Genomic DNA, 144,179 nt, shown 5'->3' on the forward strand with positions numbered 1-144,179 from the left:
TGCACTCGAACTGAATCTTTAGAGCTGGGGGTTGTCCTTTTAACAAAATTACTGAAGAGAACTGAGTCATGTCACAAAGTGCCTACCACTGAACCTCCCTTAAAAAAAAAAAAAAAAAAAACAAAACTCGTGATTTCAGATCATCTTGAAAATTTATTCCCCCCAAATCAACTGGTAAGTTATTTCTGGTTCTACAGAGGTAAGTTCCCGTGAAGAACAGGTATTTTTGTTACTCTAATTCTAAGGACTTCCCCTCGCTCTTTTTAAAAAGGTCTAGGAGTGACTATAGAGTTTGTAACTTGGAGACATCACAATCTCTTACCTGTGACAATTCTTTGTGAATAAAAGCAGTTATGATTACCCCTCTCTGGGGACTTGATGGTAAAGCAGTCTGTTTTAATACTTCTACTTAACTCATAGTATAACAGAATTGGAAATATTCAGTTATTTTGAACATACAGCAAGTAACTACATACTTAATATCTCATAACCCTTTTTTTGGGGGAGGGGATATAGCAAGCCGTAAAATCTCATTTTCTTTAGGGAAAATTAGGTATGTATTGTAGACACATTGCCATTACCAAAAACAAAAATTTTCACCTATGATTTTCCGGTTGGCTAGAGTAAACCCAACAGAAAATTTACACGGCACCTTGGTCTATGAGCATTACACTGAGAGAATTATAGATGGCATTTCTATTAGATGGTGCCCCCAAATTGGCATCTCAATAGATATTCCAATTATGTGGAGCAAGAGACCTTAAATCTCCTGAGGTCACACTTAAATTTACTTAGATTTCTAAGCAAACTAACCACTTGGGAAAATGTCTGATGTTGTTCCCCAAAGTGTATCTGATTCTGAAGAACTTTAAGCTTTTGGACCTCTAAGTCTGTCCCTGACTTTGGGTTGGGGGCATGCCTCATGAGAGTAAGTTTGGACGTGAAGACTTCCTTTCACAGCTGTTTTCAGGGGTAGATACTGGGAAGGGAGATCCACAGGGAAGTGGGGGAGATGGGAGAGCAAAGTACAAGCTCTATGGTAATTTTGTATTTTTTGAACACTGCACCATGAGTTATCTTCTTCTATTATTAAACTGAAAAGTTTATTAATATTTAAGGCTCTTGATACATATTGCCAAATTACTTTCTAGAAGTATGCAAGAAAGCTTGCCTTTTCTACATTAGGTCCTGCTATTTAAAAGACAAATGATAATTTGTTAACTATTAATATGCATTTCTAAGGTTACTAGAGGCTGAAACTTGAGAAACTGCCATTTATTTCTTCTGCGAACTACCCATGTTTTCTGTCGTGGTGGTCTTTTTAAAATGTAGTAGTAAAAATTGTTCTTAGTTACCATTTAAAATTAACATTATCAATCATTTCGTGATTACTTTATAAAGTGTTTTTCTATCCCAATAACCAAAATTGATATTTTCACAAAAATCCCAACCTTTCCTAATACTAATTTTTCTTTGCCTGTATTAAATATCACAGTTTATTTACATTTAAGTGGCATACCTGGTGAGCCTTCTAGTTAACATTTCCAACATGAAAATTTCATTTTCTAACTTATCTGTGGGTGACTCTATTTAAAATCTCACTCCACATCTATAGGACTGCTGCTTCAATCGTATGTCATTAGTTCCTTAGTTACTTCTAGTGTTATTAAAATTTTGTTTCTATTCAATGTATCTTCCAGAACAACTGCAATATAAAATATTTAGTGATCCCACATATACCCCAATTTATGCATTTAGGCTAAATCTAATGAAGTTTTAATTTTAAATAGTAAAGAACACTTATTTATCCTCTTCTCACAACACAGAGAGCTAACTATTTGTTCTTGTTAACTCCTGATTAACTAGCTGGCTATCGACACAAAGCATGTTAATTTTCTACAGGCACCTTTCTGAATTCAAGTAAAAGTTTTGGTAGACAAGGATTTTACTTAAATGTCACTGACATAATATGAATCTTGAGTACAAATATTGCTCACCATTCTTGCATCCTTTAAATTATTTTACTTTGAAAATTTAAGAACTATCATTAAGTCATTAATAACACAGGTTTTCATTTAAGGAATATCTTGAACTGTGAAAATACAAATCTAGTCAAATTAAATTTTGAACACATATAGAGCCAAATATTTCAACAAAACTGCAGTTTAATTTCAGAAAATGTGTTAAAATATATATTTATACATCAATTTCTGACATACACTTAATGTGTTAGTATACACAAAATGATGCTTTCTCTTGAAACTGTATTTATGAAATGTACATTTTAATTTAAATACTCAGTATACACTGCACTTAATCTGCATGTTGCATTTATTAAATACATTAAAATCTGCAATGTAACAAAACGTTTTCTGCATACGAAATTCAAAACACCATTTTAAATGAACAAAAGATGGCTCACTTCATTTTTTTTTTTTTTTTTTTTTACAACTAGTGTATAGTACACTAGCTCAGCTCCACCATACTACCTGTTCGTTCTTTTTTATTTGACATTGTTCACAGACTAGTACATATTACAATAAGAGTGCTGGATAAAAACATGAGGTACGAAAGTGGTTCAAAGATTATAGGTCATGCAGATCATGCTAGACAGCAAAGAAAATTGTGACCGAGAAAACACTAAATAAAAATACATAAAGAATGTGCATTATAAAAAAAACTCCATTACACAGCTTTGCTTCTTTGGTTACAAAGTAGGTTGAACAATTTCACAGCTTTTTATTCCCACCCGAAAAAAGAAAGTCATACGAAATGTCAAAAAGCAGAGGAATCGTGGCAATTTCTCTATTAGAAAGTAGAAACAAATGAACAAAGTTTTCTTCATCAAAATAGCCCAATTATTTATTATATCACAATAACTGGTGACTACCTGTACAGTTGCACTATGTTCTTCATACTTACACTATACAAAATTTACATTCAAGCTGGGTCTTTACTACTGAAAATAAATACCGAAGGTAAATTGCCATTAGTGTTAGAAATATGCCAGGATTCTTTTGTTCAATTATTGCCTAAACGTTTTATCTATTAAATGCAATCCTGTCTTTCAAATTCTTTACTGACACTTATAATTATTCAAAAAAAAATTAAAAAAGTTCTGTGACATTGTTCATGTACATTATGAAAATAGCAGCCCTGTAATAAATAAAACACAAATAAATGAAAACTTACGTAGGCAAATGTTACTGGTATTGAAAGAAAAGTGGCTCTTTAGATGAACTGTTATTTAGAATGTGATAGGAAGGCTCAGGGTAAATCCATGGATGACAGGAAAAACGAGAGCCACCAAAGCTCTTAAAAGACCCCACTCATGCGCACCAGGTAAAATGCAGACTTTGCTTGCTTTAATAAACCCCATCTATTATACTCCTCGTGTACTGATGACATAAAACGGGACACCAACAGCGCTGCATGACATCTCAAAGGGAGGAAAAGCTCCTGTAGAATGATTGTCTAATACTGAAAAGGCCAAACACACAACCGAAGCATGGCTACTTGCTTTCGTATAAAGTGGAAAGAATACCAGTGGCACACAAGGATAGATTGCTTTCAGTTTTTTTCTTAATGAGGCAAGAAAGCTTTATGCTGAGGAGACATTCGGCTGCTGTGGAGGTTGCGCTGGCTGCGGAGGCTGTGCTATCACTGCTTGCTGTTGAGAAGTGCTACCAGGATTGGCCTGTTGGGCTGGGAGCTGGGATAATTGATCATTGTTGGAAAGAGATTTTAACAGTGCATTTTCTCGTTCAAGTAAAGAGTTTCTTTCAACTAATTCTTTTATTTGTTCCTTTAGAACTTCCACTTCTTCTCTTACTGCATACATCAAATGGCTTTTCACCAGATCCTGTGAAAAACAAAATTAGTAATGTCAAAAAGAGTGAAAAGAGAAAGGTGTTGCTATCTGGTTCTGGCCTATCTGGGTCCTTCTTAAATACGAAGCATTTTTATATTGGTTTTCCTGCTCTTCTTGCTTTAAGTTTCTACTGTATCTTGACTGACCCTAAGGGAGAGAGGATGGAAAAAAATCCCGTTTCCAACTAGGCAGCAAGCCCAGGATTTCCTTTCAAAGTCCAGAGTGATTTCCTAAAATACTAGGTTCCTTAAATTGTCAATTAGAAGCTTAGAATTAGAAAAAAAAAGTTTAAAATCACAAGCTTAGAGGTTAGACCAAGAGAGCAAAGGATATTAAATTAATATTAAACTAGTTATAGCATTTCTTTAAGAGATAAAGCAACCTACAATTTCCAACTCTAAAACTTTAAAGAAAAGTTGTTTGAGACTAACACAGTCCTTACTTATAGTCCACAGTTTTAATAAGCCTCAATCAAAATACTTTATATAATGTGAACAGAGTACATTCAAGGGAACAAAAAAATTGATAGTTTAGCAGAAATCAGAAACAGATTCAACAAGTTCCATTTATTAGAGCTGACTAAAACAGCATTTATAAAAAGGAAGGCTTCCAGCTAAAAAGTCTTCATTTTAATACTCTTTGATTATAAACTATTGTTAATGCTGAAATATTTGAAGGCACATAATGCATTCTGATTATGTACGCCCCTCAAAATGGCCCTGATTTATCAATGGTAATGCATGAAATGTGAGATGTTCAAATGGGGGGAAATATTAACTCCACTGGTATTTCCAGACTAAAAATTCTCAATGTTCTAGCATCTATAACTAAATCTGATTATCAAAAAATATACTTTGGTTATCTTGTTTTAAAGAAATTAGGTGTTTTTTAAGAATTGATAAAAACCAACTGCTTAAAACCAACAACCTATGAAATGAGAGAACTATAAACTTTTACTTACCATTGCTTGTTCTATTTTGTTGTCAATGGCTACACCACCTCCCCCAGATGCACTGGAAAAAATTAGAATATTTCATTAAATTATTCTAAAAATGTAAAATTCTTTCCAACTCTTAAAATAATTAAAAACATTTGTTTTACTTAAAATCAAAAATAGTAAATTAAAATAGCTTATTAAAGCCTGTTTTTATAATTTCAGTATACTCAAAGCTCTCATTTTAAAAATAAGGGATTTCTGTTAACAGATGACTTCCAAAAATCCTTTGTGGCTCCAACATTTCTAATTTCCTTATGACATACATATGTTTTAAAAACAACTCCCAATTCTATTCAGGAGCTTTTAACTCTGTGAACTTTTAGAGATACCTTTTGAATGACCAGTATACTCTTCCCCATCTTTTAAACTTCTTCATTTACCATTTACTAATTGACTTTCATGTGGAAATTCCAGTGGTCACTTACTGCATTAAAATTCAGATGATGACTTACTTTCCTTCTATAGATTTTACTTCTGGGTTAAACATTTCTAGAACCAGCTTCTAAAGGGCCTTTGGGCAAATGATACTGGCAGGGTTGGTTAACACCAATCTCAACATTCTGGCAAATCTTCATACTCTCAGTGTGGGTTACTGGCAAATATCACCTACAAAGGTATGTGGTTTGGACCAGTTTTTCCTGGAAATATTTGGAAGCAGTCTAGCTAGTAAGTATATCCAAAGTTCAACTATCACCTTAGCATCTGTATGATAATAACCAAACGTTCATTAATTGTCCTCTTAAATAGTAAGAATAACGAATATCTATATCCTTTTCTTGGTATTTTTGTAAATTTTGAATAGTTATTAGATTTTCTTGTAAAGACAAACCTGACAATTTTAATCTACTTTATCAATACAAAAAGAGGTCTTTAAATAACTGATATAAAACTGCAAAATACTCTTCCATAAAGTATATTCTAAGAAAACTTAGATGCTAATAGATTTGAAGACTATTCTACTTTAGATGATGCAGGGCCTCAGACTATAATATTGAGGGGTAGGAATATCCTGTCTTATGTAGTGATGCTTTTATACTGTAATCTAAGTAGATCTGGTTATAATCCTGGTTCTGCTACTCACTACTCACTGTGTGACCATCACCAGATCAAGTATTTAAGACCAGTTTCCTCGTGTAAAATGAAGGGATAATGCCTTAGTGGATTTCTTACTTTTAAATCCTTGAATCAATACACAGAGGACACAAGCTTGTTTATGTGAGCATTAGTCACATTAATTACTACCTTTACTTCTTGCTGCTATTTCTAAGATGCAAACAGATTTTATATACCAAGTAACTAGAAAGGATATACAGATTGTTAATACATACTTATTATATATGTTAGGCTTTAAACAGCTGTAGAGGTGTGTAAAACAAAGTATGGCTACGTGTAACTATAAACTGTAGAACAACCATATAAACCATAAGGCTTTGGTGTAAAGTTCAGTTCAGACACCACGTGAATATGTTCACCAAATATTGGCTGCAATTTGCAAAAAGACAGTGTCAGGCATTCAGAGTTTGACCATCCTATATTATACTCTCAGTATTTTTTATTTCTATGTCAATAAGGAAAAAGTGAATTAGTTTTAGTCATTTCTTGATGTAAATACATTAAACTCTTTGAACACATCTGTTTTAAACAGAACACCTTAAATGCTAAACACCAGTTTTATATATTAACAAGCAACTAAAACAAAGCCCCCTAACCCTTAAAAAGGGTTTTTTATGATTAAAATAAGATTAGTTAAGTTTCCAAACCATTCCCTTAGGCTAAGGAACATTAATCAGCACCCTATTCTTTGCTGATATAATAAACTTTAATCCTGACTCAGACCTCTTTTACAGCAATGCAGGAATAGATCTGCAAAGTATAAATGGATCATACTGAAGATATGTGTCCCTTAAATAGTATTAATAACCCAATTTTATTAAGCATTGTGCTTAAACAATTAAATCAGTCAGATATAATTACTATCACCACAGTGATTTCTGGCAAGTCTGAAGGCTGTTTTTAAACAATTCTATATAACCTATGGCAGTAGTTCTCAAACTTTAGTATGTACCATGCAGTCATCTAGAGGTCTTCTAAAAACAGACGGCTGGGTTTCGCCTCTGGGTTTCTGATTTAGAAGGTATGGGGTGGGGCCCAGGAATTTGCATTTCTAACACATTTCCCAAGATGCTGATTCTGCCACCTGACAGATCATACGTTGAGAACCAATGGCTTACAAAGATAAAAGCTCTAAGAGGAAAGAATAAAAAAACTTCATCCTATTTTTTAAAAACTTCTTAACCCAGAATACAAAACTTTTTACCCTTCATGACTTTGACCCCTGCCATCTATGGTCTCCTTTCTTCTCACATTCCACCTAGCCTGTTGTGTTATTACATTATTGTGTGTCCTACATTAACCGTTTAGTCTGTTAAACATAGATTGTCTCAGGTTTCCATGGCTTTGCAGACCAGCTCCCTCAGCTGCAAATGCTCATGGTTCCAGTTCATCTGGCTTTTACTTGTTCCTTAAGATGGCTCCAGTGCCACATCTTCTGTAATGTCTTCTGATTTCCTAAGGTAGAACCGGTTATTCTATCTCTCCTGTGGTTCACTAACCTTCACAAACTTTTTATACTGCATAACCAGGAAAGGAGAAAAGCAATTCCAGTTCCTCCACATACTCACTGCATGAATTCTGGAAAACTATTTAACCTTTCTAGACCTCAGGTTTTCATCTAAAATTAGGGTTATATACCCCAATTCATAAAACTCCTGTGAGGATTAAATGAGTTTAAATACTACTACTACTATGGTTAACTCTATTAGACTGAGTTCCTTGAGAGAGAGGTTCCTTATCTCCCCCTCTGTGAAGAAGTGAACACAGTCCTTGGCAAGTAAGAGCTCAACAGCATACTGAAAGAGTCAGAAGAGTCAATATGACAGCAATTTGATCTGAAAAACAAACAAACAAACAAAAACACTAGTTTATATTAGAAATCCATTAAAATATTTTGAGTTTGAATAAATTCATAGTTCTCAAAGTATGATCACTGAACCAGCAGTATCAGCATCACCTTGGGACTTGTTAGAAATGTAAACATTTGGGTCCACCCCAGACCTACTGAATTACCTACTCTTGAGGTGGGACCCTGGAAATCTATTAGTAACTCCTCCAGGTGACTGTAATAGAAACTAAAGATCGAGAAAGCAATTTATAATAAAGGTATCAATCTGGCAGTCTTAAATAAGTAAGAGGGTATGCTATTTCAGGATCCTTGAACATAGTTTAAGAATATTATTTCAATGAGGGTAACAAGTTGTTTTCTATTGTATTCAAAGTCAACATAGTGGTTTGGGTTTCACATTCTTAGAAATGAGAACGATGAACTGAAGCAGAATGAAAAATTTTCCTTTATTTGCTTCCTTGACCTAATGGTAAAGATTTATACCTTGTTTTCTTTTTTACAATTGCATTCACTACCCTATAACTTGATGTTAACTTAAGTTCTAAACTTTAGTTCCTAGCACTCTGTAACTATTCTGGTAAACTCTAAATGCTGTATAAAGGCAAGGGATAATTTATAAAATGAAACATTCTGCTTGATATGGGTCACTCTTTTAGAATAAAAACATACCATGATTAGTATTTACTACATGAATTAAAAATTGTGGGTATGGAGGAAACGGACAGAAATATAGAACTGTGGGGAAAAAAGACAAGCAGAGCTATAGTGTTACCTTTTATATGATGAGTTTGTTTTTTTTTTTTTTAAACTAGAATTAGTTAAGAACCAAATGAGCTTGAATTTAATGGTTTCCTTTTAGACTTTTTTTTTTTTTTTTTTTTAAGTAATCTCTACACCTATCATAGGGCTCAAACTCACAACCCCGAAATCAAGAGTCATACACACCACTGACTGAGCCAGCCAGGCATCAGGATTTAGTGTTTAAATAAAGTAAATTACAATCAAATCCACAGGAAAAATAAAACTCAATGAATCAAAGGTACATAAAGATAGCCTGGCTTTCAATGATGTTCATTTAAAAATCCACCCCAACTGCCTCCCCACACCACAGTTTTTCTTCCCAGACCTTCCTTCCTCTTATCTCAACAGATCACTTGGCAACTTCACTGAGAAGAGACCAGATATGAACCTCTGGCTTCAGAAATTCCTACATTTTCATCTTTCTTAAAAGACTGTTTCATTCATGCTCTCAGCTCAAGGACTTTGTACATAACATCTCCAGTCTCTCCTCTCTAAAAATCAAAATCCATGAAAGTGAGGTTAGGCTAACTTGATCTCACTTTAAAAACAAACAAACAAACAAACAAACAAAAAACCCTTTATGAGAAATCAACTTTTTAAAATCTTCATTAATGTGGACAGAGGCATCAAGGCTACTTATTTAAAATAAAAAGAGAGCAAATTTCTTCTCTTACATTTTGACTATTTTGTCTTCTGTTCTGCCCTTAGCACAAATGCTAATCAGTAAAGCAACAAGGTAGAAGAACAGAACAATTAAATGATTGCCCACTTTTGCAGGTACATATTACTTTAGTGAGTTCTTACTGCAAGCTTGAGAAACAATCTCCTCTTATAGTTGAGGAAACTGAAGCCAAGTAACTGACTCAAAGTATAATGCTAGAAACAGTACTGAAACCTAGACTTAATGGCAAAACACAGGCTTTTTCTACCTTAACAGTAAGACTGCGTGAAAGCAATAAGCAACTAGAAATGCAGACTTATGTATATTATGAAGAGTCCTTTAACTATGTACCAAATGTCATTTGTGAAACCACAGCATGGATCCAAAATTAAATTAAGTGCCTAATACACCATTTATCTTATCTAGCACATTCCTAGACGATGTTGAGCTTTAAGAACAAGGGAGGTAACTTCTTGGAAGAGGCTCTGTGATCTTTAGACAGCCAATATAGTTTACCCATTTGCTAAGAACTAAGAACTGTTCTTCTGGTTTGTTAGGAAGCTGAAGATATTTTAAATAAATTTTATGTATCTATATGCAGAATATTTAAAAAATTACCTTCTCTTGCCAAAAGACCCTTCTAACTTTCTGTATTGAGTCAAAAATCACAATTAAAAATCCACTGCAGGAATTCCCCAAGTTATAAAATCAAATCTTTGATAATAAGAACTTCTTTGACTGAGCTGGCAAATCTGATATACTTATGTTCAAGCCCCCTTACCCAAAGACGGTAAAAATGATTTTTCATAATCACAAGTAGAAGCTACAGCCTTTCCAAAAAAAGAAGCTACAATCTTTCTTAGAGGCCAGACTTCAGGATTCACATACTGTTTCTGATAAATAATGTACAACCTTCATTAACCCTTCCCTTTGCCAATAAGCTCTAAAATAACATAATTACCACTAAAATGGATTAATTCTAACCTAGGTAACATTTGGCCTCTTTTCTTTCCTCTTTTTTTTAAAAAGATTTACTTATTCATTTTAAAGAGAGTTGGGGGGAGGGGCAGAGAGAGAGAGAGAGAGAGAGAGGGAGAGACAATCTTGAGCAGACTCCTTGCCCAGTGCAAAGCAGACATGGGGCTTGATCCCACAATCCTGAAATCATGTCCTGAGCCAAAATCAAGAGATGGACACTCAACCAACTGAGCTACCCAGGCGTCCCTACATTTGGCCTTTTTTCTAAGAAATACATATTTTGTTTTCTGAAAGAAACTATTAAGTCACTGATGGCAAAAAAATAAATCTAATGAATGTACAACTCAGCAAGCCTAGAAAAGTTAAACAGAAAAAAAATACATCTCTTCTTTAAGAGGAATTTTAAAAATATTTACAGTTTAACATCTAAGAGCAAATTAATAGTTCTTCTAAAAAAGAGCCAAAATAGATACAATTCAGTAAACTTATTCTACGACCAAAGGTAAACTTCTGTGTTTAGCAAAAAAAAAAAAAAAAAAAAAAAAAAAAAAAAATCCAAGTTAACAGTAAATTAAGTTAAAAACTAAAAATGTTATGTATTCTAACTACTGACCTTAAGTTCTCTATGTAAAAACAAAAATGTTTAATTTCATGATTAAATTCACAAAAAGCCCCATGAAGATTTTTATTAATAACACAAAATAAGTGATTTTTTTGGTGAATGATAAAAGCTATTATTCATGATAGGCAAGCAGGTAAATATGGCTACCCACAAAACTACATATTATTATTTTCTCAAGTAACCAGTCTTACAATGATATGCAAAAGAAAAAAAAAAAAACAAAAACAAACCCAGTTAAATATTTACATAATGACTGTGAATTGTTTTTTCATCTATAGAAACCAATTATATTCTTAGCATATTTTACATTCATCTAATTAATTTAAGGTAAAAATCCTGGCCAGAAATGAGTATTTAAAGAGTAAAAAGGAATACATGCATGGATTATACCAATGTTAATTTCCTGGCTTTGGATCTTTCCCTATAGCCATGTAAGAGGTTACCACTGCAGGAAGGGGACAGGGGACAAGACACACATACAACTGGGTGAAGGGCTACATGAAGCCTCCCTATGTATTTATTATTTTTAACTTCTTATGAATCAATAGTTATTTCAAAATAAAAGTTAAAGAAGATACATGCACATGGTAAAAAATTAAAACAGAAAGTGTACATAAAAAGAGATACAATTAATACAAAGTCCCTCTCCTACCTCAGACCCCTTTTGTCCAGAGTCAACCATATCATCTGTATTAATGGCCTTTTATAAAGTCCATTTAGGAAGAATTTCTGTAATACTTTGGAGAAGCTTAACTAGATGCCTCAAAGTATAGAAAAATAAAAAAACTCCTTTAATAATTTCACTAAAATACAAAATATTTCTAGAAACCTATTAAGATTAGAACCCCTATGAGAAAAATGGGTAGATTTCACATGGATAATCCAAAAGACATGAAAAAAAAACCCCAGGATCTCATTCATAACAAAAATACAGGTTAAAACTATAATGTAATACTATTTCCCTCAACAGACTGGCACACGTACTATAAAATGTAATACACTGTTAGTAAGGCTGTGGGAAATGGGCCTTCTCATAAGGTGCTAATTCAAGCTGTATACCGGTATAACCATTATATAGAGCAATTTGGTTATATCACAGTTTTACACATACATACATTCTCACTCACTCTTATTTATTTACTCTTTGATTCAGCAATCCTAAATGTGGGAATTTATCCTATATTTCTACATACATGGGAAATAATATATTTATAATGCTATTCATTATAGCACTGTTTATATAACAGCAAGATTTCTAGTAATCAACAGGGAACTGATCAAATAAATCATGGTACAGCCATCTATTCAACTGAATACTACCCATCTATAAAAAAAGACCCCACAAAGATGATTTTCTGTGTACTGAGATGGGAACAATATATACCCTGAAGATCTTTAAAAGTAAAGGTGCAGATGTCTGTATATTGCCACTGTGTGAGGGTGATACAGATAACAGTATTTGCTTGCATACGCATAAAGAAACTGGAAGAATACACACATACAAACTAAGAAAGTGGTTATCTGCCTGAGAAGTCAGGCAGATGGGGGACAGAGATAGAATACTTCCACTGCACTTTGAAGAATACTAAAAAACAAACCAAAACCAAAACCAAACAAAACCACATTCCAAAATGAAAATAACTCACAAGAGTTATAAAACCCTGTACAGTGTGAACTTAAGAACAAATGGCAGACAGGAAACAGAAAAGTAAGAAAGGAGGGGAAGAGGAGCCAACAACTCCATTTTCCTTGGGAACTACTTCATTTTGGAAGATCGGCACTTTGTTTAACATTCAAAATAACAATATAAGTAATATTTGTGATTTGTAAAATTTACTTCTTTGGGTTAGGGTGAATTATAATCACCCTAAAAAGTATCATGTAAGGAATGTTTGTAACTGCTAATGTAGCTATTTCTGTTAAAAATTATTCTGGTAAGAAAAAAAAAGTCTGTGATAAACATCTTTGATAACAGGCTCTATAACTTTATACAATAAAAATGTTACATTAAAAATGCATTCCAGGGGCGCCTGGGTGGCTCAGTGGGTTAAAGCTTCTGCCTCCGGCTCAGGTCATGATCCCAGGGTCCTGGGATCAAGCCCTGCATCAGGCTCTCTGCTCAGCAGAAAGCCTGCTTCTCCCTCTCTGCCTACTTGTAATCTGTGTTTGTCAAATAAGTAAATAAAATCTAAAAAAAAAAAAAAAAAAAAAAAAAAAAGCATTCCAGAGAAGGTATTGATAAGATTAATACTAACTTTACCTTCTTTTTCTTGATTTCTTTACATTTCCAAGTGAGGATATCTTGAGGGAGTTAACTTAAGTATTAGGCAGTAAAATTCTGATAGTTTTTTCCTCAGAGAGTCACTCTAAGGAAACAATTTAAAAACTAGCTGAACTGGGACGCCTGGGTGGCTCAGTTGGTTAACCAGCTGCTTTCGGCTCAGGTCATGATCCCAGCGTCCTGGGATTGAGTCCCACATCGGGCTCCTTGCTCGGCAGGGAGCCTGCTTCTCCCTCTGCCTCTGCCTGACATTCTGTCTGCCTGTGCTTGTTCTCTCCCTCTCTCTCTCTCTCTGATAAATAAATAAAATCTTTAAAAAAAAAAAAAAAACTAGCTGAACTAAAATTCTATTAAAACACTCAAGATGAAAGAAGTAAGAATTCAGTCTTGAAAAACTGAGCAGGATTACAAAAGCGAAATATGCGCAGCAACTTTACCATTACAATCCAAACAAACTAGTTTAATATTCTTATTTCAAGTTAAATATTTAAATATAAAAAAACGTATGCACCAGCTAGTTATTTTTTATTAGACTAACATTAGGCAAGGTTTGACAGGATGAAAATGTTATTTTCTTCCTTTAAGTCAGGACTGAAATAAGCAAGGGTGTGAGAAAGGGGTAGGAGAAAAATGGCATTTTCCTGAATGTTGGAGTGCTTACATTTAGAGGAGGCTCTCTTGAAAGAGAGTGCATTGTACTACTTACACAGCAGCAATACATAATTTGATGATAGCATAATTCATTACTGACTAAAGTGAAGGATGAGTGTCAAGGAGCTTAAGCCCAAATTAAAAATTTGTCACTACAGTCCTTATTACTTTAATTTACTTCCTGGAGATTGGGAAAACAGTATATGATTGACAATTACCTAGACTGAGATGTACACTAGCACCTTAAGAGTAAAAAAGGAGAGAGAGATTAGAAAGGATTTTAAATGTTGCCAACTGATGTCTAGCTCAGAATACCTTACAAAAATAATGTAACTATCCTGAAAGGGAATCAAGTGGATGTAATCTTATATACTCATTCTAGATATTCTAAAACCATTCTTTTTATCTGCTGAAATAGAAGCTGATGATTAACCAACTTCTAAAAACATTAGAATTAACAAAGTATATATTAATCTAGCAAAAGGTTTATGTTTTTCAGTACTGACTTGAAGGACCACCTTTCATAGAAAGATGGGAAATTTAAATAGAAAAAGAAAAACTCAGTAAAAATTCTTAATATGAATGAAGATATTAAAAACACAGAAGAGTTCAAATGACCTCAGCTGTACTAAGAAAAGGATAAAGATTAACAAAAGGCCTGCCAGCGAAGGGACTATGTATAACAGTCATTTTGCAGTAAAGATAATTCTCCTTCAAAAGATTAATAACAGCATTCCTTCCTTTTGACTATGAAGAAATAATAGCACTTTCATCACCTAAGGAAATTTTCATGGTGTAAGTATGTGAAAATGAACGAAACTGGAGAAAGAACACGACAGAAAAGAATGTCAAGGAAAATCAAAACTAAAACTCAACACTCTTAAGATTTGCATTTCATTTCAGAGACCAACAAGAAGCATTGAATTAACTTCACCCAGCAGTGGGCCTATTATAAAAACAACCTTTTTATATAGCTAAATCCACCTAACATCGTTTTAAAATCCAACCAACATTTCTAAAAGTAATTCAGAATTCTTTAGAAATAACATAAAAATGGGTCAAAAGAAAAAAAAATCAGAACTAGCTTACTAATTTATTTCTAATGCCAACATTTACATTATTCCCTCCCATTCCAAATTCCTGTTCACAACTTTTAAACTGGATATCCTAAACTCGAGACTCTGTGTAGTTTATTCTCTCTCAATATTTCTTTGGAAATTCTACCATTCTTTCATAAGTTTCAGTTCAAATATTTTCTTTTCTGTAAAGGCTAGTTTTCCTACCCTTCCAGAAGTAGTATAGTAAGTCATGCCACACACTACCATTATAGCTCTAACCACATATCTATCATAGGCTGTGTTTTAAGAGCTGCATCTATCTCCTACCAGACAAAACTCTATGTGCTATAAAAAAACCTAACATAGGGCCAGCAGCTACCTAGTAAAGAATGCTGTAGAAGCCTGGATTCACAAATTGTATAGTTGGAATTTGAGTCCTAATTAATACCTTTGCTTGTAGGGCCTCTTTCTCCAGCTAAACATAATCTACCTGTACTAGAACACCTCCAAAGCCATTTCCCATGCCTAATGACAAAACTGACTTTTCCCAAAGCAGTCCTTGGTATCTAATGGACATGGGTAATACTAGTGTTTTGTTTTAAATATTTTATTCATTTGAGAGAGAAAGAAGAGTATGAGAGAGAACATGAAAGGGGAGAAGGTCAGAGAGAGAAGCAGACTTCCCATGGAGACGGGAGCTTGATGCAGGACTCGAACCTGGGACTCCAGGATCATGATCTGAGCTGAAGGTAGTCACCCAACCAACTAAGTCACCCAGGCACCCAGTTAAAATGCTAGCATTTTAACGAAACTCAAAACAAGTAATTGGGGAAATAGTTCTTAATCTTATTCCTCATTTTCAGTCAAACTAAACTTGTCATATCTTCTTGCTGCCTAATATCTAATTCATATATCTAGGTTATTCAAATTCCTTTATAGAGGCAATAGGGCATGCATCCTGAGCAAACTTTGCCTCTAATTTCCTATATAGCCAAATCTCAGGAACATTTATCTATGACACTAATAAAAAAGGATAAATTCTCATCTGTCTCCTCTGCACAATGCCCAACGTTCAATGAACACTGGCTGGAAGAATATGAAGTTAGATGATGCCCATCAGTGGGGAGATCACTAGATATGGAATTATCAAATACATGTTGCAGCTTGACCTCACCTCAGATTTGCTGTGTCCTGAGGCAAGTTACTCTCCCTGGGCTTTTTACCTTCATCATTTAGTTTCAAAGGCTTTTGTAGAACTTAGTGTAACCCGAATGTGGGCTTTTTGGGGGCATGTACCTGTGGCAGGCATGGGGGTTGGTGAGAAGGAAAGATACTAGCATTCAATAATTCAATAAAGGTTTAAAAAAAGGAATTACCTAAACAGGCAAGGAAGGGGGGAATATTATCATGACATTGCAAAATGCTTAGTCACAAGCATTAAGCAAAGAAAAATGAAATAGTGTGTACAATTGAAGCAGCAGAGAATCTATGAGAGATGAGAGGGATGATAAAGGAAAAGGGACTCACCTACAACAAAGAAAATACCAAGGATGGCTAGAGTTTTTTTTTTTTAGCTTATAAAGTTATTAGTATTGTGGAGATGGTTTATGTGTCACAGGAAGGTGGCTAGATTTTAGGGTGCAGAGAGCAGGGAGTGGAAGAAGAACCTAAGAATAAAGGTGAGAAAATGAGAAATTTAAGTTTCACTTGGAGGACTGTTGAATTTTGAGACATCTGGCATGCAGACTCTAGTGGAGAAATATAGAAAGAAGACTGCTGGAAATAGATATCTAGAACTCTAGAGTAATCTCTGGCCTAGAAGTCTAGATCTGAGAGCTGCTGGAAGGCGGGGGGTAAAGCAAAACTGTGAGATGAGCTTGCTTAAGTAGAAAGAAGACACATGGGGCCAAAACAATGGAGGACAATAACATTCGAAAGAGTTAATGAAGATGGGATCAGGAAGAAACTACCCTTCTTGGGAAAGTTAATTATTTCTTTCCCGGAATGGCCTCACATCTGCCTCTTATCTCCAGCATTCTGTACACTATTTTTTCCCCCCAACTAAACAGTTCTTGAAAAAAATCCTTTCAATCCCATTTCCACAATGAGGCCTAACCAAATGAGTGAAAATGACACAATCCTCTTGAATGCCAAATGCCAAATACCAGTGCAGAGCACAGAGACCATTTTGTTCATCTAAAGATTATCTTTTCACTTATCCCCAATCCTTGAAGATAGAATTATTATTCATAATAGCTTTACAGAAAAAAGCATATGTAGTTGTATGGACAAAGTAAAATTTTATCAGGCTAACCCTTAAGATTATGTGACCAAGACTGAACTTCTGTTTCTAGGTGATTAACCAGTCTTTATTACCTTATCTCTCTTCCTAATCTGTCCCCAAAGTCCAGGAACAGTAATAAATAAAAAGAAGGTTACCAAAGAACTGCTTCAGAAGAGGGATAAACCCAGAAGAACAGAAGTATCATAAGGTTTTTAAAGAGAGAGTTGTTTCACTCTGGTTTAGACTAAAGGAAGAGTGATCACCCTTTAATAAAAGGAAGAGAATATCATACCAGGGAAAAACTCTGTTCTAGTTTACTTGTAATAAATCAGTACATGTTTTTGCAATTGGGGTACTTAAAAATTTTTGTACTGGCTTGGGTTTGAGCAAAAAAAATTGCTCATCTTCAACAAATATAAAGTATTGTTATATTCTAGCATATAAAATATATGCCCAGAAGAGTTCAAACTGTCTAGGTTATCAAGCTTACTACCACTTGCTTAACTCGCTTTTGCTCTCTCTCTCATTCTGGAGCAAGACCTCTTACCTCTTAGCTGTTGCTTATGCAAAAGACTAAATTCTCAAAGAATAATAAAGTGGTTTTAAGAGCACAGGCTTCAGGGGTGCCTGGACGACTTAGTCAGTTAAGCATCTTGACTCTTGATTCCAGCTCAGGTCATGATCTCAGGATCATGAGATTGAGCTGGAGCCCATGCTGGGCAGTGGAACCTGCTTTAAGATGCTCTCTCTCCCTGTCCTCCCCCTCCCTCTAGCTCAAGTTATCTGGGGGGAAAAAAAGAAAGCACAGGCTTCAGAATTAGATAAGCTTGTTTTAAATCCCAACTTCACTACTTACTAGTGGGATGATCATAACATACTAAAACCAGTCTCCTTGTCTGTAAAATGGGATCATAGTTATACCTACCCTAAAGGATTGCTGTGATGATTATGATTTTTTTTTACATAGTAAACACCAAAATAAGAAAAATACTTCCTTTTATTATCTGGATCAATTTAGACTGACACTGAGTAAGGCTTGGTATCCTAGTGTATCTTAGAGTGCAAATGAAGCAGTGAGGTACAAATAAAAATCAGTTATGATTAGTATTAAGAAACAGTCTTTGTATGTACACCTCACCCAAAGAATGAAATAATCCTAGTTATGCCTTAAATTTACTTGATTTCTTTCTACTCAATTAGTCAAATGTTAAGGCAGTCACAAAACATATGCTAATAAAAATTGTTTGACTTGAGATTTAAACTTACATCGATATTTATTAAGCACAGCATTCCTGTGGATTGAATATTAATGACTGCTTAGAATAAAAAGCCTTAATTTACAGTGGGAAATTTTTCCAAAGGCCACTAATACATTATTGAATTTATTTCAACTAAAAATTTCCAAGAAAGTATTTAACTGAACATCTCCCATGTGTTATATGTGTTATATTTCCCTTTAGTGTTACATGAAATTTCAACAATTAAATATTACTAAAAACAAATCAAAAGAGTGGGACAAGTACTGCTTTGCTTCTACACTATAAGTTCAGAATCACTGCTTTAGAATTACTTTATTCAAAAAGAGATTCTGGTATAGATAATGAAGAAAGTATAAAGTAGCACTACTGTAAAACTTAAAAGGGTTATAAATGGTTTTTTCACTCAAGCAGAACTACACTCAAATAGGTAGATTTTCAGTTGCTTTTTCTCACTTCGTTGTAGATCCAAGTCCTTGAATTCTTCTAGGTAATAACAATACTGTAAAATAAGTATGTAAATAACAGAACTTTACAATCATTTGTAGACCTCAATTTGTATAAAATCATTTATGGTGAATTCCAGACTTACAACATGACCTGAAATTTGTTAAATCATCTTAGATTCTGAAGCTAAGACTGTCATCTGAAATGGAATGCTTCACCCACACTCTGCTCTCTTCCTTTCTTGATTCTTTCATATACAATTGGTTTTGTTGTCTCTATTTAATGTTCTTCACCTTTTTTTTTTTTTTTAAAGATTTTATTTATTTATCAGAGAGAGAGAGGGGGAGAGAGGGGGAGAGAGCGAGCACAGGCAGACAGAATGGCAGGCAGAGGCAGAGGGAGAAGCAGGCTCCCTGCTGAGCAAGGAGCCCGATGTGGGACTCGATCCCAGGACGCTGGGATCATGACCCGAGCCGAAGGCAGCTGCTCAACCAACTGAGCCACCCAGGCGTCCCAATGTTCTTCACCTTTGAGTTAAACCGCAAAGGGAGGAACTATGTCCATCCAGAGGGTCTACTAATTTTAACTCTTTGCATAAAGTTGATAGTAAACATTTAGTTAAAGAAAAAGATAGAATGAAATAGTATTTAATGTTATCTAATTACATTTTGTAAGTCAGCATAAGTTTATGTTATGTGGGCTAACCATGCAAGGAGAAAGAACTAAGAAATCAACCAGCTATTTAGATATTAGAAATTAATGAAAAGAGTAACCTTGGAACATAGTAAAAATGGGACGCCTCCTAAAAATTACTCTCCTTGACAGAGACAGCTTAAATAAAAAGCCAATAAACCTTTTCTTGTGATATTCCTTGCATCTGGTTGTTACTCACTAAAGAGGAAGCAAGTATAGTAGTTTCTGAAGTAACTAAGTAGAAAAATGGTTTAAATTTGAGGAATAGAATAGCTAGAATTCCATGGACTTTCAGGTTACTTCTGACAAAATTATGCCAGTGAAACTTAGCAGTTTCATGTACAGATCACAGGAATGACAAAACTCAGAGAAGACCTTGTGGAAAATAAAGTAGACTTTAAAGACTCTTACCTTTTGGATAAAAACCTTGACAAAGATCTTTTTACATTAGAATTATGAATTTAGGGAAAATAATTTTCTGAACCCAGTGAAAGGCTTAATTGTATAATCATACATCCTAACTATCTATGGGTTCTCTCAATTGCTTGATAACATTCTCTATGGACAATTAGAATTGAATCTAAAGAGAAGAAAAGCTATCCTGAAGGTGGAAAGAGACCAAAGGTTTACTAGTTTAGTCAGGTAAGATAAAGAAGACAATTTTTATCACCATGCCTTTGAGCATGTCTCATAACAAGTGGAAGTTCTAAGTGGGTTAGATCTAGGAATGTGAAGAAATTCAGATGTATAGTACTTTACTCTTCTGACACATTGCTGGATCAGAACAGTATACAGGAGTCCTGTGAAATTCTTGCATAACCACTAGAATCAATGATTACAAAGTGGAAAAACATCCTTGTGATCTCTAAGATATTAAGCAATGTCTCCTTTGCCATTCTTAGAGTTGCATTTATATTAACACCAATAACTTTTGGCCACAAACTGGAACCCACATTCTTGATTATAGCAGCTATGAAAACAATGAACTACAGAATGTTCTCAGTTAACGTTGACAGAATGTGCAGTGCAACTTATATTTTTACATGAACCTGATTTCTTTACTTGAATGCTTTCAGTGATGGCAATCATCTGATTTTTCTGTTCTACATTTTAGATTCTTGTTGTACATCAAGAATTTATAAAAGGTTAAATATGAAATATAAAAAGAAGACCAGGATGCCAAGATAAACATCACTGGAGGTTTTCATAGGCTAGACAACAACTGAGAAGGTGTGTTATAGACATTAGACAAAATGAGACAAATGGCTGGAATAAATGACCACTAAATTCCCTTCCAACTCAGATTTATAATTCTAGACTCAGAAAGATAAAAACTCACAGGCGGTATCAAATAAAAAGCCTTTGGTTCTGGAATCATACCCAGGTTTGAGTCCCAACTCTATCCCTTTTATAATGTAACTTCACACAAGTTATTCATCTTCTCCAAAAAGAATAATAGGACCAGACAAGAGGATTCAGTGAGATAATGCATTAGTGTCTGGCACATATTAAACATTTAATATATTAACTATACAGTCTGTACTAGTAAGGGATAGCAGTCAAAATCTAAGTATCATGAAATACACAGGGAACACTAACTTAGAGTGAGGTTATGCGGTTTCTACATTTGATTCTTGCCTCTAACTGTATACGATAATTTCTAACATTCTTTCTAGTTACTACATTTTATGATGCCACATTCTAAGGGGATTTTAATGTATTTAAACATTTATCAGATGCTGGTTATGTGGACACTTCATCAAATAAGCCATACACTAGAATTTGAGTATACAGTTGAGTGTAGGAAAGATTAGAGGTGTGATAAATGCTAAGACAAAGCAAGATTTTAGAGGGTTTTTTGGGGAAATATAATCAAGATCAAGGGTCAGGAAGAATATTTTTTAAAGGAAGTGCCACAATTGGGTGGAGAATCTAAAAGGACAGAAGTCTACACACAAATGTTCTAAGTAAAAGGAACAGCATGTACAGTTAGCCATGTTAGAAAACTCAAATAATGAAGACCAGTTAGAAGGTTTATGCATTTCCACATAAGAAAGAACTGTGTCCTGAATGGGCATTAAAGAGATGGTAGGCTTAAGTAAAACTGACAGAAACAGACGTGGCAGTATTTTGCAATTAACTGGCTATGGGAGATACAGAAGTGTGAATGTTAAGGAGAGATGCCTCGGTAACAAGTTTGAGCACCGAGAGCATACAGATGACACTCAGAACCATCTATCTACATATTCTTAGCATGATGAATAATGTGAGAAGAGGGTCGCAACAGCATCCTAAGGACACCAGCAACACTTAAAAGAATAAACAGAAAGAAAAAACCTGCCAGGGGACTGAGAAGTAATGAGAGATAGAACAACAAACTGGAAGGGATGGTATCCTAGATACCAAAATTATCAGCCCCAAATTTAAAACTTATGACACGTATCAGTTTTGTACAAATCAGAAAAATACTTGGCACAATAAAAACTATTTAAAAGCTGTTTAACTATGATTACAATTGTTAATATCCATGCATATGTACTCCAATTCTGGAAGGGAATATACAAACACTGAGATAGTCATTGTGTTAAAAACTTGCGTTAGGTGTAACTGTTTATTCTATTTCCCAAACATTCCAAAGTTTTAATTTTGAAAAGGCAAATAGTTATTAATAAAGAAGCTGGGGTACAAATGTCTTATCTAAAAAAGGACTTTAAATATAGTATTTTCATTTTTTTTTTAAAGATTTTACTTATTTATTTGACAAAGACAGACACAGCAAGAGAGGGAACAAAAGCAGGGGGAGTGGGAGAGGGAGAAGCAGGCTCCCTACTCAGTGAGGACTCTAATTATGGGATAGTGATCTGAGCCGAAGGCAGATGCTTAATGATAGAGACCTAGTATTTCCATGTTCTGATGACCTATCAAGTTGTTGTAAACTTAAACTATGATCTTGAAGAAATTAAGTTAATGCTTGATAGGCAGACTATTTCGACTAAGCTGAAGAGTAAACAAATTCTTACAGTTTTACATGTTTTTGCTTTAAGAAGTACTATTATTGTGGATTTAACTTTAAATCCTATTTAGACATAGGATCTTTATTATAAACACTTAAAATAAGAGAGGTTCTACACAAAGTAGGTGCTCAATTAAAAAAATCCATGTATCTAAAATATAAATTTTGTTGCATACATATTTTAAAAGTAAACATAGAAAAGGTATCTTTATAGAATTATTCACAATTAAGGGCAAATGGGAAACTGACATAGCACTTAGTAGGAGGTTTTACATGTGATTCATTCACCTACTCCAAGAAACATCTGCAGCTCAAAGCAGATTTTTAAACTGCTTCCCCCAAATGTCTGCTATTAATAAATCCTAAATATTAAAGGGTGAGCTCCTTAATTGTTACACTTGGCACAATACTATTCTAGTAAGTACTAAAATTTTTCTAACACATATATATTTGCTTATAATCACAAGCATTAAATCTGAATAGAAGGTATTTCTAATGCAATATATACTTAATTATAAGCAACTTACCAAATGTATTTTTTTGACAGGTGCTTTAAAAGATGGTTTTATAATAAAAAATGACCCCCACTGCAACTTAAGTTCAAAGGAAATCTAATTTATGTATTCACATCTTCACTCAATATAAAATTTTCCCTTATCCTTTAAGTTCCCCAGAGCTACTCTTGGCATACCAGAATACAACTGAGAGCCATGGTTCCAGTTAGAAAGCCAGATTTGAATCCTAGCTCCACCACTAAATGGCTATGTGACCTGAGCAAGTTATCTAATCTCTCTAAGCTTTCAATTTCTTCTCTGTAAACTGAGGGTACTGGTATCTATATAATACAGCTGTTGGGAAGTTAAACAACATGCCCCAAATAGGCAGCATAGCGTGTGACACAGAGTAAGCACTAGGTAGCAAAAATAAAAACTATTCTGTGGAGAAATTCAATGAACATTTGAGCAGAGATTGACAGTATGAAATTCCTAAGCTCAAAGTGGGTAAGCTCTGATTTGTTTCATCAGTCTCTCACTTATATTAAACTAGCCTTGGATAAAATTCAAGAGTTACAGAATCAGTGTACTCATTATTGAAAATTTCTTTCCTACATCATGTAAGTTGCATATATAACAAGGCTTGTCTCTCATAGATACATTCATTAGCAATGTTATTCAAATGCTTTAAAAAATCTGACAAATGCTCTGAACCTTTCACCAAAAACTGATCATACACTGAATTCCATACAGTATTTCACAGGGTTCATGATCTCCTGAGGACCACCCATCCACTGACAATTGAAGATGAATATCCTACACTAAAGAAACTAGAAATTATTTTCCTAATTACCAAAGTTATGGAGTTACGTAGTAAATGAAAAAATAAAAAGTTTATAGGATCCAAGACAACTATTATTAGTTTGCTGCATTTCCTCCCAAGCTACTAATGATTGCAATTACTGTTTTACAAAACTTAAGTTTACAGAATATGATTAAAGTCATGGAATACCATATCAGAAACAATTTAGAATATCACTCAAAAGATAGATGTATGTGTGTAAGGGAGAGGCTGACTAAACCCAGAGGGTTAAAGATAAAGTTAGAAATAGATATGGTAGCCTATTCAAGAATTTCAAATAATTTGTGATACACTTACAGAATACGTGCACCATACTTTAATGAAAATATTAATTTTACAACTGTATGGCTTTGGACATACAACTTAACCCAAGTTGTTCTTCAACTGCAAAATATGATGATTTCAGACTGAAGACTAGGACTTCATCTTAGTCTAAACTGTATTATTCTAAGAGTCCCCTACAGAATACAGCTGTGTAATGCAAAGCAAAATAAAAAGCTATATAAAACAAGTTTTAAAATTTTTGTTTTCCAAGCAGAATACGATGCTGAAAGGAAATCTTTCATTTTCAGGGCATACAAAACGTATATTATTGACTTCTAGTATATTATTTTCATTTGATATTGGTTCTCAAGATAAGAACTGAGAAAGCTTTCCTGGCTTTATTTTTACAGACATTTAGAAGAAAAATAAAATCCCAAAAGCAAAGTAATTTAAACTATATTTTATGAAGAAAATGGATGTAAGGTCTTTCTTTTTAAAAATAAAAGATTAATATATTAGTTCTCAAATATCTCCTGCGATAATACCTAGAAAGTATTTGGGGCCCTTAACTACACTGTAAGCATCTACAGCAGATGCCATAGCAGTATTTAAGTAATGTTTACATAACACAGGATGTCACTTTATTTTTTAAACTGATTATTAAACACCACTGCAAAGATACAGCCCTCAGCCTCATGAAATTTTGAAAGGATTACATACTCCCAAGTATTTAAAATTCCAAGTTTGAACTTATATTTAATACTATACTCTTAGTTATACAATGTGCTCATTTTGTTCATAAATAGTCATCTCAATACAATAACATCAGGTATAATACATAAAATCTAATCCATTAAGTCTTACCAATTTATGACCTGATGAGACACTCTTGTGGACAACATTCAGTCCTTAGAAGCTAGAATAACCCTCCAACCATGTGAGGGCATCACAACTTTTAAACTTTCGGCTTTCGATCATTATTATGTCACATTCCTCCTCCGATGCTGAATTCTAAAAAAAATTCTAGCAAAGAGTTTAAGTAAATAAGTGTTTTAATCAAATAGCCTTTAAAAATCTTTTATAGCAAAGTTTTATTTTTTACCATGATTACACAACTGATATTTTGTACTTAAGTATTTTTTAAATGTAAAATAATTTATATTTAATCTGGATACTTCAAACTATAAATTTCAACATGGACTTTCAGGCCATCAGGAATACTTGTTAGTGAAGAGTCAAGAAGAAATGGAACCAATTAAAGGTTTAAGATCATGATCCAGAAATTACGACTTAACACCATTAACTTGCTACAGACAGTTTTGAGGTCCTACAGAATGTCACTTGTGTCTATTATCTGGTTCATATCCATATGAATGTCTAGACTTCTAACACAGGTGAATGGATCAGTAATAATCCATACCAATCATTTAAATGCTCAAGACGCATTCAATTTTTATAACTAAATCCTAGTGTGTCTCTATACCCACCAATTTTAAAATTAGTCAACATGGTGGAAAGAACAGAATTTTATTATGCGTTTTATATAACAGACGTAACAGTGTATCCTTTTCAGAAGAGGTCCTATAGCTCATCTGTATATGACCAAAGAACAAAATTAGGGGTAGGAATATTTAATAATGGTAAAAATTACTTAAGATTAATCTTATATTTGTTAAATTTTTTACAAGAAAGCTTTCAATTAGGCATCTATTTTATTTGCTGAAGGGTAATATTACCAACATTTTCTGTGCAGTATGAATACTCATTTCTATTTTTAGTTGTCAGTAATCTGCAGAAAAGGCAACCCACAAATTTATGGGCATATTTTTGCCTAAATTAACTCCCTAAATAAAATGACATAAGGGGGCAATGGAGAGGGGGGAAAGGAAGCCATCACTGAGGAAGATCAAAATATGCAAAGCCATAGAAAACTCAAAGACAGCACTGTAAGGAAACTCTGCAGCAATCTCCAGAAATATGTAACCCAAATATAGGGGGCTGGAGTTGTGCTGTTACAGATTTTAACTTTTAATGGAATTTTTCTATTATACAATGTCTTTGAAAGTCTCCCACACAATCTGAAGATCAGGATTTTTTCCAATTTACAAATATAATCTTTCCAAATGTAATCTCACAACACATTTGACTTCAATAAAATCATACTTTACTATCTTTTGTCAAAGCACAGCCCTATGATGTAATCACCTGGTGAAGGCAAAAACCCATACTAATGAGGATAAGTAGTAGTTTAAAGTTGTGGTCATTTCACATCAACATATTACCAAAACATTTTTTAGCAAGCTTTTATGCAACTCTTGTCTCCTATCAACCAAAATACTACCATAATTTTAAAAAGTTCTTTGGATCATTTACTCTTTCATGGGACAAGTCCCATGAGAAGATACAATACCTGGCCATATGTAGCAAAGCATATCCTTCCTGAAATATATGTATTTGTAATGCTAGTAATTTGGCTTGTCTGTGAAGGCTTTGATGGACTGGCCATTTGAGGGGCAGACACCTGACCCTCTGTTAAAGGGCCTGTCAACAATAAGCACTGTTATGACAAATGCCTGGAAAGCCTCTGGAATATAGAATTAAAACCAATCATATAAAGCCAATTTAGTTATTTTCCTATGACATTTGCAGAGAAAATTTTGAAAGGGTGTGTGCATTATATAAATACCGGGCAAATTAAGGACTTAAGAGCTGTTTACATTTAAAAATACAAAAATACAAAACTTCCATTATCAGATTTTTCTCCACCATGCATTTTCAAAATTAGCTGCTACCAGAGGTTACCTTTGAAGGGTTTCAATGACCAAATTCCAACATGCAGGAAATCCTTATTAAAAATTCGAAATAAAACTGGGTAACTGAAATGTTTGTAGATGAACATAGTTAGGATTTAGATATTCTTAAAAAATGAATTTAAAATTAGAATCCTCCCCAAAATGAATATTTAGAAACTTATTCTGATATATCAATCATAATCTCCAATCTCTGGTTAAGACTGCTGTCAAAAACAAATCCCAAACATTTCCCGTATTTATCACTTCATTTTTTCTTTTTTAATTTGTGAGGAGGAAAAAGTCCCACTTAACTGAGAGTGAGCTACTAAGTCATATAGTATAGTCCAGCAAAAACTAGGTTTAAGTTTATTATAATTTAGCTAATATTATGGCAAATTTATATTGATAGAACAAAGAGAGCACAGGGCTAGAAGGTGGATGACCTGCAATTTCCAAGTCACCAGAAAACTGATATGGGAAATCAAACAAACATATAAGAGTTCCTAATGGAACTTGCTATATGAGTAAATGTCCTTAGCTTTGACACAAAATTTCACTTTCAAGTGTACACCACCTTCTTCAAAAAGTTCACTGTATTGTTTTGAGAAATCTTAGACACAATAAATAAATGCTTGCTTCCCTAAATGTCGGAAGTGCTTATTTTTTAAACGGAGACAAAGGGGAAATGGGGCCACCCTTTATGCTCCCAATAAATTACATATAGTCCTTCCATAGATTAAGTATTGGGGAAATGAGGCTAGGAATATCAAAGAAAAGCTTGTGAAAAAAAATTAGTCCAAAGATAAGAACACTGCAAAGACAATGTGTCCTAAGAAATTCACATATAAAAAGACATACACAATTAGAGAAAACCCTTTTATCTGTGGATCAGCCAAGATATAATTTAAGATGATTATGTTAAAAACTAAGTATGAGAAATGTTAAGAAAATGTGTTTAGCAAGCTATGCATCATATCAAGTGTACCTCTTAGTGGAAGAAAATGCAAAATACATGGCTTAAAAAAATTCATACAGCTTCAGAAAATACCCCTAATAAGATAGGTTATTGATATTTTGATATTTTAATAGAACATGTTCATTAACAAATGTTTATACTCCCCATTCTTTCAAAAGGAGTAGAAATAGCCTATAGAGGATCAAAAGAAATAGAAATTGGGGGTTGGGACAGAAGATAAAAATGGAAAAAACAGTAGATAGAAGCCAGTTATATATTATTCAAATACATATGTGATAAGGAATAACAGGCTTTGTTAATAGAAAGCGGGATATCTGACCGAGCTTTTACTAACAACAGCTATCATTAGGAAATACAGCTACTCTTAAAATTTAAGATAGCATGACATATTATGCTTTTAAGAGTTATTATCGCATTTCTTGAAACAAAGCATGTATGACCATTCCAGACATATGTTTAGTACTATATTCTGAACTAAGTTAGCAATATCTAAAACAGAAGTAGATGCTGCAAATAAATTTTTTGAAGATGAATAGTTAACAGTCACTCTGAACAGAAGGAGTGGGGATTAGTCACACTAAACAACTCCTTCCCCTTCTTGTTACCCTTCAGATAGTGTGTAGATGTAGGGAAATAATATGTTCTTTATCTTGATATACCACCAGGTAGATATGCAGTAAGATCCATTTCTGGCTTCCAAGACACAAGTTATATATACCACTATTTCTGAGCTAAATACCACAATTAAAAACTGGAAAAAAAAAAAAAAACGAGCACCTTCCAAACCTTTTGGTATTTATAACCAAGATCTTTAAACTCTGAAACCAACCAGGAAACAAATTTTGCATAAAAATGCTATTTCTTAAAGATAAATATCATTGAATACATGTCCTAAATTACTACCATCTATTTAAATTTACTTCTGTCAAATATGAAAAACGTTTTAGAGTAGTCAGCTGAAACCTAAACACAGAAGCTAATTTTGGGTAAACTAATGCATTTGAATACTTTATATGATCATCACAAAAATCTAATATATATCTTGATTTGGTGATTTAGAATATTAGTACAAGTTCGCACATGTACACACAAAGAGAATGCCAAATAGAATACAGTCATTTCTCTCATCTAACTATGTACGAACCCAAATTAATGAAACAAAAATATAAAAAATTCCACTTAATATTTTTCTTCCCAAAAGGTTGCAAAACTATCTGTAGGTTTAAGTACACTGGAAGAAGTATGAGTTTTAAATTTTTTCATTGTTGAAGACTGGAGGGAAAAGAAAACAAAATAGATGTTAGGTTTGTTCTGATTCAACAACTTCAGGCCACATATTTAAATGTCCTTTTCATCTGAACAAGTTCAGTAAGTTTTTTTTTTTATTAAAAAGCTTTTTTACAGATTCTGCAAAAAAAAAAAAATAAATTGGGTTTAGCAAATTAGTTTACACACTAATTCACACATACAAATTTCTGTTCTAGTCAAAGCTTTGGTTTACTTAAAATTATTCTGGTGAAAAGTAAAAATAAATTAAACCACCCACCACAACTGGACCAACTATTTTCATCTATTTCAACTGTTTCTCAAATTTCACCCTGAAAATAATTACTATGATTTTTCAGAGTAGGCTGTGATGACTTATGTTAAGAAAATTCACTAACTAAAGAAAGTGGTAAACACATGAGTAGAAGCATCTAATAATGGATGAGCTGTCAATAATTTCCCATCACCAATTCTGACGTCTGGTTATATGATGAAAATAATGTCAGCATGGCAGGTGTCCCATTTCAGCTAGTCATAGCAAAGCTAAAAGGAGAGAAGAAATGCTTAGGATCCACTGAAACACCACATCAAGCAATGAGATGTAGATCTGTGGTTAAAAATCTGGCAGTAGACAATTAACCTTAGACAACTATCAGAATAAAATTAGGAAGACACAACAGAATATAAAGGATAGCAAATACATAATCTATAAACCCAAGAGTTGACTAAAATGTCTTCAAATTACACTATTTTTTCCAATTCCAGATAATTAGAATCCCAACTTAATAGATATGTGTGTGTATACATATAAATCATGATATAGACAATAACTGGTACATGAATATACTTCAATTTCTGTTCTAAGAGATACACCCACATTAATGTCTACATGGTCTCCTTCTCTTGCCATCACCCCCCCACCCCCAAAATCTGAGAAACAAAAGACATCCTCTTATAACATTTTTCGAGTCCCAGTAGCTGTTTCAGCTGAATTTTAGGCATCTTACCTGTCTCTCCTTCCCACTTCTTATAATATGGACTTCTTTTAGGCTACTCTAATTCAAACTTTAAACAGTCCTACAGAAGACTAATGTAAAAAAAGTATTTATTTATATAAGACAGGTGTTTATTTATAAAAGACAGGTGTATATTTATAAAAGACAGGTGTTTGATAATTAAATGTAATCTGTGATCTTGTATTGGCTCTTGGATCCGGTAAAAAATGGTCATGAAAGACAGTGGGATAACTGTAAAATCTGAATATAAACTCTATATTACATATTAGGTAACAGTATATCAAACCTGAATTTGCTAATTAAACTGCTGTTACATAACAGAATCTTCTTAGGCAACATATGCTAAAAGTATTTTTAGGTCAAATGGACAGGATATCTGAATCTTATTCTTAAATGGTTCCTAGATAATATGTTAGGATAATAAAGCAAGTAAGACAAAATGTTAATGTTCAATCTCGGTAAGATTGCTGGAGCTTCTTTTTACTCTTGGAATTTTTCTGTAAAACTGAGATTTTTTCAAAATAGAGAATCAAACATTTTCCCTTCTTTTTGGCTAGTAAATAATAGTCTCAGAATCGTCCAGTCTCATAAGATCACTTGTGCTCTTCAGAGCTTCTCCTGTTCTCTAAAAGTAGGCAGTGTTTCCCAGTGGCCTGGCTTGACCCTCTTACCCTACTCTGCTCACTCTTGACAACCTCCGCCTTTCTTAAAGCTCAAACTCTAAAATAATAACGAAACAAATAAATAAATGGTCTTCAATATCTTCTAGCCTTAGCTTCTCTAACAAGCTGTGTGTCTGCAGCTCCAGTTGTTAACGGAGTTTCCACCTTGACTTTCTACCAGCTCACTCAACCAAAAGTAGTTAAAACCAGAATCTCATTATTATTTTCACTTTTCCAAACCAATTCTTTCACTAATACTTTCTAATGGTACCACCATTCCCTCAATTAGATTTGAGACTTTGCAGTCAAATTTGACGGCTTCCCTATGGTATCTCTTGAGTTGTAACATCGTCTAATTCCTACCTTCTGTTAACTATTCTTCCCTCCTCTCCATTGCCTCATTCAGGCCTTCATTATCTTTCTATTACCTTTGGTTTCTGTCCAATCCAGTATCTCTTCTCTGCTGTCTTCAAATGATTTGTGCACCAAATTTAACTGTCCTTATCTCAAATGCTCTTTACTTTCACAGTAGCTCACTGTATTCCCCAAGCTGGAATTCTCCCTTTCCCTCAGGTTTTTCACTCTGTGTGACCAAATTCTACCCACCTTTCAGGTTCCAACTCAAAAGGTCACTTCCTAATGAAGCTTTGACCAATACCTCCAGCTGTACTTTGAGTGACATAAAATGTTTGAATTTTAAATGACAGTTATCACTTTCAGTCATGTGATGATGTTCTTACCTATCTTTTCCCATATCAAGACCCAGTTCATTGGTTTCTCTACTGTGACCACCACTTAATTGCCTCTGACATGGCATTCTTTCCTAAGGGTTTGCTAGTCTTCCATTCCTTAAGCATACACAGCTCTTGGAGGTTTTAAGTAGGCCAGTGTTAACTCACAACCCTGAGATAAAGACCTGTGCAGAGACTTAGGCACCCCTCTTTCCTGTTTTCTGATAATCATGGCCAACAATGACAAAGCAGAAGTAACTCAATTCCAATGCTTTCCTTAACTCTTCTTTCCCATTTAGAACTAAGTGGGGGGAATAAAACTCTACAGAATAGGGATTTTTAAAAGTGGTTTTAAATCTCATTCAAGGTCAACATTGTTGACATAGCCAGGAAGACAGTTATTAATTGTATTAATGTTAATTTATAGTGATGGCAAGACTATTTTGCAGAGATGCATCCACTTGCAGAAAGTAAGCTCAAGCCTCTATTGAAACAACCCCCTGGCTATCCAGGTAAAGTATAAAGAAAGTAGCTTCAAGTTTCCTTTGTATTTTGAATAACTATCCTATTGAAATGAAGTACAGTAGGTCTGTAATCATCTCTTCCTATTTTTTCTAGTTATAAAAAGATTACCTAAAATTATATTAGTTTTTGTGATGGATCTGTAACTTGCTAATCAATACTGTAAAAAGCAGGCAACATCTAGGTATTTTTTACTCTACGTTCTAAAATGAGAAATCTCAACTTTCCTGAATTTACATAGAAGTTCTATCAATTTCTCAATTTCTTCACATGCTTCAGATTGTTTAATTTATAAATGCGATCATCCAATAATAGCTAACACTTCCTGTTTTAATGTCTGAACATTTATCCTTAAGTTTTTTTTAATAAATCTGAGATCCATTCCTAAAAGGTGTCAGGTCACTAAAACTTTGTCCTCTAATTTCATGTCTTTGATTATCCTCTATTGGTTATCCATAACTGAAATAGGTCAAAATGTAATCACATAATAAATCAAGTAAGTACTAAGTACAAATTATTAGAGAATATATTTGGGGGGCTTACAAAATAGTTTGGGTTCATAGGCTCATCTAATAAGTAGAGATTATCTCCTAATAAGGAGAGAATATTTAACTAGTAACAGTCTTCAACAAGTAACTCACTATGGTGATTCTTCATAATTACGTACTGTTAACCCTTTAACAACATGGGTTTGAACTGCACAGGTACAGATAAATAAGGATCTTAATTATCTGTGTTTATCGACACACAGTTGATATATTTAGTTTCATGTGTACAACATAGTATGTGAGTTACATGAATTTTTTAAGGACTTAAATGTATTTTTCTCTTATGATTTTAATAAATTTTTTCCTCTTAATTTGTAAGAAAACAATATATAATACATACAACATACAAAATATGTGTTAATTGACTGTTTATCACTAAAACTTCCCGTCAACAGTAGGCTATATAGGCAGTTAAGTTTTTGGAGAGTCAAAAGTCATACTTGGATTTTCAACTGCACAGGGGGAGGAGGGTGTTAGTGCCCTTAACCCCTGCATTGGCAAATCAACTTTAGTTCAGATCTACAACTGTGCAGAGCCATACAGATGAATATCAAATGTTAGGTGAAAGAAGAGAGACACAAAATAAGGAGCTTACAATATTTTGTGTCTTGATCTGGGTCCTGGTTACACAGGTGCATTCAGTTTAAGCTGTACAAATTATGAATGGTGTACCTTTCTGATACAAATTATACTTCAATAAAAAGATTTTTAAAATGTCTTATTACTGAGCATTCAAAAACTAGATTAGCCAAGCTCTGAAACCTGAGTTTTACCATCTGGGTTAGCAAGTACTGGTGGGTGTTAATGATGTACCCAAGCTTCTTGGAGAATGAATAAAGCAAAACAAATTATCTCATATAAGCAGCTTATTTCTGACCTACTCCTAACTTCAAAAATGAAATCTCAAAGGAACGATGATAGCAAATACCGAATACCTGTTTTCTAACACAAAATACGTGATTTAAACAAGAACTTTTTAAATCGAGTAATTTTTAAACTAGATGCAAACAGATGTAAGTGAATAATCACTATAATAAAAGACTAAACAAGACAATTTAACTGAAATCAGGTATCTAGTAAAAAGACCATAAATTTGGACATTCATTTTAAGTTAACACCCATGTGCACTGCTGCTTTCCTAATTCATTTCTCTTTAAATATTGGTGCTATCCCAAGAAAGGACAAGCCAACTCATGGGGATAGTGCACCTAGCAACTGTTACTCTCCTTTGTTAACTGCGCTGTGCCTTTTCTTCATTAAAGCAGAAATACTGCATGTGTTTATCAATGAAGTTTAAATCCTGAAAAGTTATCCAATTTCTTCCTTTGGTCTACCTGGCAAAACTTTCTTCCTCCCTAGTGCTCCTTTACCTTACTGACCTGATATACACAAGAGGGTAAATGTGTTTGTTATAAATTCTTACCCTCAGCTTTTTTGCAGACAAAGGACTTCCAACAAAAGCCTGTTCCCCAGTGATTAGTAAAATAAGTTTCTAAACTAATTTTGTCAATGTAACAAAGCAATGCCAATAATTAAGTTCAGAACTGTTCTTTAAAGAAGAAAAGTATAAAGTCAAAATTTAAATAAAGTTATTATTCTGAAATGCCAACAAGCTAGAGTATCACTAAGTATCACTATCACTACAATAATCTCCAGAAAGCTAATTACAGAAACTGCATTATTCATTTTAATAAACAGTCAATGCAAACATTCTGCACTTCCTAGGAAAGGTCTGTATTATTTTTAAGCTGTCAGTATCAATTGTCCTTATATTTGGTGATGGTTTTAGTTGATTCCTTGAGTACTCTGCAAATGACAAAAGGGGGGGAAGACAGAACAATGATAGCACCTATGTAAAAAGGAAAGGAAGGCTTGACAGTAGCTTAAAGTTTAGTACAATAACTGAATAAGGCATGGGCTATCAGTGGCAAGAAAATTTCTTTTTTTTTTTTTTTTAAGATTTTTATTTATTTATTTGACAGAGAGAAATCACAAGCAGATGGAGAGGCAGGCAGAGAGAGAGAGAGGGACGCAGGCTCCCTTCTGAACAGAAAGCCTGATGCGGGACTCGATCCCAGGACCCTGAGATCATGACCTGCGCCGAAGGCAGCGGCTTAACCCACTGAGCCACCCAGGCGCCCAAGAAAATTTCTAAATACAGGCAGAGGCAAATGGGTGAAAAGCTTCTCAATTTGGTAATTCGAATTTAAATAAAGAAGGAAACAAAGCGGCCATTAGGGAACTCTGAGTCAGTGTGAGGAAAGGTATATTAATTACTTGTATTTTGATTAAGATACTCTGCTAAAAGAATCCTAGGGAAAAAAAAAAGATTCCAGACTTTCAAGTAAGGTAAAACCAAGATCTTCAGCTATTAAGGTCAGGTTTAATGAAAACTGGCACAGGGCTTAAATTTTAAAGCGGTTTCTAGTGAAAATGAGTTTCAATATTTCATAAACAAGAACCTGAAATATGGTATCTGTCAATACTAATAAGCAATTTTATACCTCAAGCTAAGTAGATAATGTAAGGGATTTACAGTCCCATAAATTCCTGAATAGTTCTGTTTAACAGAATCATCCCTGCAAAATACTTATTTGCCAAATTAGTAAAATTGTTTTAAAAATCTATAATTTATAACTAAAAATATGAACAAGGCAATTTGGTGAAATCTAACACAAAAATGGTCAGGAGAAGTTATATTTACTATTTTTTAAAGTTTAACACACATAAATCTTCAACTCCATCTGCAATGAAAAAGAATGTATACTCCCATAATACTTTATTTGCTAATAGACTTATTAAAAAGTCTACGTATTTGCCAACGGAGGTCATATAGTTAGAACTAATAAAGCTAGCTCACTGCTCTTATAAACTGAAACAATTTTTTTCACGTTTTATTTTATTTAAGTGATCACTACACCCAACATTGGGCTTAAACTCATGACCCCAAGATCAAAACCCACATGCTCCAACTGAGCTAGCCAGGCCCCTCAATTAAAAATTTCATAAGCTAGTTGCAAAGTTAAAAGGAAGCTACTAGTACTGGGTTGGACCTGTCACTTTAGTACCAACGGGCCAACTTATAGTGAAGAATGGCTGATCTAGAATATAAATTCTGATTATAGTTTGGCATTAACATACTACTAACACACTATTAACTTCTTTGGCTCTGGATGACAGGCTTCAAAGAAAAGAACAGAAAATACTTTCAACCCATGAGTAACTACAGATAAAGCAACTTGCCTCATTTTGATACTTTAAATATTTCTGTATCTAAAAAAGAAAACAGGCAAGAAGTATTTAGCTGCAAACAAATGATGAGTAGGCAACTTCTATGGTTGTTTTATAAGGAAACAGAAGAAAACTTTCAATATTAAGTCAAAATTATAAAAAATAAAGCTCACATGTTTCTACATTGTTCTGATGAAAATAACAGCTCTTATTCATATTGATAGCACAGTAGCTTATAAAATTTAGCTATTTGAAATAAGTTACCATATGACTATCACTATTCTTATTACATCTCTAAATAGAATGCTGTTTTTCCTTTTTCTAATGGAAAAGAATAAAGTATAACACAAAGTACTCACCCTGGCTATTATCAGATAAGCCGTTTGAACAAGCATTCATGTTTGCTTCATGCCACAATTTACATTTATGTCTTAATTTACATTGATACAGCTGTACAATTTCAAAATTGAAATTATAAACACTGTACTATAAATTGTAGAACTTCTTGCTCTACAAGTAACTATTTTAAAACATTTTCGGTTAAGGAACATATCACTGAAAAGATACTTTGTTAGAAAATCTCTTTAGAGTGACACACAAACAAATCAAGCCTAAGAATTAAAAGACTGTTACCATTTGTAGGCAATGTAAACCATGTCTTAACATGACATGTACATGCACTTAGCAATACTCTTTTCTAATGAAAGAGATGGAGTTAAGTCCATGAGTAGTATCCAAACTATGCCAGAGGACACAAATGCGTTACCAGGCAGAGTTAAAAGAATCTAACAAAGCTCTGTGTGAATTTTTAAAACAGCATTTGTGTTTGTTCTAGTAATTAAACACAGAATGATGGAGCACTAATAAATATTCAGCAAAATAACTGAACACAGCATATATTACTTAAAATGTGTTAAGCAGAAAGATAAACCAAATTATCTTTTGCTATAAGTGAATGCTTAAGACTTCATTCTATTATTTTAAAAAATTACAAACAAAATTTATATAACATTTCTATGAGAAAAACTGTTTTAGGAGTTTAAAACAGTAATGCAGGCAGGTCTAGGGATTCTAACAAACAAGCTTGATGTTGAAAGTTTCTCAGCAGGATTAAACAATAACTTTCTACTTTGATACCTTGGTCTTATCCCTTTTCCAATTTCTTAATATAAAGTGACATTTCGTTTTGAGTTACTAAGGCATTCACAGAGAAATCATATAAAATAGGACAAAAGTAAACTAACTATAGTTAATTTTATAGAATATATTTTTATATTAAAATATACAAGAGTAAGTGGATATTCCATATAACAAGATTTAATAGAATACATAAGTCCTTCCAGAAAGTAAATATACTTAAAAGTGAAGTGAAAAATAAAGTGTATTTATATTCTATTTAAAATATAGATTGCTCTTTTGGTTTATTTTGCTGCTTTGTCCCATGCTAGATACCATGTGATCTCCCCCCCCCCAAATGACACATAAAGTTTAGGTTTAATGATGAGAAACCAGTACAGAGCAAAGCAATTCATGCATACACTTTTGCATGTATGCATTCCATATGTTAAGTATTCATACCTATCCCAGAGGTTCTTTGATTCCTGAAACGTGTTCAAATGGAACGCTTGGTAGAAAGCAGTTGAAGGATTCCTGTGAGATCCAAGAATCAAATGGAAATGAGATTGAGAAAGTACAGTGAAATCACTACTTTTCAAAAAAAGATGGAAGATTTTAGATTTGTAATAAAGTGTAACGACTTTAATAAAAAGAAAAAAATACAACATAAGCTTGCTTTAAACATTTTGAAAGAAATTAAAAAACTGGATGAAATCCAGCAGACCCTGACAACAATTCAGGATCACAGTTCTAAAAGGGGTAATACGGGTAATACGGTAATACATCCAATTATGTATGTGCGCATATGTTTAAACACATATGAATGTGACCAATTCACAGCCTAATCAACACTACTCTATATGAGATGCCTTTATAAGTTTCTCAACATTTAGCAGTTTAGCAAAGCTGTTCCCAGGTACAGGATTCATGTAAAATAAATTAAGCTACACCTTCATAATATAAATTTTTTTTAAAAAAGATTTTATTTATTTAGTTGACAGAGAGAGACACAGCGAGAGAGAGAGAACACAAGCACAGGGAGTAGGAGAGGGAGAAGCAGGCCTCCCGCTGAGCAGAGAGCCCTATGTGCAGGGCTCAATGGGACCATGACCTGAGCGGAAGGCAGATGCCAAACAACTGAGCTGCCCAATCACCCATAACATAAAAATTCTTAACAGGATCTATTTGATAGAGTTTGATAATGAACAACTGAGTCCTTTTCTGGGCTGGACTGGACATGATTTCTACCTTTATAATCCATTTATTTATGTGTGGTTTCTCTGGATTAGGGTAAAACATGGTGCAGCAATTACATGGCAGCTTTCAAATTTCTTACATTAGTGTAGTGGGCCTTTAAGAGGTAAGAGCTCCCACACCTTAATCACCATCCATTTCTACCATTCCCTGGAGATATGTTCCCTAGGGCTATCTATAACCATAGAATCTTAACTGATGGGCTTGATGGGCTCATCCTGGCAAGCTCCCAGCCTACATGATTCACCTCACATCTCTGGAGTGGTTTCTTAGGGGACTATTTAAACTTATGACAAATCTACTAATAGCTCCCCCTCTACCTCAGATTTTCCCATAGTTTCCCCAACCCCAACATGTATATTAGGGAGCTAGCAAAAACTTGTCACATTACCTCTAAAATCCTTGACCCATGCTGTAGCAGAATAACAGCAAGCTAAGAACATTAAATACTTATTATATACCAGACCCAATTCTGAGTGTTTTACATTTATTAACACAATTCTACAACAACCCTAAGAGGCAGGTATTATTATTATTCCTATCCCACCAATAAGGAAACGGGTCAGACAGAAGTAACTTGATATCACAGAGCTAGTAGGTAACAATCTGGTCCTAGAATTTACGCTCTTAAATCACTATGCTAAACATATAGTGGAGTTTAATTTTAACCTCTCTAGGTCTGTCTCTTTATCAGTTAAATGGTGATATGATTTAGCCTTGTAGGGTGGTTAAGGAACTTAGACTGAATATAAAGCTCTTTGTATATATAGCCAATGGCCAATAAATAATAGCTATTATTTTATTATCAAAATGAAGTTCAAATACAACATGGCAATCCTGAGACCCTCATAAGCACCTTAAGAGAGTCTCTACGGTATTACTAGTACCACAAAAAAATTATTTCCAAATTCTACTGGAATAGCAATTAAATATCAATGATCAATAAGCAAACAAATACTCAACAGAATTCCATGATTTCAAAATTCAGATTAAGACTCAGTCTTAATACCTACTGAATTTTTTAAAAATACGTTTTTTTAAAAGGTATTTTTTGTTTTAACCACTAGGGTACCTCTTAGATGATCCAAAATTAGGAAAGGCAGACAGATGATGTCAGAGTATCACGAAAGCAACTATTTGATTAATTGGCAGTATATATTGGCAGCATATATACTTCTCTTTGTCTGCCCTACCTACTTTAACTCCTTTCTATGCTTTTAACCCTTTCTCTATTTTTCTCTAGAGGCTGGGTCCAAAGTAATCAAGCATATTGATTAGATCTGCTAATATCAAGGATTAAGAGGCTGCTAACCACTATTTATTTAACAGCTTATATCCTCTCAAGATACATTTGGCAGGGGCTTTTTTCACTGTACTTGGAATCAGTCTACCAATTTAAATGAAAGTCAACTGAACCAACCGAAGACTTGATTGGCTTTTTTTTTTTTTTTTTAAAACCAGGCTTACCCAGGACCGTCCTATATGGGGACAGGTTTGCTATTCACACAAGTCTGTCTGGATTTAAAACAATGACTCAAAGAGGAAAGGAGTATATATGAGACAACAACAAAAGGTAAACCTAGAGGTTATTCTGCAAGTCTGGAATTTAAAATTCATTAAAAAGTACTTATATTTATAAGGATGACATTCTTTAAAAAAAACTTCAGATCCCCCGATTTTGGAATAATACATATCTATATATTTAATTTGAATCAAATTCATATGCCAAATAAATTGGTTTTAAATGAAATCATATGACTTAAGCTATGATGAGATTCCAGCATTTTTACAGCCAGACTCTAAAAATGAAATGTTTCTCATAAGTCAAATGTAGAAGTGAAAAAAGAATGGATCTGCAGTTAGTTGTGTATCTTGGGGCAAAAAAGGAACCTATGAAATAAAATACCATAAATGTACCTAAAGTCTTCAACATGTCAGAACAAATACACTTAGGTTGCAAAAGCTGGCAGTAAATCACTTTCTACATACATTTAAAATGAAGAAACCATATGGAGTAATACAATCTATGTACTCTAGAAAAATTTAAAGAGTCTAGATTCCAAGGATAAACATTTAGACAGACTTAGAAAATATGACACTTTTCATTTCTCTAATACTTCAGCAGGGATGTCTTCCATAAACTTGAGGGATATTTAGCAAATAGCAACAATTAGTCTCAAAATATTGCTTAACAGGCATATATTAAATCTGTAAAAACTAACTGATCAAGAACTTCAAAAGAGCCATTTGTAAATACTAAGGGGCTTGATCATGTTTTGAGATGGCATAAAATTGAGGAAATTGATAGCCCAAGGAAAACAGTTAATAGAGATCATTGCAACCAAGGTCATAAAGAAATACTGAATTTTATGCAACTTTGGTCACAAATTCTGTTCTGCCCAAGAAATAAAATTTGAAACCAGTTTCCTAGTAACATATTTGATGTCAGTGTTAACTATTAATCTAAATATAAAGCCAACAAAGCGCTTCTTAGGGAGACTGAGGCGTGGTTTATTCTGAATTTCAGCCACCAAAGTGAAAGTGCTGTTTTCCCATTTGTGGACATTTTTCAAAATCAATAAACAAAATATATCCTTTTCCTCCTGACTTTATATACTAAATAACCTATCCTATTAATTTCTAAGTACATGAAAGTAGTACATCACAGAGTGACTCAAATATGACATACATCGACCTGCTTTGCTAAGATACTATCTTTGTAGGCTAACTCTAACACAGAGGAAAAACATTCCACACCTCAAAACTAAGCTATGAAAATTGCTGAATGTTAAAGGATGAGGTACATGAGCCCTGAACTCAGCAAATACTTTCTTCCCTTATGTCAAAACTCAACTTCAGCGATCTCTTAATAGAAACCAGGGAAGCACAACAGGCCATCTCCAATATTATTATCTAAGGATTTAAAATGATTAAAAACATCCTTTAGGTAAAGGGTTACAACACAACAGATCAGTAGCCACAGTAGCTTTCCTTCCCCCTATCTTATAGTAAGCAAATTAATAAAATAAAACTCTGGAAATATCCAAGAGTAATGGGTTTGGTATCAGAAGGCCTATGTCTGAATATATGCTGTTACTTAGTAACTATGTGATTCAAACAAGGCCTCAGTTTCCTTAATCCATAAAAAAGGGAGGAACACTTCCTTACAGTTGCTGAAAAACTCAACGAGATTATGCATACAGAAGACCTCACAAAATTAAGCTTGGTTTGTGTTTAATATAGGATTACACTTTCCAAATCATGCTATATAAAAATCAACTTTTAGTAGCGTACCTTAACATATACTCAATTATTTCATCATTATTAAGGTAATATTCAGGCAAACAGAACTTAAACTTAGAGCTGGGCATACCAAACTATTTAGTATATTTCATTGGATAAGAATCCTGACTTCTGGGACTCAGAGCTCTCATAGGATCTCCTTATTACACAACTTTTTCATACGATTTAAATTAAAAATACAATAATCACTGAAAAGCGTACTGAAATGGTCCTAAGATACATACTACTTTAACAATAAAAGCTTCAAGAAACACCTTTAACAGCAACCATAATCTTCTGATTAAAAAAATCACAATTTCTCACCATGACATTTCAGCCATTCACTCTGGTTGCTGTCAAAATTAATCACATCATTTCCCAAAACTGACATCTCTTTCTTCCACAGTGTTACACAAACTGCCATCCTCTTCTACTCAGAAATTCATCCCTTTCTCTTAACAGTGACCTAGCCTAAGTCAGCCTTTTAAGATTCAGTCCAACAGTTAGCTTCAGAAGAATGCACAAGTGATAAAAGGTTGATGCTAAGGACAGAAACTGGGTGGCTGGAGGACAGAAGTGCAGAGAGACTTCCGGTTTACATTCCTGTATATTTAGAACTATATAAACATATTACCTATGCAGATAATAAATTAATTTTAAACAGAAATCAGTCTATTTCCTCCCCATATCATGTCTAACTATGTCCTAAATTGTTCCAACAGTACCTTATATTTTACTCCATCACAGCCTATGATATATATGAAAGCATATATTTGATAATTATCTTCATATAATCTGAGTTCTTGGGAGGGCAGGATAGTCTTTTTTTCTGTATCCCAGTACTTACTATTCAGAGAACATAAAAAAAAGTTGAATGACTGACATACTGTCACTTTAAAGGTTTTCTTGGGTATTCAACCTACTTGATGAGTATCTGCAAGCTTTGTTTTTGTTTTGTTTTTTTTGTCACATGATAGTCTGGTGGCAGAAAGGTTTAAGTTGGCAGCTACCTTATGAAACACGTTTAAATGTATCAAGTCATACACAGGGAATCTTAAAATCTGACCAAGTCTCAAATTCTAACTTTACGAATGACGAATACTGAGATAAGTTAAAAGACTTAACTAAAGAAAGTAAGTGGTAGAAAAGCCAGGATTAGAACCCAACTGCTATATGTTTTACAACATCATGACTTCTCTGAAACACTGTTTTGGCCTGAAACACTGTCCCCCTTCCTGTTATTATATCCATACACCAAGTAATTACACTTTCAGATAAAAACTGAAGACTCTTGGTATGATTTATAGCATGTTAAGGTGGGATCTGGGAAAACAGTTTGTGGACAATGAAATACTAACATTTCTGTAATGTATGTTTGCCATACATATTATATATGGACTGTTTATAAACTACCTGCATACTTCATTTAATACTCTCCAACTGTGCAACACAGGCATTATCCCCATTTTTCATACGGGGAAACAAGGGGCTTAAAGAACTAAATAACCGCCTGAAGGTCAAATGCCTCAGGTATGCAGCACAGTTGGGATTTCAGCCCAGGCTTGTCTAACTCCACTGTCTGTAATGGTCATTCATACTATATGCTAATACATAATTAAGCACACTACTGATTTTATTTGACTGAGAGCCTCCATCTCCTTTTTTGTTTTTGTTTTGTTTTCAAAGGTTAGGTAGACCAAATACGTAGCAAGGATGGGTTTCGGATTAACTTACATAACTACTTAGTAAAACTTAATTCTAACTCTCCCTTAGAAACTAGTTGGTTTTAAACTTTGCTTTAGGTATCCTTCATTCAAAGTTTAAACAATTTTCTTGTTTAATAATGAAGAGGAACTGCCAACATTTCACACACACCAGCATTACTTATAATAAATGACCCATTAATTACAGTTTCTCTTCTATATTTAGTATTCTTTCATCAAATTTTAGTGAAAGCTTATGAACATTATTAAAATTATTGCTCAATGATCTGCAGAATTTTCACATAACCATCACTTACAAATGTGTAACTTAATGAGAGTTCATTCTTTTAAACAATGTTAGTTGTGTATGAAGAAATAAAACTAAACACTGAAATCTAATTTTGGGCTTTAAATTTGAGAGGTGAGTAATGCAGAGAAGCATGGATGAAATTTAATTCACCTAACTTAAAAACACATTAGGAACATACTTTTTAGAAATAAAAGCAGATAATGTATCCTTACTGTTACCAGCCAAATTTGAAATGCATATGTTAAAATATATTAAGAAAGTCACATAATGATATATAGGAAGGATATGAATTGGTTACTGTTCTTAAATCTTTATGGAGGAGTTTTTGCCCTAAACCATGCCAGATTAAGAATGTGACAAATATTGAGTAATTTGGTATGTTCAAGAATTGCCGTGGGAAAAACCCAAATTATACCAATAATTCAGGTATGCACATTCTTTGTGGATACCATAATTTGATTATACTATATTAAAAAAACAGCTTCAAATCACAAGTCCACTTGGTTTATAAAGAACTAATTTAAAGGATTTATTCCAATTCAGGAATTTTGGTGCACATACCCCTTAAATACTGTCAACTATTAAGGTTTTTTCTTAAAAATCTGCTCTTCCCGTTAATAAGAAATTACTCAGGAAACATCATCATTTGGGCCACATTTAACCAGGCAAATCCATTTTTATAAACCCTCTCCTCTTACTCATACTTAAATAGTTCAAGAGTAATGCAATTAAGAAATAAACAGTATCTGTTCAAAAAGTAAATACATACTGGTCTAAAACAATTATTTAAAAAAGGAATTAGATGCCTTTTCTTCACTAGTAATAAGTATTCCTATTCCTTCTGAGACTGTATGCCATGTCATTTCACTCTCTGCTTTTCTGTATTGGTTATCTGCCACCACTCTCTACCTCTCCCCACACTGCCCAACTTCTGCTGTTTTAGGAAAGAAAAGTCAAGATCTTTTTATACTCCCCTATCAACCATTCCTCAGTAAAGAGACTAATTTTGGTTTCTTTACCATCTGATTGTTGGGGGTGCTCTTTGATACTAGAACACTAAAGTGCATGACTACTTCTAATCTCTTCTACTGCACAAAAGGACTGTTAGCAAGTACCAGATCCAGAAATCCAGTGTCACGTTTTACTATTTCCAAATTAGTGCTATTAGAATTCTCCAAGAACAGACTACTATTACCCTTATTCTCAGGAAACAGAAAATACATATACCACAGTATCAGTACTATAAAAAAATGACATCTCAAAAAAGCAATTTAGTTCAAGATACCCTACTTCCCCTACAAGGAAGAAACTGTTACTAACCAGAGTGTGTCTTACCTACACCTACCCACTCTAGAAGCCCTTGTGTTTACTAAAGGTTATCCAATGTTCAGCCTATAGAATTTAGTTCATACATGATTTTGAACAATATATAGGTCATTGTTAATTTAAAAAAAAGTACCATACTGCCTACTGATACACTTCTGAAACATTAATCTTCTTGAAAATCTATGGTAATTTCCTTTACTTAGAGCCATGATTATGACTAAAGTATATTTTTGTAATCAGCATGGCACTCTGATGAATCCATCAACATTAATCTTCTTGAAAATCTATGGTAATTTCCTTTACTTAGAGCCATGGTTATGACTAAAGTATATTTTGGTAATCAGCATGGCACTCTGATGAATCCATCAATTATCAGTTTTTATACTAAATAATAAGGTCACTCATACACAGGATTTCACACTTTGAATTACAAAATCCTTGGTAAGAGTACCTAAGATAATATGTAGTGTTTGATTTAAACGTCAACTGTAAAGCTGGATGGGCAAAATTACCTCCATTATTCAGTATCAATAAGGAAACATAAGCTCATAACACAAAGATTCAACTAAGGAGCTTTCATTTGTAAAGACTAAATGCAGTGAGACTTTTAGCGCTCTCATAAGTACCTATAGATTTTACAATAAAGGTAAGAGTGACAGTTGTCTCTTTATATACATTTACATAATCTCACTTAACTATCAAGTTCAAAAACCTGCACAAGTATGTATGTATATCTGAGATACATATATAGCCATACAAAAAATCTGTGTATTTATAGCACATACCAGGATACACCACTTAAAATTTAACAATTTATAATACATCAACAGTAGACATTAGCAAACTATACAAATAAAACCATTAATAAGATATAAAGACATCTGCCACTAAGGGATCCTTACAATCAGGTTTCCAACAATTTTTTGGTTGTAGCTGACAGTTCACAATTGCAGCCATTCATAACAGTTCCTGGAATGTGGCCTACAAGAGTTCACACTGGTCAGCTATCTGTGGAAAACGATCTGTACTGTGTTCCCTTTCCAAAAGTGCCAGTAATATTTTGTACCTCTCCCCATTTATCAAAAAGGAGTCTGTTAAGTGTATTGGTAATTTAAACAAATTTTGTAACTTTCACCGTAAAAGTGGCTTTTTGTGCACTATATTTTCAACCATTATTATATTCTGTTTACACAAAATCAGTTTGAGAGAATCAACAACTGACTATAAGTCTTTCCAACGAGAAAGGCTAGAATATTTAACTTTACGGCAATTAGTAATGTAACGTCAATAGGCAGTGTTAACTGAACTTGAAAACATTTCCTTGCTTTCTATATATAATCGTCAGCCCTTCTAAAGGTACATTATTAAAATGTATTAATATATAAGTCCTCTTTTTAAAAAATGAGTAAGTCTCAAAATGAAGCTTTGTAAAAGGCAATGGAGCCAAAAACACCACGAGATAGAGTTTTCAATATATCAGACTAAAGAACCTCAATCATTTTTGTTAATCTTCCATTTTCCTTCCTTTTCTCAAAGAACGAGACTATGTTTACTAACATATTAACTTTAAAAAAAAAAAAGCAAACTGTTTACAAAATTTTCGGATCTGAAATTTGTCAAGCTATTCACAAAGTTAAAGTCATAATTACTCAAAACCTCTCACTCCAATGTTTGCATCTAAATGGCTGCAACTAAAATTGTATGTAGATTTTAATTTAAGAAGGCAACCCCAAATCACCGTATTAAAATTATGATTTTTGTTGGTATGGTTTCCTCAAATATAGTTATCTCAGTAATTTAAACATATGCCTAGAAAAACTGTGTTATTTAATTTCAAGCATACAACTTAAAATGCCCTCTTCCACAAAGACTTTCCATTAAAAACAAAACAAAACAAAAAACTATTTCTACTTAATGGATTTATTCCTTCACCAGGTGTGTTGGTCTAGTGACAAAATAGTCAAATGTGTAAGATTACATCTTGAAAACTAGCATGTTAAATTAAAAACCAGTCAATGATTATAACAAAAATTAGAAATGCAACATTGGTAAACAATGCAGATTTTAAAAGACTGGGTGGGGGAGGGAAATACCATATTTAAGATATGACTGCATACACATCAAAACCCCTGCACTGGATTAACTATTGCCAATTGATAAGAACAGATACAGTAGCAGCTGTAGCTCATTCACCTTCCGAAATAAAATCTTAAAATTATTAACATTTTTAATAAAGAGGATGAATAATTGCATCTTTGAGGTCATACCTAAAGAATACATTCCAGAGTTTCCATTTGTCAACATAGCTCTCTGCTTCATGCCACATCATCATATTAAAATTCTGGGGAATTTTATGTGAACTGCATATGCTTTAAACTGAGAGGCATGAAAAGGAGAGAAAAATACAATTTTCATTCATAGATGGGCATGTGTTTTACAAGGGGGGTGTGGTTTGGGAAACCACTCATTTCTTGAGATATGGAGGCAATGTACTTCAGGAACAGAGGCAAGCAAATGGTTATTTACGAACCCATCAGAAAAAACTGGTTTCTGGCAGCTAGAAAAGGGGTGAACAAATAAACTCAATCTGCATTTTAGGTGTGTCCCTATGTGTGAAAAGTGAAATATGGGAGCAGATGTAAAGAGGGATTTTTCTGAATGGCTTGTGGAATCAAATTTTTTTACTTGGTAGTCCCATCCATATAAAATTTCTCAATGACTAGCTAGCTGAGCTCACTTATGGACACGTGGTATTCTCTAAGAGTTCTCAAATGGAAAAAAGACTCCCAACAAGCAAGTCACCTACAAAAAAAGATGAACTTTGAATTACAAAAAGCAGAAAATATGATTTCATGAGTATTTTTCAAACCACAGAAGTATGTAACAAAAATACAAGGCTAGTTGAAACTGAAAAGTTAAGAATGTGAAGGAACTAAGAAGAAACAGAAGAAAAAGTTTTAACAGATCTCATTGTTCTCTATACCAATTACTCTAGAAATCCATAATCTTTAAACATATCTGCAATCAACCTTGCTCAAAATAAAAAAACCCAACAAATAAATGCCTAACTGTAAAGTACCTGAAACCTCTGTAATTTTTAAATGTAATTCTAAAGCTTGTAACAAGTCAGTTTTTAAAAATATGCAATATGTCAAATTTTCCTGTGGTATTTCCTGAAAATCACTTAAAATCCTCACTGAACTATAACCAAACTTCAACTGTTGTAGAATTGGTATGGCAATACACCAATTTTCACTTAAACCATTAAAAAAAGCATCCCTTAAGTAAAGAGGGAGCCAATTGGTGACAACTATTAACACTTTTACTATAAAATTACTCTAAGAACTGTAGCTTTTACTACTGTCAGAGTCTCATTTCATACTTCCCATTCTGTAGTTAAAAAAAAAAAACAACTGATGGAAGATAACATCTTTCCAATATACTTTTTACTTAAAAAAAAAAAAAAAAAAGAAAAGAAAAAAGAAAAAAGAATCGTAAAGTCACCGGGAAGCCTCCTGACCTTCTATGTTCTTATATTTAAAAGGCTGGAGGATGATAGGATCTTCAAAGCCAGACTTGACATTTCACCATTCTCTCTCCAGCCTTTGCAGATACACTGGAGGAGATTCCTTACTTACATGGATCTTTCCCTACTAGAAGACCTCCGGTTTTCCAGAATGGGAAACTTCTAATTTTATGTCTTAGTCTCCAAACTCAAACTGACAAAGTGTTCAAGTGTAACTGTTACCTAAGAAAAGGACACTCCTATGGGGCATAATCTACTAGTTGCCACCTGTAAATCAAGAGAATTAAGCTTAAATCCACTTTTCTGAATGAACAAATGTTGTGTCCTTACCCAGTTGTGCTTTTAAATGAATGTGACAAGACCAATTCTCTCATTACACCTTCACATTAGCAATCTAAAACTATGCCTTTTCAAGAACTGATAAATCAACCTTACTAAACACAAACTAATTTTTATACTTAAAAAACGCTAAGGGACTCAAAGTTAAAAAAAAAAATAAAAGAACTTTCCTTAAGTTGCATTCTAAACTAAAATGTTTGGTCAAGCATTCCTATCAAATATTTTAAGTAAGATTTCCATACCTGTCTTCATCACCATCAACAGGAATAGCTATGCTGAATACAGAGGTGGCCAGACTGTTCATAGGTGTTAACTGAAGGGGGTTTGCCAGGGCATCTGCAACAGGAGGCTTCACAACAGGCTTATTTTCAGCAACGAGAGAAAGTGGTGGTTGAGGTAGGGGTTCTGATTTTCTTCTAGTATCGTCAACTTGCCCGACTGAAGGTTGGGTCTGAGTCTGAAACTGGCTTAGGTCAGACTGTGGTAGACTTGTTGGTGCACTGGGTGTGCCTTGCGCTAAGGGCAGCCCAACATGCTGGATTATGCTGCTGCTCCTGCTGACTGGCGTATGGCTGCTCAGCTGCTGCGGCTGGACCAGAGGCGCGGGTACATTTGGCATAGTAACAGAGGTGGTAGACACACTAGGCACGCTTGGAGCGGGCACGGCTGCAGGCACGTTTGGAACTCCGGGCAGCACGGCGTGGGGGCCGCCAGGCACGGCTGACGGCGCACCACTGCCACCCATCTGCGGCGGAGGCACGGACTGGGGCTGCCCGGTCCCAGGGGGAACCAGGCCCGGCGGCACGGCGCATCCCACAGCAGCCAAGGGCACTCCGGCCGGCTGACCAGGCGCGGCCTGTCCGCCCGGCGCGGGTCCCGGCCCCGGGGCCACAACTTCACTGGGCAAGGAAGACACGCCCATTATCTGCGCCCCCACCGAGGCGGCATTCTGGCCCGTGCCCACTGGAAGGCTGGCAGCCGTGGCAAGGCTCGCTCCGGCGCCGGTGGAGGAGGGCTGCGCGGGGCTAGGTGGCTGCAGGCCGGCCACGTGCTGCGGTAGGTACTCACTCTGACCCGCGGGCTGGACTGGCAGCAAGTGTCCGGGCGGTAGCTGAGGCTGGGGGTACGCGAACGGCTGGGGCTGCTGCGTCGCAGGAGCGCTGACGGCTGGGCCGGGCTGCTGCGGCAGGGCCACGCCGGGCTGCGTCAGGGTTACATTCGTCAGCTGCAACCCCTGTCCGTTGGGCCCCTGCGGGAGGACGCCGGGGCCCGTTCCCTGGGGCTGGCTCGGCTGCGGGGCTGCCATCATTTGCTGCGGCCCGGTCGCGGCTCCCGGGAACGGCGGCACTGGAGCCGCGCTTTGAACCACAGCCCCACCTACGGGCGGCGGTGGCTGTGGCTGTGGCTGCCCAACGCCAAAACTCTGCGGCTGGGCCGGGGCGAGCTGGCTCATTTTCTCCGACGGGGGTAGCTGTGACACAGCAGTCAAGGAACTGTCAGTTCCCGAGTCGGGCCCATGCGCCCCCTGCATGGAGGCCACCACCACCACCACCGACCCTCCGGTGGCGCCCAGGCCGCTGTCCCGTTCCGCAGTCTGGTCGAAAGTATTGCTGTGCCTAATGCAATCCCCGGACCTGGTCAGGACGCTGCTGTCTGAATCCCGCTCATAGTATTCCATACACGTCCATCGGCCGCGGCGGTAGGGCTCCCCGCTCCCGTGGTCCAGCTTGATCACCCGAAAACGGGAACTACAAGTGGTGGGGGGCTGTGATGCGGCTGCGGTCCCTGGCCCGGCAGACGAGCCCGCGACCGGCGGGGCACCAGGTGCCCCGGAGGAGGGGACCGAGGTGGCGGCCGCCACCAGGGTACTGGCCAGCGCCCCAGCCACGCTCCGGGCCGAAACGGCTCCTCCTCCGTTGGCGGGAGCAGCCGCCGCGGCCGCCAGCTGCCCGTCCAGGAGGAGGTTTGGGGAGACGGTCCCGGGAGTCTCCGCATCCCCAACATTGTTCAGCGTCTCTTCCGAGGAGCTGCGCTCGCAGACCTCCTCAGGGCCATAATCCGTAGCCCGAGAAACGTCGAATATCTCGGAGGAGACGTCCTCTGTACGTGACTCGTCCGGGTCGTCCAGGCTCTCAGTGTCCTCGGTGATGCTAGTGGCCACCTGGGCCGTGGTGACACTAGTGATCTGGAAGCAGCTCTTCTTCTTGGCCGGCATCTTGGACATGGTGAGGAAAGCTGGAGCGCAGAGAGGCTCGCCGGCTCCTCTGCAATCTTGCCGGAAACCAGGAAGGGCAGAGCAGGGGCCCCCAAAGACAAAGTCCGAGTCCGCGCTGGGGTCTGAGGCCCGCCGCTGTTAAGAGTCACTGGCTGATCCGGACGCTAGCCGCTCTGTGAGACATCCTCCTCTCCGTTTCCTTCTGAGTCGATCTCTACGGCTCTGCCCCCGTCGCACTCGCGCGGCGGCCCCTCCTTCCTTTTCGCCTCCCGCAGCCGCGGCGCCTCAATTCAATCCCCTCAGCGGCGGCGCGAGCGCGATCCCAGGGGCGGGCCGCCTGCTTTCTCCTCCAGTCTCCGGGGCCGCCGTGGTCAGTCCAGCTCGGCGCTCGGCGCGGTCAGCAGGCCTTGGCTGGGGGTGGGAGTGGGAGGGCGCAGGGGAGGAGGCGGCAGCGGCGTGAGGGGCGGTGCTGCCCCGCTCGGGCTCCTCAGGCCAGTGCCGGCGTCAGCTCTGGGCTCTCGGACGCTGAGGGAAGAGGAAGGAGTGGCGAATCTGGAGCCGGGGATTCCTGATTCAGCCAGGAGCGGCGGGCTGGGGCTGGCTGAAGGTCCGCGAGCGGGCGGCGGAGCTTCGGCGCGGGCGGGCGGCCCCCTCCCCGGCTTTAGCCGGAGCTCAGCCCCAGGGACATGTCGACTGTCTCTGGCGGAAACCCGCTCCGGGGGAGGGGAAGCCGGCTCGGTCCTCCCCTTACAGGGGGAGCCACCCCGCGGGCGGCGGCGGTCTCGGCCTCCCCTCGCGGCTCCTGAGAAGAGTGAGGGGCGGCGGCGGTGGTGGCGGCGGCCGACTGACTGGCCGGCGAGCGGAGGCGCTCCGGCTGTGTGAGGTAGCGGTGGTAGCTTTTTCGGCTCCTCCTCGGTGCGCCCGGTTCGCAGAGCCTGGAGAAACTGAAATTCAAACTGCTGAAGCGGCGGCTGCAGCTCCCTCCCCTCGGCCAAGATGGGGCTGAAATGGCCGCGCCAGGGATGCTGGGAGGAGCAGCAGCCCCGCTGCCGCTGCCGCTGTCGACTAAAATGCCGCCGCTGCCGCAGCCACCGCCAGCGCCGCAGCCGCCGCCGTTCCGTGACGCACCGGCGTCGTGACGTCACCGCCCCGCCCCCTCCGGTTTCCTGCAGTTTCGCGTGGAGGCTTGAGGGGGAGGCGGTGGGAGGGACTAAAGGTTAAAAAAGGGGAGCGTTTTTTTTTTTTTTTAAATTTAAAATTTTTTAATTTAAAATATACGCTGTAGGTCTTTTAGACTTGAAGAGCTGAAGACTCTTAAATTCCAATCCTAGAGAAGCTTACAACCGCGCCAGTCGGTTTTGTTACGAGACGCTGGAAGACTGGATGGAGGTCATGTGCTGTGTCTAATGTTTAGCAAAATCTTACAGAAACAAGGGCGATAGAAGTGGGGGTTAGGGAGATTTAGTCAGGATAAAGAGGGAGACCAACGGAGGAAGCGAATCACTTAAAAAAGGTCTTCTGGAAATAAATGTTGACCACTGTAGTAAGAGGAGTGAAATGTTGAGAGAAATGGGGATGATTAACCAAGAATAGCAAGCCAGATTGAATCAGAAAACTGATCTTTCAGCCAGAAATTCTGTCTCCAACAATGGCATCAGGAGATGGTTACTTGCCCAGGGTGAGGTCAGTTTAAAAAAAGATTAGGGCTTACCAACATATCCCTAATTTTCCTGAGTTTTGCTGTGATTTCAGCATTGAAGAGTTCACTTGAACTCTTCAGACTGTTTGTACTTTCAGCACGAAATCAGCTTATGGGCTCCATAAATGTAGAACCAACTGCGTTAAATGGTTATAGTTCTTTCTTTTGTTTATTCTAAAACTCTTAGTTGGATCCAGCCAGAGTGTTACATGGTTTGAATTGGGTCATGAACAACCAGAACAAGTCAGTTCAGAGAGCAGCTATGAAGTACTGGAGATTTTATCATATTTTAGCTACTTTCTGGCGAAAGAAAGTGGTACGGCCATTCTCTTAAACAGTTTTAAAAAAAATGGGGAAGGTGGCTCTTGAACTTTGACACATTAATACATATCTAAGTAAAATGCAAGAAATCTTGCGGGGGGTGGGGATCAAGATTTCATATCACAGCTTTAGCAGTCATTATCGTTATGACTTATATAAATCAGTTAATCATTATACTCAGTTCTCTAATCTCTGAAGAGTAGAAATACTTTTTATACCTAAGGATATTTTGATAATGATAGTTTACAGAAAAAGTTTAGGTCCTTAGTTGTAAATAGCATACAGACACATGGCTTTTAACCATAGTAAAAACCATGTCCTCCAAACCCAAGTGAAGGAGGTCAGGATGTGAAATAAGACCACATAATAACATCCCTGTTTCTTAAGAAGATTGATTGGAGAGAATAAAGGAACAAAGTGTAATATTATGCTGCTATTGTGGCAGAGGTAGCTAATGGAATGTTTCATTTCTAAATCTGTAATTTTGGTAATTGTTAGAGATATTTTCCATTAATAAGATAGATCAACTGGTTAAATCAAATATAAACTTACAAGAGCTCAATTTAACTTCGGATTGATTTACTGTATTAAATGGTGGTCAATTTTGGAAAAATAAGTATGGGATGCCTCCTTGTCTCATTACATTATCTTATTACATAAACTTTTTGATTACTTGTTGTGATTGTCTTTAATCACACAAAGGAAAAATCTAAAGTCATCTGTAAGATGATTTCTCCTTAAAGAACACATTAAGGATTTATTATGAAATGAAAGTAATAATTTAGAAGAGATTAGTAAGGGGCTATACTGTTGGTAAGAATGGGGTTAAAGATGTTAAAAGACATCTTAGCCTAAAATAGATGTATAAAGTTAAAATGTTTTATTTATATGCTTAAGAATTTCTGTGTGAATAAAATAGTTCTTTTGAAGGTAAGCTTTCTAAAAGTCTTAAAGGCCCTAGCTTCTTTTATACATTTGCTGCTTAGAAATATAGAGAATTTATTCCATAAAATTGCTATGAAGAAATGATAAAGATTCTGGTTGTTACAGATAGGTTCGAAAACATTTTATGGAGAAAAGAAAAACATAGAACTGTCATCAGACTACACAGCTATGTAATTCATGGTTGGCCCACAAAGGATTAGAAGCCTCCACATAACTAATTAAAATGTTAGGAAACCAGATGTACCAGTCAGTATATATGCTCTGGGTGTGTGTAGAAAGTTGACAGTAAGTAACATGGTAGCCTAACTCACTGGAACAGGAGAGATCTCTGGAGTCCTTCAAACCTCGAGACCAAGGGTCTTAATGCAATTATCCTGGCTCCATGCTTACACCCAAAAGCCACATGTGGAAATTGTGGAAATCCTTGATTACTGCTCCATAGCACCCAGCTTGACTGTCCTACATCTGGTACTTCCCTCAAAGACTTACTTTAAAGCCATGTATGGAAGATATGTTTAGGAAGAACAATGCGGGGGGGAGAAAAAAACAATTGCAACAACTTAGAAACTAAGGATGGTTTCCACCAATGACCAAGAAAACCAAAACCAAACCAAACAAACACCACAACTACTATAGCAAGATTTCATCTTTTCAGAGTATCGTGCTCCAAATTCTACTAGGTTATTATCTAACCATATCAGTACCAGATGGCAAATTATTTCATAGTCACAAGATCCTGGAATGTGAACTGTAGATACTCAAGAAAACCTTTTTTATTTTTTCAACAAGTACATAATACATTTAAAATAGTAATAGTACATTATCTAAATACTTTGGGATAGAGAAAATAAAACCACATTTATAGGAGAACTTAAGCAACTGCTTAGCTAAGAGAGGTAGTCCTTTAGAGTTAATACCATCAGTCAGTGACATTTATTGAGCCCTCCATGTGTGCATTAAGAATTGCACAGCCTGTATCCTAGCCAACAACTTTTTCTGGGATTTAGAAATAGCTTATGTTTACTTTCTACATTTTTTTTTAATCACTAAATTGTTAGAAAAATACAAAATGGAGGACTAGTTTTCAGGTTCCAAAAAGCATTTGCTGGAAATAAATATCAGTTGTCTAAACAAGTAGTACTTGATTTATTACTATGATTTTCCTGGGGTTCCATTTCTGGAACCATATCTTACTAATAACCCCTTGCAGTGAGGCCATTGCTTAATATTATCTGAAAAGTCAAAAACAAAAACAAAACAACAACAACAAAAGCTGCAGTGAAAGAAGAATAAGCCTAGTGGAATTCCATAAATACTTTTATGAAAGAAAACATAATCTCATTGAAATGCACAATATCTTCATCATTTCAGAGCGAATGATGTGTGTATAATTTTCACATTTAAGAGAAGTTCTATTAGATAGTCTTCTAACATTCAATATACTATGAAACAATAGTGTCTTTTTTAATAGTGATGATTCCCTTGAGTCCCAAAGGTCTTTGAAGTTCAGGCAAAATATAGCAATCCGATGGAAGAAAATGGTGCATTTTGAACTAATAATAAATAGAATGTCCTAGTAAAGTCTGTTTTCTTCTATTATGGTACTTAATTTAGAATCTAAAATATTATGTGGTTCTGAAATCTAGCTTTATACTGCAATGTGATTTCAATAGCAAATCTGTTAGTAATTATATTACCTTTATATATATATATATATATATATTTTAATATATACATGCTTTATATAATATATATAATATATATGTATATTAATCACACACACACATACACTTTGTTTGTGACCAGTTTGGGACAAAATTAAATAAATCTACATTGCCTTTTGGAGAAAACTTGAGATCAAGAGTAGCTTCAGTTTTGTCATAAACTTGTTTTGTGACTGTTGACTAGTCTACTAATCCCTCAATTTCCCATCACTAAAAAGAAGTAGCATTGTGATGATGAGATGTTAAACTCTCAATCCCACTGAGAGAGTAGAAAGAGAAAGATAACACATATGGCAGTGTTTGGTGTCTTTGGAAGAAAGATGGCAACTAATGTGATACTATCGGCAGTAATATTTTCAATGTCATTTGTTAATTAAAAAAGAAAGTTACTTGGGGCACCTTGCTGGCTTAGTGGGGAGAGCATGCAACTCTTGGTCTCAAGGTTATAAGTTTGAGTCCCACGATAGATGTGAGATTACTTAAAAAAAATAAAATAGAGATGCTTGGTTCACTTGGTTAAGTGTCCAACTCTTGGTTTTGGTTCAGTTCATTAACTCCTGGCTCGTGAGTTGGAGCCCTGAGTCTGGCTCTGCCCTCAGAGGGGAGTCTGCTTGAGGATTCTCTCCTTCTGCCCTTCTCCCAGCTCGCACACACACACTTGCTCTCTTTCCCCGTCTCTCTCTCTCTCTCTCGCATGCTCTCTCAAATAAATAAATCTTAAAAAAAAAAAAAATAGAATACAAGTCTTAAAAAAAAGTTACTAGGTATATGTGATTTTATGAAGAACCCATGTTCTTTCATAGATGAGCTAATTATTTAAAGACATTTAATGGGATATCCTTTGGTAAGGTGAATCATCACCCTCTATTCTTCCTTTCTTGTATATGTGAATTTGGTGTAAGCACAGTGTAATTATGTATCGCTTCAAGTGGTAGTATACCTGTAATTTTAAGTTGTAACTTTAACACTCACAAAAGAGCATTGAAAGACATTGCCAATTTCTAGATTTCTAGGTCATAGTTCGTTCTGTATGTTACTATTACCAGCTTATAAAGTTCAAAAGAAATGTGGTTGAGTGTAGAAACTTGTATAAACTGGATTTAGACATGAAGGACGGTCTAAGTGTTGACTCATAATCTGATGGTCATTCTGACTTAGCTGATTGGACTAATTTTAATTCATAGGAACCAATGGTTGAAAGGCACAAATATAATCTCGACTACTTTGTATTAGCAGTTATATTTTAATTCCAAAATAGCTCTTTAGTTATTGGAAACAAAACACTATTAGCATTTAACTTTAAAATACTTGAAATCCTCCTTTGCAGGATTCATACTCATTAAAAGCTCAACCCATGATCCATGTTTGTACAAGGATTTGGGTGTTACTTAAAGTGGTCATGTAACAAGCTGCTTCTCTGCAAATTAATTTTAACTCCTCTCTCCCATCTGTAATCTGGGATCTTTGGAGAAGGAGGCTAGTAAGAAATAGGGAAATAGGGGGAAAATGCAAAATCAAGGTGAAATGCTAATCATACACCCATTGCAGTTTTTGGCCATCAAATATTCGATAAATAATTATAATAGTACTACCACGACAGTCATTCTGTGATATTTACCTCTTTTTTAATTAAATTGATTAGATATAAATATATTTTCATCTTCAAATATTTGGACTATGTTTTCCATCTTTACGTTCTGAATTTTGATACTAATCGTTTTTGTACAATTGCATGTGTTTATTCAATAGCTGATTTACTTCTAGATTTTTAGTTTATGAATATTTCATTCATACTTGCTTTATAGGTTCTCCATCAATACAGTGGTTCTACCCTTTAAGGAAAAAAGATCAACCCTTTCACAAAAATGCATATTTTAAAGAAAGATAAATTATGTAATAATGATTCATTTACCTTTTCCACATATTCTTCTCTGAGTTTCTTTAAGCTCAAGGCCATGCATTTCCATGTTGGTGGATTGCCTTTTCTTTAAGCTCAGCTACTGTGTTTAAACTAATTTTGTTTACTAATATTTCATTTGTGGCATTTTATTTTGATAAAAGAAAAAATTTTTTCTAGTAAAGTCAAGCTTCTATTTTGAACAAACAGCTCCAAATATCTCCTTGTTCATTCATCTAACATATATTTAGAAGACTACTATGTGCTGGCCTCTTTTGATAGACTTGGGAAGAGTTGTGAACTAGACAAGAAAAGTAAAGTGTTTGTTCTACTATATTTCCACACAGGAACAGATGCTGAAGAAGTAAATGAATAACGTGGTAATTTCAGAGATTCATGTGTTAAGAAGAAACAAATCAAAAATGGAAGATGGGGGCAATGGCACCTTAGGTATCTGGCAGGTGGGCTCTTTTTCAGTAGTCAGGATTTAAAATAATGGTCAATAGTCAGAAAAAGAGGCAGATACAGGACACTGTCCCTGGGGTGGAAACGAGTGTGTTATGGGGAGGGCACTGCAGGCTTCTGAGATTCAGGCAGGCACTAGATCTTATAGACCTTATTGGCCAAGTGAAGGAACTTGTAGTTTATTTTAAATGTAATGGGAAGCCACAGGAGGGTTACAAGCAGATGATTAACATGATCTGATTTGCATTTAAAAGGAAACCTCTCTGTTTTCTTAACCTCTCATAGTTTAGAATATGTTGTAAGTTTCTTTTTATATGGCTGTAATTATTTGTGTCATACCAAACTCGTAGAAATATTTAACAATCTCTATGTCATTTTTTATATAGAGATTTAACAAATTTGTAGCACAAGAACTCATTAAATACCTGTAAGATGGAAGTCTTTTTCTCAGCAAAACCTTAACTAACTTAAAGTCAGTGATTTTGATTACTCAAGAACTTGAAATGCCTTACATAAAAACAACAACAACAACAACAACAAAAAACCCAACAACAAAACCCAACTCTGAACAACAAAAAGGAAAACATTTTATGTAAAGGTAATTATTAGATAAGTGTGATAGAACCGCCTGACAAGGAGAACTTCTAACAAGTAGAGCTAATTTTAGGGAGGCTCAGGGGTGAACCTCATTTTTCCAATGAGATAAAAATACACATAGATAAATCTAGGAACGATGTGAAACATTCTGTTAGTCATAAAAGAGCCACAAAGAAGGGACCTTTATGGAAAAGGTAGGAGGCAAGGCCATGCATTTCCGTGTTGGTGGATTGCCTTTTCTTTCTTTCTTGTCAGGTACAGTTGAACAGTGGATGATTTTTACTGTTTCATGGGCTATTTCTTTATTAGTAAGAGAATGCTAGAGTAGCATCTTTTAACTAGGTTACACTCTGGTGCACTGGTGGTGACAACTGGTCTGGCCACTTACTCCTTCCTATACCTTCTCCCAATTCCAGGTTTATGTGTATGAATGTTAAATTTATTCTTACCATGGTAAACTCCAAAGCAGGGCCAACATGTCTAAAGAGCTTCAGCAGGGACAGAAAGGCTATTATTTTCTCCGAAGCACACATAGTTCTTTTCCTAGTGAAACATGGGAGAAGGAACACCTAGATATTTTGTGCTACCAGCCCCAATGTAAATGTGAATGGGCTGGTATAAATGCCAAACAAAAAGGAAAAGAAAGCTTGCTTATCTTATGTAATGCTTTTGAAATGCATTATTTGTTATTTGATGGAATTTGATATTTCTATGATTATAAAGCGTCAAGACTAAAAAGAGAAAAGGGTAGCATGTCAAGGTTGTTCAAATTCTTTAAAAGGGGTACACGTGTTCCCGTGTTGCATTTTTGTTAAATATCATTCCAAATCTCTTAAGTTATTTTACAATTATGAAGCTTACAACTATTGATCATATTACTTTATAATAGTACCTTGTGATGGGCAGGAAAATGTTACTTTATACAAACTTTGTAGCCTACCCAATTAATGAACTTTACAGGTTCATTTTCAAAAGATCAAATCATTTTATTTTATTTTTTTATTTTTAAAGATTAATTTATTTATTTGACAGAGATCACAAGTAGGCAGAGAGGCAGGCAGAGAGAGAGAGGGAAGCAGCCTCCCTGCTGAGCGGAGAGCCCAATGTGGGGCTCAATCCCAGGACCCCAAGATCATGACCTGAGCTGAAGGCAGAGGCTTTAACCCACTGAGCCATCCAGGCACCCCAAGATCAAGCCATTTTAAAGAGGAACATTTGTTATCATTTGATGATTTTTTTTAAAGGACAATTATGGTAAAATATTGAGTTAAAAACATCAAACAGAACTGTATCTTATCTTTGAAAGAAAATTGCATGTATGCAAAGGAAAAGAATTTGGGGGAAATTACATCAGAATTTAAATAGTGACTATCTTTGGGTGAAGAGGTTATTAAACTTTCTCACTTGATTTTTAAAAATATTTTCCAGCTTTTCTACAACAATCACATACAATCTTTATCTCAATTACTTTTACATTACTTTTATATTACAAATTACTTTTATATTAAAAAGTATTACTTTTATATTAAAAAAAATGTGCCCCCATGCACCACCTAAACCTCATGTAACTTTGTAAAGGTGTAATGACAGATGAGATGACAATTTTAGTCATGTGATAAATAATACTTCATAACTGCTATCTAAAAATAAACTGCCCCTCAGGGATAGTATATATTTGAATCCCATCAAAATATAGCATTAGGAACCATTAGTGCTTTTTCAGTTGGACCGAATTAATGCAAAGATGCTTTAAAGAGTTAATTTATGAAATTAAAAAGGAATTTAAAAAGAAATTAGAAAGACATAAGTAACAGAAATATAATGAAAGTATGAAGTAAAATTGAGCAAAAATGGGGTGTTAGGAAACCTTTGGAGACTCCGCAGTATTCTGTGCAGCTATGTGTCTTAGAACAGGTCATGACCTCTCTGGGTCCCATATTCTTTATCTGTAAAATAAGGAGGTCGAGTGAAAGGATGACTATTTTTGGTTCTAATATTTTATGAATCTAGACTCCCAAAGGACGAGTTTGGAGTCTTGGTGTTGCATGCCAACAGCCAACAAATAAATGGGTCAAAATGTTTTTGCTTCAGTCGGTAACACTCAAATATGCTAATTATTGCCTGAGTCCCCCAAAGTCACTGTCTGCCTCAGGACGTTTGCATTTCATGTACCTTTCTGCTTATTCCCTGAGAGATATGCATGTTTACTTCCCTTACCTCCTTCAAGTCTTTGCTTAGATGTTACATTCTCAGTGAGGCCTGCCCTGACTACATTATTTAAAACTGTTAAGCTCTCTCATTCCCATCCTTCCTGTTTTATTTTTCACTGTAGCACTTATTACGTTTTAATACGCTATCATTTCCTTATTTGTTTGTTGTCTGTTTTCCCCACACCAGAATGGCTTGCTCCTTGGAGGGCAAGGGCTTTCATCTGTCGTGTTCATTCTTTTTTTTTTTTTTTTTTAAGATTTATTTATTTTAGAGAGAGAGAGAGAGAGAGAGAGGGAGTGGGGAGTAGGGGCGGAGTGAGAGAATCTTAAGCAGACTCCCCAGCGAGAGTGGAGCCTAAGGTGGGGCTCAGTCCCACGACCATGAGATCATGACCTGAACAGAAACCAAGAGTCAGATGCCTAATCGACTGAACCAACCAGGTGCCCCTCTTGTTCATTCTGACATTCTCAAGGTCTATGATAGAGCCTGACACATATTCAATTCTTAATAAATATTGTATAAATGAATTTTCCATTTTTACAACATCCTACATTTTCATTCAATATTATGTAAGTAAAGCAATAAATATTCAAAAATCATGGAAGACTGGCACAGTGGGAAATTCTCTGCAAAAATAGGTACTTCTATAAACATGTATCTTTAAGAGGGAATAAAAAAGAATTCATTTTAATTATTAGACAAGTTTTCCAACCTTTTATTGAATCAATTTTAATATTTGCAGAAAGTTGAGAAAACATGCAAGCTGTACATCAGATCATATGCAGAAGTCCTTGAGAATACAGCATCTTTAGTATTTCATAGTAAGCACAGATTGAAAGTTTGATCACAAATACACATTCCTTTGATATTAGCCATTCTTAATCATATTAATTTGAGGCAAATTGAAATGATTTCAATATTTGGTATAATAGCCTAGTTTAAATAACACTTAATTTTCATAAGAAAATTTAATAAATAGATTTACTCTATGGGTTAAAAGGTCTTCCCATATGTTTTTTTATTTTTATTTTTTTAAGAGATTTTATTTATTTATTTGTGTGAGAGACAGCATGCACACAAGCAGGGGGAGCGGCAGTAAGAGGGAGGAGCAGGCTCCTCATTAAGCAAGGAGCCTGATGTGGGACTGATCCCCGAATCCTGACCTAAGCTGAAGGCAGACTCCTAACTGACTGAGCCATCCAGGCATCCCTCATATAGTTTTAAAAATGTAGATCTATAGATAGGTCACGATAGTAACAAACTATTGGAAAGAAGTCTCTATTTTTAATTTAGAGAGCCTAAATGCTATGGGTTAATGAATACCTAGGCTGAAAAAATGTTTTTTATAGACTCCTTAGGCTTTGTTTTCTTCGTCTGTTTAGTTTGGCTGCTCTCATTTACATACTTGTGCTCATTAGGGTTTGAATTTCAGAGCTGGCCTCACTCTGCAATGGGAACAAATGTCTTGCCATGTGATACTAACTTTCCATTACATCCTGAATTATTTGCAGTCCCAGAGGCAAAGAATTTATGGTTGATACATGAGAGATGGAACCATCACATAAAAGAAGCCAAATTTGAAAACATATTTTTTCTTGGTACCAATATAGTTTCAAGATAATGAGAACTTAGAATAATCAGCTAATGACAAAAAACGAATCATTGTTAAAACACTGTTTGGGGGGCATAAAATAGCTAATGTTTCTAGCTGGTTGATAATTTTCATAGCAACCATGGTATTTGGCACGTCCTAAACACCTTTCATTAGAAGCCCTCATACGCCTTTGAAGCAGCTCATTATACTCTGAAACAGTTCTGAGAATAAGGAAAACTAATACACAAGTTTTGCTGGTATTCTGTAGCTGGGTAGAGGGCATCATGTAGCAAGTACTTAGAATGCATTACAAGATTTCTCAATAATTCTCCAGCCAAGTGGGAAATTGAGTAGATGCAGCAAGAGAGATTTGAAGTATTGAAAGTCAATCCCCAAGTTAGAGTTTGGTCAGAATTCCAAACCTAATTGTTTTATTCCTAAAAAAAAATAACTAAATGAAATTGGAGGCTATTTCAATAACAGAGTCACGATTAATATCCGTAACAATAACATGGCATCCTATTTTCAAGGAGTTCTATATACTTCCCAGCTGCTCCTTACTCCTCACTATGCTCTATGAGATTATTTTTAGTGGCAAGTTTTATTTTAGTTTTGGCCAGAAAGTCAAGAGAAAAAAGTATTAAGAATAGTAGTCAATAAATGTCAGAACTCATCACAGCTCTATTCAAATTTCTGGTTATACTTTGAATTTGTGTGGTACTTTACGGTTGTGAAACTTTTACCATGTGTCATATCATTTGGTCGTTATAACCCTAAGTCTGTGTGACCTTGGACAAGTTGTTCAGCCATGGCTATGGGTCCCTTTAGGTCAGCTGAGTTTAACAGATACCTTCTACTAAGCCTAAGAAATGCTTCAGAATTAATAACAAAATAGTTCAACACATTATGAACCCTCTAAAAGAAAGGTATTATTATAAATATATTTATATCCATCTAACTTGGGAAACTGAAATTTAGAGAGACCAAGTGAGTTGGCCCTAAGTATTTAACCATGTTAGTTCGAAACATATAGAACCATGGATTAAAATGTTCATAGTTTAGAATAAAAATGGCATGAAATTTTTAAAAAAAGATTTTATTGATTTATTTGACAGAGAGCGATATCACAAGTAGGCAGAGCAGCAAGACGGGGGAGTGGGGGGAGAAGGGCAGGCAGTGGGAAGCAGGCTCCCCACTGAGCAGAGAGCCCGTTGCGGGGCTCAATCACAGAACCCTGAGATCATGACCTGAGCTGAAGGTAGAGGCTTGACCCACTGAGCCAACCAGGTGACCCCCCAAAAAATGGCATGAAATTTTATCACAAAGGACAAAATATTGCCTCCAGTGGAGAATAGTACTTTCTACAAAATGTAAAGAACTATTCATTCTGAACCATGAACTCAGTAATTTTACTTAAATGCATTAAACTGAATATGATTTCATCAGTTGTTGATCAGCATTCAGGCTACATAAGACAGCTTATGATAAAATTGCTTGAAAAGTTACCCAATTTGGCAGTTATTAATTCTGTAATTATTATGAATTATGTGAACTGAAAAGAGGAATAGGTAATATTTTTGATAAAAATGTTTTCCATATATGTAATATAATATATATGTATATATATATAATCAGAATAGCATTTCATAAGCAATAGCTAAAGTGGTCAGTTGCTATAGCTTTGTCATGTAACTTACATTTTAGAATAAAACCTCCTTAGGAACTTTTCTTTTTTTTTTAAAGATTTATTTATTTATTTATTTGACAGAGATAGATCACAAGTAGACAGAGAGGCAGGCAGAGAGAGAGGAAGGGAAGCAGGCTCCCCGCCAAGCAGAGAGCCCGATGTGGGACTCGATCCCAGGACCCTGAGATCATGACCTGAGCCGAAGGCAGCGGCCTAACCCACTGAGCCACCCAGGCGCCCCTTAGGAACTTTTCTATGAGATATCTCAACATGTATAACATGTCATTCTTTAGCTTCTAAAGTATTGCTTGTTAAAAATATATTATCACCCAAATCTGCATGATTGAAGATTATTTGTATTTATTGAACATTGCTAATATTAGGAAATGATCATTTTTAATTATTTTATTTTGAAAATTTTTATAATGGAAAATTCCAAATGTATAGAAAAGTAGAATTATATAGTAAACGACAATACATGGCACCTGCTTGGCTCAGTTGTTAGGTAGCTGCCTTTGACTCAGGTCATGATCCTAGGGTCCTGGGATGGAGGCCCATATCTGGCTCCCTGCTCAGTGGGAAGCCTGCCTCTCCCTCTCTGCTGCCCCTGCTTGTGTTCCCTCTCTCACTGTGTTTCTCTCTGTCAACAAATAAATAAAAATCTTAAAAAAATAAAAAAGACAATACATGCATATTCAACAGGGTTCCTAGAAAATGGAGAAAAAGTGAGCAGCAGAGAGAGAACAGAAAAGAATTAGTTCTTAGTGTGTGCCAGGCTGTGTGGTAGCTATTTAAATGTGTCTTCATTTAATTTCTATAGCAACTCTATGGTACAAACATTAGCCTCTCCAGTTTAAGAGATGAAGAAATTAAGCCTCAGAGAGATTGAGGATTTCCTCAAGAGTTCAGAATCAGAACCATATTTGAACGGGGTCCGCAGGCTTTTCAGGTCCACGTTCTCTCCATTTATTAGCCAGCAGATTAGAAGTTTCCAAACTTGTGAAGACAGACTACTTTCCGGGTTTTTGCCTTGTTTTGTGATCTCATGATGGTGGGAGGAGAGGCCAAAAGAAAAGGGTTGAACCTGTTGGGGGTGAATGTGAGGAGAAGAGCCGATAGTTTCTTAAGTGGAAGGAAGCGGGCAAGAGGTAGTTGCTTGCCATGTGAGAGAAGAGATGGACCAGTGCAGTTAATTAGGTGGTGTGTTGGGAACCACTGCTGTGGCTGGGTAAGGATCTCTGGAGAACTTTCTATTTATTTTTATTAAGATGTAGTAGAACTTTTATAATATGAGATTAAAGAATTTTATTTTTCTATTCTTAAAAAAAAAAAAAACAACAACTGGAGGTATTGGTCCACCATTCTATTAAAATGAAGATGCATCTTTGGCTGGAATGTATGTGTAACTGTCTTGGAATTAGACTCTCCAAGGTCAGAGTATCTCCACACAGCAGACAAGCAAATTCCCAGGATACCAGGGAATGTTTTCAGCAGGCTACTGCTGCTTCCTGTCCCAGAAAAGAGGAGACGTTGGTTCTTATCCCGGCACTGGAACTGACAAATTGTCTCACCTCTCTGGGCCTCTGTTTTCCCTCCCCTGAAAAATAAGGAGGCTGAAGTGGACAATTCCTAGACCCCCTTCCAGCTCTTCCGCTCTGTGGTTTCACGAGAACAGAAATCACAGCTATTCCTTAGGTCCTCTGGGGGGGAATAAAACCAAAACATGGCAAAACTCTCTGTCTGCTATACAAATTTTAGTGTCCAAAGATTTAAAGTCCATTTATCCTAGAGATTTGTCAGGAAGCAGGTCAGTTGATGTTTTCATACACTTATTTGGATGTATTTAAGCATTGTTAGAAAATTTTTCTGTAGGCTGAAACTTTGCTGGAAGTTAATTCCATTTTTTTTTTTTTTTTTTGGACATCTCATTTTGAAATTCAAAGTAATTGACTTGTTTTGGGTGTCCTATTTAGGGGCTTTCCAAATCTCAAATAATTTTGTTAAAAACTCCAAAAATTATACTCCGCCCTCAGAAATTGCTTTAGGGACAATTGCCCATTATATGAAATGGGATAGATGGAAACTTAAATGTTCTACTATTTCAGTTACTCAAACACCCACACCTTAGCGATGAATGTATGCTAAATGGAAACATATTACTATCGTATCACTGTATGCTTTTCTACTGCATAAGGTTCATTTGTTCATGAATGGATGGATAATCTTGGGGAGAAAAATGAAGAGACTTTTACATGTGGGAAAATATAGACTCATCTTCTTTTGGCCTTGTTGCTCGCTCAACACACATGTATTGACTTCCTGCTACTAGACAAGCATGACTACTCGTTGAGGTTACACTGATGAATAAGATATGCTCCCTGCCCCTGGAAAATCAAGGCTAGTAGAAGATGCTTATAGTCTGTACAGAAAAAAAAAAAGAGAGCTTAAAAAGTTTTTCTACTATACTACCTTGCTGGAACTCATGAGGTAGTATTATTATTTTCTTTATTTCACTCAGGGAAGATGAGTCTCATTAAAATTAAGTTACTGTAATGGTCAACTTGTTATGACTTGTTCGTATCTGTTGTCCTATTTCACAACGCCTGGGACCTTGTCTGTCTTTTCACTCTGTAGCTCCAGTGCCTAGCACAGTACCTGGACCCTAATAGGTGCTCAATATATATTTGGCCTATTAGTAAGTACTAGATTAATAGTACATCCAACAAATATAAGATCCCAGAATGGCACTAGGAGAGTCAGTCTTCTCTCTCTTTAGGCAAGCATTCTCTCACTATGCCTTGCTGACTCTTTAATTCTATTTGTTTAGTGTTAACGGAATGGATGCTTTCGGTCTGGAAAAAGAATTATGTACTATCTAATTTTATAAATAGGGAAAGTATTTGCCTTGGAAAAGCAGAAGCTGAGCACCATTGCAAAGCACCACAATAAATCCCCCTAAACTCACACTTTGAAACTCAACCGTCGAAGTACTCTTTTCTTCATAAAGAAACAATTATGTCACATGTATCAAGATTTCCAATTGCTTAATGGTTTGAAATAATTTTGAATTAGCCATTAAAAGAGATGGAAGCAAGTCTGAGAGTCTAGAAAAACTTGCGTGCTGTGTTAGTAATTTGGATGATATTTATGAAGCTCAGTTTATGGCGGATGCTAAGATACAGAGATGTTAACACTTTAGAATATAAGAATGGAATTCAAAATGACCTCGGCAAACTGAATGTTGTTAATCCTAAATAGGAACACATGTATGCAGGAAAGACAAATGTACAATAACCGTAATATGCAACTGTGGCAGAAAGGAATTTAGAGTTCCAAATTTGGTAAGCACAAAGTAAGTCTTGTATTGCATTCTTCAGACTGTTACTAGAATACTCTGGCCAGTTATGGGTCTACCTGTTTAAGAGATTTGTAACAAATCGTATGAGATTCAGAGGATACAAAAAATAATTGAAGGTTGGACATTTGGGAACATGAAAACATAGAAAATAAGTCAAATTTCAGTCATGTAAGGCTGCAAAAATTTTTACCTCTCATACACCCATGCTCAGAAGCTATTTTAGGATGTGCTGCACCAAAAGGAGAGAATGAAGCAAGACAAAGGAAGGCAATGGTGATAGGATACAGGCCAGCGAGGGCCTAGGAGACAGGGAAGGGGAAGCGGGTGGCAAGTGTGTCCCAGGTGTCCAGGGCCATCTGTCTGGTCAATTCACATTACAAGGGTCAAGGAGAGACTACTTTAAGAAGATGAAATTAAAAGAATCCTGATATGTTTGAACATTTTAAGAAAAAGGTTAAATAATTGTTTGAGAGTTTGCAGTTAAATTAGTGATAGTATATAGAATACTTCACCAAACAAACAGAAAGTAACCTCAGGGAGACAAAAGTCTGAGCCAAAAAGAATAGGAGAAATATATATGACAGAGCTTAGCTACAAATAACATTTATATGCTTACTATAATATGAGGACTAAGTGCTAATTGAACCCAAATTGTGACCTAATGATATTGAGAACATGAAGAGGTGAGAAGGGGATCTGTGCCTGATGGGGATGGAGAGGAAGCTGAAAGGAAGCTTTGTCCTTATCATTCACAGTGAGGAATCATGTTAATCCAATTAATAATATAAACTAATGTAGTATACTTAGAATTGTGGGAGTTAAGACCAAAAGCATCATTCAACCAATTAATCAAACAAAACAAATGGCTAAAAATGTTGGAAATGGTTGCCTTTGGAGTGGGGAGAAAGGTGCCAGGGGAGGAATGGAGGAGTGCTATTTTTCACAATAGGTCATTTAATTGTATTCTTTTTTTTTTTTTTTTTAAAGATTTATTTATTTGAGAGGGAGAGAAAGAAAACATGAGTAGGGGAAGGGGCAGAGAGGGGAGGGAGAATATATAGTCCTCAAGCAGACTCCCCAGTGAGCAAGAAGCCCCAGACAAGGCTGGATCCCAGGACCCAGGGCCGTGAGATCACGACCTGAGCCAAAATCAGAGTTGGATGCTTAACCAAGTGAGCCACCCAGATGCCCCTAATTTGCATTCTTTAAACAGTGTGCATGTATAGCTTTGATTAAAACCATAAAAAATCAAATTATTTAATGATCTAAAAATATGTTTAAGACGTGACCTAATGATATCCAAACTTGGAGAAATTTGTCTTTTCTCAGGGTGAATACTGCTTGTTGTATTTATGAAGTCAAGATTTTGCCTAATGCTGTGTTCGGTAAGGGCTGTTCTATAGGAGTTTCTAAACAGATGAGGCATTTTCTTTCCTAGAGCTGTGTGGCACTAACAATCCCCATTCAATAGCCTGGCATGGCTTGGCTTATATGCAGTTAAGGCCCCAGTGCATTGCCCTGGTTCATCTCCCAGGTTCCCTATAATTCTGTGGGCCTCTAGCAGGGGTGTGGTGTAAAGGACAGAGCACTGGCTTTGTAGACACCCAGACCTGAGGTCAAACTCCAGCTCAATCATATGCCATTCATGTGACTTCAGGAAAGTTACCTAACCTCTCTGAAGCACGATTTCATCATCTGTAAAATGGGGCAGTGCAATACCTACCTCATAGTGCTGCTGAGATAGTAAATGCAATTATAAAGCATTTGGAAGATTCTTGAAAAATACCCATTCCCTCCCTTCTGACATAGTAATCTTACAGGTTCAGAGAAGTAATCATTTGAATCATGTTGTGATGGTGTTTGTTTAACTCTAACACAATCATGTGGAAAATTTAAAATATGTGCTTAAATATATGCTTGTTTTTATCTTTTACCTGAGACAAAATAACCGGTTCTTCCATCCCAGATACATATGCTTTAAAAATAATCAATTGGTTCAAATTAGATAGCTATTTTGATGTCTTGTAGACATAATTTGAGTGTTTATGCATTACATGTGGTCTAGTAGCATGAAAAGACTCCAGAAATGCTCAAGCCCTGTAGGTGATGGAAGAGTCAAAACATGCCCCATCCAACCAGTCTCCCAAATTGCTACATAACCCCTTGAGACCCTGTGAATCATAGTTTATAAACATCTATTCATGGATCCAGGTATTTCCCTTAGGGTATTATTTATGTGAGGCTGCTAAAGAGAATTTTTTTTTTTTTTTGGCCTTGCTAAGTATTAACTCTAGTGCCTGGCTCACAAAGGCAAAGGGATGTGAGGGTGGAGAAGAATCCACTTAAGATAAGCTCCAGAGACATCTTGCAGAGAAAAGATGTAAAAAAAAAAAAAAAAAAGTCAGCCTTGGAAGAAGTCTTCCTAAGGAACAAGAACCACGGAGTCCTAGGGTCCTCCATAATCCAGATGCCAAGAATAAATGATCTTGGTTGATGAAGAGCAAACTGCTACTCACTCAACTTCATAATTCTGCCCCCAATTCAGATTAAAACAAACAAACAAAACTCTCTATGTTGCTGCCTCTCAAATCTGCACAGATATTGACAGTTCAGTGCCTATTTTCCACATTGAGATTCTGTCATTTGATAAAAATATTTCATCTTATGCATTTTTAAAAATGAAACCAGTAACCATTTTTATTTTTTCAGAATTTTTAGTAATCATTTTTATTTTTTGTACTTGTCTGTTTTCAGAAAAAATAGAGAAATCTAGTTTTTCAGAAAATCTATTTCTGAAAAATAGATTTCTCACCTTTGATCGAGGTAAAAGAGCATTGAGTTCCTACTTTGCTATTCCCTTTTCTCTACCTCAGACTGGAACAACAATCTTTTCCATCATTCATCAATTGGATTAATCAGTTCCTTGAATTGAGCACCTGTGGGACTCTGGGGATACTAAACGACTGGGTAACTGACAGGGAGGTGCTCTCTTTCTGTTAAGGGATGATGATGGAGGGAGAAGAACCTAGATTTGGAAATAGACAGTGATGATAAGAAGACAAAATAATAGTATGTACAAAGGTTAAAATAGCATAAAAGCTAGGAAGGCCAACCATGGGGTTTTCCAGAAAGGCTTCCAGAAATGAGGTGAAGTTTTGGCTTGGTTTCGAAGGCCTTGTGAGAACTTGCCAGTTGGGCAAAAGGAAACTGAGGACACTTGGGAAGGATAGCAAAGGAATTGTGTATGGTCAAGGAATAGAGTTTAGAACCAAACAATATTTTGGGGAATGGCATGAGGTTCCATGTGGCTAGAGTAAGGAGTAAATACAGAAAGGCGGTAGGAGGTGAGAAACAGGAAGTAGGTAACAAAAGTGACAGGCTCCAAGATGCATTGTCAGGAATGCATCCTTCCTGCTGACAGGAAGGATGGGCTGGAGTAGGTGAGACACTAGTTAGGAGTCATTCTGGTGAGAGATACGGAGTTCCGGAACTATGGCAATAAACACATCAAGCAGAAGATGATAAGTCATCAGAAGAAGTCACTGAAAAATGTAAAGTACTATGTAAAATCATAAAAAGATACTAATTATTGGTATTATTATTGTCCTAACTTGGCGTGTGTTGTGACAATCCATCCCTACAGTAACTATTCCCTATGGCCAATCTAATGTATAGTGTCATCTATAACCCACTGAGCCACCCAGGAGCCCCTGTCATCTGTAGAAGACATGTGCTAGCATCACTGTCCCCTCGTGACTTCCCAGAATTCATTATGAAGGCTATTTGTGGAACAAGCTCATTTTAGTCTCTTTGAACATCATAAAATAAACTTAGATTGCCCGTTTCATTTTCTTAAAGTACCCTGCAGAAGACAATTAACTTTGCTTCTAGCACAAAAGACAGTGTTGATAGAACTTTTGTGGAACTGGTAGAAGAGTGAAATTTAAGGATGTGACCAAAGATGTCTGTGATTTTATAGGCTTTTTCACTCAGATGAATGAATTGATGGCTTTGCCACTGCATTTTTAGCATTCCAGGCTTGTGATAAAATGGAATCCAGTTCAAGTTTCTTTCAACCTTCATTTTAAGGAGCTGCGTGGCACTTGTGATTAGATATGTAAACATTTGTTGATATACATGTTTGGATTTGACAATAATTTAACTTTCTGACCAAATACCGATGCTAAATCCATCAATAAGACAGCTGAGGAAAGAATTTCTGGAAGATTTTTTACTGTTCTTCAGTGCTCCTCAGCCAGGAAGTCACAGGAAATAATGTATTGTGGTGCATATTTCCCTGCAGGATTTGGTGTGTTGTTCATTGTGCAAGCATTTTACTTTCCAGCTGCCTGTAGTTCACGTTTTTGTACTTGCTTTTCCCTTCAGGATAATTTGATGAAGTCAGTTCCTCAGAGATAGAAAATGTCTTTTTATTTTTTTACGGTCGGGAACTTTCCCCACCCTGCCCCCAATTGAGAGATAAACTTGTTAAACAAAAGATTGAAGTAGCCAGAATTAATTATTTTGACATATGAAATAACCATGATTGCAATATGAAATAGTCATTAGGTAATTTGAATAATCTAATAGGATAAGTGTTTCTGATTAAACGAAAATAAGGTCTGTTAAAACTGGAGCAGTTTAAGAGGTAGTAAATTAGAACCTGGAATATGAAAATGAAAATCACCCTCTTCTGAGAGAACCTCAATATTATTTTATTACATATAGTTTTTACTTTCAAGTTTCTTTGTGCTTTTCTTCTCACCTCCATTCATCCTGTCTTTATTGGAGAGTGAAGCATTTTCCCCACTTCTTGCATGGGAAAGCAGTAGAATGCTTTTAAGTCGGAACTGATATTCACAAGTTAAGCAACTTTTTTTTTTTCTTTTTAACACCTATAGCACTGGTTTTTCAACCCTGTCTGCATATTAGAATCACCTGGGAAATTTAAAAAAAATACCTACTCACAGACTCCACCCCTGGAATTACTGATTCAGTTGGTATGGGGTGGGGCCTGGGTGTTCACATTTCTCAAAACCTCTTAGGCGGACTCCAACGTACAGCAGAGTTGGAGTGCAACTATTCTTCGTCCGGGTGTCCCTAAGCTCATTTTCAACCTGCCAAACTTGACTCCCCATCCCCACTTATAGATTGCTCTTGGGATAACGGTGGCAATTAAGACCAGTAGTCTCCAAGAGATGGGACCATGGTGATTTATTAGGGTGTGGGGAAATAATGAAAACTTCTATCTCTATTTTTAAAATCCCATCCTCTAATCATAGCTGTTTTTAAAATACTTCATGTTGCACATGCTGTATTAGCAGGATTCACTTCTTTTTTTCAGGTGGGGATGTACTATCAGAGAAGTTCATAACCTTTGAGGTAGGCAGAATAGAAAACGTCCTTTTCCCCATCATTTAGGTCCTATAATCCTTTGCTGTCATCAAGAGTTTCTCAAATGTCTTTGAGTCAACTGATTGATGTAGTCATTTATTTGTTTGTCTGTTTATTATTTTTTTCCCAGTCATCTCTATATGCAATGTGTGGCTCTATAAGAGTTGTGTGTTCCACTGACTGAGCCAGCCAGGTGCCCTGCTGCAAGTCTTTTAGAGCTGTTTATGGAGTCTGACAAGGTGTTCTCCACTCCATAGATGGCCCCTTCTCTTAGTAAAGTTTTCCCTAGCCCTCAGCTATTCTAAAATGCACAAGCCTGGGATACCTGGGTGGCTCAGTTGGTTAAGTGTCTGCCTTCAGCTTGAATCAGGAAGGGTTCTGGCATCAAGTCCCACAGTCCCACATTGGGTTCCCTGCTCAGTGGGGAGGCTGCTTCTCCCTTTGTCTCTGCCCCACCCCTGCTTGTGCTTGTGCTTGCTCTCGTCAATAAAACAAGATATTAAAAGATAAAATAAAATGCGCAAGCCCTTTTGGGTGCAACAGTAGAAGGAGAGGCTTTATTATAGAAATGACTGCAGACTAGCCCCTGATATTAAGAAATTGTTTTTAAGGTATAATAATGATATTCTGATTAAACTGATTATTTAAATTAATTTTAAATAATTAATTTTAAATAATTTTAAATTAATTTTAAACTAGATTATCAAACTAGTAGAAGAACATTTTTAACCACAAATATTAAAAAAGAAAATTAATATGAGAATGAGAGAAATAGATGGTTTGGACGAGGCACAATTGGCTGTAATTTGATAATTATTGATTTGGAGTAATTGGGTATATGAAGACCCTTATTGTATTCTGCTTACCTTTTTGAATGTTTAATTTTCTATGACGAAAAGCTTTAAAAACCTGTTTGGATCATTTATGGTTCATATATTTAAAGAGAAAATCCTCAGCCCAATAATAAGTGCTTCCCAAAACCCCCTCTTGGGCCTGCACCACTTCAGATTGGGGCCTGCAATCCTGTTCTACAGCGACGTCTACTCCTTCTGGGTCCTCTTCATCCTCCTGCTCTATCCTTACCATCTTACCTCCCCCCACCCCTCACTCTCAACCTGCTATCACTTTCCTACAGTGAGTATACCCTCTTCTGTCTTTTCTCCTTCATCTGTCTTCCTGGTTTTTTTGATCAAATCATTTGAGTTTCTGCTCCACCCCCATACCCCGTCAGACATCAAATAGTTAAACCTAGTCAATGCTATCAAGCCATTTTCTCACGCCACCACCTAGTTTTGCCAAGCAGCCAGATCCATGCACAATCCTCCTTTGCTGCGCTTCTGTTTTTGGGGGACTGGTGTTCCAGCGGGGTGAGAAAGCAGTTTCCCCCACTTCTTTGGGGGGCTGATTCTTGATCTCATGGACCTGGCTTGGAGTCTCATCCTGTGTGTTCTGCTTCCTTGGGCCTCATATCACAATCCTCCCCATGGGGATTTCAGATATTTGCTGATTGAGAGGAGGTGACCTTTCTGCTCCCTTCTGCTGGGCCCAGTGGAAACCACCCCCCCTGCCTCGTCCCCCTGAAACAGAAAGTTTTGATGCAGTTTTCAGAGTTTCTGTCAGGGGAATTTCTAAGATGTCTATTAATCTTCCTGAATTTTTGAGTTTTTGTACTCTTTTTAAATATGAATTGCTCTGAAAGTCCCTAAAGCATTTATCTTCATAATTGTAATTCATTCCTGATATTTGGAGGATTTCAGGGGTTTCTAATAACTTGGGCATATATAATCTTAATTGAACAATCATATCTTGTTCTTTTGTAATGTACACAGCACCTGCTTTGCACATTCCATGATGATAGGTGAGGAGGACCACTCTCAGCCACTTGGTTACAAGCTTCATTCCCCCCATCCAGATCTTGCATTCCCCCAACAACTCTCTGATCCTCCACCCCTCGCCTGACTATTAGATATTGCTTCACCATTTCCCTTTCCCCTACTGTTCTGCCACCTACCATAGGAAAAGTGGTGTTCGGTGTGAACAAGCTGGCATCGCAGTGTTGGCAGCCACACTCAACTTGACCTATAGCTGAGCCTGTGTTGGGAAATGGAGGGGGAGGGCCGGGAGAAGAAACGGAGAATTGTTCACTTTCTCTTCTCTCTCTGCACTTCCAATTTTAGAGAGGGACCTCAACTTCAGCTTACATTTCAAGGACACTAGGAGAGTTAAGCTTAGGACCTTCCAGCCTCACTTGCAGCCGGAGGAGGACTGAGACCAAATAGGGGAAAGGGGTAGAAAGAGAAGACACCAATGCAGGGCAGTCCTTGGGAGAGGGGGAAGGAGGGAGAGAGGTGAGAGAAGGCACTGCCAGGTGGGAGAGGAGGAGAAAGTAGTTACTGATTCATTTGTTTCTTGTTAGAAAAAAGGCTGGTTCATCGTGTACTCTGTTGAATTAAAATGCACTTCACTAGACTTCTGATGAGGTATTTAAAATGTCCAAATGGTAGGTGAACATGCTAGGATTTGGGGGGCAAAATGAGGCAATTTTTCAGGTATTCAAAGCAAGAAGTTCAGGACATTGAAGAGACTGTTTTTTTTTTTTTTAAGATTTTATTTATTTATTTGTCAGAGAGAGAGAGAGCACGCAAGCAGGCAGAGGCAGAGAGAGAAGCAGGCTCCCTGCTGAGCAAGGAGACCACCCCACCCCACCCCCCGGCCAATGTGGGACTCGATCCCAGGATCCTGGGATCATGACCTGAGCCAAAGGCAGCAGCTTAACCAACTGAGCCACCCTGGCATCCTGAAGAGACTGTCATTTTTGACTCATTTCCAAGTTTCATTCCCAGATCCTCAATAATTTCTGTATAATATGTATTTCACATCAGGTTGATGTTTTGACTCCATTTTCCAGGCCATTGGAGGTAATTGCTTAAAACGCTTTCTTTTGCCTCTACAGACAAAGCCTATTTGTTAAGATTGGTTTATTCTTTTTGTGTAAATCCTCGCAGAAGCATATAGATAGCATTTATCCTTTTTATGTTATCTGGCCACATAAGGAAATCCAGGAAATCCAGAAAAATCACCCAAAAAAGACAAACGGTCAAAATCTCAGAAAGAATTGCTGCTACTGTTTGGTGTGTCTCCGGTCAGCCTGCTGTATACACATCCATTTCTCCCTCTTTCTCCCCCAACGGAGACCATGGTGTCCGTTCTATTCTGCATTCTTCGCTTCTCTTCATCTCATACTGAACTCTAAATATATGCTTATGTATGCGACAGAAATTTTAAAGCATGGATTTAATTGCGGTATAACACAAAAATGAAAATACACAAATTTTGAGTAGCTTGACGAATTTTGAAAAAGTAAATGCACCCACGTAACCAACACATGAGTGTGTGTAAATTTCTGGGGTGCACAACAGGTACCCGAGAAACCAGCTCCCCAAAGCCTCCCTCATGCCCCCCCCCTTCTAGGCACTGTGCTCCTTCCCAGGTGTTCCTACTATCCTGACTTTTTTTTTTTAAGATTTTATTTATTTATTTGACAGAGATCACAAGTAGGCAGAAAGGCAGGCAGAGAGAGAGAGAGAGGAGGAAGCAGGCTCCCCTCTGAGCAGAGAGCCCGATGCGGGGCTCAATCCCAGGACCCTGAGATCATGACCTGAGCCGAAGGCAGAAGCTTTAACCCACTGAGCCACCCAGGTGCCCCACTATCCTGACTTCTGAAGCATAGATGCTTTTGCCCCTGGCTTTGAACTTTCTATACATGTGTTTATAAAATGGATGGTCTGTTATAAAATATTTATAAAAACTATTGTATGTATTTTTGACTTTTGTTTTTGTCCAGCTTCTCTCATCATTATGTTCAGAGCAGCACTACTCATAATAGCTCAGGAGGGGCCAACAACACAAATGCCCATGAAAAATAGAATGGTTAAATATGCTGCAGTGGAGTACTATACAAAAGAATCTTCCAGTAGACATGCACGCTCCTTTCTCTCCTAGAAAATTATTATTGGGTTGTATGGAAGGCATATGTTTAGCATTACTAGATAATTGCCAAACAGTTCCAAAATGATGATACCAATTTTAGGCTCTCACCAATAATGTATGTTTAAGAGTTCCACCTGTTTCTCGTTCTTCCCAGTGCTTAGTAATCTTAGCTTAAAAAGGCGAGGCCATCGAAAGTAATCGGTTGAAGCTCTTCTTTTACCTACATCGATAAGGCTTGTGTATATGTTTATTCTTTTTGTATAAACCCTACAGAAGGTTTATTTATTTATAAGGTATTTATTTATTTATTTATACTATTTATTAATAGTATAAATAATACTTTTTTCCCCCCCTGATGATATGTTCACATAAAGAAATCCAGGACAATGTAGGTCATTTGGATGGGTGAGTAGTGGTATCTCATTATGGTTTTAATTTTCATTTCACATATTTACCAGTCATTTGGATACTCTGTCTTATGAAACACTTGTTCTAGTCTTTTGCTTATTTTTCTCTTGAGTTGTCTATTTTTTCTTATTGACCTGTAGGAATTCTTTACATCTTTGAATGTGTCCCCTGTCAGATTTGTAATGCAAATATCTTCTCCCACTCTATGGCATGCCTCTTAATGGTGACTTTTCACGGAATGGAAGTTCTTAGTTTTAATGTAGTCCAATTTATCAATTTTTTTTTATGGTTAGTGCTTTCTATGTCCTGTTTGAGAAATCTTGGCCTATTTTGAGGTCTTGAAGATACTCTCTTAAATTTTTTCTAAAAGTCATATATCTTACCTTCCACATTTAGGCCTATGATATATCTAAAGTTGATGTTTACATATAGTTTGTAGCAGATGATCAAGTTTTTTTCACATATGTATTTGAACCAGAATCATTTATTAAAAAGACTTCTCCCTACACAGCATGACGTTTACATGAGTCTATGATATTCCACCATATGGTTGTAGATACTCCACATTTTAATGGAGTATTTTCTTGTATATATTCTTCCTTAACATTAGGCCCGAGTGACTTTCAAAGAAAGAAAAGTTCCTGCAGTGAGTGCTGAAGCACTTTCTTCTATAAAGAATAAATACTGAGATGCTAAAAACAACCACATGTATTAAAATATGATAAAAATTCTTAGTTACAATCTTGAATTGACTGTTATAAGACAAAAGGTAAACTTTAAAAAGTGAGTTTTAACTTTTTAAAAAGTGATGCTTTGAGGAGGTTAGGTTAATTCTAGCTAACAATGATATTGTTTTTATTGAATTAACTATACATTAATGTATACTAACTATACATTAACATCCATTCCATATTTTGGCAACCAGTTTGGAAGTGTAACAAATTATTTGTTGTTTACCAGCGGGAAGTTGGTTTAAGAATACATTATACTGTGAACATTTTTGATTATTACACTATTAGCATTCACTTCCTCAATAACTTATTTTGAGGTCTCCACTTTATTTGACATGAATCATAACTGTAAAGGTTTTAGAAAAATGGAAACTTGTGAAGAGTTATTTGGCAAAGATGCCTATAATTAAAACTTACTTAGCAAGTGGGTTTTGTATATGCTGATGATATATATATGAACTTCATGATTGAAATTTTACATGTTCATGTGGTTAAACAACCATTTGCATAGTTTATTAGAATGAACTTAATCAGGAAACATAATGCCAGTTTTCCAATGGACTTTAAATGTATCATAATATAAAATGGTATTGGAGGAACTTGCTATTAATCTTACTTTTAGTTACTGAGAGAGTGTCAGTGATATTAATTCGGCTTTGACATGGGTCTTCACCCCCCCCCCCCGTTAAGTATATTATTAAGTCTTATGTATTTGACTTTTAAAAATTAATCTTAAAGTGTTCTTAGTAGCTCAGCCATTTAAAATGATTCTAATCAAAATAAGCAAGTTGGATTTGTAGTAAGTAAACTTATCTTTTTTTGCACTTGCTTGAGCAAAAACTATTAATTTTAATTTTAAAAATATGACTAATCTGCAGTACATAAAAATGCATTTGAGTTATATTTCAACCTTTAGTAATAGACTTCTTCTTTTTCCTAGAACTTACACTAGTTCATATTCACATGTACTTCTATTACATGTATTCACCATTTTAAATTCTGTTGAAATTATTTTAAGGTGAATATTAGATTTATTGGTGAAATTAGATTTATTGAGACTTTTGCACTCTTTACCTTTATGCTTACAAACCAAACTATTGCTATCTTTTCAGAAATCCTATCTCCTTATTTAGTAAAAGCTTCCACTGAACAAAATGGAATAGGAAGCTAAAAATTACAACAGCAAGACTTGTGGGTTGTGGAGAGTGATACAGATCAGAGTTCTCAAGACCTAAGCATTGCTGCGTTCAAAGCAATACAAAATAAAACACATACAATGATCAAATTAATTTGGGAGATCAAAATTAGCCAGGTTTTCAAAACGCGGAGTTATTCAGAGCCTTTAATATGCTATGGTACATTATGAGTGCCCAAGTGGTTGGGGGGTAGGGAGTGGGGGAGCAGTGTGAGAGGAGCAGTATTTCCCAGAGTTGAGGGTGTCTCCGGGGTCTAGTCTAAGCATTTCTGGGACATTCTTCAGGAAATGTTGGTTTATGGAAACCTCCTTCCCTCACCAGTTCATCCCAGCTCCTGACCACTCCCTCTGACCCTCAAAGGCCCCAAGTCTAAAGTGGACCTGATTATTTTGGTGTTTTTCTCTGCCTTACACTCCCGAACTGAAAAGTTAGTATAATCCTAGTTTCTATACAGGAGGTGCTTGAATCTCCGTCACATCCTTGAACTAGATCCCAACTCATCCCTTCCTTTCTTCCAAAAGCATTCTGAGCTCTTACTTTTCCCTCAGCCTGGGAATCTCACCCTTGATAGTCCCCAGCGTGACTGCCCTCATCTCAGTTTATTACTCAAATGCCATGATTAGGCCTCTTTATCTTGTATTGTCCTTCTCTACCCTTACCACTTTTTTAGCACATTATGCTATTTTATTATCTTCACATCTCTTGTCGTTTTCTAAAAATATTAATCTTTGCACTTTGTTAACTGTCAGATTTACCCCCACTGGACCGTGAGCTCTGAAACATCAGGGACCTTCTCTTGTTCTTTGTCTTTCCAGTTCCTACAACTGTGCCTGATACATAATGGGCCCTTGGAAGGGTCCAGGCTCTGTGGCCAAGGAATACATGTTCAAAAGGGAGAGAGATACAAACGCAGAATCGCATATGTTACTGGCTGTGCTTGAGGTTCATGCAGGCTGCTATGGGACCTTCAAGGGGGAATTCTGCTTTTGGGCCAAAGTGCTGGGATGCACAAAGGGTGTTGTAGAAGACTCCCCACAGGCGTCCTCTGACTTGAGTCTTGAAGGCCAAGTAGGACATATAATGTTTGTGGCTAAGGATACGGCCCATGCAAAGGGCTGAAGGTGAGTTAGATGACTTGGATACGTGCAAGTGGTTCAGGCAGGGCAGGTGGCAGAGTGGAGGACGAGAAGATGACAAAGCTGGTGGGAAGAGATGGACACAGGGCTGAAAGGCTGTGCTAAGGAGCTAGGACTTTATTCTGAATCTGATGGGGAGCAGTACAAGTGGAAGGACTGTAATCATGTTGAAATTAATATTTCATTTCTGGCAGCCATGGGGATGGTGGATAGGAGAGCATGAGACTGTAGGTAGGAGAGCCGTTTGAAGCATTTGAACAGAATTAATTTGTGTTTGAGAGACCCGCAGCATACTTTGCCCTTTCTTTCCTTTGTTCACAGTTGTTGCTTTGGCAGAAAACACCTTTTCCTCCATCTCCATATGCTCCATATGTTTGAGGCCCAGCTCGAATGAATAAACATGGTCACTGTGGGCCAAAGAGAACCAAATATATAACCGGGGATCTGTTTCTGAAGATATGTGGCAGGAGATTATCCTGACCATTCATGAATTCCTTCTGGGCATTTGGGACTATATAGAATATTTCAATGTCTTGTTGTTTCCTACATGCTAGACTCTGTGTAGAATGCTGTATTTATAAGGATTATCTATTTAATCCTCACAACCCCCTGTACACTGGGTATTATGATTAGCTTTACATTAAGGATTAATCAACTGAAGCAGAGTTTTGTAAATAAAGTGCTCAAAGTCACACCATCATTAGTAAAGATTAAAGATAGAATCCTGGAGGATTGGTACTAGAGCCATAATAACAGCATTATCTTGTAAAGAGCATTAGACTAAAAAGTCAATGAAGAGCTGGATTCTAGTTAATAGTTAATAATGGCCATATATCCATCTTCATAATCCACTAAGATAGGTGTCATCATCCCCATTTCCATGGTAAGAATACCATGGATTAGAGGGTTTTAATTAATTGTACAAGGCCACATAGCTGCGTATTTGAGCCCACATATATATGATTCCAAAGTTAATGATTTCCATCACTTGGAAATGCTCTTCCCGGTAGCTCTGGGCCTCACTCATCTGAACGGTCTAGGACATTAGACTCTGAGCCCCCACCACTGTCATCTGTAAAATGGCAGAATTGGACTCAATGGCATCAAAGATCCCTCTGCTTTATGATCTATGATCTAAAAGCACCCCGGAGCCTCCACTGAGTTCTTTCTGTTACTCATCTTCACTACTTTGGGTTGGGTTTACTCTTTTGAACAATGAGGGAGGTATGAAGAAAAGAATGACCTGGATAGGTAGCTTGCAAGGTGAGCATGGGGTCAAGGGCAGAGGATTGGCTTCCAGCCAACTGGAAATTTAAAAAGGAATTGAGGTGGCAGCAAACCCGCAGCCAAGCTCTTTACAGCCAAGGTATTGGAGGAGAACACTGGGGAGAAGACGAGGGAGTTTCAAGATCCTTCAGAGGCCCTGTGAGAATCCTGAGGGAATAAAGGGTATGCTAGCAATGAGTGCTTGTGGCAGGTGTGGTATATGGATAGGGCTGTGAAGAAAAACCAGGACTTAGGGGATAGTCTGTTGAGACAACATTGTGTTGAGAATAAAGGAGGAGAAAAGCAGGTCAGTTGGGTGACACCTGATCAAGGCAGCTTGTCTAAAATGGAAAGATCACATGCCATCTGGGGACATTTCCTAGGAAATGTGTTCGTAGAAAACCCAAGCTTTAGTAGATAAATCGTTAGGAAAGCTTTCAGGGGAAGAGATGCGGGTCGTGTTTATGGGGCTAATTATATCATATAGAGTTGGGGCTTTGAGGCACACAATTAGCAATTTGCCTTCTTAGAGTTTTTAATGTCACAGAAACAAAGTGTAAGAGATGAGAGAGGCGAGGTTTTAAGAGAGTGAAGAAAAAAAGGCTTTAAGAGAGTGAAGAAAAAAAGACACACGGTAAAGAAAAAAAGTAGGAAAATAGAAACCTTTGTTGTGCAATCAGTATGCAACAACTGCAATAGGTCATTAGGAAGGAAGGCCCTGTTCCCAAGTCTTTCAGGCCTCCCTATCATTGCTCAACACTGTGCGTCTGAAATACAGAGGCAAAGTTATAACCAGAACTAGTTGTCAGAGACCCAGAAACATTCTTGTACCAGAATGGTTTTTTGCAATATACATGTGAGGAGATTCAGTTATTTCTAGAAGGATAAGCCTAGTCACATTTTCCCAACTGGGGCCTGATAATTAGAGATATCCCTTTCATGATCTTTCTGTCTCCTTTTCTCTATGTTGAGTAAGGTTCACTTAAGTGAAGCCTGTTTCACATAGGTTAAGGAGAGACCAATTACAAAGCCACTGATGTAAGAAGTAAAGATTGGAGACATTGTGACGTGTAGATGAGGGGAGAGGAACATGTCATTTTCATTTCTAGGGTCCCAAATGCTATGACATGACGTTCTGAAAATGTGACCTGTGGCAATGACATAAGCAATATATTTGTGTGTCACAAACAGGAGGCTGTGACGGTGAAGACAGGAAGAAATTGCGTTAGGGTGAATGACAACATGATGTAAGATAGCTCTCCAGAGGCAAGTGCATCGATAAGAAGGTAGAAACTTGAGACTTTGCAGATGTTTAAGTGTTTGGGAAAATACGGAGCCTTCCTTAAGCAAAGTAACACGCATAACATGGTGCCTGATACTCAGTAGGTATTCCTGTTTCTCCCTTTTGAGGAGAATTCCTTTTGATGAGAAACTCCTGTTTCTTTCCTAGCGAACATGCGAAGAGAGACTGTGGCTTATTTTTCCAACTCTTTCACTGGACTGAAGCCAGGTTTATGTGAAGACACTACAGGGAAGTTAGCTGGTGTCTACAGAAACAGGATATATCCTTTTAGGAATAGAGCAAGCAAATTAGCGTGTACTATTTATTGAACACCTATTCTGTTCCAGGAGATTTACTATGCGTCAGTGATTTCATTTTATGCTTTGGCGATCCAGTCTTGTTCTTGAAAATGAGGAACCAGAGAATCAAAAGTATAAAGATATGCCCAAAGACACATAGCTGCTAATAAGGCAAGAGTTGGAGATTGTCTCTAACCCCAGTTGCATGCTTTCCCAAACTGGCCTACGTTTGCAATTATCATGAAGGTCATTAAAGGGCAACTGTGAGGCAAAAGGTAGATGGAGCAGGAAGATTACCTGGCTGATGTGCTTTAGGAATGATGTAGAAGCAGCGCTTGCTCTCACCCTTGTGTGCACTTACATAAAACAATAATAATATTCTCTTTCTTCTTGCAAAGATAATACAAATTATTCAAACCAATGGACAAATAAAAGAAGAAAGCAAAAGTAACCCAAATTCTGCTACTCAGAGGTAAGCAGGTTAACATTTTTGTTATATCCATCTAATTTTTTCTGTGCTTATGTATTTATAAATATATGTTTATATAAATATATATTTGACAAAAAATGATCAAAATGTACATAATTGATTTGTAACCAGTTTTTGCTCATTCAAACAGATGGTATATGAAAGAAGTTTTTCTACCTTAAAATGATCAAGACTGGGTATTAGAACAATATTTTGACAAATAAATCCATTTGCATTAATGGAAGTGTTACAATATTTATTTAAGTTATTGAGAGTGCCAGAGAAGTAAAACTAATGAGTGTTAATGCTATTGATATCTACTAAAATAACATTTATTATGTGAAGCATAATAATTTAATCTCACACAAATTTGATGTCCATTTAATTAATAATTAATTAATATTAATATCAAAGTACTGAAAGGGCTAGGTACACAAAGTATAACTATATTTCCTTTGAAACTAGAATTTTTATATCCCCTCAGTCAGCAACAAAATCACCAGAGCAACTTCTTTTCTGACATTATGAGACCTCAAATTAAGTTATCACATTAGTTTGGCTGAAAGAGAAAATATTCGGAGAACACTAAGTGACATCTTACATATCTTCTCCTCTGGGGTGTTCTTAGTTCTATCCTTGGATCAAATAAGGTGTTTAGGCTATTTAGTATTTTTATATACTGAAACCCTTTACTGACATTAATGAGGATCCTTACAAGAAGCAACATATGTGAAATACATTCCCACATTTGCTATAGAAATGCTATGAGGACAGTGTCTATCATACCCCTTGATTGCCCCTACTATTAAACTCCTTCAGAGAATTTGTATTAGATTTCAGTGCCAGGAAATGTCTTACTGATAGTCTGATATGTAAGTCTTCTTTCATCATAGTAACAGCAATTTGAATGATTGTGACTCCAAACATTTCCATCACCAACCAGGAAGCTTAGAGACAAATTTGATGCCAAATCATTTAAATTATGCTAATGGTATTACCATGTTGACATTTTCCTTTTTCATAGTATTGTTTTTTATCTTCACTTTATTACCCTCATTTTTATATTTGTACATAAAGAACAATTCTTCCTTATTTTCTCTCTTAGCTTTGAAAGTTAAAGTAGATATCTTTATGTTAAAGGAATGTAATATTATAAAAATTGTGTTTTACCACCTTACTAATTTATTTTGTTCACTTCATTTTGCTGTGTATGTGTAATCTCAGAGGATTTTTCTCTTGATACTTGGAATTTAGAAAGTGCATTAGAGTGTAGCTAGGTGTGACTCTCTTTTCAATAATCTTACCTAGCCATTAGTGAACTCTTGACCTGAAGACTAAAATCTCTCTTCAGCTCAGAGAAATTTTCTTCTTTCATTTCTCTGATGATTGTTTTCCCTTCATCTGATCTATCCTCTCATGAAACTAACTTTTTCCTTGCAATTAAAACACTTGTAAGGTGGCCAACTCATCCCGGTTTGCCTGGGACTTTGCCAGGTTTAGTGCAAACCAGGACGGTCGGTTACCTTACACTTAGCTAAGCTATTGTGTCCCCGAAGACAGTGGTTTTTAAGAGAGACAGGGAAGCTTTTAATGTTTAATTTTGAATCCATTGTGGACTGATCTTTTGAAAATACAATAAAAATTAATATAACAGAAGTGAAATTAAAAAATACAAGTCCAATTTAAAAAGTTCCTTTTAGATTCAAAAGACATACAGTCATTCTGTCAAAATGTTCCAAAGGTTTTAAATGCTTTCTCTCTGTTTCTGTAGGTGGCTTGTAAGATCTGGTGTCACCTTGTGGACAACACTTTGAGGAGCCCTGCTCTAGGATTTCTCTAATCTGCTCTGATAATCCCTTCCATCTCCTCCACTCCACATTCTGTTCTCTCCAGCCTGTGCTAAATGCTTCTTTTGTGCTAAAATACCCCATTACATTAAGCTGTGCTCTTCTTAAGGGAGACAGTTGGAATCTTATCTTTCCATGCCCAACATCCACCACACTGCTTGGCAAGAAGTTTGTTAGGCTGCTCTATTCATTCTTTATGGAGATTGGAAGAGATTTACAAAGTTTTAGTTATGATTTTTGGGGGGAGGATGAGATTGTGGGGGCTTTCCTTGTAGTCTTCAGTATTTCCTAAATTTTCTCTGACACACATGTAGTACTTTTGAAATGAGAAAAGTAAAGCATTATTTTGACAATTGATATGGAATAAGTGATATCCACCTCGTGGTTTGTGGTCAGTAAAAAGTCCCTTTTCACAGTGTAGTTGAATTGTAGGACTGAGGCCAACTTGTGGAAGAAAGAAAAAACAATGCAAAATAATCCCTGTCTTCACTGAGAAACAGGATCCTATTCTCATGCTATTTGGATTTGGAGAGTCGTCAAGAGAATGGAATGACTAATTGAAGGCTACAATCCAGAAAATATTGTATAAATTTTCTTTAAAAATAGAAGATAGAAAGTGTTTCCTTTTCACACTGTGTCCCTTTTCAAGTGGCCTGTGATGTTATAAGTTCAATAATCACTTCTTTGCATGATTCAGACTCCGGAATAACCGGATGGGATCATTTAAACTGTGAGTGATGGGGCCCTGACTTCCCTAACTAGACAATAGTGCTATTTGAACTGGCAGTTAATCAGTTTAAAAGTGACTTATCGGTAACATACAATATGACTAATTTAGCAGCTAAGCAGTTTCATTGTGATCTTGGTGTTAGTGGAATTCCTGTCACCTATCCAACAGTTAAGTCATATTGCATAATTGTTGGGTGACATCACCGGGCTGTAAGATTATTGGCTGAAGAAATGAAAAAAAAAAAAAGTTTCCCCGGAGTGTCAGCCTTTCCAGCATCTGAACGGACGGCTTGCCCTGTGACTGCAGTACAGCCGGCAAGCAAAGTAAAATTGCGAGTTGAAGTGGCCGGCTTTTGGTGTGTCATTGAAAACCAGTCTGTAGCACTCGGGAAGATTCTCCAACATGCCTAATTATGAGGTCTCTTCCCTTTATGTGGGACTTCACAGTGCCAGTCATTAAGGTATGGAGTGAGAGCGCCAAGACAATGGCACTCTCTTGTAATGAGGGCATTTAATTTTTCTGAGAACTTTAGTCTTCTCTTTGGGGAGAGCAGTTTTAAAAAAATGCAGCTCACCATCTGCTATGCACATAGACACTGAAAAGACGGTCAGCTGGGACCTGCCTGAAAACCTTTTATGGTTGAAAGTCTGGCTTATTTCCAAAGGAACGGGTAGTTCAGGTTAATCACCATAGAATACATAAACTTTAAGTTTATTTAATTGTATAAAATATCGAGCTTTAAAATGACCCACAGAAATGCATAAAAACTGGAGCTATGGCTGATTTATTTATACCACTGAAGGCTAACGTTTATTGTTTACTGTGCATCAGCTTTACGTATACAAATTTATTTCATCTTTTGAAGTGGTTACTATTATTACTCCCAATTTACAGATGAGGGAATGGAGACTCTGGGATCAGACAACCAGGGAAGAGTAGAACAAGGATCTGAACCCAGGTGGTTCAGCACTAGAACACATACCCTTTCCTTCTTTCCTTCCTTCCCTCCCTCCCTCCCTCCCTCCCTTTCTCAGAGGGAAAGCTAGAGCGAACAAGCAGGGGGAGCTACAGAGGCAGAGAGAGAAGGAGGCTCCCCACAGGGCAGGAAGCCTGATGCAGGATGCCTGATGCAGGACTTGAACCCGGGACCCTGGGATCAAGACCCAAGCTGAAGGCAGAGGCTTAACTGACTGAGTCACCCAGGAGCCCCAGAACACATAGTCTTAACCTTTGCCCTCCACTGCATCTCTTTAAATCATAACAACAACAACAACAACAACAACAACAGAACAACTATTATTTCCACTCATTGAATGCCTTTCAGGTGACAGACACTGTCCTATAATCACTGTATCTTCTCTCAACTCTGAGATACAGGCTGCTCTTACAACCCCCACTGACAGATTAGGAAAGTGAATCACAGAAAATTAGTTACAGAGAGAGTAGATAATGAAAAAAGGATTCAAACCCAGATAGTCCAGATCCGGACTCCATGCTTTTAAACCACCATGCAAGACTGCTTTTCATAGTTACTATTTACTGAGTATCTATTAATGTGTAGTAATCCTTATGACAATCCTGTGATACCCATGATCACAATAATACCTGCACTGCAGGAATTATTAACCCCAATCTATAGATGAGAAAACTGAGGCTACAACCACTGGGTAACCTTCCGGCTTCTAAGTAGCAAGCAGAGCCAGAATTCTTCCACCTCCGTTGGACTCCACCAGCCCACACTACCGTCTGCAATTCTGATGCAGGGAGATGAAGGTATGTCAGGCAAAGGGCTGGGATCTCAGGAGTCACTGAATGTGAGGAGTAATATCTTGGTCTGGGCAATTCCAAAGGATGGAGCCTGCTAAAGAGATGCCAGAAGGTCCTAAGAGTCAGCGTCCTTCCTTGAATGGATTCTGGGTGATCTTCCTTTGTGGATTCTGGGTGATCTCCTGAATGTGCTGAGACTCCCCTCTCCCTCTTAAATTCCTTTGCTCTTTTCGTCTCTTTGATATTTCCTCAACTGCACTTCCCTGCCCTCCTTTGGTTAGAACCTCACAAATGCTCAGTTCTCTTGCCTTGTAAGGGTTTCCTCCCCACCCCCAAGCCTCCTTTCCTTTCGCAGCACATATTCAGTTCTGTGGAATGCGGCCACCCATAAGCATGACACACATTTTCAAAAGGCTTTGGAAATGAATGAGATTAGCAAACTTAATTCTGTTAAAGGGGAAATGCATCAACAGGGCACATGTGTAATCTATTACTTTTACAGTATTGGTGTCCTGCCTTCAAGGGTGTAATAATTTTAAAAAGCTGAAATCACAATAAAAAGCAAGCACAAACTAAAAAACAAACAAAAGATTGAAAAATAGCTTGAATAGTACAAAAGTATTTACCTGCAATTTTTCAAGAGTAAAGAGTTCTTTTTTTTTTTTTTTTTTTTAAGATTTTATTTATTTATTTGACAGACAGAGATCACAAGTAGGCAGAAAGGCAGGCAGAGAGAGAGGAGGAAGCAGGCTCCCCACTGAGCAGAGAGCCTGATGGAGGGCTGGATCCCAGGGCCCTGGGATCATGACCTGAGCCAAAGGCAGAGGCTTTAACCCACTGAGCCACCCAGGTGCCCCTAAAGAGTTCTTTTTAAAATGTTATTCTAGTAAAAGAAATCAAATGTGCCTGTTTGTTCATTTAAGGAATATTGATTGTGAAAAAAAGAAAATTTATTTTGAGGAAGTAGAGATTAAAATATGTATGACACATCCTGACATACCTAAATCCTTCAAGAACAAACTCAAATGCTGTAAGAGTGAAACAAATTATCAAGTGGGGTTGGTCCAATTAAGGAAGTGAACTCTCTGGAGGGAACGAGCAAGGAAACTTCTTGAAGGAGCTGATACTTGGCTAGAACAAGGAGAACTGGTAGAATTAGGATAGGTTGATACTAGATGTTAAAGAAAAGATAGTCCGTACAGGGAACTAGTGTGAGACAGAAAGACAAGATGAAGTTATACGGCTCACAGCTATTAAGTAATATGAGAATCTTCAATAAAAATCTGCAGGGATGGCCAGTTATTTGTTCTGCTTTTATACCAAAGATGAGGATGTCACGGAAAATGTGTCTCATCCCCGAATTAGGAAAGGGAAAATCTTAACATTTTGATGTGCTATGAGCTGGCCATCCCTCGCACACATGAATCTCTCTTTAATAAAGATAGGAGAAGACTCAGCATTCTGAACAGCTCAACAGCATCCAGCATCCAGCTCATCTAAAACTCTCAGTGGAGAGGGAGTCTACTGCTGGGTCATCTGTCCTTCTTAGTGACCTCAGGTGATTCACCCTGTCTTCCCTGATCTGAGTCTATATTCTTTAAAAATGATAAGGTCCTTCAATTATGAGAGTGAGTGAATAATGTATTGGAAACCTCTTTCTAGCAATTTTTGTGGTCTTGGTCAATGTCAGGGGATGACTATTATACTTGAGAGTGCCTTAAGTTTGTTTTGGCTCTTTAATCATGAAGTACTTTGGGATATGGTCCAGAGGTGGTCCATTCATTCGTTCGTTCATTCATTCATTCGTTCATCCATCCATTCATTTATACATTGAATATGTGCCTACTGTGTTTGTCAGCCTCTAAGATGGTGCCCAGTGATTCCTGCCTCCTGGTACGCATGCCATGTGTGGTGCCCTTCCACATTTACCAGGATAGCTTTGTGTGATCATCAGCAAAAATGATGGTATGCCATATTTGAGATAGATTATTGAAAAAAAAAGTGGCTTCTGCCTTACTTTCTCTCTTGGATCACTTGCTCTGGAGGGAGCCAGCTACCATGTCATGAGGACAGTCAGTGACCTATGAAGAGCTCCATGTGTTGAAACTGAGGCCCTCTGTCATCAGCTGGACTAGAACCGAGGACTTTTGTCAAGAGTTACTATGAATAACCCATCCTGAACACAGATTTGACAGCCCTAGTCAAGCCTTTGGATGACTGCAGCCCTGCCTGATGCCTTGGGAACTTTATGACACCTGAGACAGAAACTATTCTTCTAAGCTGCTCTTGAACTTCTGCCCCTCAGAAATTGTAGTAGATGATAGTTTATTGCTTTAAGTTGCTTTGATTTTGTTTTGTTTTCACATTGCAATAAACAAGTAGTATGTCTACCATTTGTTTGTTTCTGTGACCAGTGCTGGTGATGAATAGAGCTTGAGTTAGCCCTCTAAAAGCTAACAGTATCCGGAAAAGCAACAACGGATATATAAGCACTTATGTACAACACAGTACAATGGATGTTATAAGGGAGACCCCTTACAAAAATGCCATAGGAGGCAGGAGATAACAATTAACTCCATTTGGAGAGAAAAGGGTCCCCAAAAGACAGAAAAACAGACATTTGGAAATTAATCTCCAAGGAAAATCAGGACTTTCCAGCAAGGAAGAGGGGATAGCAAATGCAAGGATCCAGAAGTGAGAAACCATTGCATGTCTTAGGGAAAGTGTTCTATAGGGTTATGGCCAAGGATTCACATGAGGATCCTTGCTAGGGAAGGTGAATTTCTTCTAAGATATGAGAAGCACTTAACAGGGTTTAAGTGGAAGATTGACATGATCAGATATATGTTTTAGACAGACAATGATTGTGAGTTTCACCAGAAAGGCCCAATAGGACCAGAAGCGGGAAGAAATGGAGGTCATAGAGAAAACTCCAGCAGTTCTTCTCCAAAGCTACTCCTGTTAGAGACTAGTGAGCTTCTGATACAACTGTATCATCCATTTTTAAATTAATCCTCTAATTAAGATATATATTTTAAAAATAATTTTTATTTTTTGTTTTCAATTTGAAATTTTGATTTACCAAAAGGTTGCAAAACTAGTACAAGGAATTCCTATATACTGTTCACCCAGCTTTCCCCAATGTTAACATCTTACATAACTGCAGTACAATTATTAAAATTAGGACATTAACATAGCACTTTTAACTAGTCTACTGATCTTATTCAAATTTCACCAGTTGTCTAATTAATGTGCTTTATTCTGGCCCAAGGTCACATTTTTGCATTTATGTCTCCTTAGTCTCCTTAATCTCCTTTAATCTGGAACAATTTCTCAACCTGTCTTTGTCTTTTATGACCTTGATACTACTGAAGAGTACTCCCCAGTTATTTTGTAGAAAGTTTGTCAACTTGGGTTTAGCTTATCTGATATTTCCCCATAATTAAGTGTAAGTTATGCATTTTTGGCAAGAATACCACAGAAATGATGCTGTATGTCCTCAGTACATCATATTGGGAGTCACATGATATGTCTCATTATTGTGATGTTAATTTTGATAACTTGGTCAAGGTCGTGTTTGCTAAGTTTTTCCACTGTAAAGTTATTATAATTCCCATTGTAATTAGTAAGTATCTTGTAAGAAGATACTTTGAGACTATGCACAGTTTCTGTCTTGTTTTTTTAATCAAACTTTTGCCCAGGAATTTTGACATCCATTAATACTGAAATAATGATTACTTTGGGGCTTGCCAGATGGTGACAGTCAAGATGAATTGTGTTGTGTGGTCATTTTAAAACATGTACATAAGTTCTTTGATACTCCGTTGTTCAAGACAGGAAGACTAAATCTCCTCTCTTATTTTAGGCTACGTTCAATGCCTCTCTTCTAATGAATAGAATGTCAGAAGAGACTTCAAAGACCAGGTCAGAAAGGACACTATGATTTCCTCTTTGTGCCTCTCTTAGATCCCTCACTTTTGGAGAAGCTGGCTGTGATGTCTGAAGACACTTGAGCATCCTTATGGAGGCTAGCATTAACTTGCAGGCATGTGAGTGAACTACCTTAAAGTGAATCTTCTGGCCCCAGGGAAGCCTTCAGACTGCAGCCCTGGTAAACACCTTGACTGCAAACTTGTAAGAACCCTTGAGCCAGAACCACCCAACTAAGGCACTCCTGGATTCTTGACCTACATTAATTAGTGTGAAAGATAATAAATATTTATGGTTTTAAGCCACTAATTTTTGGTATCATTTGCTCCACAGCACTAGATAATGAATTCATGCTGGTAAGTAGAAATGAAATCATGAGAAAAATGTTAAGGAAGAGCAAATGGTAGGAAAGTAAGTGTACCCAAAAGAGAGGGAGTAGGAATGCATGTTAGAATGAAAATGAGATCCTGGTGAGTGCTGTGAAGTGTGTAAACCTGGTGATTCACAGACCTGTACCCCTGGGGATAAAAATATATGTTTATAAAAAATCAAAAATTAAAAAAAAAAAGAATGAAAATGAGACCCTACTTCTCACCCGATAAGCCAAAATTTAAATGTCTGATAGTTCCAGGTATAAATAATTCTCAAACACTGCTGGTCAGATTATAAATTGGTGGTCATTTCAGAAAGTAGTTTGACATTATCTAATAAAGCTCAAGATACATATACCACCAGATAAGTTATCAGAATTCCACTAGACACACACACAACAGAAAAGGATATGCATGGACGTCAAGAGACACGTACATTAAATGTTCATGCAGTATTACTCAGAATATCCTGAAACTGGAAACGACCCAAGGATCTATCAACGTTAGAATGTGTAAGCAAATTGTGGAACATTCATTCACTAGAATGCTGTATATAAATAAAAATTAACCAACTGCAGCTATAAACAATAATCTGGATGAATCTTAAGAACAATGTTGAGTGGAAAAGATCTTAGCACAAGGGAATTCATATTGTATGATTCCATTTGTGGAAAATTCAAAAGCAGACAAAATTAAATAATTTTTTTTAGAGATGCATGGTTAGGTGATAAAGCCATTGAGAAAAGAGGCACCTGGGTGACATAGTCAGTTGAGCACTGGACTCTTGGGTTCGGCTCAGATTGTGATCTCAGGGTCATGTGTTGGAGCCCCATGTCAGGCTCTGTGCTCAGTGCTGAGTCTGCTTAGGATTCTCTCTTCTTCTTCTGCCGGACCCCTCCCCCCTAACTCACTCTCTCTCTCTCAAATAAATAAATAAATCTTAAAAAAAAAAAAAAAGAAGAAAACGAAAAGCAAGGAAAGTGAATGTCATAGAAGTCAGAATTATGGTTCCTTTAAGGAGGAATGTAGGAAATGTGGTTGGACAGAGGACAGGGGTAGGGGCTTTGGAAGTGACTACAATATCATTTCTTTTTTTCCTTTAGAAATCATTGCTATTGTGGTTTAACTCAAATGTAATAAAACTATTGTAATAGTTTATATATGTATAATATATACCTATGCAATGTGTAATGCTAACTGTATTAGTCACATAGATGTCGACTTCATAGTAATTCATTAAACTATTCATTTATATTTTATGCACTGTGTGTGTTATATTTTATAGTTTGAAAAGTTACAAATAAGAGTTTACATAGAGTGGAGGATCAGAGGTGACCATCAACTGGCAATTAGGGTTCTGTTAAAAAAAGACACATGTTGGGAACTAAGAATGAAGGAAGCACTCAGTGGAGAAGAAGCTATTCTCCTAGCTCATATGTGGAAACAACACCCTGTGGACCAGGGACAGATCCTGACTGCCAAGGGCAGTTCTTAAACCTGGGCAGTATGCCTCATGAGCTTTTTACCCTGAGAGCAGAAAGCAGATGGGCCCAATAGAAGGTAGGCTATCAAAGTTATGAAGAAGATGAAGTCTTCCAACATCTTATCCCTTCTGTGTCTTTGCTGGTGTTTCACTTCTCCACACCTTCTTCAGATACACAGCAGCTTATATATTTCTCTCCCTTCCTTCCTGTCAAACCCATATCTGAAGTCAAGGCAAGTCTAAAGTCCAGCTTTGTTGACTCTTGGTCTAGTCAGGGGTATCACAGTGGCAGAAGTATTTGAACCTTAATCTATATATTTGATTATGAATGGAAGGTTTTATGGCCCTTGGTGAAATTTCTGTCACGAGTGACTGGTTGTATGAGGTATGTTTTGGGTGAAGTAAGCCTTCCTACATGGCATACTGTAAGGTCTGGTATGGTATGCCTTGGAGAGAAGGTATCAGGTAACTTTAAAAAAATCGCCCCAGGTGATATGACAACCTGTATCCTGTATGACAATCTGCCTTCTTTCCACGCCCCATCCGTCACTGAGAACCACCTATTTACAGGAAGGCCGCTTACTGAGCAGATATAATATTTATCCATCCATCCATCCATTCATTCATTAAACAACTATTTCTCAAGCTCTAACTATGTGTCTGGCCCTGGGTTAGCACTGGTGATTCAGGGTTGAACAAAAACAGACACGGGCCCTGCCTTCTTAGGATGGTTTAGTGTACAAATTAGTGAAACCAAGCAGAGAAGTGTAAAATCACCAGTCAGGTAAGTGTTATAAATTTGGGTTTATTCATCAAGAAGAGAGCTGAATGAAGAGTAGCTTAATCATCAGGATTTTTCAAGTATAAGATGAGGAAATTATATGGAGGAGAATGACTATTTTGAGAAAAGACATTTAAAAAGTATCAAAAAGGAGATTTACTCTGTAACAACTAAAACTGATGAAGACCATTGTTATCATTATTATTTTAAAATATTATTTATTTGTTTATTTGACAGAGAGAGAAAGAGACCATGAGCCAGGGAAGCTACAAGCAGAGAGAGAGGGGAATCAGGCTCCCCAAGGAAGGGAGCTCGATGTAGGGCTCAATCTCACAAACCTTCGATCATGACCTGAGCTGAAGACAATTGCTTAACCAACTGAGTCACCCAGGAGCCCAATATTTCAACCTTTTGAAGAACTGCCAGGCTACCACTTTTTCATTCCCACCAGTATTGTATAAAGTGTCCTTCCTAACTTCTCTGCACCCTCACTGGTTCCTGTTGTTTATTGTCTGTCTTTCTGATGGTAGCCATTTGAGTTGGATTGAAAGGGCATTTCGTTGTGATTTTGGTTTGCATTTCCCCGAGGGCTAATGATCTTGAATATTTTTTTCTGTGTTTATTGGCAGAATACTATGCATGAAATGATAATTTTTTTAAAATGGAAGTTACCAATACTTATTAAAAGCCTAAGACTATGTACCAAACTGCTAGTCGTGGGTAGTGCTGTAGAATAGAATCATGGGAGATGTTGGCTTCTTAAATTTTACCTTCTGCATTATTGATTTTTATAGCAACAGGCAAACACTCCTTTTATAATTAGAAAAACAAAGCATAGTTAATTAAACAAACAAAGACAACGAACAGAGACAGACCATTTCTAACCCTGGAGGATCAGAGCATTCCCCCAGACACTGTGTTGCCTTCTCCGTGGGTCCAAAAGTACAGAAAGCATGGAGGGAGTGTGGTTAAATGATTTCCAAGCCATGTTTTGGAATGCAGTTCCTCTGGGTGACAATGTTATAAACCATGGTGATTTCCAAGGCTAGCCCATTCTGATATAGATTAGGTATAGGTTTCTGAGGCTATATGGTAAACTCAACTACCAAATTTAATATTGATCCCAAGGATATATCTGTTCGTTGTCAAAAGCTCAGCTTTTAGAATGCATTCTTATAGTCAGTAGAGAACTGCCTAGACAACTAAATATAATGAATAAATACAAGAAGTTTGAGTGTGAATGTGGCATGTTATGGCAAAGTGTTCAATATTTTTAATTCTTTTTCACCATGGAATGTTTCTTTGATTTCTTGCTTGCTATTTATGTAGCTTATGAAAGCAATTATATTTCTGTTTTAGTATTGTGAGAAACGAAGTTGATAACAGAATGTATAAACTTTCAGAACATATAATACTTTTCTTGTTTACAAACAGATGAGTTTTTCAGAATATGGCAAAAATAAGCAATTCCTTTGGGAATGGACTTTTTTTTACTCCCAGACAGTTATCCTAGAGTGAATATTTATGGTCTATATAGAATCCCCTGAAAGCAGATATGTTGTCATATTTTTGTTTGTATGTAACACTTATTTATTACAAATGGCAGGAAATGCTAATTTAAAACTAACTCAACAATGAGTTCAGAGAAGCTTAGTTCAGAATTAATTTATAGCTTGAACGCTGAGGGAATATTTGGGTCAATTTATTATTCACTGAGATTGTTGAAAATTTATATGATGATTATTCTGATTCCATCTCTAGGCAAAAGGTTACTCTCAGTGGAAAAAACCCAACAACATCCAAGGTTATTGAAATGCCATGCATATAAGCATCCAAGCTCTATTGGCAATTTGCATATGTATGCAGGGTATGGTGTGTTCCCACCCTAACCCCCGTCCCCACACAACGATCCTTAAAATTACCTGGAATATTAACAAATAATATCCTTCCATTCCATGTTAGTAATATCAGTCAGAGAGACGGTCATTCGTGAGACTGAGCATCTTGCTAATGGCTAGTTTTACATCCTGACTCCACCACTCTGGGCCCACCATGGTTTGCCCACATTCAGACAGTGAGCTAGTGACAGGCTCTGAGGAGAACAGAGCATGTCTCTGTCCACAGAATTCCAGGCACCAGGATGAACACATATGCACTGTATACTTGGAGTATTTTTATGACTCAGTATAAATGTATACATTCATAGCCTCATGAGTGCATGTCTGTAAATATGGGGGTCTCAATAGCTTCATGCATTTTCCTCACTAGCCAGTAAGTTCTCTGTTATATTTTATAAATCCTCTACTATTCCTGGATAGGAAGTACTAAATTTCTGAGGTTTTAACAAATATCATGTTTCACTTAAACTGTGTAGAAATTATCCCAGTATAAGTACTTTTAAAAATGTTTTTGATTTAAATTTTATTTAAAAATAACATAAGTAATTCATGTTCATAGTGGAAACATATAAAATACAGGTAAGTAAAAGAAAAAAAAAAGTCACACCTAATCCCACCACCTGGAGACAGTAATAATCTTAATAAATTTGGTGTATAATTTTGTATATTTTTTCTGTCCTTTTATGCTTATATAGAATTTTTCATAAAAGTAGATTATTATACAGATGTCTCAAAACTTCCAAACCCTGCTTTTAAAATTTAATATACCATGCATACTTTTCCATTTCCAGCATAATATTTCATAACTGTGAGTCCAAGGGATTCTAGTTATATGGTATCGGGAAACTCCTCGCCCCGAAGCATTCAGGCCCCTCAAGGGCATTGCCTCCTAAGGGAGTAGGCTGCATCATTATGGAATCAAAATGTAGCTATCTCAGGTGGCTAGATGTCCACGTGAATGTGAATGAATGAGTGTGTGGGGAGGGCACTTCACAGTGTAGAATTGGGGGGATCTGGGATAGAAAGAGGGGTAAACTCTAGGCCAGGAACCAGGGACCAAGAGCCAGGGTCTGGGATTGGATATCCCTACACTACCATTGAGAATTCTAAATTTAGTCCTCATTTCCAGATAATTATGAAGCTATCTTTTCCAAGGGAAAAAATAGAATATATTTAATAGAATATTTTGTTAGACTGCCTTTGTAACTTCAAAATATTTTGTGTATGTAAGTGTGTGATTCTCCATTCATATTTTAAGTGGGCCCCCAAAATGTTAGGAGCAGGCCCAAACACATACATTCTTTGACTTCTTCTTTCTAGAATATATACTTTGTTTTGTTTAGTTTAATTTACATTTTCCTTATGGATGAAAGGGAGTTGTATGTAAATGAGTATTCTCATTTATTGACTAGTTAAGATTCAGCTTAATATTTTTATTGAAGCCTTACCATACTTCTGCACTCCAGTGGTTATAGGGACAAGAAGTAAAAATAGATAGCCAGGCCATTGTGGAGCTCACTATATCCTAGGGATTTCAGACAGGTGAAATGATTACTACATGGAGTGGTGAATACCTCAGTCAAGTGTGGACATGGGTACAGAAGCCACAGAAAGAAAGGAGGCAAAATCTGTAGGCTTATCCACTGGAAAGAGTTGCCTTTGACATGCAAATGATTTTCAGGATCCTGGGATCAGCTAATGAACCTGACCTACTATACACTCATAGAAATCTTAAAAGGCTGTAGAAACCATCCCATCCAAGATGAATGCTGCAAACTTTCTTTTTCTTTTCTTTTTGAATGTTGCAAACTTTTTAAGGGGTTCAAATTTTTGGTAAATTTGGCAAACTGTTCACTCGACAAAGTAACCATTCAGGAATTCACTTTCAGCAATGACTTTTAGCTAATTGGCTTGCTTCCTCCAGGGGAAGCGTCATTCAAGCTGGGATATAATGAATACTTAGAAGTTTGAATGGGAAGGAATGCAGTGCCTTACTGATGAAAAATATTCTGTGAAAAGGGAACAGCACATGTGTCGTCTTGGAGGCAGGGAATGGAATGACATGTTCTAAGAACAGTATTTAGAAGTGCTAGAGTAAAAAGAGTGAAGTGGGAAAGCGAAAGGATTTCAAAAATGGAGAGAAAAGCAGAACTGTGGTCTGGAGAGTTTTGTGGCTCTGGGTCCCAGGGAGTAGGAAATGGAAACTGAAGTCAAAGAATCTGAAGCCAGGAAATGAGAATATCAGATTGCATTTTAGACAGATCATGATGGCAACAGTACAGAGGAAGAATTAGAAGTGAGTAGTCGGGAAGGAGGGAGTCCACTGCTGAGAAGGCAGAATTCTTCAGGGTCACGTTGAGGGCAAGTTCTGGATTCAGACTACTGGGAGTCAGCACCTGTTTCTCCCACTTAGCATCTGTGTCTTTGGGCAAGTTCCTTAGCCTGTTGACCTGGTTTCCTCATCTGTACAATGCAAATTATAAAAGCTGTGAAGCTAAAAGGAAATAATACTTACAAAGTGCTCAGGGCAGACACTGCCATATAGAAAGCTCTCAATACTTGCTTCCTACTGCTATTACTAGTAGTAGTACAAATAATTATCTCTCAGTAGTTCCAAAGAAAAATAACGATGGTCTGACCTGGGGCACAGGCAGTGGAAAATGTGAGGAGCGGAAGGGGATGGGAAAGACGAGGAGTGGGTTTGACAGGACTTTCAGTTGATTAGGTTCAGGGGGGAGGTAGGAGGCGATCTCTTGATCTCTAGCTTGAATGGCTGAGTGGATGGTGTTGGTACCAAAAACCTTTGGGAAGGCAGAAGCAGGGACAAGCTGGGTGGTGGAAAATAATGAATTCTGTTTCAGAGATGTTGAGTTTTAGATACTTGTGGGTCATAAAAGTGGAGATGTCCCAAAGGCAGAGAGATGCAGGCAGTAGTTCAGGAAGGAGAGGTAAAGTCCACTGAGCAGAGTGCCAGGATAACAGACTTATCCACTGGAAAGAGTTGCCTTTGACATGCAAATGATTTTTCCTCCATTTGGTCCTTGATGCATGACTTGACTTCTGTTAGTATCCAGAAGGGAGGGCCCCTTTGTGGCTATCTCGGGTGCAGCTTCCCGTTGTAAAATCTTTGCAGATCCGCCTAACCAGACAGGGTCTCTTTACTCTGAGACCCTTTGTTAAGGACTGAATGTTTATGTTCCGTCCAAATTCACATATTGAAGTCCTAACCCCGCTGTGAGTGGGATGGTATTTAGAGATAGGGCCTTGGAAAGGTAATTAAGATTAGATGATGTCCTGAGGGTGGGGCACTGGTCTGATGGAATTAGTGCCCTTGGAAGAAGAGAGCTCAGAGAGCTTGCTCTCTTACTCCACATACCCAAGGAAAGGCCACATGAGCACACAGCAAGAAGGACGCTGTCTACAAGGCAAGAAGAGAGCTCTCACTAGAAATCAATCCTGCTGGATCTTGATCAGAGACTTCTAGCTTCCAGAACTGTGAGAAGTAAAGTTCTGCTGTTTAAGTTACACTGTCTATTTTGTCACAGCAACCTGAGCTACCTAAAACATCCTTGTACAAAGGCTTCACTGTATTTCTTCTGTAGGTTGGCCCTCCTTTAACTCCAGTAATGCACATTTCCTCCTACTGCTTCCAGATAGAAGCATCTGGAGGGCGGGTCCTTCGTCATACTTACTGCAGGTTTCCCTGCAAGGCCCTGTTTTGCCCATAGTCGATGTTTAATAAACATCTGATGACCTGAGGTCAGCTTGGAAAGACTCAAGATTATGCAAGACTTTGTATGAAGAGGGTCACAGAGAATTTTTGAGTGTAGAGTACAAGGCAGAATCCTCGGGTCAATCAAGATCGGAGTTTAGGTGGAAACAGGATGATCTCAATATGAAACTGGGGGACTACCAAAAAAAGACAGTTTCTCAAAGATTAAGGGGAAGAGCAAAATGGCCAATGTTTCCACATGAGGCATATTTTTCATGAGCATTTTGTACTAGACAGACCACTAAGTAAGATGACATGGTAGCCTATTTCAAATTGCCTTGAAAAATCATTATAGTTTTTGAGTTAGGGTTTTTCTAAAGCAACTGAATTTAAGGGTTAAATCAACAATGGTTCAGACCCCTAGTAGTTTGATGTTATTCTGTTCAAAGAACAGTCAACCAACCAACCAATCAATTCAGCAATGACAGTTTCCCTCCAAAGAGATGAAACAAAAACAAAACAACACAGATTTTGTTTGTTTATTTTTTTTAAAGATTTTATTTATTTATTTGACAGAGAGACAGCAAGAGAGGGAACACAAGCAGGGTGAGTGGGAGAGGGAGACGCAGGCTTCCTGCCGATCAGGGAGCCCCATGCAGGGCTTGATCCCAGGACCCCGGGATCATGACCTGAGCTGAAGGTGGACACTTAACTGACTGAGCTACCCAGGCACCCCTGTTTGTTGCATTTCAAACTCTCATCAACTTTACTGGGAATCATTTAAAGTTGACTGAGTGCTCTTAAGTGAAGTCTCAGGGATGATGCTATGTATCTGTGTATTCTCTGTGGAATGCCAAGTGTGTGCTGGCAATCATGGTAAGAAATATAGCTAACTTGCCCCAAATCTGTCAAGACACTCCTCTGTGAGGATGGGGGAAGTGGGAAGATTTATTTTTTTCTCTGGAGCGTCTTCCATTACCATCTTGCTAATCTCTTGAGTGCTGTGGAAGCAGGGAGTTTCTAGCAGCATCCTCTCTGAAGCCCAACAGTATAGAGGGTAAGAGTGGAGTGTTTGTGCTGACCTATCCACCTATGAGAAACCAGAGGCACATGGATCAATGGACGACACTTAGAGCATAGAGCTGTGGGAACTCCTAGACTTGAACTCTGATACGGGCACCACTAGCCCCAAGTGGCTAAGGAGCACTGGACACTTGGCTAGTTCAAATCGGGATATTCTCTGTGTAAAACACGCCCCCAATTTCAATTCCTTCATTTACAAAAGAACATAAAATAACTCATTAATACTTGTTTATATTTATTGCAGGTTGAAATAATATTTGGGGTATATTGAGGTAAATCAAATATATTATTAAAATTATTTTTTACCCTTTTTATTTTTATTTTCTAATTTGGCAACTAGAAAACTTAAAATTACATATGTGGGTGATATTATATTTCTGTTGGACAGAGTCTAACTAAGACTTACACCATCATGATATACATTCTGGTCTTGACAGGATATAGAGCTTAGAAGAATTTGTCTCTTCTCACGTGAATCATGCCCAGCTGTGTATAAAAGCAGTTTTATTGTTTGTGTAATAGCCCTATACATTCAGAGAGTCTTTCATCTGAGGATCTCAAATGTTAATTAATTCTCACTGAATAGCTGAGGAAGACTGGTATTCTTAGTTCTATTTTGCAGATGAGAAAACTGAGGCATGGGGAAATTTAAACAATTTGCCCAGGGCTACTCAAGGTAGAATGACAGAGCTCAGAATAGAAACTGTGAATCATTATAATTAATCACACATCTAATCAGCAAACAATATTTTGTCTTCCTGATCAGGCAAATATCTTCAAGGTTGGGACCATACTTTTTTAAAATGCTATTTCCAGCTGGTAAAATACTGAATGCTCAGTGAACATTACACAACCATAAGAGTCATTGCTTCCACATGAACACATTAGGACATTAACAATTAGGTAATGTACAAGAGGTAAATAAATGGTCTTTTTCCTTCTGGGGAAGGAATCGTTATTACACCTTACTTTGGAAGCAAATAAACAAATCCTAGCTTTGATTAGTTCACTTGTTTTTAAAACTAGATTTCTAGGTCTTATTTTGATATTTTGAAAAGAAGACATTCCAAACAAATAGCACGTTGGTCTAGATCTGGATTCCAGACGAAGTGCCTTGGGAGCTATATGGTGCCTCTATCAACATTCTTCCATCACCTTCTCCCTGTGAAATAGCTTCTCCCTGTGAAATAGCTTCCTTTCACAAGCTCAGGCATCATACACATCGTCTCACAAGCTCTGGAAAGTGAGTTTTCTCAGAAGTGTACACATTTATCCAGCTTCTTTTGGAGAGAAGACCATCAGAAACAAACATCAGGCTTCCCAAATAAGAGCCACATAAAGCAAATAGTTTCTTTTCTCCAGTCTTCATGTTCATTTTCCTTATGCTGAGTAGGAAAAAAAAGAAAAACCTATTATCAACTTGAGATTACATTCCTTTTCAGTGTTACCCTAAAACATTGGGCCACTAAAGTACATGAGTTGAAAAAAAAAAAAGTACATGAGTTTATGAGTAGATTCAGAGGAGCACTTGGCTGGCTTAGTTGGTAGACCAAGCAACTCTTGATCTTGGGGTCTTGAGTTCAAGCCCCATGCTGGATGTAGAGCTTACATGAAAAAATAAAAATAAACAAGAAGTAAAATGTGAATAGGGGTAGATTTAGGGAGTTCTAGAAACCATCCGTCCATCCATTCGACAATGCATCTCCTTTTTTTTTTTTTTTTTTTTAATTTATTTAGTCAGAGAGAGAGAGCGAGAGCGAGCACAGGCAGAGTGGCAGGCAGAGTCAGAGGGAGAAGCAGGCTCCCCGTGGAGCAAGGAGCCCGATGTGGGACTCCATCCCAGGACGCCGGGATCATGACCTGAGCCGAAGGCAGCTGCTTAACCAACTGAGCCACCCAGGCGTCCCTGCATCTCCTTTTTTATGCATTCTAAAAATATTTATTGTGACTACATGAGTGAAAGGTTACTATATGCCTGAATTCTGCTTCTTATAAAAATTATATGAATAAAATGTGATATTTTTCAAGACTGGTTGAGGAAGGTTCATTTTTGCCAATGCATACACACGTGCCCAAGAGAGTACATTCACCTGATGCCCTCTCTACCTTCCTTGCCAACAGCGTCAAACCTAGCTCAGTTCGCAGTGTGTCATCTTGTCCTTGTGACAGGAAGGATGACTGGAGTGCTGAAAGGTTTTTAATTACACTCGCACTCAAATAATGATAGCCTACTTGTAGGCACACGTCTTAGAGGAGAATCATAGTCTGTGCTTTGTGCACCAGATTCCTTCATTTCCTTTGCCTTTTGCTTGAACCAGAAAAATGGCTTAGAGAAATTCATGCACACTTCCCTGCTATCCCCGCCCTCAGTGGTAAGGCTCAGTCAGTGGGGGAAGAGTTTCAATGTCTTTGGTATCTTTGACACGACAGGCTCAGAATGGTGGGGTGGGGGGGTGGGGTGGCGAGCTGAAGGAGAAGGGGAGTGGAAAACACTGCAGACTATACCTAGACAATGCTTCAGCACATTTCTCATTCATTCAAAGTTGGTGAATTCCACTTTTGGAGAGTGATGGTGGGGGGAGGAGGAACGGTGGGGTAGAGGAGATGATATGTGCATGCTGCATCTTTGACAAAATTTCCCCCTAATGGTCTTTGCATTAGCTTAGGTCACCACTTCCTGCCATTCAGTTTGCCCCAGTGTATTCATACAGTCTCTGATGGGACAAAGCATTCCACCATCAGAATCGTGCGACACTGGTTCTAACACAGCTCTTTTGGCAGAGAAGTCAAGGAGACTTTTTAGCAGTGGTCATTGATGAGTTCATGCCAGTGAGAAATCACAGAGAACAGAGGCTTCTGTACCTGGAACAAAGAGAGTGTCATTTCATGGATTAATGCCTCACAACCTCTAGTCTAGGAAAAGGTCTGGGGAAAAAAATCTTCACTCTTCTAGCAACTGGGCTAAAATCCCTAGCAGCGAACCTACCAGGGAGTATGATCTGAATGACAGTTGAACAGACAATGGGAAGAATTGTTTCCCCAACCTAGCTCCTAATTTGATAAAGCTTTATGCAAAAGATACATTCTCAAGTGATGATAAGTTGAAGTAGGGAGACTATAATCACACTCGAGTGGGGTTATTGAAACGATGTTATTTTGTACCAGGAGAGGAGAGAAGGTGGGGGGAAATAATAGACTAACGAAATTTAAAGGTGTTCTAAATTCAGAAAACAAATCTCTTCCCCCATGATGGGCCCTCTAAGGACAATTCCTGAATCATGGCCCACAGAAGTTCTGTAGGACGGCAGCCCCTTCTCCTTACCACCAGCAACAAGACATCACCAGGGCAAGAGCGTGGCGCCTTCTGCCCAGGCTCTAATTCATGCCGACAGAATAACAATCTGCTCTCCGTGCACCAGGCACAATGAAGGCCCTCTAAGCTGCCACTCAAGCGAGGCCTGCTAACACTCCCGGCCCTTGTTTCTGGCTCTTGGCATTGTTGGGGCAGAGAGTGTGGGGAGAGCTGCACACGTCCATGCTGGGAAAGACAGGGCCCCTGGCGGCCCCAGCCCGTTAGCGGATGGCCTAGACAACAGCAGTAGCCAGACGAGCTAGCAAGGTCCTCACAATCCTGGGCAAACTTGCCGAACATTCAGGACCTCGCAGATTGTGGTTTCAGAAATTTTGGCCTCTGCCTCCTCATCCCCCAACTCCAAAAAAAAACAGAACAAAACAAAACAAATCATTAAAAGTTCTTTTGGTGTAGAAGGCTGCTGCAAATTTGGTTGTAGCACCAAGGTCTTCCTAACAGCCTGTAGACGACAGGGCTGACAAATTTCCAACAGCACCAGGGCAGCCCTCAAACTGTATAATCTGGACCTGGGTTGGATAAAAGGTGATGCTAGCGAAGATGACTGACAGGGGATTATGATAAGCAGACAGATGACATGGTGAATTGGGGAAGTAGCGAGCTTATTGCTAATCTTTACACTGTAGGTAAAAGAAGAGGCATGCTGGAAAACATCACACCCAGGATACTTCATTATAGGAGGGAGTAAAACCTGCTTAAACTCAAGAATGAAGCTGTACACTGGAGGTCATCCTCAAAGCTTGTCTCAAAGCAAAGACTGGTGTTGATTCCCAGCCAATTTAAAGGATGAAAGGGGCCAAGAGACTGATGTAGGATATAAGTAATAACTACTACTTTTTAAGCCCTATGTTGCAGGGAGTTTTAAATACATTTGCTGATTTAGGCCTAATGGCAGCCTTGGGAGACAGAGACCATTACTCCTGATTTATATATAATTGGCAATTGTGAGTCCTGCTGCAGTAGGAAAGTTCTGCCCAGCCAGAATATTAATTTAAGAATTAATTTAAAAACTAATTATTATTAATTTAAGAATATTAATTTGTGGGGTGCCTGGGTGGCTCAGTGGGTTAAAGCCTCTGCCTTCGGCTCAGGTCATGATCCCAAGGCCCTGGGATCGAGCCCCGCATCGGGCTCTCTGCTCCACAGGGAGCCTGCTTCCTCCTCTCGCTCTGCCTGCCTCTCTGCCTACTTGTGATCTCTGTCTGTCAAATAAATAAAATATTAAAAAAAAAAAGAATATTAATTTGCAAATATTAATTTGCATCTCTGGAGCTAAAAGGAGACGCAAAGCTAGGGACACAAAGGGAATATTTGCTTAGGTTTGTTTTCTAAAGAATTCCAGTTTTCCTTGGGCCTGGGTTGAGCTTTACCTTAAAGAAGTAATCCCAGTTGTTCTTTGCAGGCAAGCTACAGCAGTGAGCCTTTCCACTTCTGCTGAGTGCGCCAAAACTGAACCAATAAAGTCTAGCCTTTGTGACAGTTCTTTGTCTCTTCTAAGGCTAAAAATGTCTGGACACACTGAGTCAGTTGGAGGGTCAGCTCTCTCTTGACCTGGCACACAACATAACATGAGTCACTAAAAGGATTTGAAACTCAAGGTCAGGAAAACACTGCCGTTAAGTTGGTGCAGCCAAAAATATTCGGGCGTCAACCGTGTGCTCCTGGATGTAGCCTGTTCATTCATCTGTTTGTTTATTCGTTCAACAAACATCAATCCTAACCCACTCACATAAATATAAAAAATAGGTAAAGAGTTTCACAAATACCAAATAAGACAGTGAAAGGCAAGTTTCACTGACCACAGTCCTCCAGATTTTTTGCTTAGGGATAACCCCGGACACCAGTTTTCTGGGGATCCTTCTAGAGGTGTTCAAGGCATAAATGTAACTGTTGTTGAATCCTTGCTGTAGCCTGGATACTGGTTTCTACAAAGTGATGGCCAAGATTTGGTCCTAGCTCCTATGGTTGTGTAGACACATAAGCCAATTGCCACCGTAGGATTGAGGAGTGCTCTGATTGGTCTGATTGGAGTGGTAGTGGTCTGAGTAGACCAGGGCTGAAATGCCAATGAGTCTGATCAGCTAGCACAATAAATTGTTGTTACTGGTCTTTGCAAATTATTATTTTTTTAAGGTCAGACTTTATTTCTATGATAATCACTTATTTATGTGATATCAAATTAATATTTTAATTTGCTTTTGTGAGCGAGAGGGAAGGATATGGAGGTCAAACTAGTTCGCTGAGAATTGTGTGTGGCCCTGGGCATTCCCAGGGGATGTCCTCTTGCAAAAGTGACCTGATGCACGTGCCGGGAGGCTGAAAATTTCAGACATCCAGTGTTCAAGGAAGCCATAAAACTTTCAATTTCTGGGACACCGCTAGAAAGCTTTCCCAAAATATTTTATGCTTCTCCTTTAGTTGGGCTATCAGACTTCTCCTTGCCTGGTTTCAAAATATTCATACTTGTAATAGCAGGGAAGTCAGGAAGTGGAGAAGCCGCCCATCTGGATTGAATACAGCCCGGGACAGCAGTTTGTGCACGGTGAGACAGATAACATTTTGCAGATTTAAGAGACAGCTGAATCTGATGCATGTGGATTCAAGCTACTGGTAGAAGGCTTGGATCAAACCCTTTCAGTGCAGCCTGGATTTATGAGAACTGCTCAGGCGCTTGTAGTCTTTGAGGAAGGACATACAGTGGTTATTTTGTTCGCAAAGATTTTACTTCAGTTGACCTGGATTCTCACCCCACATTGAGTCTGACTTCCAGTATGAATGTAAACCAGCTCCAGACTCAGATGCAACCTCTGCTTAGTGTCTGATAGGGAGTTAAAGAGAGAAAATAAAAAATGGCATAAATAAGTTTCACATGATTTCCAATCCAAGTTATGAGTTGGCTCTGTTTCGCTCAATCAGCCAGGGGCAGAGAGAATTTTGCAAACTTCAGTGGCCCTTTGAGAAAGCCTGGTCTATCCTGTTTTTGAAAGAAAACCCAGAACCTGTCAGATGTGCCCTATTTCTGTTTCTGTGGCAGCTCCTCGTAGCTGTTCTAAGATAGAATGTGGCCCAAGTACATTCATTCTCTTCTTGTCCTTCCAAATGTGCCCCTCTGAGGGGCAAGGCATTTTGCTGATTATTTTAACCCACGAGGCAGAAATGCATCTTGGAATGATGCACATCTGAGTTGCTGAGGACAAGACCATAAAGTACAATCCTTCCCAAGGATTTCCTTCCTTGGGAGCCCAGGTGGCAGCCAGCTTGACAGCAGGGTCTCTAGGCTCACTTAGGTTTTCATATCATGTCAGAAAAATAGATATAGAATTTTCTCCCCTCACTAAAATCCCATAACTCAAATTTGTATAGTTAAAGAACAAATCTCAAAGTCTCTTTTTAAAGTGCACTGTAAATGCTCTGATACAGGGTATGGACTTGGAGAGGGTTTTTCCCATTCCCTCCCACTGATCTATCCCTCCCTTCCTCCCTCTCTCCCTCCATCCCTCCTCTTGCCCTCTTCCTCCCCCATTCTTCCTTCCTTCCTTCCTTCCTGTAACATGAAGCAGATCTGAGTGAAATCTTGCCTTTTTGCTCAAAATTTTCCCCCTAGCTGAGTTAGAGTGCAGGAAGACTCTATTTTCCAAGTACCTTATGGGATCCTGACAATTTATTTCTTCCCCCTTGCTTTGAAAATGACCCCCAAAGAGATAACATTGTTTGCATTAATTCTTACAGAAAAGCAGCCAAGGTTTTATTAAAAACACTGCCCTTTGTCTTCTTGCATATTTTCTTTCCCTCTCTAATATGGGAAGATATCAAATGTAAAAGAAACAAAAACAGAAGACGCTGCTCCTTTCATCTTTGCTCAGTTTCCAAAGTCATTCAACACATTACCTTATTCTTATTAAACTTTAAAAAGGACCAAGTGGAATGCTGCATTTGAGTTTTGAGGGCTGAGGACTTGGGATAGGCTGTCTGCATTGTGTCATTCATTAGATTCTCTTAAGATCTTCTCACCCTGCATTGGTCCTGGCAAAACATTATTATACTTTGGAGAACACATCCAGACTAACCAGTTTCCTTATAAAACTCAGTTCTGGGGGCGCCTGGATGGCTCAGGTCATGATCCCAGGGTCCTGGGATGGAGCCTGCTCCGCAGGGAGCCTGCTTCCTCCTCTCTGCCTGCCTCTCTGCCTACTTGTGATTTCTCTCTCTCTGTCAAATAAATAAAATCTTAAAAAATAAAAAATAAAAATAAAAAAAACCAACTCAGTTCTGGAAGTTCATCTTCTTTGATGTGACTGGATTCTTTAATTTTTGAGAAAAAAAGATGAAAAGTATCATTGATACCTGGTTGAATAAATAAACTTTAAAACAAGGTTAGAGGGGCGCCTGGGTGGCTCAGTGGTTAAAGCCTCTGCCTTCGGCTCAGGTCATGATCCCAGGGTACTGGGATCGAGCCTCACATCGGGCTCTCTGCTCAGCAGGGAGTCTGCCTCCTCCTCCCCTCTCTGCCTGCCTCTCTGCCTACTTGTGATCTGTCTGTCAAATAAATAAAAATCTTTAAAAAAAAAAAAAACAAGGTTAGAATTTCTCTTTCAACATATGTGATATATTATTCAGTATTACTTGGAATAGCAATACTCTAAAATACATATAAGAAATAATTCAATGATGAAATACAGTGATGAAAAATAATATAACAAAAAATATGTGATGGCTTCAATTTTTTTTTTTACTATTCCCAGCCTAAGTTTGTTCACTAAAACCTGTCCCTGTCAAAGCCACCTCTAAAAGCCATAATTATGAAGTAGACTATGTAGCAAAAAATAGACTTTTGTAGCAAAAGCTTGTAATACATTAAGGGAAAAAGTTCAAAATATTATGTTTTTTAAAGAAGACTAAAAGAAAACCTAGCAAAAGACTCTCCCAGAATTATTTCTCATAGTTGTCTTTCTGTTCTTCTTCTTTTTGTAATTTGGAACAATCACTCTTCTAACAACAGTAACAAAAAGATCAGCCATAATCTTTATATTTTTCGTGGATCTGATTCATCCTGGACCACCCTGTACTTGAAGTTGTAGGCCCCTGTCTTTAAAAAAAACAAAACCACCACCACCAACAGCAAAAAAAACATACTTTAAACTTTGAATAGCTTATCAGAAATTGTAGTGGTACCTGATAAAAATCTCAGCACAAACAAAAATACTGGAGGGATACAGTACGTGCTGGGATAAACAGCTTGAAACCACGTGAATAATGAGGTTATTGATTCAGTGATGAGCACACCTGAGTTTTGATAAGCATGACCCAACTGCATATGGTGAAATCCTTGATTCACAGAGAGTGTCTCATCTTTACTGAACTCACCAGAAGGAGCATTTAGTCCCTATAAAGCAAAGTGCAATAAATCAGGGGAAAGCTGCAGATCCTGTCAGACCTGCCTGCGTTCCTTTCCCCTCAGTGATTCTGTAGTTCAAGAGGGTTCATCCTTTGGGAATATTTCAACACCCTTTTGCAAGCTATGCCAAAATCCAGGGATTTGACAGCTTGATAAAACCTCATTTATCCTGAGCTAGAGAAAAGCTGACCCTGGGAAGGACTGTATTTTCAGACAGTACCATCTAGCAGCTGTAGGTTAACTGGCAGATCTTGTGGGGCTGAGGATGCCTTTGAACTTGCTGGGAAGTTTAATGGCAAAGGTGCAGGTTCCTGGGAGAAAATCTGTTACTGGAAGAAGACAAAGAACTAGTAAGCGGCTTTCCAGCCAGGCAAAAAGGCAGGAGATAGAGTCCATAGGTGCTTGAATCCATATTACATTCTTACACTGGGGGAGAGAGTAAATGCAGAGAAATGTATGGAATGGTATTAAAAATAGATACCACAAACAAGAAGTTGAACAGATTCATTCTCCATTAGTATTATGGACTAGAATTTAAAATATCAGTTTGAACCGGGCATTAATTGGACTTGGTGGAATGACAAGTCGAGAGCCATTGGGGATCTGGACGGTGATTTACTGATGCCAATGCTGAGTTCACCTCCATTACTGGGGACTCTCTTTGAAGTCAGAGGAAGTTGGGAAGGGGGAAGGCAAAGGGAAGAGTGGGAATTAGAATGAGAATGGCCTTTGTAGTCCTATCATTTCCCTCAAACATTTATTGCTTTTCCCTTCCTTCCTCATTCAGCAAATATTTCATGACCTCTCTGTGCCTGGCATTCTACTGGGCATTTGGGATTTGGAATGAATACAAGAGAATTCCTGGTCTTGAAGGGTCTGTCGTAGGTAATGGCAAATACTGACTGACTCCCATTCCCTTTCTGATGAGGAGTAGCCCTGAGGAAGTGATGCATTGCCCGGTGTTTCTCTAATCTTATGTTTCAAATTTCAGAATTTCTCATTTCACATATTTTTACTTTTATTATTAAAGGCAACTAATTAAATGTATTGGGTTTAATTTTGATGTTATCTATAAGGATTTTCACCTAAATAAATTAACTCATTTGGGAAAAAAATCCCAAGTCAGACAACCTTCCATTCTGCTTATTGTTTTTTTTAACAATATGGCTTCTATGTTAATTTCATGAGCTGCATTTTCCCTATGTTGGAATCTGTGGAGGGCACTACAGATTTGATGGGGGAAGCGAATTATTCTGTATCAGTTAGACATCTAGCCAGTCTGAAAACAACCAGTAAGGACGTTTGTTTTTTTCCTATAAAAATATTGACAACCATGCAATCAAAATGTTAAGGTTAAAAAATAAAAATATAAAAAACTCTACTTTGTCCTATCCAATCTTCTCTGAAGGGTGTGGGAAAAAACTTCTGTAACTTTCCAAGAAGTGAAACCAAATGACATTTTAAGAAGTCACATTATACCCATAACCAGTAATATTTAAAGTTTTCAGATCACAGATCAGTCACAATATGAAATAGGGCTCCAATACTTATTTCCTTCAAATGCTTAAGTTACTTTGCTTCACAATCTCAATATTGCTCATTGTATGGCAAAGTTTTTGTTTCGTAAGGATGTTATGGGGCTAGAACATCGAGGGCCCCTCGTGATCCCTGCCTCATGCCCTGCATAGCCACCTCCAGCAATCCACTGCTTCAGGATTGGTCTATGTGACAAAACAATATGGCCAAAGAAATGGTATATCCTTTCCTGGGGCAAATCACAGAAGACATTCCGGCTGCTGCCTCTCAATCTCTCTCTTTGTGTCTTCGATCATTCCCTCCCAGCGACACCAGCTGTTGTGTTGTGAGGATAGTCAGGCAGCCCTGTGAATCATCATGTGGCAAGGTACTAAGGCTTCCTGCCAACAGCCATATGAATGAGCCATCTTGAGGCAGAACCTCCAGTGCAGCCTTCAGATGACTGCAGCCTCTGCCAGACAGCTCGATTGCCACCTTGACAGACCCTGAGCCAGAACCATTCGGTTAAGTCATATCCAGATTCCTAACCCACAGGAACTGTGTGAAATAATAAAGGTTTGTTATTTTGAGTTGCTAAGTTTTGGAGTAACTTGCTGTGTAGCAATAGATAATGAATACAGGGGTCCTTTCAAACCTGAGATTCATTGCTTTTTCTGGTTCTTATGTCACACTCATGATATCTTGTATGTGAAATATTCTTACTGGGAGTCTTGGGAAGTTGTAAGTCTCCTTAGTTCCTTGCATAGCTCACGCAGTAATTAATACATATATTGTATATGCATAAACATAAAGTTAATGTATTTTTTTCTAAATGCTTTTTATTTTTTATTTTTTTAGGGAGAGAGAGGGAGAGCATGCCACTGTGAGCAGTGGAGGAAGGGGGCAGAGGGCAAGGGTAGAGGGACAGGGAGAGAGAGAATCTTAAACAGGCTCCACACTCAGCATGGAGTCGGATGAGGGTTTGATCCCATGACCCTGAGATCATGACCTGAGGTGAAATCAAGAGTCAGACGTTTAACCTACTGAGCCACCCAGGCACCCTCTAAGTGCTTTTTAAAATTTATTTTTCATTTTAAAAGTAATATACGCTCATTAAAGAAAATGTGGAAGAAAAGTTAAAATAAGTTATCCAAAGTTTCAACTACGAGAGAACTATTGTTAACACTTGACCTACCTTTCTTCTTTCTTTCTTTCTTTCTTTCTTTCTTTCTTTCTTTCTTTCTTTCTTTCTTTCCTTTTTCTTTTGTTTGAAAAGAAGTTGTGGCCATACACTATATGCCATGCTTTCAATAAGCCAAATTCATTTTCTTTAATAACAAAGCCCAATAATGTGCCTTGCTCACTCTTGTCATTCAGCTCCCTGCTTCGAGTGACAGGTTCCCAGGGAAATCAGATGTGACTGTGCCCTGAGTGTTCAGGAGGCCCGTGAGAGTGTCATGGGTTTGGAGCCAGAGCCTGGCAGGGAGTGATTGGTGCCTGGGGGCGCCAGACACATGGAAGATGATTTATACCAACGACCAGTCGTCTCTGCACACATTCTTTTTATTTTCAGTACTAACATGTGTGTAAAGGGCCACTCCCTGCCCAGCAACTCATATTTATATCCACGAACTTCTTAACAGAAACTACACTCCTCTTCAAATAGGGCTGCAGAGAAATGTGAATTTATTAAGATGCTGATGAAGCATAAACAGCAGGGCCTTTTCCAAGACCTTGGGAGGGGTGTTAGCAATATGTTCACATGGTCATGGATTTATAGAAAATTTGCAAAAGTGAGAACCTTTAATCACAATTGCTTAAGACTGCCATCTCTTTCTACTCTACTCCTGCCCTTCAGCATGCCTATACTTTCCTTAATCCAAGGTGGTATCCAGTGGTCACCAGCATATTATTTTCATAAATTTTGTATTCTTTTTTTTTTTGACTGGGCCCCCAAAATTGTATGATTCAGGATGTAAGACATTGGATATACATCTTGGCCTCCAAATTGCAAAAGATGCATGTTTAAGACTGCATTTTTCAATTTGACTGCAATTTTCAATTGCTTTGTACTGTAAACAGAATTTATTTATTTTTTATTAATCTTATGTGTGAAGTCATTGAGAATTTCAGAGCTGGGAGAGTCACAGACTTAGAGGGCCTCAAATGAGCTCAATCTATTCTACATGGTTTTATGTAATTGCTAAGACTGTTTCACTCAAATCCATAGGTGCTCAAGAGTTCCTCCTCTTTGCTGACTCCATCTTTTGACTCTATTCCTTCATTGACTCCCATTCCTTGATTCTATGGATATTTTCACTGTGACCCTTCCATCAAGAAAAAAACATGGCACCTGGGTGGCTCAGTTGGTTAAGCATCTGCCTTCGGCTCAGATCATGCGGTCCTGGGATCGAGTCCTGCATTGGGGTCCCTGCTGGGTGGGGAGTCTTCTTCTCCCTCTCCGTCTGCCCCTGCTCATGCTCTCTTTCTCTCTATCAAATAAATAAATAAAATCTTTAAAAAAAAAGAGAAAATAACCAAATTTAACCTGCTTAATGCAACACCTTTGAACAAAAAATGAATGCAGAATGAATAGTACCAACCAGGTGAGTGATGGACTTTATGAAAGGCTGCAAAAGAAAAAAAAAGAGAGAGAGAGAGAAAGAGAAATAAAAAACCCAGCTCTTAAATACAGAGAACAAGCTGGTGGTTGTCAGAGGGAAGGTGGGGTGAGGGATGGGTGGAAGAGGGAAAGGGGAGTAAGAACACACTTATCCTGATGAGCACGGAGTGATGGATAGAATTGTTGAAAAAAAATGAAAAAGCAAAAGAGGAGGCTGTGCTACTCTGAGTGTGTATTCATTTCGCCTGTTGATTAGAGAAATTTATTCTCCTTTTAATCACCTTTTGAACAAGGTACAGATCAAATCAATACCTGCCATGGCAGCCGTGGAGATACTTTTCAGATGTCCCTTTAAGAGAACCTGCTGGGGGTGCCTGGCAGAATGACAAGCCCAGCTGCCACATTCTCGATGAGCCCCACTCTTCTGGGCTGCTGGCAGCCATTGACGGAATGAACTCTCCTGAGGTACCAGGGTACCAGTGCTGGTCCTCCCTGCCTGACACAGGATTCTTTTCTCGGGCAACTTTTGCACAGAACCTCCCCATCAGCCTGGCAAGGCTTTCTGAGAACTGCTGCAGGGTCTGAGGCTCTTCCTCTCTGAACTTTCCTTCCTCCTCTACCTTCGCAGGTAGCGGACCGATCACAGGTGGACCCTCTCTCTGTCTCTTCCTACCCCTATCTCCCTCTGTCCTGCACAGTCTTCTCAATAAACCTTTGGCATGTCAAATCCCGTCTTAGCACCTGCTTCTCCGTGCATCTGAAGTGACACACATGCGCATTGTTAAAAATGACCAAGTCCAGAAGGGCTTAGATGAAGTAGCAACAGTTCCTTGCCCCCACCCCGAAGAACCCCTTCCCCCCAGTCTTTCACATGGGAAACACTTTTAACACTTTCTTTTTTCTAGCTCTTTTGACAGTTATTATATCTCTAGAAGAATATATTTGTCACATACTGTTTTTTATGTATTTTGTTGTTTATTATTTGTTATATATTTTATATATTTGTGTTATATATATTTTATGTATACATATATATTTCTAATTCCATCCACTATTGACAGTATCTCTTGACTCTTCACTTTGTGAGCACGTGAACATATAAATGTCCTTATTCTTTCCTTCATCTCATTTCCTTCTTACCACAATCAAATGCGTCATTTTAACTTTCATTGTCAAGAAAGAAAACATGAATCTTGTTCTACCACCAGACCCAAGTCTTCCTTTTGCCTGGCCTGTGGATTGATTCCAAAAGCTGTGAAATGATCAACAGTGTGTAATATAACATTTTTCTATGTAAAGATTGCTCACATCTTTTTTATATAGTCTCGTGTGTTTCTTGGAATTTGTAATTGTCTCTTTCACCCCACCCCATTTCCTGCATTGCTGCATTTTTTACAACTTGATATCCCAACTTCTTCAAGATAGTATCAAATCTCTGAATTCTTTCTGGTCATATACATTTTCTTTCCAGATGCATTTTGGAGCCACCAGCTCCAAACTGGACCTTTGTGTTCTTCCTTTGGTGAAAAGTTATACCCTAGGTCTTCCTTTCATTTTCTCCTGATTGACTTAATTGTTTCTTAAATCCACATTTTTTAGTTTTCTCTCTTATTTTGCTGGAACACATCCTTGAATCACTTCCATAGAAAAGGGGTATGGGGAGTAAACTTACTGAGTCCTTCCGTGACTTCGAGTAACTTTATCCTACTCTCAAATTTAATTAATAATTTGATTAAATATCAATTTTTTCACTCAATATAATTTTCTCTCAGAACTTTGAAGGTAGAGTCCCATTGTCTTGTAACATTTGGTATTGCTAAAGAGAAGTTTGATGCCAATCTGATTTTTTTAAAAAAGAAGACTTTTTATTTCTCTGAAAATTTTTAGATTTTAAAAAACCTTTGATATTCTGATAAGGATTGCATTAAATGTGTAGATTACTTTGGGTAGTATAGACATTTTAACAATATTTGTGCTTCTAATCCATGAGCATGGAATGTCTTGGTGGGGATGCAAACTGGTATAGCCACCCTGGAAAACAGCATGGAAGTTCCTCAAAAAGTTAAAAATAGAACTATCCTATAGCAATTGTGCTACTAGGTATTTATTTACACAAAGGATAGAAAAATACTAATTAATATGGATACGTGAACCCCAGTGTTTATAGCAGCATGATCTATAATAGCCAAATTACAGAAACAGCCTAAGTGTCCATCCTCTGATGAATGGATATATATATACATACACACACACACACACACACACACACACACATATATGAATATTATTCAGTCATAAAAAAAGAATGAAATCTTGCCATTTACAACAATGTGGATAGAGCTAGAGCATATTATACTAAGTGAAATAAGTCCGAGAAAGACAAATACTATATAATTTCAGTTATATGTGGAATTTAAGAAAAAACCAAATGAGCATACGGGGAAAAGAAAAGAGAGAGAGGTAAACCACGACATAGACCCTTAACTATAGAGAATAAACTGCTGGTTCCCAAAGGGGAAGTGGGCAGGGACTGGGGGACACGGGGAACGGGGGATATAGGTGCTGGGGATAAATTAGTGCACGTGTGATGAGCACCAGGTGTTGTATAGAAGTGTTGAATCACTAAATTGACACTGAAACGAATATTACAGAATACGTTAATGAACTGAAATTTAAATAAAAACCTTAACAAAATCTTTGATATTCTAAAATTTTATCATTCTGTGACTGAGGTTCATTTTTCATTTACTGTGTCTGGCATTACAGCATTTTCTTCTCTCTTTCTTCAGTCTAGAGACTCATGTCTTTCAACCAAGAAATTTTTAAAAAATTTTTTGTGTTTGTTTTCCTTTCATTTTGTCTGTTCTCTCTGGATAGTCTCGTCATTGGACATTAGCCTCTTGGATTTACACTTTACACTTTAGCCTTTCTTTCAGGTTTTCATTCTACCTGTATTTATTTTTTTTCCTCAGCAAATTCTTTGACTTTATACTTCATTATGTTTATCAAATTTCTGCTTAAACTACCATATTTTTAATTTCTAAGAACTTTTTATTTTTAAGCAATGGCTTTTTAAAAAAAATCTTATTTAATTCTTAAATTATAACCTTAATTATTTTTTAAATTCTCTCTCAGGTTACTACTTATAGTTAAGATATAATTTTCTAGTAAATGTTCTTAAAATATGCAAATTTGTGTATATTTTATATGGACATTGAGTCTGGACATATCCATGGACATACACTTTCAAGTGCTGGCCTTTGTAAGATCTACCAAGAGACATTATTTTTCCTCCTGGGTAGATGTAAATTTCTTCAGCATGAACTGAATTTTCAAAATATGGCGCCCACATGTTCAGAATATGTACTTCCTCACTGAACTAGACCAGCTGCTGCACTGAGTTAGCCTTAGTGAAAGTTGTTTTTCTCCTTTCAGAAATTTGGGAGGTCCTTTCCTTTTTATTGTATATTTATATTCTGCTTGTCACTTGATGATCTGGGGCCAAGTGGCCAATACTAGAATAATGTTTGACTGGAGACAAATGAGGAGATTAAACAACCAGGACAAAAACTCTTGCAAGGGTCTGGAGACTGATTGATATGGTCCCTCAGAGCTTTCCTGGACATGGAGAGTAGTGGGGGAGGTCATTAACTTGGTAGCTGGCCCTCTCAGCATCTGCCTTTCTTCTAGACAGAAGAGTTGGGTGATCTGACTGACTACATGGTAATTCAGAGATTAAAAGTATATTCAAGTTGACAAACTATGCATTAAAATGTTAGCCATGCTTATTTCTGGGTTTCAGCATCTGGGATATTATATTTCCTTGTTAAAAAAATATATATCTGGGATGCCTGACAGGCTGAGTCGGAAGAGCATGCAACTCTTGATCATGAGTTCAAGCCCCATGTTAGGCATAGAGATGACTTTAAAAAAAAAAAAATTAAAAAACACATATCTGGAATAATTAAATCCTCTTCCAGACATGCGTCTGCCCTTGTTTCACTGACTTTCCTCGCAGCATGGTCCCCAAATGCCAGTCTTCGCTCCTCCTCAACAGAAGAAACTGAGACTGTCTCCTGACCCCAAGCTGGAGGCAACAACCAATCAGCACTTCTTGAAGGGAGAAAAAGAACAGCAAGAAGTCACTGAACATGTTGATGGAGTACAAAATGAAAAGGCAAGCTAGTGAGATTTTGAAAGTAGAGCCAAAGTATAACAAACTTGGCCAAACAATTTTTTCAGAAGAGGTCATACTTGATTGCCAAAATCTAAAATTCTGGGGTAACAACATTTGTCAACCATCCACAAGTGTCTGCTGCTTAGAGAGGAGGAGGAAGAGGTGCTGCCATATTTGACAAGAGTTGAAGTGACAGAATGTGAAGATATTAAATCAGGTTACAGAACAGATTTTTATTTTGATGAAAACCCTTGCTTTGAAAATACAGTTCTGCCCAAAGAACTTCATCTGAATGAGAGTGGTGATCCATTTTCAAAGTCCACTGAAATCAAACGGAAATCTGGAAAGTGGTCAAGGAAATGTTCAAGGCAAACACAGAGTCAAGCCAGCAGGAAGAGGCAGCATGAGGAACCAGAGAGCTTCTTCACGGGTTCACTGACCAGAACTCTGATGCAGGTGCATACCAATTAGGAGAGGTCATCAGAGATGATATCTGGTCAAACCCATTAGAGTAGCACGTGGCTCCTGATATGGATGATGAAGGGGAAGGAGAAGAAGATGATAACAAAGAGGAGGGACTGGAGGATACTGATGAAGGAGATGAAGATGAAGGTGAAGATGAAGGTGATGACGAGGAGAAGGAAGGAGAAGCTGACTAATGGAACACTAAAGGTTCTAAGCTTTCTTTTTTAATTTTCTTCAGACCCTCAGAGCAAGTTGCAGCCTTTTTTTTTTCTTTTTCCTCTTGTGCTCATTTGCCCTGTTTTTTGAAGTCCCTTTTCTGTCCCTTTATACTATGGTTCTCAACTTACTTGGGAAGGCCGGGGGAATACCTTGAGCAAAAAACAGTGGGAAAGAATGTTTACCCATTTTTGTTCTAAATTCACGTTTATCCCCTCCTGTCTCAACAAAACTTTATGGGATCAACACCACTGTGTCTGTGGGAAAAAGAAAAACCGTCTGCTCTCAGCCCTGCTGGAAGCTGGAGGGTGGTAGGCCGCGGTGTAGTATAGTATGTAGTAGTGCATAGACGTCCAGCTTTTTTCCTCCTTTCTCTGTATATTCGGCTAAGACATTACACTGTATTTCTATGTGGATATGGACAGTCAACATTTACCATTTACCAACATATATTACGGACAGCTAGCATTTACCATTTACCAACATGTATCTGACTACTTTCTCTTGCTTAAAAAAAAAAAAAAAAAAGCTTAAAGAAATGGGGTTATAGAAGGTCAGCAAAGGTTGGGTTTGAGATGTACAGCTTCTCCTTTGGCATGCTTAATTGTAATATTTAGTGGAGATCCCTGCAGTTTAATATGACACTTTTAAAATAAAATTCTCTTCTAATGATGACCTGAGACCTGACACTAAATGGGAAAATCAGCAGAACCTATAGAATCTTATTTGAAATTGACATTCTCTATTGTAATTTTGTTTAGTTTATCTGTAAATTTTTTTATTTCACTGGAAAAGAAAGATGCTCAGTTTTAAACACTTAAAGTGTAGAAATTGCTTTGTTTAAAAAAAACTAAATGTGTACACACACACACACACACACAAAAACATTTTTAGGGACTCCTGGGTGGCTCAGTTGGTTAAGCTGCTGCCTTTGGCTCAGGTCATGATCCCAGGGTCCTGGAATCGAGTCCCACATCGGGTTCCTTGCTCAGCGGGGAGCCTGCTTCTCTCTCTGCTTCTGCCTGCCACTCTGCCTGCTTGAGCTCTCTCTCTGACAAATAAATAAATAAAATCTTTAAAAGTGTTTTTAATTTAAAAACACATTTATATTTCTTAATTTGTTGTAATCCCATGATTACTTCCATGGTAAGGAAAGAATTTATTTTTATATATAAGGCTTTCTACTGAATATTCATTTGCCCTATTAAATGTAGCAGAAAAAAAACCCAAATAAAACAAAACAAAATAAAAAACTTATTTCAACCCCAGGGCTAATGGCATACCTAAGATGAAAAGACGAAATCTTGAAACTGACTTGGTTCATCATACCTGAACCAAATAGGTGATGAGGAAGAGAGGGGCAGCAGGGAGGGAGGAGATATTTGGAGAATGTAGGGAAGGAGATGGGAGCAGAGAAGAGAGGCCTCAGGTATAACCTCTTGCCCATCTCAAAGCTCCCAAATGACAGAAGCATGACTTTGGGGAAAAGTTTGGATTGGCAGATTGAATAGAAGTGAAAAAGTACAGTTCAACTTTGAGGGTTCCCTGGTACATACTTAGGAGCTAGGTTTCCTGACCTGGTATAATTAAGGAATAAGCTACACATGGGGTTGGATGGCAGGTACATCACTGACTGCCCTTTCAACAGGCGATATTCGAATGCCCATACCACCCAAGCAACCTCTGCTTTGAAGAGGGCTTTTGAGAGGACACTGACTTCTCCCCACTGAAGATCTATTCATTTGTAAAATCAACAAATGCATTGGGACCTGCGATGAACTTTTTACTCAGAGGCCAGAATTTAAAATGCCATCAGGACTGAAAGGAATGTATAAACTGTATCACCACCGAATTGCATCCATGAATGATTCAGGAGATGAACTAAAAGTAAAATATTGATATAGTCTCAAGAGAATGAGAGCAAAACATTGAGAACGGGCTTTTTGTATTCCCCCTTTGTTAAAAGAAGGGTAAATATTACCCAAACAGAGAGAGTCCTCTCTGTTTGTAGGGATCCTAGCAAATCAGGGATTTGCATCTCCTGGGCCTTATTAGGAAGTGCTTAAATTTATCAATTTTGTGCCTTGAATGGCTTGTGGGGCTATCTTTCAGTGTTTGAGTCACACAACCATCAACTTGTCTCAGAGACGGAGTTAAAAATCCTAACTCTAGTATATCTTAGAAGATTTTGAAACCGATCTATATGTTTAAAAGAAGTCAAATTCCAGAAATGCAAAATTCAAGCTGTAATCTTTTCTTGTACTTTTGACTTAGTGATTGTTGCTAAAAATGCATTAACAACACCTATTAATAAATCAGAGGATAAATTCTAACTGCAGTTTGCCTCTCAATGTATGGCAAACCCCTCAAACTGAGTCATTTTCAAGCAGACGGTGAGTACAATAACTTGCTATTTCATGCCATACCTTCTATGGTATTATAATGTCAGGAACTGGCACTTTCTTCATTTCGCTATATCCTGAGAATAGGGACTGAAACCATCATCACGACTCTCCTACCACTGCCCCAAAACAACTATACCGAAACAGTATAATTTCCTGTGATTTAAAAAAAAAAGATTTTATTTATTTATTTGACACAGAGGGAGCACAAGCAGAGGGTGTGGTAGGCAGAGGGAAAGTGAGAAGCAGGCTCCCCACTGAGGAGAAAGCCTAAAGTGAGGCTTGATTCCAGGACCCAAAGGCAGACGCCCAGCTGACTGAGCCATGCAGACACCACTCTCTGTAACTTATTTTTAAGGGTCACCTTGGTATAACAAGATTTTAAGAAGTATAATAACATCATCTAACGTTTTTAAAACAGGCACTGTTCTTAAATGTTTCACATGTATGAATTCATTTCATCCTCACAATAATCTGAATAGGTACATAAACAATGAATTTTGGAACATTGGGAAAAAAAGAAAAAGAATAAAATCTTTAAAAAAAAATCTGATTAGGTGATATGTTTATGGGTTCGATTGTGTTCTCTCTCAAAAAGATATGCTGGAGTCCTAACCCTTAATATCTTGAATGTGACCTTATTTGGAGATAGAGTCTTTACAAATATAATCAAGTTAAACTGAAGTCACTAGGGTGAGCCCTGATCCCAAATGACTGATGGCCTTAAAAAAAGGGGGGATTTGGACGCAGAGACAGACATGCATAGAGAGAAAACCATAGGAAGAAACACTGGGAGAAGACAGTCGTCTACAACCCCAGGAGAGATGCTTAGAACAGACATTTCCATCACATGCTTCAAGAGAAACTAACTTTGCTGACACCTTGATTTTAGACTTTTAGCCTCTAGAACTGTGAGATGATAAATTTCCACTGTGTAAATCATCCAGTTTGTGGTAATTTGTTACAGCAGGCCTAGGAAACCAATACAATAGTACTATTATTATTACTCCCATTTTACAGTTGAGGAAACCAAGAAGCAGAGAAGTGAATCTGCCCGAAGTGCAGATTAGGAAGTGCAGATTATATGGCTAGTAAATGGGATAGGAACCCAGGCAGTCTGGCTCCAGAGTCTACCTTTCTAAATAGCTAAGATATTTGACCTTTCCGAATTCAATTATTGCAGATAAGACCCTTAGTTCCAGTGCTTCCTGACAACATCTTGCCACAGAATGCAAATCACCATTATGATGAACCACTGATTTAGGTGAACACAAAGTGAAATAAAACAACAATTAAATATATAACAACAATCACAAAACACTAATACTTGGGTGTAATGTATTGACAATTGTATTGTATTGTATTGACTCAATACTGAGTCCTTGTGTTGAGCACTTATTATGAGCTAAGTGTCATTCCAGGAACTGATACCATGACGAGGGAAAAGTGCTGGTCTCTTCAGGGAATCACAACTTAGTAGGGGAATATGCTCTTTCAGCTGGATAGAAAAGACCCCATAAAGGAGATAATCCTTGAGTTGGGCCTTGACTTGGATAGAATTTTGGCAGGTGGCTAAGCAGAGAAAAGTTTATAAATAGTTTCATTTTGATGAATGTAGTTGGACATGTAGGGATTATTAGGTCTAACTTTAAGAATATATGAATGAAAGAGAAACAGTGGAGCTCCAGACAAATGCTTGGCAAGACTGCTTGTATCAAATGGGAGAATAGCTTTAGGTAATAGGTAATTTCCTGCCTTTCACAGTTATGCTCCAAAACCATTGGCTTAAAGTTTAATAAGCCTGCATAACAAATTGAGGAAAGTTTTAGAAACTTAATTGGATTGGGGGTGGGGGCCAGGATGCCTGGAATCAATAGTAGAAGATGGCTGAGGTCCCATGATCAGGGCACACTATAATACTGAGGCAGAGGTGCAAACTCATAGTTCCTGGGATAGATCTGGATCTTGGTCATGTCTGACCTTCACAATATCGGCTAACACTGAAAATGAGATGTTTTCTCATAATATTCAGCAGTTCTGTCTTCTTTAAAAAAAAAAAAAGTTAAAATTCAATAAACCAAAAGATCTGTCAATACTGGGCCTACATTCCTTCAAGAGCTGCTTTTGTGTATTCGTGAGGATAAGCTATCTTGTGCTGTGGTAACAATAGATCCAAGCATGCAATGAATCTACTTGGGAAAACTTTGTTTCTTACTCGTGTCAAAATTTACATGTCAATGTAATTTATGCAGCTCTTCTCTAAGTGGTAACCCAGTGACCTGAGGCTTTTTCCATCCTGTGGCTCTGCTGTATTCATTGCTTGGCTTTGAAGACTTCCTGAGACATCTTTTCTACTTCCATTGAGGGAAAAGAAAGAGTACATTATTGATTGAGAAACTTTGTCATGGGCCAGGACTGCATACAGTATTCATCCCTGCTATGCACATTATGTTGGCCAGACTTCAGTCACATGGCCTGAATATGCATAAGGAGAGCTTAGAAATGTAGTCTAGCAGGGTATAGAACTTGGTAACCATATATATCCTCTGCACTCACCATAGTTTCTGCCTGGTCTTCTTCACTCATCTGTTATTCACCTAGCACCTAGCACCTAGCATTTGGGTTCACAATCTCTGATTTAGATATTTGGAGTTGTAGTGGAAATTACCCAAATTTGGAATCAGGCCTATGTTTGCAAATGAGTTGGCCACAGTATTGCTTATAATAATGGTGCTTTAAGAGATGCCTAACACAATGGCTTAAACGAGATAGAAAAATTTATTTCTCTCTCACTTAAAAGCACAAGTTGATAGGTGATCCTAGAGTGTAGGGCAACTATAACCCATGAGGTCATTCAGGAATGACTAGGCTTCTTCAGTCCTGTTGCTTTGCCCTCTCTTGAGGTGTTACCCTGGTCCATGTGATTCACCATCCCCACTAGTGGGAAGAAGGAAAGAGGAACTGGAGGACGTGACCAGGAAGTTAATCACATTCCTTCTTTCCACTCACATTCCATTGGCCAAAATATAGTCATAGGCCCACAAAGCCACAAGGAAGCCTGGGAAATGTGGCCATCCATGTGCCCAGCTATAACTTGGGTAATTAAGTTATTAAAAGAAGAATAGAGAAGACAATGATCTGTTGGCCGCAATCATTTATTATTATTTGTGTGGCTTTGGAAACATTTCATTTCTCTGTGCCCCTTTATCTGTATATTTACCTGTAAGAGGCTATTAATAGGACCCTCCTTTATGAGTTAGCATGTGCTTAGCTACAAGTAACAGAAAACCTAGTGACAGTGGATTACACAAGTAAGATTTCAATTTTCTTATGTAATAAAAGATCTAAAGGTAGTTTATTGCTTAGCAGGTTGATGATGTTTCGGGAAATATTTGTGATTTTTTTCCCCTTTCTTTTTTGATCTCAAAACAATTGCCCAAAGGCAAGAGGAAGGGGAAAGAGGACAGCACTATTTGCATCTTTCACCTTTATCAGAAAAATCAAAATCTTGCCAATCTCCCATGCATTCAGTGAGTGACAAATACATACTATCTAAGAGTTCATCTCTATGAACCTCATCTATTACATGGGATGATAATACCTATCTTGGGGGTTGTGAGATTCAATGAAATAATATTGTTAATATGTTTAGAACACAGCTTGACATATGATAGACATTCAACAGCGGGAAGGAAGTATCACTCAAGGCAGCAGAAAGAGGGCTGGCTTTGACAGTTTGGTGTTTGAATCTTGACTCCAAACTATGTGACTTTGATTAAATCATTTACCTTCTTTGAATCTGTTTCTTCTTCTGGGAAAGTGCAGATAATATAATTTCTTTACAGGGCTATGGTGAATATGTTTTTAAGATTTAAGTGGAGTTATGTATACTAAGCACTTGGCTTTTAGGAGACATTCTTTCAAAGGTTAAGCAGGACCCACCCTGAATTCACCTGGGCTGAGTAGGACACTGCTGGAGGTGTTGGGTGCACGTTGCTGATCCAGCTTCTCCCAGCACACTCACAGAGGGGTGGGGCTGTGTAACCACGGTGGGGGAGAGGAGCAAAACCACCGATACAGAGGCATCTTGACAGGATCTTGCAAGCAAAGAGCCCAAGGCAGGGCTCTGGTAGATACCTTCTGTAGCAGGGAGGCCAAGCTGCTGTGTTGGGGCAGGAGGACGTGCAGAGTAGATGTGGCTGAGGTCAGCTTCCTGAATCAGAAGGAGGCTGGAGGTCATGACTGGCTGTAAAGGATTCATTTTCTGTGGGCAAATTTCACAAACTAGGAAGAGGAAGAGGAGCCCTAGGAGGGGCTTGTTGGGGAAAGAGATACCAAGAGGGCAAGATTACACCTAGTTCCGTATTGACCCCAACCAGTCTGCCAGTCTGCTTCCCTTCCTTTCTTCTTTCTTAGCCCTTTCTCTCCTCTCCTCTCCTCTCCTCTCTTCTCTTCTTCCTTCTTTCTTTCCTTCTTCCCTCCCTCCCTCCTTCCATCCCCCTTTTCTTTCTTTCCTTTTCTCTCTCTCTTTCTTACAGCTTTATTGAGCTACGATTTCTGTACCATAACATTCATCCATTAAAGTGTACAGTTCAATGGCTCTTAGTATATTCACAGAGTTGTGCAACCATAATCATTACTATCTGGTTCCGGAACATTTTCATCATTACAAAAAGAAAACCTACACCTGTCAGCAGTCATATCCCATTCCCCTCCCCACCAGCCCTTGGCAACCATGAATCTACTTTCTGTCTTTATGAATGTGCTTACTCTAGACATCTCATATAAATGGAATTACACATTATGAGATCTTTTGTGACTGGCTGCTTTTCACATAGCATGTTTTCATCTGTGTTGTCCAGGTACCAGTAACTCATGGTTGAATAATTTCCCCTTGTATAGATACACTACATTTTACTTATCCATTCTTCAGTCGATGGACAATTGGGCTTTTCCCACCTTTTGGCTATTATGAAATAACACTGCTATGAACGTCCGAGTACAAGTTTTTTATGTGGCGTATGTTTTCATTTCTCTTGGGTATCTACCTAGGAAAAGAACTGCTGGGTCATAGGGCAACTGTGTGTTTAATCTTCTGAGGAGCTGCTGGACTGTTTTCACAGTGGCTGTGCCCTTTTACATTCCCACCACTATATATGAGAATTTCAATTTCTCCACATCCCCACCAGTACTTGTTATTGTCTCTCTTTTCTATTATAGCCATCCCAGTGAATGCAAAGTGGTACCTCACCATGGTTTTGATTTGCATTTCTCTGATGAGTAATGATGTTACTCTTAAGAGCAAGCTGAGTGGATCTTGTAGGAAATAGTGTGGAGATCATGCTGCTTTGTGAGGAAGGGAAAGAATGGGCCTACTGCATCTCAGAGTAGTTTCTAAAAGGAGATACAGCTTGTGCCCAGTTAGTCAAGAAAGACTAAGAAGATCTTGGAAGGGCATGTTCTGAGCCCACTGACCATTTCCTCCTTGTTTCCTAACTTGGACTGTAGAGGCGTTGTTGTCCCTCTCCGGGTTGAGGAATGGAGGCTCCTCTCTGAAGTGGAGAGTTGCTTTAAGAGGCAAGGTAGTTAATATAGTCAAATATTCAATAGTGTTAAGGCTGCTCCATTTGACTTTGCTAAAAACAAGGTTTATGAATAAGGTCAAGAATTCATCAGGTACCCTAGCCAGCCTTAGGCAGAAAGAGTTTAGCATTTAGAGCTCTGGTTCCCAGCCTCTTGCTGAGTTTTATTCTATGAGCATGGACTGGTAACTAAAGACCCCGAATTGCTGGAAGTAAATGAACAACATTTCATGCCATCTCCATGGAACTAGATGGAACTGCTCCCTCCTCCAGTACCTAGGCACCAAGGTCCTAGAGAGGCTGCCTCAGGCCTCCAGCGGGAGAGAGAAAATGAGCTGTTTCACTACCTATTTTCACTGCTTTGTTTTTTTTAAATACTAAATTCACTTCTGCTTCCTCCCCCAGAATTTGAATGTTGCCTCCTCTACAACCATAAAATGAGGTAGTAGATTTCCTGAAATCTTGCCTTAAGTGCTCCTCATGAGGCATTCTCTTCTGGCTAGTTCAGAGAACAAGAAAAGAATTAAAAAAAAAAAAAAAAATCCTTCCCTCTCTGAGCAAAGTAAGGAAAGATGGGAGTGCCTTCTTAGACTTCTGTCTAGGAGAACTCCTTAGGAAGAAGCAATAACTCACAGCTCTGCTGGTTGTTCTTTGAAGTGGGAGAACCTAGTATTTTTTGAAAAACCACCCCCATTTCAAACAGCATTCTAAGGACCCTCTGATGGGAGGGTTTGAGAAGGGGTGCGTAGGGAGGATGGAAGCTGGTTTGCAAGGGGAGCACCAGTTGTTTGAATGATCTCTTCCTTCGAATTGTCTGGAATTTTCTTCTTCAAAGAACTACTAAGTGGACTCTGGCTTTCAGGTATTCTGAAAACTTCTCCAGACTTCCAGCAACTTTCCTAATTTACGTGGAGACCATTTATGTGCTTATGAAAATAATAATCTATAAGTTTTATCTCATTCTATGTCTGTTCTGGGTAAATCCCCAGCCATGAAAGACATGAGTCATGCTCTGTAGTAAAGGGAGTTGGCTGTATTTCTCACTTGTTGGTCAAAGATGAGAAATAGAGGTGGAACAGATTATCATAAAAGTCAGGATAGGAAGTGGACACATGTTGCAATTCAGGATCAAGAGATTTCTTGATGTTCTCTTGTATGATTTGGGATGAAAAATGCTTGTGGCAAAAAAAGGAGAGAGAACAGGAAAAAATATTTCTTCAGGAAGGTTCCTGGGTGGATGGGAGGTGGGGTGAGGAAAAAGGACAAATGGTATCAGAACTTGTCTTTGTTCTAATGACTGGTATTCTGATGGAGAAATGAATAGTACAATCTTAAAACTAGCTCCAAAGCTATAAATTTTCCTAAAACCAGGAATTTGTTATCAATCTAAAATTTTAAAATCTTCCTGTTATTTATTTTTTTTTGCCCCAAATGTGTTCCCCAAATACCAATCATTGACTATTAACTACTCTTGTGGGGTGAAGGGACAGATGGGGAGGGGAAGGAGGCAGTGGAGAAGTTGCATCCAATTTATAATACTGGTGTGGTCTAGGAATCCAGAAATAAAAGACATTCCTTATCATCATTCAATTATAATTAATCCTTTTGGATTCTTAGAAGGATTAAGATAATTTACATGAAAAATTTTCTTCATCAAATTCACCTTGTCAATCTACTTGCTGGAGGGAATCCATAGACTCACTGAAAGTTAATGAGTTCTTAGACTGAAAATTGGAGTGTGTAACATTTGTAGCACTTAGCAGGACTATGTGGGAGGTTAGCATGCTCTCAGTATACTGATTATTTAAAAATAAAACTATTTACATGCCAAAACTGATATAAAAGCTTTCTTTCGCATTAATAAGGGAATAAACACAACATTCTGGAAGAGGTTGTGTAATCATTTGGTAAAGAATTGATTCACTGATGAGAGAGACAGTAATGTATATATTGTATCTTTCATTGATATCCAAGCCATTTTATTTTGCAAGTGAGATTTGGAAAATTAAGTATATTTACAGAATTGTCCGTGTAGACTTAAAAATAGTAAAAAGAAAAAAAGTTAAATTGCTTGTATATATGTTCATTATAGTCAGTGACCACAATTTTAAAACTAAAGCAGGATAAATAGTCTGCAAAACAGGATCATACAATCATTCATTTTCCATGCACTGCTTGAGTACCTACTGTGGGCTAGGTACTCTACCAGTTTCTGGATACGAAATGATGAGCTAGAGAGTCATATAATGATCATAGAGCAAAACATTTAAAATTAAAACTGCCTCAGAAAATATAGATGACTGGTTGTAATTATATATCATGACTTGTTGAATATTACAAATTTTGCCACATTTTTTGATTGACTTTACTGGGTAATGTTTTTCATATGATAAAACGTCAGTATTTATACATAGGTTTCCACACATATAAAATAGTGTGCGTATGCTGTGGTTTATGGGCTTTTGTTAATGTTAAGTCCCTGAAGCCTACAATTTAGAAATGGCTTACATTCCAGAAGTTTGTTTACAAGTCACTTGTTCCGTGGTTGGTTTCCAAAGCCAATCAGCAAAAACCTATTTAACCTTAAAAAGGGCTGAAATAAAACACCAGTCTTATAATTAAAACTAACCACTAAGTTTAACAATGTGTCTAAGGTTGAGGGCATTCAAAGTTCAATTTGTGGTTCTAGAAGCACATATTTCCTAGAAGCAGCATGGAGATGGGAGTGGGAACATTCCCCTGATTCTAAAATAATAAGGCAGTTATCACCTAAGTAGGAGCAGGTCCAGGTTTTTTGGCCTAAAGATTTTAACACGTGTGGGTCATTCTTCAGGAAGAACACGTTATAATGCAAAATGAGACATGGGACCTTGGAAGGGACCTGTGCGAGGACTTCTGAAGTTTAAGATTCATTAATATGCTAGTAAATCTGCGTCTACACCTATGACAGGGTCAGGTCAGGAGTAACAACTGAAGGATGGGAGATCTGACAAAGGAAGTGAAGATTAGTGGGGAGCAGTTAAAGGACAAGAGGGACAGACACCAGAAACTTTGCAAGGTCAGTGTATGGGTATGAGCTGTTTAATAACTGAGGTGGCTTGTTCCTGTGTCAGGGGTTGTGTGGGGAGTCAGGACTAAGGACATGTTGTTGGAGCGGCAGGGCCTTGGGGGTAGCAGGATGGGGCCATATGTGGGATATCAACAGAGTCAGTGAAAGGATGGGTGGGTCTGGCCAAAAGTGGAGAGATGGGGATGGGGACAGATTCTACAGCTGAAATGGGATGGGGTGCAGGGGTTCAGGTTAGCTCTACATTGCTGGGGTTAGGTCAACTTTAGGAAGTTGAAGGAATGGGTCAACTTCAGGGAAGAGGATTGTGAGGGAAGGAGGGAGGTACATTCTTGTCTGTAGGAGATGGAGGAAAGCAGTGACAGGTGTAGGGGTGGTGAGGAAGGGCGGAGTCCCCCAAATCCAGAAGAGCAATGATGTAAGGGCCATGCACAAGTCAGAAGCCTTGAGTCAGGCATTGTCTGTATTTATGAAGGATGACAACACTCACACTAGGCCAGAATATCATTTGGATAACTCACAAATTTGGAAAAACCCAAAAGCTTAAATTAAGCTAAAATTAAACAGCTTAAATTAAAATGTGTTAGCAATCCTTAATGAACCTATAATTGATCTGTATCAGTTAGACTTAGGTTAAACTTTACCAAGGACCCTGTGGTGACAAGAGGTAGGCCCATGATCTTTAGATAAAGGCCACCAGCCTGGTCAGGAACAATTGTCTTTATCGAGGAACAAGTGAAATGGGATTTTGATTTCTAACACTAGAACTGCTGGAAACAAACAAAGCCAGCTGAGAAATGGAAAGTCTGTATGTGAGCACAGGAGTCATTTCTCCCTAAAATCTCCGTCAGAGAGAGGCCATGTATCTGACTTTTTCACAAGTCAGCCAGAGCCTCATCCAGCCCCAGGCCAGTATCCTGAAGAGTGTGACCAGAGGGGTTTCCACATTTCATGTCCTAAGTGTTCTGCCTATCAAAATAATGTAAACACAATTATTCCTGAGTATATGTATCTACAAATAGCATCCTTTAAAAATCCATCTACAGCTCAGCACTGGGCAATGATGAAGAATGGTAGTTATGGAATATAGGGGTGGCTTGCAAAAAACCAACTACGTGCTCAGTGTGTTTGGAGTTCTGCAATCTCAATCTAAGATCATATATTATATGAAAGTCTCCTAGTGTGTCTTTCTTATTCATGGGCAAGGATATTTCCAAGAAAGGAACAGGAAATGTGTACCTGTGAACTGTATCCGTCAGGCTCTCTGACCAGAAAAGCAAAGCCATTCCAGGTTTTTCCAACAGAGGAAATTTGACACAAAGAATTGGTTGTCTAGGAAATGGAAGATCTGAGAAGGTAAACATGGAATCCAGAAAGGAATTCCAAAGATTAACAACAAAAGGAAGTTGCTTTCACCTTAAGCCTGGTGGGACACTGGGAAATGTAGTTCCCTACAACCAAAACAGAGTACCAGACTCAGATGAGAGCAAAGTGGGTGTGGACTGCACATTACAAAACATTAAATTTTGTATAATGTAGAATGTTACCGAACCACCTTCGAATTCGTAACCCCTTCTATTATCAACCCTGCACTAAGGTGACTAGAAAATGTTACTGTAGTTTCTAAACTGATAGTTTCTAAACTTAACTTTTCATTATTTTTAATATATTAATATATTTTTAATTATTTTTAATATAAAAATTATTTGTGAACAGGTAATACAAGCACACAAAACAAAATTCAAAAGTCACATAAAATTAAGTGGTGAAACTTCTCCTCCACTCCCCATTACTCCTAACCCCCTGGGTCTGACCAGTGTTTTTGTGTATTCTTCTATATATCTATATCTATATATCTATATCCATATTTATATCTTAATCTATACCTATATTTTTCTATATATGAAGGATACATATTCCTACCCCCCTCATCCCTAGATGGGAGCATACCATAGGCACTGCTCTACTGACCTATACTTTAGAACCAACTGGGACATACCAATGTAATACCTAACATATTTCTTCTCTTTGGAAACACAATGGGTGTGCTCATTGGATCAGGCATGTGCCCAGATGATGACGGACTATAAATCATAAGGCTTGCAGACATTCAATGTTCAACTAGTCATGTAAAGAATTCTCCAAGGCAGTAATTCAGTAGAAGTTTTGTCAAGTCTGTCAGGATGATTCAGGGGTTTGGAATGACTCACTGGGGCTTGGGTTAAATGATCTTGGCTTAATCATATCACCTGGAATAAAGGTAAGTTGAAGATTTAAATCCTGGTGCCTTAGTATCTCATCTGAACACTGGCAGAGAGATTCTCTGCTCAGTAACAGTGTTGGGGTCAGAAAAAAAGTCCCAAATGCCTCCTATTATACACCATGTGATAATATCTATGTAGCTTAAAGAATTTGTATATCCATATATGTTTGTGTACATTTATATACACAAATACAAATGCATACATATATCCATATATATTACACATACACAGTGAAAGGAAATATCAGTTTGAAAATTTCTCCCATCTCTGAAGCAGCGATATCTTTATAAGCCTAGAAATGATAGAAGAAATAACAAAGATAAAAGCAAATTGAATTCATTATAAGGACATTAATACGTTCTGCACACATAAGAATGCAAGAGCTCAAAAAATACAACACACTGAGAAAATACTTTTAACAAGTATGACAGATGCAGAGGCGCTGTCTTAACTATCTGACACATTTATATGAGGCCATAGAGTGTGATGAGAGCAAGAGCCTCAGCTCTGGAGGTAGACTTCTCATGAGGTGCACATATCTGGGTCTCAACTTCTTCATCTGTAAAATGGTGGCAACAGGAATACTTACAGAGTTTTGTAAAGTTCAAATGTGATATGTCTGTGTAATACTTAGAACAGTGCTGCTTGACAAACACTCAGTAGCAATTGACTATTATTATTGATAAAAAAAGTTAGATATATAAATAGACAAAGGACCTTAACAGCTAATTCACCAAATGCAATTAATAAATTAATAAAAGAGAAACTTTAACATTTATAATTCAGTCAAGAAGTATATTGTTATTTAAAAAATCATAAAAAATAAGTATATTGTTCTACTTTTCCCAAATTAATTTTAAAAATGAATACCCAGTGCTAACAAGGATGGAGTTAATCCAATACACTTTTTGTGGAAACAACATTAAAACTATTCTTTTTTTTAAACTATTCTTTTGAAAAGAAGTAACAATGCATATTAAGAGCCATAAAATGTTTAAATTCTTATTTAACTTAATAATTCTACTATTTAGAATTTTCCCTAAAGATATAATCCAAAGAGATAACATAATATGAACTTATTTTTTTCTGCATTTTTAATGAAAACTGTAAAGTGGTTTCAATTTTTTGCTATTGCAGACATTGCTGCTGACCTTGTACTCTTCATGAGTATGTGTGAGTATTTCTTCAGGATCAATTCCTGGAATGAAATTGTTGGCTCAAAGATTTGCATGTTCAGATTTCTGATAGTCGCTTCCCAAAACATATTGTGAGAAGATGTTGTCAATCTATAGCTCCATGAGGAAATTTGTAAAGAAAGGAGTCAAAAACAGAAGTCCCAAGACACCAACAAAAGACAATCAAATGGACCTATACCCGGTTGATCTTCCCCTTCATCATCTTCATTGATCAGAGGTAGGTTACTTATTTTTGGTTTTACTCTTTCAGATACCCTCATGAATTTGGCTACCTCATGATTCTACCATAGTCCCTACTCCCTTTCTATTTTGAGAATACTTGTGACCCATTTCCAGGCTTGGTCCTAGAAACGTGTATCAACAGGCTAGAGTACACTTACAGAGCAATAGCTTTGTAAATTAAACTCATTTTTTTTTTTAAGATTTTGTTTATTTATTTGAGAGACAGACAATGAGAGAGAGCATGAGAGGCAAGAAGGTCTGAGGGAGAAGCAGGCCCCCCATGGAGCTAGGAGCCCGATGCGGGACTCGATCCTGAGACTGGGATCATGACCTGAGCTGAAGGCAGTTGCTTAACCAACTGAGCCACCCAGGTGCCCAGTTAAGCTCATTAAAAAAAAAAAAAATTTATTTATTTATCTGACAGAGACAGCGAGAGAGTAAACACAAGCAGGAGGAGTGGAAGAGGGAGAAGCAGGCTTCCCGCTGATCAGGGAGCCCCATGCAAGGCTTGATCCCGGGATTCTGGGATCATGACCAGGCTGAAGGTAGATGCTTAACAACTGAGCCACCCAGGCACCCCTGTTAAGCTCATTTTTATACCTCGTTGTGCAGAGCATGGTCGTGCAGCTTACCTGGGCAGGTAGGCACTGACATCTAGTGTGCACAGCCACCAGAGAACCTGTGCTCTGGGTTCAAGCAGGGGAGAGCAGGGTTCCCCCAGAGAAAATGGCTCCTTTTCAAGTTCAAAGAAGACTTCTGGGGTCTCAGCTGCCCTGATCATTCATAATTAAACATTTCTTTATTTAACTGATTCTTCACCTCTTTGTTTAATTGGCTGTAGTGATAGAGCTCATCATATTAAAAGGATGAGAAAAAGTTTATATTAACAGTTGGCCTTAGAATTTAAAATAATACAGTTCAGGCATAGTTGAGCATTTGGCTCTGATGAGAAAAAGTTTTGGTGAGATAAGGAGCCCAATGAGAGTACAAACCATTAGGTCGAGAACTATCACTGAAAATATAGATGGGGGGAGGGGGGATGGGTTAGACAGGTGACAGGGATGAAGGAGTGCCCTGTCGTGAGGAGTGCACCGGGTCAGGAATGCAATTGTTTAATCACTGTATTGAAACTAGTACAATTCTATGTTAACTAACTGGAATTATAATAAAAACAATTAAAAATAATACAATCTGAAATTTTCCTTATCGTTAATAGATTTTAGAAAATTATAAAATTTGGGGTGCCTGGATGGCTTGGTTGGTTAAGCCTTGGACTCTTGATTTCAGCTCAGGTCATGATCTCAGGGTTATGAGTTCAAGCCCTGCACCCAGGTCTGTCCTCGGCGGGAAGTTTGCTTGAGATTCTCTGTCTCCAGCTGCCTCTGCCCCGTCCTGCCTTCACAGGCGCACTTGTGTGCACTCTCTAAATAAGTCAATACATAAGTAAAATCTTAAAAAAAAGAAAATTACAGAAGTTAACTCTGATTTATGTACTTTTAAGTAATGAAATAAAAACAGAGCTAAGCCAAATAGAGCATACAATTGTTATAGCTATTGAGTATGGTTCCACTGCTGAAGTTTTTTTTCTCAAGTCCCAACTGAGATATTTTCAAGCAGATATAATTATTGCTGCATGATAGCTATAAACAAAGTATTTCCCTCATCTGTAATTAGGCACAAGTAATGACTTCAATGGTTAGCTACCTGATACATTGTGACTTATCTTCTAGAATAAGAAGACATCTACATCACACATTACACTGTTTAAACTAGAACATACACAACATGTCTGCAGAAACAGTCAATAGTGAATGATTAAGAGAAAACAGAGATGAGGGACTGACTGATATATATAGACTGGGTAAGGATCTCACCAAACTCTTAGTATGGGTTAATCCTATGGACCTAAATCACATCAAGAAAGGTTTAGGTTAGACCTAAAGGAAAGAAGGGTGATGGGATAAAAAGAAGAAAAGAAGGAAGGAAGGGAGGAAGGAAAGAAGGAAAGAAGGAAAGGGGGGAGGGAGTAGGGGGTTGGGTGAGGGGTGGGGAAGAAGGGTCTTTGTGATGCTCTAAAAGGCAAAATGAGAACTGAATGCATATGAGGCTCCTTCTGGGAACTCCAAACCTTCCGAGTTGGTGAAGACCCTTGTCCTTGGCTGTGTGGGGAGTTTGGATCTACTAATGGGGTCCCAGGACAGGACACCCTGAGCCGGGGCAGCCAAGAGCCATGGGGCTCCAAATCAGGCTGCCTCGGCCACCTGCTGGTGAGACGTCCCCAGGCAGATGGGTAACCCGCCATCTCCATGCCTCACTACTCTCCCCTGTGAGCTGGTGGGGTGTGGGGGGGTGTCTCATGTGGTCATGCTGAGGAGCCCCAGCCCTGACTGCTCTCAAGGGAAGCTGCCAAGTCACAGCAACACTGAGTCTAAACCGAGCCCAGCTACTCCAGTAACTCAGAATGGTTTGCCCCAAAGCTGCTGCCATCACCAGAGAATTTGGCAAAAAACTGTGGCTGACATGTACCTCTTCTTCCACCTACCTTCTAGCACACGTGTCTCCTGTTGCCTGCCCACCTGACACTCTGGTCCTATCAGCCCTCTACATTCTCATTTTGCCTGGGATCTTCATGAACTCGGTAGTAAGGGATGGGGCTGGTAAAACCACAGGTTGTTCTTATATTTTGTTGAAGCCTCAGAACCAAGCATCTTTCTTGTCAAACTACGAAACTGAATCAGTTTACAAATAAAATTGCATTGATCTCAGTTACCTCATTAATTCTTTCCTTTTCTTTTCAGCAAAAGAACTTCCTGTCAGAGAAACTGATCTTTTTGTCTCTCATCTCAATTCCTAAAAATGGAGGTACTATGAGAACAATGTATCTTTGCGCTGATTCCCTGGTTAACTGAGTGTTGTCTACAAGTTTTTATCTAGAAGATATAGACCCTGAGGTTAAATCCCAGGTCATGATAAGACTCTCCACTTACCTTTATGCAAGACAAGCAGCTCAATTGTAATGACAATAAAAATAGTTAACATTCACCAAGTGAATCTGGTGAACCCAGCACGGGGGCTGCGCGCTTGTGCACGTTGCATAATGCGATCTGGATGACATCCCCTTTGATGTCTTTATTGTTTTGTATTTATTACCCTTATTATACAGATGAGGAATCCGAGTAACAGGGAAGTTAAGGAACTTGCCCATATCATTTAGCTAGTAAATGGCAGTCACCAAGACATTTTCACTCCCATGAAGAATTATTATACTGCATTCCCAAACCTAAGGAAATCCAAGCCCTTAATAAGAGGTCCTAGCCCTTACTTAGCCCTTAATATACTCAAGATCCATCTACCTATTGTAGTTTCCTTTTGGTATCTTCATCTAGGAATATAAACTATTTTTGAACGTCACCCGGGAAGGCTAGCTTTGAGTTGCACCCTCCTCCCCTCCCCCATGCCTATGGCATGCACCTTAAACCAGACACCTAATACCGTAATACCGCAAAAGACCGAACCCAGCCAGCTGCTTCGCCTAGTGCAGGCTCTGAAGTCCCCTTGCAGGACCCCTAAAGCAGATTTAATACTCCTGGGAAAGCACTGTTCTCCCTCAGTCACAGAGTTTGGTGGCAACACTGTGACTCTATAATCCCTGACGCCTAGTGAGGGAGGAAACCACTTTATCTATGGAGCGTAGGAACAGTGATAAGGGACAATTGGAGTGGTTTTTTTTTTTTTTCTTTCCTGGGCGGTTGGTGGAACCCCAATCAAGCTGCCATCAACTCCTCCTATGGCCAAAGGCAGAAAGAAACTTCTGGGCTGGAAAAAGAAAAAAAAAAAAAAGCTATGTTGCCCAGCAGGTAGAGCATGACAGGTGACAGATGACACACCCGGCTGCCAGGTACGGTACTCACAGCCTGGCTCCCGCAATCCCTTTTGCCTGGGCTTTGCATTTTCCTTTCTCAGCTTAATTCTCTGGGATGGGACAGAAACATGTTCTTGTAGTGTAATGCCAGCCCCATAGGGAGGGGCTTAGTTCAGAATGGTCTCCCCCCTCCCCTAGGCTAGGATGGCTGTAGGTCGGCGTTTGAGATACAGTTAGATTTGACCCAGCTGAACGAGGGGAGTACCTTGCAACTAGCTAGGGGTGATCTGGAAAATGTTTGTAGCGCCTTGTTAAGTGAAAACAGCGGCTTATAAAACAGCAGTACACTCCAAATAAGCCCAGAAAAAGCCTCCAAAGATAGAAACCACAGAGCTAATACTGGTTACCTCTAGATGGGGGAAATATCAGTGATTCCTTTTTCATATTCTTTTTTATGCAAACATTATTTATTGAGCAGCTACCATGATTGAGGCATAACAAGTTCTCATAAGCATTTTCTTTCATGTTTTAAAACATATGTGCAATGTGAACGTCTGTTTCTTCTGTAATAAGAAATAAGCAATTTTTCAAAGACCACCTCCTATCTATTAAGAAAAGTTTTACCACCTTGGAAGAAAATCCGAAGTTCAAAAACCCCAAACATGTGTACAAATCCACTGGGAAGTAATCATTCGCTTTACAAGTGGGTTCCCCACGCCATTATTTCAAATAAAATGTGTGTCAGCACTCAAAGTCTGTTTCAGTTTGCAATAATTTGCCCCAATAATTAGGGGAAGAAGATACATTAAAATTTGATAAATTGTGTTAAAATAATTTATAGGCCTTTTGGTTTAGCCTTTTGATCCAAGTTAGAACCAACACAAGAGAAAAGCAAACTGGGCTGACGAAATGATCTTGCGGCATACAGATACACAGATACTGTGCTTGTAGCAAAGGTGTCTTCCTGTCTACGAACAGGCTTGGCAAAGCGGAGCTGGCTGCAGGCACTGGGCAGCTGCGACCCCAAGCCCTCCCCTTCCCCCACTCCCTCAGGCCTACAGTTTTCCTTCATCTTAAAGCGCATCAGCTACAGTGGAGGCCGGTGGCTGGGGGGCATGTGAGGAAAGAGGAGTCATGCTCTGCGGCTTGGTGTCATGGCCTAAGGTTAGCTCTCAAATAACAGAAAACAGACCTCACCATTTTCAGAGTTGACAGAGCATCTGTCAAGGGGGTTTTGTGTCATCCAAGAGGCTGAAGGAGGCCTTGAGGCGGTGGGAGGGGGGGGTGTTGGGTGCTGAGACCCCTCACCCTGCTATCCTGGGAACAAGGGTTGTAAGGAGCTTAAGGAAGAAACAAGGATCCCCTATAACCGGGGCCAGTAGAAAGGTGAGTTGGAAGAATAGCTTTCTATGCCTGTTTGAGCCCATTTCTATTCTGTTCCTAGCCCAGGCACTGGGCTAGCATGGAGATAAAAGCAGTTTGCAGGGCAAGGCAAGGTAAAACCTGCATAAGTACACAGACCCATAATTTTGCAAGGGAGAAAGCTGCGGGATGTGAGAGGGAAGTGTCAGCAGAATGTTAGCATAGAGAAGGTCCTTCTTACAGAACGGAAATGTTTTCTGGGGTGGGTGGCATTCAAATGAGTCCAAAATCTTGACAGGCAGGGAAGAGGAGAGGGAAATCAGTGGATGGATGAGCCTCCGCAAGGGGAGGGAGCTCTTCCATTTTTTAAGAGACTGAAATGCAGTGGTTTTACTCTATTCTCTAAGTTGTGCACCCAGCACGAGTATCTAATTCCAGAACATTTTCATCACCCCCCAAAAAAGCCCGTACTCACTAGTAGTCTCTCGTCTTCCCCCAGTTGCTGACAACTTCTAATCTATTTTCTGTGTCTATGGATTTGTCTGTTCTGGACATTTTATGTAAATGGAATCATATAATATGTGGCCTTTAGTGTCTGTGTCTTTCACTTAGCATAATATTTTCAGGGTTCATTCAGTTGATAGCAAGTATCAGAACTTCATTTTTTTTTTTAAGATTTTATTTATTTATTTGACAGAGAGGCAGGCAGAGAGAGTGAGAAGCAGGCTCCCCACTGAGTGGAGAGCCCGATGTGGGGCTCGATCCTAGGACCCTGAGATCATGACCTGAGCCAAAGGCAGAGGCTTAACCCACTGAGCCACCCAGATGTCCCAGAACTTCATTTCTCTTTACGGTCAAGTAATATTCCACTATATGATTATAACACATTTTATTGATTCATTTATTAATTGGTGGACATTTGGGTTGTTTCCACATTTTGGCTATTATGAATAAAACTGCTATGAACATTTGTTATCCATAGGCATCTGTCTTAGTCAGTTAGGGATGCTATTAAAAAAAAAAAAAAAAAACCAAAACCATAGACTGGGTGACTCATAAACAACAGAACTTTGTTTCTCCTAGTTTTGGAAACCGGAGGTCTAAGATCAAGGAACCAGCATGGTGGGTTCCAGTGAAGGCTGTCATTAAGATTTTAGACTTCTGTCTTCTCACTGTGTCCTCACATGGCAAAAGGAGAACTAGAGAGCTCTGAGGGGACTCACTGGGCACTTCATGAGAGCCCCACCCTCATGACCTAAATCACAAAGGCCCCACCTCCTAACACCATCGCATTGGGCGTTGGGGTTTCAACATATGAATATTAGGGGGACATAAACATTCAGTCCATAAACAACATCTTAAATAAATTAGTGGAAGCACCCATACAAGTGACTGAAGTTCCAAGTATTTTCTCTTCCAACAAAGAATCTAAAAGTTTTCCTAGAGCTTCCCTCTGGCTCGGTCCTCACGAATCTAGATAAACTTTTTATGGCCCAACTTGGCTGGTTTTCTCTTTCTGCAGGCTCTGGAGTGAGTCCATTTCTGAGTTCCTACTTGGTAGGTTCTTTACGTAAGATCAGGTGTTTCTTCCTCATTCTATATATAAGCAAGGCTGCCACCTGTCTGTGTCACGCTAGGCTGTGGTTTTAATGATGCATGCTGCTTTGCCCTTCATGGCTATCTTCAAAGAGACAGGATTTCCACCCTGCCCCAGTTGAAAGAGAAAAAACTCAAAACCCTTGGCATTCTTCAACCATCACTAATGCATGAGAATGTCACCTAAACTCTTATTATAAAGAAAGAAACATCCCAAGTTATCGTATTTTAAAAAAACCTCACTGCTATCCTTAAAACTGTACTGTTGTTGTTTTAGGTACAATTTTAAAATGTATCTGATGTGTGAACTTGAGTCTAAGATAAGTAAATCTTGGTCTGAATTCACATATCTCTCATTAAAACTATTCTTCTTGGGACGCCTGGGTGGCTCAGTGGATTAAGCCGCTGCCTTCGGCTCAGGTCATGATCTCAGGGTCCTGGGATCGAGTCCCGCATCGGGCTCTCTGCTTGGCGGGGAGCCTGCTTCCCTCTCTCTCTCTCTCTCTGCCTGCCTCTCCATCTACTTGTGATTTCTCGCTGTCAAATAAATAAATAAAATCTTTAAAAAAAAAAAAAAACTATTCTTCTTTTTACTAACTTTGCTTTTAACCCCTTGCCCCAAACCACAGCCCTCTCTCCTGTATTCCCTCTCAATAACCATAGACCTTTCTTCCAAAAAGCCCCTAAATCATAGTTTCCCTTCTTAAAACTCTCTTTTCCAAACCACAGTCCCTGGCCTTTTCTTGCTATTTACCTCATCTCCCAAGCCACAGCCCTCCTTTGCAAAACTTCTCTTTAAATTCATTTCCCAAACACGATCTCTTTCCCAAAATCCCGTCCCTGAGCTATAGTCCACTCCCGGAAACAAAGACACACATGTCCTGTCATTCTCCAACAGCCCTGGGACAGAATCCAGGAGAGAAGTTTCAGGGTGTTGTGACCCATGGGGGATGGGCAGTGACATGAGGAGGCTGTGGTGGACAGCGATGTGAGAATGATGATTTTGTGCCCCCCCCCCCCCGCCCCCGGACAAGCCTCCAGCTGTGGGCAGCTCCCTGCACTTGGCTGGGCTTTGATTTTCTCATCTGGCATGTACTGGGCCTTTGGCTCATCAGAGGCTCTCAGTGATATTTGCTGGCTTGATTAAGTGGTTGGGTAAAGTGCTGGGATGAGGTGACCTCTGAGTTCCTTTCAGCTCTACGGGAGACGCTAATATCCACATAGTCAAGATGAAGGGGATCACAGCACTATGGAAGTTTGAATTCTCTGACCAGTTCCCTCTATCTGTTCTTCACTCTGCATAGTTGAATTCTTTTTTGTCAAGGAGAACAATAAGTGGAATTTTACTCGGGAGAGGTATAAGCCCATTACTTTTGCCTTTCCTTTTGACTCCAAACTTCTTGAATGTCTGTCAGTGGGCTGCTAATGAAAATAGCTTTGGCTCAATGGGAATAACTGAGGACAATGATATCCAGAGATGTGACCTAGGAGTACAGGGTGTCCACCCAGAATTGTTCTAAACGGCTTCAGAAAGCACTAATTAAAGGGAAATGCCAGAGTTAATAAATATTTGTTGGCTGATTACAGAGCATGGATACTAAAAATGCCTCTGATAAAGATATCTTGTTGCTCTAAGCTTATATACATACCAGGGACCAGATATAAATGGATATGCTGGTTTCAGTTAACAAGTAACCTCTTCTGAAAAGTTCTAAAAAAAATTTTTTTAATTCAAAATGGATCATGGATAAAAATGCAAAGAGTTAAACTGTACAACTTTTAGAAGAAAATGACCATGGGCTAGGCAAAGAATTCCTAGAAAGAAATACCAAAAACATGACCACTCCACACACACAAAAGTTAATGTATTGATCTTTAAGAACATTAAAAACTTTGCTCTGTAAAAGATATACTAAAGAGAATGAAAATACAAGTTATGGACTGGGGCAAAATTTTCAAAAATCATATGTCTATCAGAGAACTTGTACCAGAATATATAAAAAATTCTTTAAAAAAAGGAAAAGAATTATTTATTTATTTTGAGAAAGAGAAAAAGTATAGGTGGGGGAGGGGCAGAGGGAGAGAGAGAATCTTAAGCGGATTCCCTTCTGAGCTTGGAGCCCGATGCAGGGCTCAATCTCACAACCTGAGATCATGACCTGAGCCAAAACTGAAAGTGAGACGCTCGACCGACTGAGCCCCCCTGGTGCCCCTCTTAAAAAACAGTAACAAACAACCCAATAAAATAAGGCAAAAGACTTGAACAGATAATTCACCAAAAAAAGATATGTTGATAGCAAATAAGACAGGAAAAAAGCTCAAGAGTATATTAGTCATTAAGGAAACGAAAATTAAAACCACAATGAGGGGTGCCTGGGTGACTCAGTCGTTAAGTGTCTGCCTTTGGCTCGGGTCATGATCCCAGGGTCCTGGGATCAAGCCCCAAATCCAGCTCCCTGCTCTGCAAGAAGCCTGCTTCTCCTTCTCCCACTCCCCCTGCTTCTGTTCCCTCTCACGGTCTCTCTCTCTCTCTCTGTCAAATAAAGAAAATCTTTAAAAAAAAAAAAAGAATAAAAAAATAAAACCACAATGAGATACTACTATACACTTATTAGAATGGCTAAAAATAAAAGCAAAATTGACACTTCCGAGTGCTGACAAGAAGGTAGACCAACTGGAACTTTCATATATTGCTGGTAGAATGTGAAATGGTGTAGCTATATTGGAAAACAGTTTGGCAATTCTTTCTTTCTTTCTTTCTTTCTTTCTTTCCTTGTTTCTTTCTTTCTTTCTTTCTTTCTTTCTTTCTTTCTTTCTTCCTTTCTTAGGGAGAGAGAACTGCGGATGGGGTTTAGGAGGAGGGGCAGAGGGAGAAAGAATCTTAAGCAGGCTCCACACTTAGTACAGAGCTGGAGGCAGGGCCCAACATGGGGTTTGATCTCATGGCCCTGAGATCATGACCTGAGCCAAAATCAAAAGCTTAACTGACTGGACCACCCAGGCACCCCAGTTTGGCCTTGGAGTCCTGCTCCTAGGTATTAACTCTAGAGAGAGGAAAACTCAAGTTCACATAAAAACCTATATCCCAATGTTTATGGAAACATCATTTATAATCACCAATAATGAAACTATAATATCAGTGATTTAAAAATTTTTTTTATTTAATTTTTTGAGAGAGAGAGAGAGAGAGAGAGGGCAGGGGGCAGAGGGAGAGGGAGATGCAGGCTCCCCACTGAGCAGGGAGCTGATGTGGGCTCCATTGCAGGGCCCCGTGATCATGACCTGAGTTGAAGACAGATACTTAACCAACTGAAGCATCCCATAATATTAATGATTTTAAAATGCATTATGCTAAGTGAAAGATGCCAGAATCAAAAGGTTGCATAATATATAATTAAATTTATAGGATACTCTAGAAAAGCCAAAACTATAGTATTGCAGTTGCCAGAGCCTGGGGATGGGTGGAGGGTTTGACTCCAAAGGGGAAGAATCAAGGACATTTTTGGGATGAAGGACTTGTTCTGTATCCTGATTGTGGTGACAGTGATACAACCTTATACACTTGTAAAAATTTATACAATTGT

General features: G+C 37.8%; 1 protein-coding gene and 1 pseudogene across 4 annotated transcripts; one reads left to right on the top strand and one right to left on the bottom strand.

Moving 5' to 3' along the window:
- Window positions 1-2,147: 2,147 nt before the first annotated feature.
- TSC22D2 (TSC22 domain family member 2) lies at window positions 2,148-51,031 on the bottom strand. 4 transcript variants are annotated; one of them, XM_059163775.1, is made up of 4 exons: window positions 49,038-51,031; window positions 37,518-37,589; window positions 4,833-4,884; window positions 2,148-3,862 (listed from the first exon to the last, which is right to left on the bottom strand). In XM_059163775.1, the coding sequence occupies exons 1-4, from the start codon at window positions 51,017-51,019 to the stop codon at window positions 3,602-3,604; spliced, it is 2,367 nt and encodes a 788-aa protein (XP_059019758.1). In that variant the 5' UTR covers window positions 51,020-51,031; the 3' UTR covers window positions 2,148-3,601. The 4 variants fall into 4 exon arrangements, 2 of the variants coding, with proteins under 2 accessions (XP_059019758.1, XP_059019759.1); XR_009351075.1 differs by lacking the exon at window positions 2,148-3,862 and adding an exon at window positions 25,060-25,218 and having other exon boundaries at window positions 4,834-4,884; XM_059163776.1 differs by lacking the exon at window positions 37,518-37,589.
- A 67,172-nt stretch (window positions 51,032-118,203) lies between these two features.
- On the top strand, window positions 118,204-119,020 carry LOC131825898 (protein SET-like; annotated as a pseudogene).
- Window positions 119,021-144,179: the final 25,159 nt, after the last annotated feature.

Source organism: Mustela lutreola, chromosome 2, assembly GCF_030435805.1.
Source record: "Mustela lutreola isolate mMusLut2 chromosome 2, mMusLut2.pri, whole genome shotgun sequence".
NCBI lineage: Eukaryota > Metazoa > Chordata > Mammalia > Carnivora > Mustelidae > Mustela > Mustela lutreola.

Excerpts from the sequence above, each read along its gene's own strand:
- TSC22D2 (XM_059163775.1), bottom strand. The coding sequence starts at position 51,019 with ATGTCCAAGATGCCGGCCAAGAAGAAGAGCTGCTTCCAGATCACTAGT. Across the intron at positions 4,885-37,517 it reads TCAAAGAACCTCTGGGATAG|TGCATCTGGGGGAGGTGGTG; the intron begins GTATGAATACTT and ends AATTTTTTCCAG. Across the intron at positions 3,863-4,832 it reads ACAAAATAGAACAAGCAATG|GATCTGGTGAAAAGCCATTT; the intron begins GTAAGTAAAAGT and ends TGTTTTTCACAG.